The following is a 144179-nucleotide window of genomic DNA, read 5'->3' as shown; positions in this document are numbered from 1 at the left end:
TTTTAACTTATCTGATTATGAACTGAATGACTTTCACTGGAAGGTATTGAAATTGGGGATGAACTTTATTCACAGTCACAGAGCAAATTTAAATAAGACCATCCTAGAACTTAAGTTCTTTAACAGAAAGCTTAATTTAAATTATCTATTAAATGATCTGCACATTAATAAGCATTATAGGAAACTGTCTGTTTATAATCTTGTGTTGCATCATACTTTAAAAATGTTTGAACAATTTTGTGAAAGGGACATTAGGCAGGCACTAAATGGAAAAAAATCATAAAGCTTATTACAATTTGAATTGTGATGAAATAAAAGCCTTGAAAGAGTTAATGAGTTTAAAGCAGCTTAGGTATATGAAGGCAGATAAGGGAGGAGGATTGGTCATTATGAACATTGATATTTATAATATAACAGAAATAAGTTGGGAAATAATATCATGAAGTATCATTATATGATGTATAGAAAAGTTTTTAGTATATACTAAATTGTATGAGATTCTCATGGATGGTGAAATGAATGTTGACATTCATTTTTTTGTTGGTTGAACATGCAAAGATAGGTGTGCTTTTTGGCATACCTAAAATTCATAAAAGTACAACTAACCTCCCTTTCAGACCAATAGTCTGCTCCTAATGGAAGCACCAAAGGAATATTATTATTCTTAGAGTCGATTCTGAATCCTATTGTTGAATGGCTTCCATCATATATTTGGGATTCTTGGGACTTTTTAGATAGTATTCCAGTCTTTAGAGACAATTATAAATTTCAAGAAGGAACAATTTATTTGTTAACCATAGATGTTATGTCGGTTTTTACTTCTATACCTCATTAAGAGGCATTGAATATGCAAGGTTATTTTTGAATAAGCAATCTTCTTCCTCCTCCACAAACCCCTCATTTCTATACCATCTTGAATACAACAAAGCAAACACTACAAACCTTATCCAAACAGTAAATAGCAATCATCCAGCTACCAGTTAGTGTTTTACTAGTTATCTCCAGGATACTTCTGCCAGGACTACTTCTACTAATACTTATCACCCCAACTGTACAGGGTCCATGATAAGCTAACCTAATTGGTGAGAACTAACATAACGATCCCTTTTACAATATTAAATTGCATACCTGGTGGACCAACTATGTGATATATTTGCTATCTGTAAGTAATCCTTCCTACATCCACACTGCTAAGTTTTTGTCATTCAAAGCATATCTGACAACATGCCAAAAAAAAACAAAACAGATTTCATGCAGTCATAATGTTAGTAATAATTCTTCAAGCTGGAGACACAGAATTAATTCTCACTCACAGTTCCCTCTACCAGCCACTACATGCCTTTCTTCTATTCATTTTAAAGGATTGTCCATACCCATTTAAATGCATGCCCAATTTGAACTTTGAACTGACTCCCACCATACCGAAATAATAACTGTTACTGAGATATGATGCAAGGATGATTCCGTATTCCCTCACCGCCTTTCAATAAAAATATAGGCTGCTCAAGAACAACACAGCAGGCAAGTAGGCATTGAGGAGGAGTAGCTATCCCTAGGTGAAAAGAAGATGACCTAAATCCAAAACCCACTGCCATGTCCAACTGTTCTTATAACAAAGATCTAAATAGTTCTTCTAGGATCTTACACCAAAATATTTCTAGCAGTTATCTATATACCACCTCCATCTTCTAGTGATACCTTTACTCTCATCCTTGAAATAATTAACAAATATGTGAAACACAACAAGATTTTTAATCTAGGTATCTTAACATTGATTGACAAGGACGGCAAAAAAAAAAAAAAAAACACCAGTCTAGGCTCACCTCAACTTACCATCACACTAAAAGGCACAGAAAGGACTAGACCCAACCCACTCACCATAATTTCCTCCTTACTAGATATGATTCTAACAAACATACCCATCCACACACTATGCAGATGTTCCCTAACCCTTTAAGTAACCATTGTCCTATTATTACTTTCTGGTCAATTAAATTAAGAAATTGCGGGCAGAAACTGTACTGATTAGGAATATCCTTGATTCATCAGGCATTATTTTCTTTTCAGAACTCCACACAATAAATTGGAGTATTCTCTGCAGCTGCACAGACCCTACATCTATATTAACCACCTTCTTTGAGGATTTGTCTTCTTTTCAGGGTAAGTTATTTCCATTCAGAAGGATCAGACATCATGGTAAGGTCATCTCATGGCTTACTACTGACTTGAAAAACATATGAAAGCCACAGATGCTAGAGACAATGCATGGAAAGACTGGAAGACAGACACTACCTATAATACTTGATTTGCAATAGTGAGGATGTAACAGGTGGACCTAGAAGGGAAATATGAGAAAAGAGGGTAGATTTCTGAAGAAATTTACAAAAAAATAAATTGGTATGAAAGTTGTGAACTCAGTGGTAGGAACTTGGACAGAATTTACATAGTATTCCCCATAGTACAATAACTGGGCTAGACTGGATAGAAATTATACTTCATAGGAACACATGCATGCAACTGAAAACTTTGACACAAATCCAGTAACTACTTCAGATCATACACCAATGAAAACTAAGAGAAAAAATGTAGAGTAATGAAGTGAAAATGTGCTTTCCCATCAAGAGTTATTAGGGAAGATAGAAATTTCTTCAGCTGGAATAGCTAGTGGTTGGGATAAAATAAAAATGGAGTTTAAACGTATGGTAAAAATAAAAGGGAAAGTGATATAGTGAAAAAGTAGCAAGAGTTATTTATAAGGGCTGACAAATGTTAAAGTAATGCAGAATAAGGGAATCTCACAGGACAAGAACAACTTCAGAGTGCTAAAGTAAATAAGGGAGTATTTGGAAAATGTGCATAAGTTAAGAAAGACTGCTGTTAAACAACTACTTTTTGATAACAACTCCAGCACACAATTTTATTTTAGCACAATGAATTAGGCAACAGAAAGTAGAAAGTGTTGTCACTAAACTTAAAGAGCCTAGGGTAAGAAAATGAATCTAAGATCCTACTGAGGGATTAGAGATGCTTCAGAAATTTTTTGAAAATTTGTATAAAGCAGAGTAATTTGGAAACCAAGAAGGAGCACAAATGCAAATATTCATGGAAGACTTAATTATGCCAAGATTAGAAGAGGATGAGGCCTGAAAACTAATACTTAAGATAGGAGGAGTTGAAATAAAAATGGTGATGTATAATCAGTTTGCAGGGAAGTCTCCATGAACTGATGGTGTACCTGTGGAAGTCTGGATATTAAGAGAGAAGAAAGTGATAAAGATCTGCAATATTCTAAGAGTATTTTAAAAGCAGGGGAAGCACATGAACCTTGGAAGAAAGGTGTGGTGGCTGTATTACCGAAAGAGGGTAAAAACCTTTCAGATCCAGCTTCATATATAGCCATTCCAATTTTAAACCATGATTACAAAGTGTTTATATCTATACTAGCTTAAAGAATGGCATAAGTATTGCCAAAATTGATAGATATGGATCAATGTGGTTTTGTGGAGGGGAGACAAACATTTGACAACAGAATAATGATGACCCAGAGAGAAGTAGAATGTAAGAAAATAATGTAAGTAAGTTAGAAATGATTGGGAAGAGAGGCTGGAAAAGCAATTTACAAGGGAACCATGAGAAGAGGCTCCCCAAGTATGCAACAATGTCCAGAAGGTTCAGGATTTTTGCTTGAAATTGTTGGCATAGGTATTTTTATATCCCAAGCAGATATCAAATCATTTTTCCTTGGGTAGATAGCTAATGTTGGACGTATCATGGGGAAGAAAAAAGATAACTGGCAGCATGTTTTTTGGAAGTGCAACGAGCTGGCAGATTGTAAAAATTTCCTACAGAGTACTTTGTCAGAAAGACTGAGGGAACAAATTGTTATAACTAAGGAAATTATTCATTTGAACTGGAACATGGGATATGAAGTGCCCAGACATAGTAAGTCCAAATTAAGTTTAATTCTGCTGATTGCACAAAAAAAAAAAACAATTAATAGAAAATGGAAATCAAAATCTAAACCAACTGTATTTTAAGTATTGAATAGTGTAAGAGAGATACAAAACTTGAATATTGTATAAGAGATAAAAAACTGGAAGAAAAGGGAAGGAGCAAATTACATAGAAATAAAATGAAATTTGTGGGAATAATACATGCAGAATAACATTCAGGAGAAGCAGTGAGGTTTAAGGGAAGGCAAGAAGTGAGCAGAATGTATGTAGTATTGGACCGAAAGACAAATATTCATCATTCACAGTGTTTCAGAAGCATATGGGTTCCATGCCTGCAAAAACACCTACATTGGCAGCTCTCCAATGCTGAGAATCCCCTCCTCTGACTCTTTGTAATAGGAGATTGACTAAGGTCCTCCCATCAGTGGAAGCCTAACCCCTGTCACAGAGAGTCAGTTATACAGTATTTAGTGCCATCTGAAGGGCTCACACACTTGAATCTCCTTAGCAGCCTGCAGTGGTGGATTACAGCTTCTAAACTTAGATTAGATTCCTTAGAGAACTTGCCTTCTCTTTATTATTAGTATATACTTTTGTTTTCTTTCTTTCTGTTTGATTTAAAATAATAATATAAATATGTTAACTTTTTTATTTTAATATACTTCCTATTTAGTACTGTTGCTAATTCTTCTGGGAATTCTAACTTACTGCTGTGTTGTTTGTATGCTTGGTACTTTTCCGTTAAACCCCTACCATGTGGTTTCACTGCCAAATCAGCGTGTCTCACCTTATTGCTCAGCGAGTTGTGCAGATCCTTTTTATGTAGTGTTTACAAAAACGTATTTTTACACTTTACAGTTCATGTGGTTCTGACAAATCTTGCTTTACACCAACTCACAACTATGCATCAGCCCCTTCAATGACAGCTTCAGAAAAAAAGCCGCATTCTGCCAAACCAAAGACATACCTTCTTCACTTGCACATCAGGATCTAACCCTGACACTGTGCAAAAGTGTCATGCTGAAGACTGACCCTGAATTTAGCAAAGTCAGACTAAGTATACGTAAATATAATACTGGTGGGCATGTACTCTATTCAATATGCACGTCTGCGTGTCAGAGCTGGGATCAAATCTGAGTTTACAAAAAAATGTTGTGTTTTAAGCATTGGTAGCAGTTCTAGTAGAGCAGATTATGGCTTACAGTATGTTGCTCGTTGGATGTTATGGTCATTTATTTAAGTAGTGGTGTTATTTCTGAGTGGCAGAGGGAATTACAGGTTTCAAATGGCAGCTTAGACTATTTGTATTCTGACTACTACCTTAACAAAAGTACTTGCAAATTTCCATCTTTTGTGAATGTGCTTTAATATTATTTAGTTTGTTTTATTTTACAATACTTTTGCGGAAAGTATAGAAAACTGGGTTACTCTTTCTACGATAAGGAATTTGTTTTTATTTAAAGAAAAAGATTTTTCTGCTGTACATATCTGTTGCTCACATCTTGCTTTCCTTAATGCCTTGGGGAGTGAGAGAGGACTGTAATAATAAACGTTTTCCCCCAAACGTATTTACAGACCCGTGGTATTGTCATTATGTTAATAATCATGCACATCTTTCATCCCCTACCTGCATAAAAAAAAAAGACACTATCAGGTCAGACAAAGTATACGTAAATATAATACTGGTGGGCATGTACTCTGTTCAATATGCACGTCTGTGTAAAAATAAAGGCGAGACACGCCAATCTGGTAGCGAAACCGCGTGGTATGGGGTTTAACGGAAAAGTACCATATGCTTAATACTGCTTTTAATCAGTTGCAGGGCTTTTCTAAAATGTTTTATGGCCTGTATTGGGAAACTGAAGGTTTGTGGTGTCAGTTTTGAACATCAGAGACTGTCTCTTGGCTAGGTTGCCAAGAAGTTGTTGTTTTCTGTTGTTTGTCTGCTTCATTTTGAAGTTCTGACAGGAAAATATTGCATTTTATTTTACTTTTTATTCATTTTTATATTCACTACTGGTTTAGCGGTACAATGGTTGTTTTTTATCATTAAATTGTTGGGTCACCCCCCACCCCCACCCCTGAGTAGAGTTGTTATGTTTGCTGTGAAGATTCTTTTTCTTTTCTGACAAGGAGATCTCTAAATAAATGCTTATTTATGCTGTTTTAAAGGGTTTCTATTTAGTTTAAGGGCATGTATTTTTGATTTTTTTTTCACTGTTTGACAACTGAATTTTACTTGGGACTGTGACTATGTGCGCTGTTTACTATTCTGTACATGTTGTAGAAAAAGACTTAGCACAATTTACATGGCTTCTGCTACATTTTATATAGTTCATCCCAATTTGCTGTGTTGGAACATAGTTTATATTTTCTATTATTGCTACCCTTAGTCAGCCCTTAATAATGTCAGTATATTTTCTGGCTGAAGATTTTTTCCCCTGACTTGATGAATCCTAATACAGCTATTCCCCTCATCAAATCCAGTTTCACCTAAAAAGAAAAAAAATCAACAAAAACATGCCTCAGCCTGCAGTTTGTGAACTTGTTGTTGCCTTAAGCTAGCCTGCAGACCACTTACCTTTTTCTCCATCACCCTTTGGTGTGAGCCCACAGCCATCTGGTATGGGGGGGTCAGACATATCCTCTAGGGCTGTTCCAGTATCTGATTCAGGCACAGGAGAACAAAACTCTTTAAGTGCAGGAAAGGTCTGGAGTAAGAGGCTCCTTACCAGACATAATACTCTGTCCCCAGATAGCCTACCTTCTGATGTAGTTCATTGTAAGAAGAAAGAGAATCGTCACCACACAACAGACAATCAAGTTATTACCATGTATAGGGCTGATGCAGTTTCTTAGCTAAAAGTGTTTTACAGTCAGCAAATCTTGGAGGCTGTGCTCTATTCAGAATTACTACAGGGCTACCTTCTCTAGGGATCAGTCTAACACTGCATATTTTGTTGGGGACTCTGATGCAGGCAGTAGTGAACAGTTTGAGTTTGTCCAGTCTGATTCTTCGGCAAGCAATAGTTCACCTTTCCAAAGATGTTAGCTAGGTTTAGATATGTATTTGACTAAAAGCAGTCTGGAGCTACGCCAGAAACTGGCAGAATTTATGATCTTATTGATGATGAGATTCTAATATTTTGGCTGTTCCTCCTCTGTTATTGGCCTTAGAAGATGTCTATAAAACTGCATGTATACCTTTTTGGCTAGTAAACCTGTTCCTAAATAGACTATGAGGAAATACAAGACGTACTGTGAGCTTGTAGCTCTCTTTGCTGCCAACTCTAAAAGAAAGCCTTGGCTTCTTCTAACCCTACACCAGCGGATGAAATTGGCAAGTGGTTAGAATCTCAGGGGAAAAAGTTGCTCAGTCTATTAATTTAATCTTTAGAATTTTTAATTATCAGAGCTTCATGTGGCAATTTATTTTGCAATGTGCTTCATTTAGATGACTTTGCAGTATCTTTGCCTGCTGAGTAGAAGTGTTATATGAATGTGATTGTTTCTAATGCGACTCAGGTTTCAAATAAATGCTTTGAGGATTGTCTTGGAAGGTGCAGACACTATTTCTAGTAATGCAGCTGCTTCTGTTGTATTGAGGTTTGCTTGGTTACATAACCAGAATTTTTCTGAGGATTTAAAAATGAGAATTTGAATACTCCTTTAAGTTCTGACTTTGTGTTTGGTACTGCTGATACCCAGATTCTCAGACAATAGGATAACAGAGGTAAATTTATGCACAGGGTATCTAAAATGTTGCATATTCCCAGGTTCTCCCTTAACAAGGTATCCAACTTCAAATAACAGAACAAACAAAAAATCCCAGCCTAACAAGAACCAGGCTACTAAGAGGAAAAGAAAAGAGGATAATACTTCCAAACCAAATGAATGGGGTTCGTCCCCCCAAAAAAAAGAAAAAGATCATTCCCCATGCTAAAGAATGACCACGCGAAGACTCATGACATTGCCCCTTCTTCCTGTCACTCCTCCCCTTTCACCTTCTCTCAGGCTTTAGCTTAATCCAGAAGCCTGGCCACAATTAGTCTCAAACAAGTGGGTGCTGAAAATAATTCAGTGAGGATACTCTTGGCAGGGGACAGAAAATCCTCTTCCTTTCAGGGGAAATCCCCTCACACTCGACAGACCAGACACTCCTGTACTCTCTGGTACTTTTTCTCAAGTTGCAAGCAGGGGTTATAGAATTAGTTCTAAATGTTCACCTTGCAGACAGTCCTACCTTATCTTCCACACCACTGTTTCATGGTGACAGTTGCACTGTCAGTGGCACAATAGGTAGCATACTCACCTTTAATGCAAAAGGCTGTGGGTTCTATTTCCACACCTGGTAGATCAATTGCTGACATTGTAGTGCAGCATAAGGAGGATGTTTTACTCCTGAGTGTGTTATCCTTCAACGTTAAAGTAGGGCCTCATCTGCCTGAATTAGTGGTAGCTCAGGTGAATGTAAAAGATTCCATGGCACCTATTGAAAAGTGTAGAAGTTCCCAAATGCCCTGGCCAAATTTCCCCTATTAGTATAAATAACATCTTGTGTCTCCCCTGAAAAGAGGCCACTAGCCTAGTGGGACTAACCTGGTCAATATAGGATAAATAAAAAATAAAAATCTGACATTACAACTGCATCCAACTTCACATCGAACCTACAAATCTCCTGTCTTACACCATCACAAAGAATTATCCTCCTTGGGTGTCTGATGGACACAGAAAAAAGTATGGCCTTACTACCGGAAGACAGGGTCCTAACTACTCAGAACATGTTCATGGGGTTCTTTCTTCAAGAATCCATCTCTGCAAGAGAGTTTCTCAAAATTATAGGCCTCATGCCATCAGTGATCCTCAAAATACCATGGGCCGGACTCCACATGAGAAGGATTCAGTGGTGCTTAAAAAATTATTGGACCCAGTACCTGCTTCCTTTGGAGTTTTGGGTACTTGTGCTGGATGTATTTTGCAAAATTAAAGTTACAGTGATGGAGGGATCAGATGTTTCTCAATCCAGACCTACCCTTCTCTCTCCAGACCCCAGTTCAACCAGTCCAGATGAACTTGTCAGATTTTGCATAAGGAACAATGTACAAAGGAGTTCAATTGCAAGGCAAATCAGGTCCATTAAACACTACTTAGCACATAAACATCAAAGAAATGGTAGCAGTGATTCAGATCTTAAGAGTTCTTCACCACTTATGGCCTCCCGATCACCTTTAATTGGTCACAAATGACACCATAGTCTTGGGTATCTAAACAAACAAGGGGGTATAAGGTCATACCCTCTATACTAGTTGGCAGTGATGGCCTGGGAGCTTGCCATATAGCATTCCCAGATGCTTCAGGCCTCATACATTCTACCAAAGCAAAATATAGTGACTGACAGGCAGACTAAGCAGATCCCAAACAGACCCTCACAAGTCTGCCTGGATTTGTTCCAGATGTGGGGAACACTTCAAATAGATCTGTTCACCTATTTTCAAAAGAGGCAGTTGGAAAAATTCTCTTTGAGACATCCTTGCAGCCATTCTTGGAAGATAAAATCCTTCTCATTCCCTTGGATGGAAATGTTTCTTTATGCATTTCCACCCTTTTCACTGATTCCTAAGAGACTTCTGAAGAGTCAGAAAGAAGTATCAGTGGTTATTATAATGATACCCTTTTGGTCCAGGTATATTTTTTTCGCCCTTTTAATGGAATTAGCCAAGGGAAATTATCCCAAGTTTCCTCACACTCTGGATCTGCTCACCCAGCGTTAGTGTGACTGGTGCTCCTCAGCTTAGAGCAATTGCTACTGACAGCCTGGATGATTCCATCTTGATACCTTTTAGGCACTTGTTCCATAAGGATGTGCAGCAGGTACTGAAGGAGGCAGTAAAACTTGCAACTAGAAGATCTTTAGTATACGTGGCAGCAGTTTTCTAGGTGGTTCTAACCGATAATAGAGTACCCGGTATGGTGTCTTCCCCTCTGGTTTTGAAATATTTGTGTCAGCTTCACAATAATGGCTTATTTCATGCATCTATCAAGGTGCACCTTGCAGCCATCTCAGCTTGTCTGCCCTTGAATCCCCCTCTTTCATATGTTTTTGTGGTCAAACAGTTTATGAAGGGAGTGTTGTACTTAAGACTCCCTTGAGAGCAAATTCCTTCTCCTTAGGATCTCAGCTTTGTTCTTGAAAAACTGACTTTATCTTTTTTGAACATGCCTTTCAGTTTCATTTGAAGTTCATCACTTGGAAAACTGTTTTGTTTATTGCTCTGACATCTGCAAGGCAAGTCTCTGAGCTGCAAGCTCTCATGGTGTGCCAACCTTATCTGCTTTTCCACAAGGGCAGGGCTGATTTACGCACCAATGCTTCTTTCATGCCAGAAGTTGTTTCTGAATTTACCCTGAATCAAGCCATCAGTCTCCCAGTTTTCTTTCTGGAAGCTAGAAACAAGGAAGAGAAGATTCTACACACCTTGGATATGCACAGTCAACTCAGGTACTACCTCGACAGAACTAAGCCCTTCTAGAAATCCATCCTATTCTGTAGCTAAGAAATGTCAGCCTGTCTCCAAGCAAACAATTGCTCATTAATTGTCCACTGCTATTATTTTTTGTTACTTCCACCAAGGTAAATCTATTCCAGGCAAGGTTAAGGCACATTCCACCAGAACCTGATCCTCTTCTGTTGCATATTGAAAAGGAGCAGAAACTAGAAGCATTCTAAAGCCAGCAACTTGGCCTTCTGTTCATACCTTTACAAAACACTACGAGCTTGATTCTTCCTCAAATTTCCAGGGCAGGCTTTTTGGAGGCCATTCCCAGAAGCTTCTGGATCCTTATCCTTCTTCCTCCTATGTAGGGTAACTTTGGGAACCTACCCATATGCCAGTAATGCAGTGTGAATGATGAACATAGTACAGTCGTGTAAGTCCTACTTACCTCTAACAGTAGACATTCAAATTTCACACTGCTTCAGTGGCAGAACCCACCATACCCCTTATTTTTTATATAGTTCAAAGGTGTCCAACCTTGTTGTTGTATTGTTGATTCACTTTGGTTATTTGTGTTGGTGTTTTATGAAAGTGAATTAGTTTGTTTCAGGCAATTATTGTTTCTGGTCCTTCTTGGTTCATCCTACTAATGCACTAAAAGCATGAAAAAGTAATTCTCTGTGACAGGGTTAGGCTTCCCTTGATAGGAGGGGCTTAGTTGATCCCTGATAACAGAGAGTCGAAGGAGCTCTGGAAATCTGCCAGTTTAGGTGTTTGTGCAGGCACAGAACCCATATTCCACAGAGGCAGTGTGAAATTATAGCAGAATGTAATGTATAATGTGAGTAAACTGAAAAATGTTAATATGGTTTGTTTTCTTTTCTGTTAATGTATGTGTCTATGTCTTAAGTGATAATTTAATAAAGGTGTTTAAAACATTTTTTACAGATAGTTGGCCTCAGACACACTAAAAAAAAGTTTTACAGATAGTTGGCCTCAGACACACCAGACAAGAAATAATCCTCTTAGGGGGACAAGGATCAATACCAAAATAAATTGTTTCAAGTCCATTGATCATCTTCCCAAGAGTGCTGTACTCATCTAGAAAGAAGATGGACCAGCACTGACCTAATAATTCTACTTCTTAATGCAAGCTTAAATGAGCAGCGTCTTAGAGGCAGATGCTTTATCCATAAAAAGAACCTACCCAAATGTAAACATTTACGTATCAAAAGTGTTCTACAAACACAATGACAGACTGGACTGCACAAGCTGTCTACAGAAGACCTATGCACGATGGTTCACAGCATAAATACTATTTGTGTGCAATACTTATGCTTTGTTGCAGAATATCTCAGACTGGAAGGCTATATAAGGTACCAGCTTAAGTCGGTCATCTTCAAGATGATTAACTAGAGCAACACACAGGTAGGTTTTCATTTCCCTCTTCTTGTACTGCGAATCATGATCAAACCACCTAAGATGTTTTTTCAATGGAATTTGGCATACACATTCAAGGGTCGTGATCAGTGAAGAAATAAAGAGTTATTTATAGTAAGAATCAAACATTCAAGATCAGCAGATAAACGCTGACTAGTGGCTGACATAACATCGTACATTTATATATGTTTCTGCCATTTACATAATGAATATGACTCAAATAGGTGTCAGAGGGGGAAAAAACTTGAAAAGTGCAAAGATGAAAAATACCAAAGGATAATTTGACTGGGAAACTGGTTTCATAACTGATTGAGTGACTTCCATACCTGATTAAAAATAGACTAAGTATATGGCCTTTTCTTTAAATTGAAGTAGTAACAACTAGAGTGAACCCCAGATTATCCATAAACTGATGGAATTGAGAAGCAAAATTATCAGTCTCCTCATCTGTCCAAATACTGAAGTCCCAAAAGGGGGAAACGTCCCTAGTGGGCATTATTTTTTAGTAGAAATTGTTAACTTTCTGTTTCCAGTGGTATGTTTAAAAGTTCCGTTTAAAAGCCACAGGGAATTTTAAAAAGTTCATGCTAAGTCCTACAGCAGACTCAGAGTAAGGACCGCACTTATTGTCAAGCCAGGTCTCAGTAAGAAAAGCATCAGCATCTTGTAAAAGGTCAGAAATTATACCAGTATTATTATAAACTGAAACAGCATTGCATAGCACAGACCTTCTAATAAGTATGAAAAAAGTGACATGCTCATGTACCAAGACATGAGAAGATAGGTAGTCTTGGGAACTTGGATAAGGAAGGAAAAACACTATTAGAGTGAGATGAGGGTGTAGCTAGACATACTCAATGTACTTGAGTGAGTACATTTTTTTGAGCATCTCTCAAAAGCTTTATGTCTCAGGCAACATAGAATGTTTAGACCTGTCTAGACTAGTATTCTCACATGGTTATGTGATTGGAAGACACATCTAAACAGAGCTTTTTTTTTTTTTTTTTTTTTTTTATTATAAGAGGCAACAGTTGAAAATAGTGAGTCACTTTCTGAAGTGTATAGGAGAAATTGGTTAGGTAGGGTAACTGCGGTGGTGCAGTGGTTGGAGTTGTCACCTCACAACAAGCAATTATCTGGTTCGATTCTCGGCTGGAGTGTCTTCTGTGCTGCGTCTGCATGTCCTCCCTGTGGTCACGTGGGTTTCCTCCAGGTGCTCCTGTTTCCTCCAACATTCCAAAAACATGCAGTAGGTGGATTGGACACACTAAATTGACCCTAAGTGTGTGTGCGAGTAGTATGGATGAACTACTGCAGTAGGGCTAGCCACGCAGTGATGTAAACCTTGGCTCTAGATGATTGTCACTACTGAAAGTGACACCCCGACCCCATATGCAAAATGGGAAAAAGGGGTTGAGGATGGATGGATTTTGAGGGTTAGGTACATTATTTAAATGAAATGTCTGTGAAGGGGTGCAGCAGCATGAGATTTGAGTACAAAATATAAATATGTGGCTACATCCTTGGAGTGAGGCTTCTCTTTATAGTGCCTGTGAAACACTAACCATATCAGAAAATACTCCATCGGCTGAATGTGATCTCTTAGAAACAGAAACCTAAAAACTGTCCCACAACATCATTTGAACCCCAAACTATAGTATACTCTAACAACATGAGATTGGGTAGTGTAATGGACAAGATACCTCAAGTGAGGGGAAGTGGAATTGAAAATGAAAGAGTACAGCAAATTAACAAAAGAAAAGGGAAAGAGAGACAAACTGAGAGAAGTACAAAAACATTATATAAGAACAGCATAAACAAATCGAAAACCATACCTCTCAAGTGTACCTCATTACGAGGAACGTACCTCATTTGGGGTCTTAAAAAGTTCACGTTCCTCAAAGTTCCACATTGAAACACTCTGTCACACATTCAGTGTTACGAAATTTTTTAAGTGAAATCCATTGTAAATAGAAATGAATCATATTAATTAATTAAAAGATCTTCTTTATAAGTAAAACCAGCATATTTTAACCATCCTATGACCTTCCTAGTTGAACTTGTTAGTAAGCCATTAGTATATGTTCCACATTTTGCCCATTTGTTCCACATTATGAGGGCTAGTGTTCCTCATTTTAGAGATGGAAGGTTGAGAGCTATGTCTAAAATGGTACCTTAGCATGTAATGTAAACAGTAATTAAATTAACAAAATTAAGTAAAATCTTAGTAAATATAAAAGAAGAAACAGAGAAGCCAAAAATTAAGTTCATTATAGTCAGTAATGAAACCAGCTTTGATCATGTAGTCAAGGTTGTATTGAATAGTTTAATACAGAAAATGAAACATTCCATTGTCACAGTTACCATTCAAACAAGCATTAGAACAGAGTTAAGTATCAAATAAGTCAAATCCAAACAGTAATTGAACAGAATGGAACTTATTTCAGAAGAATTCCCAAATTATTTGGTTCCTGCATTACAGTAGATATAAAAGTTTACACACTCCTGATAAAATGGCAGGTTTTTGTGATATAAAAAAATGAGACCACAATAAATCATTTCAAAATTTTTCCACCTTTAATGTGACCTATAACCTGTACAATTCAATTGAAAAACAAACAAATCTGTTAGGGGAAAAATATAAAAAATAAAAAACGTACAATAAGTTGTTTGCATAAGTGTGCACACCCTTAAACTAATACTTTGTTGAAGCATCTTTTGATTTACTTATAGTATTCAGTCTTCTTGGGTAGGAGTCAATCAGTATGGCACATCTTGACTTGACAATATTTGCCCACTCTTCCTTGCAAAAGCTCTCCAAATCTGTCAGATCAGGGCATCTTTTCTGCACAGCCCTTTTTAGGTCACCCCACAGATTTTTTATTGGATTTAGGTCTAGACTCTGCTGGGCCATACCAAAACGTTAATTTTCTTCTGGTGAAGCCATTCTTTTGTTGATTTGGATGTATGCTTGGAGTCATTGCTGTGTTGAAAGGTGAAATTCCTCTTCATCTTCAGCTTCCTAAATGACGCCTGAAGGTTTTGGGCCAAAAGTGACTGGTATTTGGAACTGTTCATAATTCCCTCCACCTTGACTAAAGCCCCAGTTCCAGGTAAAGAAAAGCAACCCCAAAACATGATACTGCCACCACCATGCTTCACAGTGGGGATGGTGTTTTTTTTGGTGATGTGAAGTGTTGTTTTTGCACCACACATACCTTTTGGAATTGTAGCCAAAAAATTCAACCTTGATCTCATCAGACCATAACACATTTTCACACATGCTTTTGGGAGACTTGATGTATTGTTTTGCAAATTTTAGCTGGGCCTGGAAGTTTTTCTGTGTAAGAAAAGGCTTCCATCTTGCAACCCTACCCCATAGCTCAGGCATATGGAGAATACGTAAGATTGTTGTCACATGTAGTACACAACTAGTACTTGCCAGAAATTCCTGCAAGCTCCTTCAGTGTTGCTCTAGGTCTTTTGGCAGCCTCCTTGACCAGTTTTCGTCTTGTCTTTTCATCAATTTTGGAGGGACGTCCAGTTATTTGCAACATCACTGTTGTCCCATATTTTCTCCACTTTATGATGACTGTCTTCACTGTGTTCCATGGTATATCCAATGCTGTGGAAATTTGTTTGTATCCTTCCCCTGACTGATACCTTTCAACAATGAGATTCCTTTGATGCTTTGTAAGCTCTTTGTGAACCATGGCTTTTGATGTAGCAGGCAACTGAGTAAATGTTAGGAAAAATCCTACTAGGACAGCTGAACTTTATTTGGGGTTAATCAGAGTCTCTTTAATTGATGGCAGGTATGTATCCAAGAAGACCGAATGCTGTAATTAAATCAAAAGGTGCTTCAACAAAGTATTAGTTTAAGGGTGTGCACACATGCAACCAGCTTATTGTATGTTTTTATTTTTTTATATGTTTTCCCCTAACAGATTTGTTTGTTTTTCAATTGAGTTATACAGGATATAGGTCTCATTAAAGGTGGGAAAAGTTTTGAAATGATTTATTGTGGTCTCATTTTCTTATATCACAAAAAGATGGCATTTTAACAGGGGTGTGTAAACTTTTTATTTCCACTGTATATACCAACAGTGCTCAACAGTCCACATTAAAAAATGCTTCGGAAACAATTCAGAAGTCAGTTGTAGATTTAGACTGCATGAATCCTTTGGGATAAAATCAAAGTTATCTTGATTGTCTCCTAGGGTAAACAGTTAAGAGAACACAAGAGTTTCAGCAAGTTAGCTCCTTAAACAAACATCTTTCTCTGCGGGAACAGAACCACTGGCCTTGGGAAAAGATTGTACTGAAACAGTTAGGGCTGTGGTCAAAAAGAGATGCATAAAATGTTCTACTCGTATGCAAAGATGCAGACCTCTCAACTGTCCTTTTTTTGGAGGAATGTTCCTATTTTTAGGCCTAATTTACCCTCCACAGGATATTCCTGTTTTTGGAGTTATGTCCCAATTTTCAGGCTAGATTTACCCATTCACGCATTTTTTTTCTGTATCCCCCCTCATCTCATGTGAATTTTGAAGCTGGCTAATACATAGAAATCCACACTACATGACCAACATACTAGTGACAGCAATAATTTAAACCAGGAGGAAACACATCTCATATCTCCTTTTTTAAAGCAAAAATAAATTACCTTGCATGGTAGAATTTTGCAAACAGTTCATTAAAGTCTACAGATTTTACATCGTTTCTTTGATAATGTGCTTATATTTTCCATCATTTTTGTCACTTTGAATTTTTAAATATGTTTCTGAGTGGTATCCTACATTCCTCTTGGAAGTGAGAAGAGTTATATGCAATTTAGAATTCAAAGTGTAAGCTAATTAGATGTCCAGATTTTTTCAAGGGGCTTTGTTGCAATTTTCAATGTCTGCGGGTTGAGAAGAATGTATTGAAGTATGAGGGTTCACAGAAATTTAACCTGGAAGCAGTGGAATACCCATCATAACAAGATGTAAAAGTATTTTACTTTATATGTTTTAGACTGTGCTCACTAATTCGCATACATTCCATATCCATGTAGACCTTAAGTGCTTGAAAGCTGACAAAGTTAAGGAACTACCACATTTCCCTTAGCTCAAATACCAGGTGCCAAACATACAGTAGGTCAACCCAGAATTTCATCTGGGAGTTTGGCTTATAGGAAATTCCTTCAAGACCCATTGTAAGATCAGTAAAGATTCATGTAAGCAGTATCTTTGGAGAAGTAGATTTGTTGTGGTTTTCAGAACCCTGCAGAAGCCACCATTACGATTCAAGGGACCTTGCACATTGCACTTGCCTTAACCATGTCATTTTATAATAATGTAATAACAAGTCTGTACTAATACCTATTATAATAGGTAGACATAAGCACCATGAAACTATATTAGCTACAAGACATAGCGGTAACAATATAATTGAATTTTTATTAAATTTTATTATGATATGGGGCCTGATTCAGAAAGGTTACCATGAGTTGTATGCAGGGTGTTCACCTCATGATAACCATTTCCGATTCAGAGACAACCCTATCATGGTGCTTTAGTATGAAGATGTGCAGCACCATGGTGGGCTGTCTCTGAGTCCATGCTAAATGTAGCAAGGCATTCTGGGTGGAGACATATATTATCTGCCACAGAAATGCCATCAGTACGGCACTTATGCAGCTGAGTGATACAGAGAATCACCTGAGTAAGTAAAGTAACATGGCCAATCATGTTAAAGAACTTGACCAAAAGCTTATGCGCACTCATTGTTGTAGAGGTAAGTGCTGGTGAGTTTAGTGGACAGGTAGTGTTTGGGTTGAGTGTGTGGGGGCCGCATGTGTGAGTGTATATGTGGATGTATGTGACTGCCTTGGAAGTTGCAGTAGGGGGGATAAGTTAGGGCACAAGGTCAAGTTGTGTGTGTGTGGGTAAATGAATGTGTGTCCGCATAGCCGGCCTTAGGCATAGGCCAACTAAGCGGCCGCCTAGGGCACCGCTTTAGTGGAGACACTTTACCAGTATTTATTTGGTGTAGGTAGACCAGGATGGGGGCGCTGGGTGGTGTGGTGGGGGTGCCGTTGTGCCCTTTGCCTAGGGCCCCAGTTGACCTAAGGCCGCTTCTGTGTGTCCTCTAATACCATTGGGTGGGGGTCTGTCACACCTCCACACACCCCCAGATTAACAAGCAGATCCTGCAGTTTTGGTTAGTGGGGAACACTAGACACCAGGGATACTCTTTATATTATGCATTAAGGCACTTAGGGAAAAAAAAGAAAGACTTCTAACATGAAAGAAGTGAGTCGGGGGTAATATTAGGAATGCTCTTTATATTGTGCCTTAATGGCACTTAAAATCTGTAACACAAAAGACATGAGGCAGGGGAGAGGAACACTAGACATCTGGGATACTCCATATAGTATGCCCTGAAAGTACTAAAGGAATTTAAACTCCGTACTCTTGCCAGTTACACAGAAAATTTTAGTCCTCTGCAAGATGAGTAGGCACCAGTGATAATGTTAAATATTACCTGAAACTAAAAAAAAGGCTGAAGTGCAAATGTGGGACCAGGCTTCAAACCCTGTATTCTTGACAAAGGAAACATCAGCATTATTCCAATACAGTAACATATCAGTTAGTCTAGCAATGGATTTTTCACATGACAAAAATGTAAATAATCACTGGCATTATTCAATGACTGCAATAGTTCATGAGTTAGGAGGGACAGGGGACCTATAAGACGCAAGAGGAAGAGGGTCCTGTAAAATCAGGGACAGATGAGAGGGATGATAGTATGTCCATGTGGGCAAAGTCTTCAGGACAAAGTCAGAGGGAACACTAGATAACATCAGGTAGATTTATTGAAATGCAACTCTGAATCACTTAAAAATGTTAATAGAGCAACAGCTCTAGCATTGTGATGCAGATTTTGCACAATACGAAGTTTGAAATTCTAATGTCTGGCATTATTGACTGACTTAAATCATCCATGATTTATGATGGCAGAGAAAATGCAAGAAAAGACATCAGGAACGTTCTGTCAACTCAGGTAGAGGTATGGGGTACGCCAGTGTGTGTGTGTGTGTGTGTGTGTGTGTGTGTGTGTGTGTGTGTGTGTGTGTGTGTGTGTGTGTGTGTGTGTGTGTATGTGTGCATTTGAATGTGCATGTGTGAGTGGGAGAATGAATGGGGTGGTATATGTGCCAATGCAATGCATGGGCGACCATTGTTAACTACTACAGGAAAGTGCTGATTAGCACTAGCAGTCATGAAGGCAATTCATAGACATGCAAATGAACTAGTAATAAGTTTTTTTTCTTATTGTGACTAACATGTCTCTGAATCATACATTTTTGCTGTGTGCAGACAGCCCCTTTTTGCCACGGCTGTTACCACCAGTGCTGAGGTTCATTCTGAGTCAGGATTGGTGGCTCCTAATTGATTGCGATAGGATAGCTTGATAACTGGTCTACCATAAAACATCAGGGTCTACTTCATTAGTTTCCCTTCAAATGCTTGACAGTGCTCTGTATAGATGCAGGCACCTTGAGTTGACATTTTTCTTGTAAAAGCATGCTTGAAATTTCACTATTACCTGGTTGTACACCAGAAAATTAGTATGCAGTGAGAAGCACTATCCCCAGAGTTGCAAACCAGATGCTCCTGGCATTACTTTATATTTTCACTGCAACCCTCTAATCAATAAAAAAGGGTCTGTTGCCATGGATATGAACTTTCCACTATCTCTGTTACCAGCTTGATGGATATGGGCATCCTGAGGTAATGTAAAAATTGCCACATGTTTACTGATGACCAGCTAATTCTCAAACAAACGGATAATGTATGTGAGGGATGTATTTACACAATGTCACTGGAGGCAAAGCTCTCAAACAAAAGCACTCCTAATGTCAATCAGCTGTCAGTAGTACATGCTGCACTCATCACACACAGTACAAAACAGAAAAATAGATTTTTGAGGTACTTAAATGTAACCTTCCTAAATCCTAAAGACCTCCTAGACAAAGTACATATAACAAATGTCCTCTTCCGCCCCGAATGCACTCTTTCAAAACACCCACATCAATACATAGAGCCACATCATATATCCTAGTAAACTGGATATAGTGGTCCATGAAATCAGGACAAAAGTAGCACTGATCATTAAAATTGCCGCACCCAGTGACCACAGTGTCTTGCATACAGAGAGACACAAAGTCATAAAATATCAGGATTTGCAGGCAGAAATGAGAGCAATGTGGAAAAAGGATACCCAGACAGTTCCAGTAGTTGTAGGAGCAATGGGTCTTATAAAAAAGAATTTACAATCATAGTTAGGTATGTTACCAATACATGTAACTCTATACGAATTGCAGAAGGAGTTATTACTGGTGACATTGTGGGTGCTGCGAAGAGCACTTCTGGCTAACATCAAAGATTGAAACAATACTAATTTCATGAACTTTAATTATACTTTTGACTTAGGAATGGGGCCCATTCCTGTCATGGCATTAGAAACCCAAAAGACTTGGAGAAATTAAAGGAGAGAAGCCACATCTCATGGACCCTCTACTTCTAAGCTCATAAGGCAAGCTACCACACAATCCAACATTCGGCTCATTATAGACTCCATTGTGAGACACACTGATGTCCTCACCAGGCTAAGTAAGGAGAAAGTCACAGTCAGTTGCTTATCAGGGGGCAGAATCTGAAATCAGGTAATTGGGCCACAAGTACCGATATAATCCAGTCATAGTCCATGCCAGTGTAAATGACCTAAGACTTATCTCCCTAGGCTATATGAAGAGAGACATCACGAAGCTCTCGGAATATGTGTCTCAGGATAGTATGAGCCTCACACTGGGCAGCATTTTACCTTCTCCAAGCATGATGCCACAATATGAACAGAAGACGACTGACTTTAATAATTAGCTTAATTTCTGGTGTCATTCTAAGGGGGTGTGATATTTGTCAGCATGGAAGAAGATGGTCAGCAGACCATTTGCCAGGGATGGTCTGCATCTCTCCCCCCTTCAAATATTAGCTAAAGCATTGTCTTTCCCCATAGTGCCTTTTTTAAGCAATGCCAAACTGAAAGCACTTCCAAAATAGAGAATCAAAACCAAGAAAATCCTAAAGGTGTATAGCTCAGTGCTAAGAGACTAAACAAAAATCTCCACTCCTTACAAACTCTCCTCACCCTAGATAATGCTGATGTCTGTGCAGTCACAGAGACATGGTTTAAAGCTGTGGAGAGCACACGAGCAGTGCAAGGCTATAATCCCTTCCAAACATTTAGACCAGCTACTACACAGATGGGAACTATAGGTGGAGGTGTCTGTTTACATCAAAAATAAATATACCTCAGGGTTGGACAAACAGGATGCACTTGAGCGTCTCCACATTTACTTAATGATCTCTCTATGGTCAAGAACACTGCATCAATAGGCCCAGACAATAACTCAGGATGCCTTCTAAATAGCATGAAACATGACCTGTCAGGCCATCTGGAGTCACTATTTAACCTTATCTCTCAAACAGGCTTTGTGCCTGTTGAATAGAGAACAGCAACAGTTATCCCTCAGCACAAAGGTGGGCCATCTATAGATCCTGGAAAGTACAGAACCATAAGGCTCACTAGTCTCATTTCCAAATTCATGGAAAGAATATCATAGAAATTATCAATAATGACATAGGAAACCTCCAGATACTGGACCCAACCCAGTTTGGTTTCAACAAGGGCAAGTCATGCATATTCAACCTGATGCATTTCTTTAAGAAGGTCACCAAAGCTCTGGATGAGGGCATTGGCTGAGGAATATAACAAAATACCCCACTTGGGCATTGTTGATAAACTCTAGAGGTTAGGTGGATAACCTGCTAGCTCACAGACAGGACCCAGGAAGTTAGAATTGGGAAGTCCACCTATACAAACAGACCAATCACAAGTGGATTCCCTCAGGGATTGGTCCTGGGACCGCTCTTTTTTGGCATTTACTTCTCTGAAGTCAAGGCCAATGTCAAGAGCCTCTGGATGACCAAATTTGCAGACACTTGCCAATTAAGAGCAGTCATAGAATTCCCCACTGACACTAATGTTCTCCAGAAAGGGCTGACACAGATGAATAACTTGTGTCAGAGCCACGGGCTAAAATTAAATGCTAGGAAATGCATAATAGTATCCTTCGGGAGGACATCTACCCTGGTAACTATTATATTGACAACCCACTCTTAAGAGTCTACCCAGTAGTCAGGGACTTAGGGACACATGTAGCTAGTAATCTACACTTTGACCATCATGTGTCTACAGTAGTGAGGAAACCATTATATATTGTGCAATTTATAAACAAAGATATGGCATATAGGTTCAAGAAGGTCATTGTTCTACTTTATTCAGCATATATTGGGCCTGTCTTTGAGTATAATACCCTCTTTGATATATACCTAACCATGTAGATCCAAAAACTGGAACATCCAAAGAGGATGCTCATTAAAAGAATATAGAGTGTAAGTAAAATGTCATGTGTAGACCACCTCAAAGCCCTATTCCTGTATTCTGTCTCCTACTGACTGTTGAGAGAAGATCTATGCCTAGCATGCAAGGCATTGTCAGACCCCACCCTAATGGACCTCCTGCATATCTGCAAAAGAAACAGCACTAGAATTACCCATTCTAAAGACTTAATCATGCCTGTGATATAAATAGGGCCTGCTGGAGAGATAGGTGTGTATCCCAGAGACTACCCCTTCTCTAGAACAGGCTATCCATCCATATGAAGCAGGTTTCCTCCCTAACCCAATTCAAATGTAACTTGGACAATTAGATAGGGAACAGTAAAGTCAACTTTGATTTGGCACCTATGTCTGTAATGTACACAGGCAGCCTGCAAATGGTTCATCTCCCAGGCCCATGCTTGTAGATGTTTCATCTCCCAAGCACCTGCTTACACTTATCAAGAATGCCAGAGCTTGTCAGAAATTGGGAATGTATGACTAGGTTTAAAAAGGCCCTAATGGTCTTAAGCCTAGTACGCACCTATGAACTTATAATGGGTTTTTCTTTGAGTGCCGCAGAAAACTTCAGTCATTGTAAAGATTTCTAGAACTGGAAGACAACTAACTTTAGACAGTCATACATCATGTAGTAAAAGAATTGCTCAATAAGATTCTCAGTTTTCACTGTCATTCATAAAAGATCTGATATCTAATGATAAACTATACATTGTTTTTTTTCCCTTTATCTTGTCAAAAAGATGAAGAGACTAAAGCTAACTCCCTTCAACGCATTTTTTATCAATTTTTATGTTAAATTTCATTGTAATTAATAATATGTTTATGTCACAATAATACTTGTTTTGTGATTTTGTAATTAATACTGGAGCTTTTCTCCCCGGGCCTCTACTGAAAATGGACATATATCCAGCTAGACTAGCCCGGTCAACAAATGTAAAATAAATAAATAAATAAAACTTTATAAGGACAGAAGGCACAGCCTAATCTGTGTGTACTAACGTGTAAACTATATGTTTATAATATATAATACATATATATATATATTTATATATAATATATATATATATATATATATATATATATATATGTGTGTGTGTGTGTGTGTGTGTGTGTGTGTGTGCGTGTATGTATCTGTCTCTGTGTTTCTGTATATATGAAACATAAAAAAGAGACTAAAGAAGAGGAGTTGCAGGAAGAAGGCTATGCTCAAGGGAATCAGATTCTACCAAGAGCATCATGGGGTATACAGAATATTATATTCACAAAGTAGCAGCAAATATTCTAAGAACTAAATCAACATGGTAATCGAGAAAGGAGATTAGGCTGATAGAGATGACTGAAATTAGGGATGCAGTAAATAGGCAAAAGGTGGCTGAAGTTTACTGGAGAAAACTGACAAAGGAACCCAAGTATTGGGAGCAAATAATTAAAGAGGGAAAGGTAATAGAATGGGAAAAGGCCAGAAATGTATTTTGACTGCAGGGTAAGGATTGCCTTCACTATCAAAGATTGATATCAGAGTATTGGTGTACAGAAAGAAATAGTGGGATCCTTAGTGAAAGACCAGCACTAGTACAGGTTTTAGTAGAATCTAGAAAAGAATCTGCTGTTAAAAAAAGAATAATTAGAAGAGCATATAAAATATTACACAATAACTATTAAGCATCAATCAGATGAGGTTAGAAAGGATTAGGAAGATAGATTGGATAAGCATTTCACAAAAAAGCAATGGGGATATATGTATGTCTCTCAAATATGCAACAAAGTCTAGAAGAATTAGGATATTTGTTTGGAAGTGTTTACATAGGTATTTTTATATCCCAAGTAGACTCCAAAAAAATGTTCCTCCAGTAGATAGCAAATGGCAGTGTGATGTGGGAGAAAGATGTAATTGGGAACATATTGTTTTGAGAGTATAATGAGTTGGCAGACTACTCTATCAGAAATACTGGGTGAGCAAAATGGTATAACTAAGGTAATGATTTTTGAGCTATGATACAGAATCTGAGTTGCCTAGGTATAGTAAAGCCTTGCTGGGTCTAATTATGGTGACTGCCAAAAAAGTAATTACTAGAAAATGGAAATCAAAGTCTAAACCAACTGTACTAGAAGTAGTGAGTATAGTATCAGAGATAAAACAACTGGAAATGGAATCTTTAGAAAAGGGTAGGAACAAGTTACATAGAAAAAATGGAATTGTGGGAACAATACATGCAGAATAACATTTTGGAGGAGGAATGAGTTTTAAAAGAAGGCAGGATTTAAATGAATTATTTTATGTAGTGTTTGACTGGTTTGACTGACAATGAGTGGATAGATTATAAGTGATGTATAATGTTTGTAACTAAAATATGTCAATATTTTGTTTTCATTTATATAACTGTATGCTTGCATATGTTATAAATGATACTTTAATAAATATGTATCTTGTTTACAAAAAAAAGCATCATGCTTGCTCCTCCCATTTTTGCTGAGCAAAGTTCTTCTAAGCAGTAGAAGACAGCAACACATGTAATCAGTCTGTTTGGTTAAGGTTACAACTAAGGCAAATGAAGTTTTACTCATGTAATGTACCATACTGTAAAGATGTAGTGATCACTGATGGAACTACAAAAGGTACTACAGCTTTCAAGATATCAGGCTTGTCTGTAAAGAGCCAGTCAAGTAGGGAGTTAGACTGGCTGGTAGGACTGAGATGAGTTAGAGATGATCTGTGTGAACTCAAATGTGGTAAGTAGATTTGTAGTGCTGCTGGTGTCACTGTCTGAGTAATTAATGTTAAAATTATCCTGCAGATGGTCATACATTATTATATATGTACAACCAGTTGAAGTACAATACTGTGGTTATTAATTGTTTCATTTACCTCACAATTAGAATACAGGTAATAAGTTGGCTGTCTTTTCAATGTAGTTTTTCAGGCAGGCAGTATATGTGTCTCTCAAGAACCAGTTGAAATACATTGTTGTGGTCATTAATGGTTTTAATTTATCAATAAATGGACCTTGGATATGCAAAGAGAAGTGAGTGACTATTTATGTGGCTTATTGAAGGAACTACAGCATGTGCATATGACCAGCCAGTTGCAATAGATTACTGTGGTCAAATATTTCACTTTTTTACAGACTTCAGAGGTGTACAGAGAAAGTGGTTATCGTTTAGTAAGTAGGGGCAAGAAAGGCTGTGAAAGCATAGGTCAGCTGTATAACCACTGTTGAATGACTTATGGCTTCATAAGGGGCAGTATCTATGTTTAATAGCAGAAAGCTGAAATACAATATTGTGGTCATTATTTCAAGTGCTATACCTTCATACTCTATTTTATCTTTTGGCATTTCCACAGAGCAACCCCTCCATGACCTATTTCCAGATTTCCAGACTGTACCTCCTCTTCTGTAAATTCTTGGATCTGCCACTGATCATGGGGTAAAAAGGAAGTCAGAGGTGAATGAATTTTGGGGTTATAATGGGGTTTATCCAGCTGCTACAGGACTGTACAGAAATATAGGTCAGAGGTGTCCAGCTGAATGATCAACTATCAAGCAGTGATCATGCTACTATGTAGTTTATAATTAGGGAAAGGATTAGAAACCATAAACAATGGTGATATAATTTTATTAGGTGGCATTTACATTTTGTATATGACTTGGGGGACTATAATGAAATTTAGGAGGTAAGCAAGCTATTGGAATGGTGAAAGGTACTGTACTAAGGACTTGAAGAAGGGGTTGTGGAATAGACCAGCAGGGAAAAGGAGGGTACCAGTGTGAATGTGAAGAAATGTAAGACTACTGATCAGGGTAAAAGAGTTAGCATACAAGAGGTTGAAGGTAGGAGTTGAGGAAAAGAAAAATACATAGTAAAGGGATGCAAGTAGAAGGGTGACAGATGATGTGACAGTAACAAAGGCACAGACAAGATTAATGCTTGTAGAAGGGCTCAAGAACTGTAACAAAAGTGTCTAGCTGTACAGCAAAATGGAGTACAATAGGGAGAGATTTACCAAACTGAGTTGGGAGGGATATCAGATTACTGAAAAGAGAAAAAAAGTAGTGATATGTAATGCATTTTTGCCTCAGTCCTCATGAAGGTAGAGGAGCGTGCCATGCTGATAATAAGCTGGCAATAAGGTAGAGCAGAGAAGGTTTTGGATATAGAGAGATGGAGAGGGAAAATGCTACCTTAATGGAGGAAGAAGCACATGTATCAGATATGATGCCTGTAATGATCCTTCGGGTAATGGCTTTTGTGATGGCATGTCTCCTGATGGAAATGTTCAACCAATTACTTGCCATTTTACCACTGCCAAGGACTATAAGATAGTAAGAGTGGTACCCTTGTATAAAGGAGGAGTAGGACAGATCTAGGGGTACTATACACAATTAATAGTAGTGGCAAACAAAACCATGGAAAGAATCCTGCATGAAAATATAGTTGCTTTCTTACAGATCAGGAGTCTCCAAGATCACAGTCAACATGGGTTCATGACTTCAGTGACATTCAGTCATACCTGATCTAGTTTAATACTGGGTTACAGAACAAAATGGAAAGAGAATGGATTTCATCAACACCTTTGGCTCGGTCCAAGAGTGATATCGGCTAAGAACTGCGAAATATTTGAAAGGTAGGATACAATGGGTTGTACCGAGTGATATTATCAGAAATAATGACAAGGAATAGAAAAATAGTGGGAGCTAGGTCAGCAGGCAACTATTCTTCAGTTAATTTCAGATATAACTGAGGAAATATTAACTCCATCAACAAAATATAAACAAATAGAGAACAATATCACGTTTTTTGCTGATGAGACAAAGATAGCTGCAGTAGTGGAGGATCAGGAAAAATAGTCTAAGCAAGGACTTAGAAAAGTTGGGTAAGTGGCCAGAAAGATGGCAGCTGAGGTTTAGTGCAGGCAAATGCCAAATGCTACAAGCTGTCTTCATGAAAAACATGGTTAAAACCTTGACTTCAACTTAAATAACATGGGTAGCAATGTAGGAGTCAACCAGAGTAGAATGAAAGGGCAGTGCCCACTTGCTCCTTCCTTGGAGGGAGGGGGAAGGACACAGGTCTTGGATGTATGTGCACTAGTAATGGTCTTCAGCATAGAATGTAGACTTAATGGGACATTTTCAGTTACAAAAGGTAGGGCTACTTGTGAGTTGTCACCAAAAGAAGAGCATAACAAGTTTCATGCTATGTTTGTTGCATACCCACTCCTTGAGAACAGACTAAAGCTTAAAGAGACTATCACCAAATATTTCATGGTTGATTGCCATGCTACAATGAAGATCTTACCTGTGCAGTGAATGATTGGCAGATGTGGAGAAGCAGTAGAAGCTAAAATGCTAAATACTGCAGATGAGCCAGGAAAGCCTGATGTTAATTATTAGCTGAATGTATAACTGATGGTGGTAGAGCAGAACCATTATTTTGGTGGTGGTCAGATGCACTATGATACAAAAAGGAGGGTGAGAGGACCTTGGCAGCAAGTAGTGGAATAATGGGGTATATACACCTATGGATAGTCTGTAGAAAAAAGAAAATAATTGGTTACTCTACTGGGGCCTAGACATGCCAAACCTTGAGAGCTCTGTGCATTTCTCAAAACCATGGAAGAAGGAAGCTATCAGGTTGCTAGAAGGAGTCCAGAGGAAAGCCAACAGACGGGTTCATGAGATGAAGGGAAAAGATATGATCAGTAGTGGTGGGACTGATGTTCTTTTCATAAGATACCAGAATACAGATGGGAGACATGATAAGGTTGCATAAAATCATGTTTGAGAAGTGTGAAGAGGTCAGTCAGCACTGAAAGGGAGATAGGTTCAGGTAGCAAATTGTACAGATCAATTAATATTTGCATCTGTGAAAGTATTTCTTCACATAGGAAGTTGTGGACCCATGGAATGGATTACTGAAATTGTTAATGGAGACAGAGTCTTAAGAGAGATTCAAGAGGGCATGAGAGAGGTGGAGAAATGGGAAAGGGAGTAAAGAGATGCATGTGAATTACACTGAAAGGATAGACTACATGGTTTACATAGGTTTATTGTATTTTTTGTTGCCAGAAAAAGATGAAGTATTGTGTAACATTAACAACTGTTTACCCTCAAATGTTGTTTATGATAAAATTATTGAAACTTGTACTTTTGTTGCCTAACAGGATGCTTTAAGTGATAACTTGCATCGTGTTCTGGGAGAGATGGTGATGTCATCCTGAGAACTGTACAACCTATGAAACAGCATCCAAATGTCACTAGTATAGCAGCCATGAATTTAAATGCATCACTACTGGATTTGACTGAGAACAAGACAGCTTATCCTTACAAGGTACTAACAGCTGTAACAACAAGTCAGCAGGAACATGTAACATCTCAAATTATAACAGGCATCAGTTCTCTGTTTCCCAACATGAAAGGCAATAATGTCGCTGTTACTGGATTTAACACTACTGAAGAAACTGTTAGCCCTACTTCAGAATCAATGCGATTTGCTCTAGCAGAAATATTGTGGATTGTACTTGGTTGCATTCTTGGGACAGTTGTGTTGGGTAAGACATCCCTTTTATTTAACAGAAAAAGCAACAGATTAAAGGGTTCTGCAGTAAAGATAGTGATAAAAGATCTTGTAGCGAGAAGTATTAATGGTTTACTTTGTGAACCAGGGTAAGTCATAAAAGCTCTATGACCTCCTCTAGACCCAGGAAAAGATGACCAAGTTAAGTTGGTTATGCTTAGAAAACAATTTTTCTAAGACAAAAATAAAGGTCATTTGAATAATTAACAGGTTCATAAGTTTCATAAGTCTGAATGCCACATTTGCAATTTGTCTCCTCTTCTAAATGTTTGATTGACTTAAACAAGTGTCAGTAGCTCATTTATTTATTTATTTTATATTTGTATACTAGGATGGTCCAACTGGGCTAGGAGCCCATTTTCAGAGGAGGCCCAGGGAGAAAAAGCTCCAGTGACAATTATAGTAGCATAGACATATCCATTTAGAACAGTAATTACAATAAAACACAGTAAAAAAAGTTATCTAGTATTAATACAAACAAAAACATAGTAAATTAGGTAAATAATCAATGCAGATGCAATGTCTACAGATTTTACAGTATAGTTATCACTCAAAAAATCTTCTAGTTATTTCTTTTTTTTTTACTCAAGTAATTTTTATTTTAAAACAATAGTATGAATCATTCACAAATATTATATATAACAATTTGAAAAACTATATACAATATTTACATCCAGCCTGACATAAGCATGAAATTAGACTATTTATAAATATAGTTGATATAAACACACACACACACACACACACACACACACACACACACACACACACACACACACACACACACACACACATATATATCTCAGAGAGAGAGACTAGATCCATTTGCATAGTATCGATCAATTGCAGCACTTTTCTCCAAGGATTATTGACAAATGGCTTAGGATGAATTCTACGTTCTTTGATTTTTATTTCCATCAAAGCTGTTTTCTTCAGTAAAGATAAAAAGTCTTCCATATTAGGTGTTGTTTTGGAGTTCCATTGTCTTGTTATGCATTTCCTGGCTATTGCTAGTATTGTTCACAACAAATACAGATTTGTTTCATTCAGATGGGGTCCATCATTTACATTTAATAACATTAGAGATTTAGATAAAACAAAGGATTCTTTAAATAAAGCTTACAAGAAATTAACATTACTCCAAAAATTTTTAATATCAGTACAATCATAAAAGATGTGATACCAATCAGCTTTTGATATTTGCTGACATCTCCAGCACTAGCCATTTCTGGATGTACTAAGCTTTGCAATTTTATCAGGTGTTAAAAAAGCTCTATGTAAAAATTTCCAGTTGAAGATTCTCCAATATTGTGAGTTAGATGTGAGCTTAACAGAGAGTAAAATATTTGATTTGTTTTCTGATGATAAAGATATTAAATAACCTTAGGTAATATATTGCCAATATGTTGGCTTAGGTGTTTTCTAGTTATTTCTTAAAAGTATTCAGAGAGAAAAATTATTTTATTGTAATTGGAAGCTTGTTCTATGATCTGGGTAGTTTCAAAGTCATTAACAAGTCCCTCTTGTTTGTAGTACTTGCATACTAGCAAACACTCACTGAACACTCCACGAACAGCTGTTCATGGGTTCATGTTGATCGATTACTTCAAATGAACATAATAGTAAATCTTTTTTCAGGGAGCAGTATCTTATGCAACCTGATGTGGTGGTTGGGGGGCAAGGCCCCACACCCTAAACTTTTATATACTAAATTCAAGGTCATACAACAGTGGAGAAAGGTGAATACTCCCCTATCACCAAAGAGATTTTGGTGAGTTTGCCTCAAACAACTCACCTTCACTGTAGGTGCCATTAAAAATTTGGTACATTCTCATTGTTCATTGTCGAGACATTGTAAGAGTCTCTGAGCAGCACAGAGGTCATAGAGAGCAAAATAATGCTTCCTAAATATTAATCTAATTTCTGATGTGAGACATTAGTTAGGGGATCTAAGGAGGACAATATATAACTCAAAACAGGACCATTGTCTTGATTCCTGAATGCTGACTTGTCTAGAAGGTAGTAAACGTATTTTCTGACTATTTATAAAAAAAATAAGTAGGTCTTCTATGATTTCACTTTAATTGGTTCATCTTACTGGCAATTCTTTCTTTGTGTGGTGTAATACAGTTCCACAGACTATAATGGAGACATCTGAGTTTTCATAGACTCCATAGATATTCCAAGGCCACTTAGTTATGACCATTCACACCTTGCCATTAACCTCCATCATGCTGTACTGCCTTTATTCAGGACCATACCATTAAATCACAGGGTAAATTTATGGCTATGCAAAGTCTTAGAGGTGGAATTAGCACTAATTTTTTCCATGGATATTGTCAGTGTTTATTGAGTCAGAATAGAAGGTGTTGTTATGAATATATTCAGAGCAATGCAGGGTATTGTACTTAATTGGTCTTAGTGCTCTTAACCAGTTTTGAAAAGAAACTCAACTGGTCTTTGAAGATTTGTATAGCTATAAGTAATTGCCAACTCATTTACTGCAGCCTGCTTTGTATTTCTTATTGCCTTCATTTTAAGTCATAAACCAATGTTTGATACAGCACTGCTTTTGTATAATTGTCATTGCTTTATAGTGTCCCTTGTGTCACTCGTTCATCTCTAACACATATGACAAGACGGCTGGGTTTTTTGTTTATGCTTTAATACACGGAAACGCATCAGGATAGAGAGCAGCATCATTAAATATTAACAAACTAGTTAATAGACATACCTTATATGCATACATGCTTACATCTCAACAGCTTACTACAAAATGGCAGTCAAGCTTGCACGTGCTTAGTATTTATACACTTGTGCAAACCCTTGGATAGCTTCTTAAAGGTACATACACACATATTGATCTACATCCTCTCCCTTAAAAAGATTACCCTTTGAAAAAATAATATCAGAGTCAAACATGCATCACTATATACATTAGAAACAAAACACAATGTTCATGTCCAAGTTGCTTTGTATCTGCTACAGGGTATAGCGATGCAACCATATCTTGCAATATAATAATCTGGACCAAACTTAGCAAAATGGACAGTCTGTGGTGCACTACTTGTATCAGGAACTTCTGGATTCATGACATGAATGGGAATGTCGTCTGCCACTTCCTCTGAAATTTTAACACCAGACAACTCACTTTGAGATAAAGAGTCTTTGTCACAGGCTATGTGCTGTGGTATAGGTTTGGACACCAGTATCAAATGCTTCTGATTCCACCTAAAATTTACTCCTTGTGATTCCAAAGTGTATGATCTTGGCCATTTTCTTCACAATATCAATCCGATCATAACCTTTGGACATTTGCATCCTTACCATTTCTCCCTCTCATAATGGATTGAGCAGTTTGCTGGTTTTATTGTAGTAGGACTTCTGGATTAGGTGCTTCAACAGATTAGCTTTCACTGACCTGTTGTTCTTGACACATGGAACCAGCAATTGACTACTGATTTACAGATTAGTAATGTGGTTCTGGTTTGTCTTGACAGAAGTCTCTGAGCAGGTGAACCAAGATGTTTATCACGAGGAACATTTCTGAGATTCAAGAGATTCAGGAAACTTCACTATTATTTCGTTTTTGACTTCTCAAGTAACTATTTTTCACTTTAAACTGCACGTTCTGCCAAACCATTTGATTGCAGGTACTCTGGGCTACTTGTGACATGAGTGAAGTCTCATTCCTCAGCAAATCTTTTGAACTTTTGGGCTTGCAAACTGCATGCCATTGTCAGAAATAACTTTGTGTGGACTACTATGAACTGCAAAATGATGCTTCATCATAGTAATGACAGTACTGGATACTAGGTTAGGAAGTAAGTCAATCTCAAACCAATTGGAGTAAGAGTCTACTAACACCAAATAATGTTGACCATTCCACTTGAAAATATCCGTGGCTACTGTCGACTAAGGTAGTTCTGGAATTTGGTTAAGCTGAAGTGGTTCCTTCTGTTGATGTGACTTAGTACTATTACACACAGAACAAGATGAAAGTGCTCTCGCAATGTCTTCTGACATAGAAGATCAAAATACTAGACCTCTCCCCCATCTTTTGGTAGATTCGACTCCTGGGTGTCCATGATGCAAGATAGTAATGTATTCTTGTTACAAAGATTTTGGAACAATTACTTTTGGACCTTTTGTAATGATACTTTTGTCAGCCAAAATCTCATCTCTGTATGGAAAATAAGGTTGTACTTCTTGAAGTAGACTAGATTGCTTTGACGACCAACCTTGATTATTCATTCATTTATTTATTTATTTATATTTGTTGACCGGGAGTGTCCGACTGGAGGTAGGTCCATTTTCAGTGGAGGCCCAGGGAGAAAAGCTCCACAGTTAAAATAAACAGACAGTAGTTACATTGGATTACATAGCAATTACTTACAACATATTTACAGATGAAGAACATAGTACATCAGTAGACAACTAGAATCTTTATCTGTGAAGTACATAACAGACATTAACAAATGTTAAAATAAGAAGTTCCTGCTGTATAAGTACTAGGCTTATGAGCATCTGAGCTTGCTATAATCAAGGTAGTTAGTGGAGTGGAAAGAAAGGTAGTGGTTGTATGGGGTGGGTGATATTAGAGTGGGAGTTGCAAGGGCATAGCCAGCATGTTTTAGGTGCGCTTTTAGTAAAGTTTTGGAGGTAATTGTGGGTGGGAGGGAGTTCCATTATTTGGCTATGGTGCAAGAGAATAGTGCTTCACCAGCAGAGTTATTGGCTTTAGTGATCTGCAAGTGATTTTTGTTGCTGGATCTTAGTGGTCTGGTGGTTGGAGTAAATTCTGAAGGGATGGGACATTTAGTGGATGGTTTACTAGTTTGTGGGCGGTGAGAGAGTTGATACCATTGAAGGAGGTGAGGGAGTTCAAGCCAGCCCAGTTCAGCAAGTGAGAGACAGTGGTGACTATGGTAGGATGCCCCTGTGGCAAATGTGGCAATTTTGTTGTAGCAGGTCTCTAGCCTGTTTAGATTGCATTGCCTTAGGTTGGTATATATTGGAGAGGCATGGAATTTGTTATTGAAATCTTTGCTGCTTTGGTGAGAAGATGCTTATTTCTGTATAACGCCCTAGTTTTGTGAACTTTTTATGGTCATGGATATGTGAATGTCAAATTTTAGTTTATTGTCTATTTCCACTCCTAGAAATTTGGTGTGTTCAGTTGGGTATATAGTGGTGTTGTCTTTTGCTGTGATATTAAAGTGAGAGTTGTTTTGAGCATGTTTGGTGGGTTGGAAGATGAGTAGTTTAGTTTTGTTTGGGTTGAGTATTAATTGATTGATAAATTGGATGAGCCTTTGTAAAACTGGATCTGTGGCTGTGTGGTCTCTCAACTCATCAAGATATTTGGAAGAAAAAATTCTCACTTCCATGACTTCAAAATCAAGGTTCTCATTCTCATGCTGTTCTGTAGTGTTTTTGGGTGATCTGGATAATGTATCAGCAAGATAAAGATGTTTACTTTTCTTGTAGACAGGATTGAAATTGTAGTTTTGTAATCTCAGCATCATATGTTGTAGTTGGGCTGGAGCTGAATGCATAGGCTTTCTCAAGATAGTGACTAAAGGTTGGTGGTTTGTTTCAGTCTGGATAGGTCTGCCATAAACATAATCATGGAACTTTGAGCATGCAAACACAATTGCCAAAAGCTCTTTCTTGATCTGGGCATACTGCATCTCAGTTTGGGTAAGAGTTCTTGATGCATAGGCAACAGGTTGATCCCCTTGTAGAATGACTGCACCAAGACCAAATTTTGAAGCATAACAGGAAAATGTTACTGGCTTGTGAACATCAAAATATCTGAGAGTTGATGGACTAGCAATTCTGTATTTCAGGACATCAAATGCTCTTTGCTGTTGCTCTAACCAAGACCAGGATATGCCTTTATGTGTCAGCTCTCTGAGTGGTGCTGAAAGTTGGCTCAAGTCTGGTATGAACATGCCTAGATGGTTGACCATGCCAGGAAAACATTGCAGGGATTGAACATTGTCTGGTACTGGCATCTCAGGAATGGTTGTTTGTTTTAAAGGATCTGGTCGTAGGCCTGTAGTTGTAAATAAACTTCTTGTACCCTGAACTTGCATTTCTGTGCACTGAGCTTAATATTTACTTGATATGCCCTTTCTAGAACTTTTCTGAGGTGTCTGTCTTGTTCTGCTTCATCACAACCTCTTAGTAGTATGTTGTCTACTATAATAGCACAAGGATACCCAGAAAAAAATTGCTCCATTGCTCATTGAAAGACTTCAGTTGCAGAATTTATGACAAATGGCATTCTCAAAAATCTCCACCTACCAAATGGAGTACTGAATGTAGTGAGCAATGACGATTTTTTTGTCAAGCTGAGTTTGCCAAAATGAACTCTTTGTATCTAAGACAGAAGAAAATAGTGGCATTTGGCATCAAGGCTGTGACGTCTTTGACTGTGCACATTGGATGATGAGGTCTTTTTAATGCTTTGTTCAAATCTCATGGGTCAATACATATTCTGATGTCATATGAGTTTTCTTATGAGCTACCACCATGGAAGATACCCATTTAATTGGAGTTTCAACTGGACAAATCACACCCTGTCACACATTTTATCTAACTTGGCTTTGACTTTGTCCTTCATGGCTATTGGAACTTTATGTCCTGGCCTGATAACTGAATTGACCTCTGGGTCTAACTTCCTGAGTACACAACTGAAAGTTTGCCTAGTTTGTCTTTGAACAGATCAGCATAGGTAGAAAAAATGTACTGGGAAAAATTAGAGTAGTGGTCTTTTAAGCTAACATGGTGGTCTTCCTTATTAAATGAAAGCAGTCCCATTTTCAAACTATCTCTGAGCCCTAATCATGACTATGCATACCTCTTGATTACATAGAATAATAAATTGTAGCTTCTTCAAGCAGAGTAACATGAAAGCACTACTTGAACCTTCGGTTTGAATTTCTTCACCTCCATAAGCAACAAGCTTCGCACACCTTGCCAAATTAAGCCTTTTATCTTTACACACTCTAGCAAATGTTTCTGCTGACATAACATTGCACTTGGAACCTATATCAACTACAAGTTTTCCATTTATCCAAACAGTACAAAATACTTCATTCTTTGCCCTTATATCTCCTGCATTAACTGTTTCATGAAGCACTGACACACCATCAACATGCAGTGAAGTATTTTCGTGGACTTCAGCTGTGTATTTTTTTGTTTTTACACCATCAACATAAACAGTACCTGTGACCATACATCATGGCTTTCTAATTGATCAACTCGTTTCTTAAAATGTTCCCTTTTAGTGAAAAAATATGGGCCTTTTGATTTACAAAATCTTTTGAAGTGATTCCATTTATTGCATTTGTGGCATTGCTGGCCAAAAGCTAAACATTCTTCCCTTTTAGATTAATGACTTCTATCTCAGTTACGACTGTTGGCAATGAAACTAGATTGGGGCCCATACTTTGAGTTTGTTTACTCAATCTTATGCTTCACTGAGACTGTGCAAACTCTGGAATTTGCTAGAAAGTTCTTGGGTTTACCAGTGAGTGCTGCAGGGGTTACAGTTGCTGCCATGTGCTTGGGGCTGTTTCTTTTAAGTACATGCTACATACCTACACTTAAAGCTACACTTGAAGACACCCTGCACTAGCTATCATGTCACTACCCCCAAGAAACCCTACTACTCGGAAATTTTAATATAGACTGGGGCACCTGTTCCTCAGAATCCCCAACCACCCATATTAACCTGCATTAATTTACACAAATCATATCCACCCGTACCAGGATAGGTAAACCCAACCAAAAAGAAAGCATACTTGACTGGGTACTCATAAATAGTCACCCCCAACTGTACACCTCTGGTACCCTCCCTGATTACCTAAGCAATCACCTTCTCATATATATAATTAAGCACAAAGCCATTAACCTCCAACAACCCTTACTCAGAAAAGTTAGAAACAAAAAAAAACTTTGACCCTGCCAAATTCCAACAGGAACTTAACTCATGTAATTGGTCTATTCTAAAACACCCCCACTTAGAAGAGGCAGTTGTATACTTTAATAACAAATTCCTTGATATCCTTGATTTGCATTCACTTGTTGGTTCAAAGAGAACAAAAGCAAAATCTGCACCATGGTTTTTTAAAGAGTCTAGACTAAAAATTACCCTTAGAAACAAAGCAAGGGCTTTATGGTGTTCTACTAAAGACCCCCAAAATCACATTAAATACAGGCAATCTAGGAATGAAACTAAAAAATCAATTTTACAAGATAAAACTGTAATTTACAGACAGTAAATCAAAATAACCCTCAGAAGTTTTGGGCAGGTTTAAATAATCTACTACATCCTGGACAAACTTCTAGCCCTGTCCCTGCTGCTACTATTGATAAACCCCTGAGGATGTTTCAGATAGTTTTAACCGATTCTTTAGTGAGACAATTCAAGCCCTAGCTCCCCTGGCCCTGAAAGTACCACCCTTAGAAACCTACTCTCATTCAGCTTCTAACCACTTGTCACGTCACTTACCCGTACCTTGATAAAAAAATTAAAACCCACCACACTCTCTGCTGATCAACTCGCTGCTGAGTACCTTAAAATCAGCTGATGCTGTTGCTTACCTGGTATCAATACTAATTAATTGAACCATAGTAGAAGCTAAAATTCCCACCATCTGGAAAATATCCTACGTAATCCCACTTCACAAAGGAGGCAGCTCTACTGAAATCTCCAATTATAGGCCAATAGCTATACTCTCTCCACTTGCAAAGATTATGGAAAAATGTATTCATAGACAACTCATGCACCATCTAATCCAGAATTACCTCATGGCAGACATCCAGCATGGCTTCTGTCCTCACCATAGCACTACTTCAGCCTGACTAGCCTTTACCAACACCATAAACCATAATCGTAACAATAATTATATATCCTCAGCCCTCTTATTGGATCTTTCCGAGGCATTCAACATGGTTGATCACCAACTTCTAATACACACCCTGCAAACATTCTGTCTAGATACTAAAGCCCTTCAGTGGTTTAAATCCTACCTGAATGGGAGATAGCAGGCTGTTCTTTGGCAGAACAAACTCTCCAACCTACTACCTAACACCCTTGGAGTACCACAAGGCTCTATACTAGGGTTTCTGCTGTTCTCCATCTTCATTAACGATCTGTATACTGTCATCACAAAAGTCAGCTTTATCCAATACACTGATGACTCTACCCTGATCTGCTCGGCCACATCTCCAACAGACTTATGGTCAGCTACCCAGACCACCTTTAATACTATAGAAAACTGGCTTTCTGAACGTCGTCTGATACTAAATCCAAAAAAAACTAAAGTGCTATTATTTTCACCAACACATAGGTCTACTGCTTTTACCTTTACCATCAATGCAAATAATGGCACAATAATCTCCCCTGACCCCTCTAAAAAAACTATTAGATGTCATTATAGATAATAATCTAAAATTCAACCTACATGTAAACCAATCGATCAAAACCATCAATAAAAAACTAGAGTCACTTGACAGAATAAAAGCCTTCCTAACCCCTCCAGCCAAAATTGCCATAGCTCGCTCTCACCTTCTTTCAACACTTCTGTATGCATCCCCCTCTACTCTGTAATTTAAATAAGACTGTCCTTAACAAACTCTCAATCTGCTACAACCACATTGCCAGGTTTGCCACTGGGCTGCCTTTTAGGACACATCATTGCATCAATCTAAACCAGCTTGGGTGGCATGAACTACCCAGTCTAATCGAGTATAATCAATGGCCTATAAAATCCTTTATAATCTGGACAATACCCCTGCACTTAAAAATCTTATCACCCCCTATAACAATCCTTGACTGCTTTGATCCTCTAACAGACTACTAATTCAGACAAGCAAAATTAACAACAAAGATGGTGACTCTCTCTTTGCAAACTCTGTAGGTAGATCCTGGAACTCACTTCCAGCTGATAACCTCCCTAGGTCAATTTAAAACTAGACTCAAATAACATATGGCACTAAACTGTCATTGTATCAAGCCTGGCTAAATCTCTTCAAGAATGTGTAAAATCTGTTAATCAGTTTACTGTGTAATTTACTCTTGACTTTCACTTGGGATTAACTCTAACCTGTGGAACATCTTGTTTGCTTATGTAATCACTGTTAATATTCTATTTGTAATATGTTTTGTTCTATCTGTTTACCTTGGAGCTTTTCTCCACGGGCCTCCGCTGAAAATGGACATGCATCCAGTCAGATTATCCCGGTCAACAAATGTAAAATAAATAAATACATAAAATAAATAAACATGCTGTATACTATCATCATGAGCTTTATCACTGTGCCTTCTAGAGCCGCTCTCATTTGTAAGCATATTTGTGTGCTTTTCCTGACAAATCTCAATGGCCTTATTCAAAGTTAAATCACTGTCATGAAGCAAAATCTTTCTCACAACATCATCTTTAATACCACACACGTCTGTCCTTTATCAATTCATCCCTTAAATCACCAAATCTGCACATTTTAGACTTGTTTCTCAGGTAAATTATATATGCTGCAAAAGTTTCACCAGGCTTTTGATCCTCTCTGTAAAATAAGTGCCTTTCCATAGTAACATTTGTCTGGGGGTTACACATTTCTCTAAATTTTCGTTATAAGCACTCAGGTCCTCCCTTGACTCAGCCTGTACAACAATATGATGGTTTTCCCCCTCTCCTGTATAGATAGCAAGTGCATGCACAAATGAATACTTCCTTTCTATGGCTTCTGACCAAGCTACTTTAAGCAGAATAAATGCCTTTGTATGGCCATCTTTATCAGAAAATGCAGCCTGTATAAAAATGTAGTACTCTTGCTTAAGCACTCTTCAGTTCTCAGCAATATTACTATCAAACACAAGTGCACTGGGTTTTCAAACATCCATCTGCCTTACCCACAGATTATATACAAATACACTGAAAATATGCCCCTTGTAATTATGTATGAACAAACAGTGCTGTGAGCTTGTAATAACATTCAAATGCACAATAAACTCTTCAAAATACTGTACTTTGCTAAATATGCTCTGTAATGGCTGTACTTTGCAATATATGCCCTGTAATGGCTGTACTTTTGCGAAATAGCTTTACTGTAACACTGTACAAACATGCAAACACCTTATACTCTTCTGGTAACTTGGATATATTTGCTTAATATGAAATATACATTCTTTGCGAAAAAACAGTCATTTCCCTTTATTTTATTCATTTTATGCAATTTGGACTTTATTTCAAACATTTTCCATAGTAATTTGAATATTTTTATCAATATCATACATATCGGTTTATGGAAAAATTATTTATAATGTTCTGTATGCCCCGTTTCATATTATTCAAAAATAAATAGTGTAGAGCAAGCTTTAATACCTGAAATTAATAATTTTTGACCTGTTTCTGCAAAGTATGCACATTTTAGGGATGATTCACTGTTGTACATTCCTCCAATTCCAAGCAAGTGACTTAAGTCATTTTAGCCAAGCCACCTTTAACTTCATGCCATTTTACTGACACTGTGTCATCTCTAACACATCTGACAAGAAGGCTGGGGTTTTCGTTTAGGTGCTTTAATACATAGAAACACATCAGGATGGATAGCAGCATCATTAATTATGAATGAACTGGTTAACAGACAGACCTTATACACATACATGCTTACATCTCAACAGCTTACTACAAAATGGCAGTGTAGCTTGCATGTGCTCAGTATTTATACACTTGTGCAAACCCTTGGATAGCTTCTTAAAGGTACATACACACATACTGATCTACACTTTGACTGCTTTACTTACTGCCATTTTCATCTCAGTTTTGCTATCCTGGAAGTCAAACAGCAATATATTTCTGTTGATAAGGAAGAAATTATAATACGTCTTAAAATTTGTATTTTTCTAACACTGTAGTAATGTAGAAAGATTCCTGCTTAAGGGATGTCCTCATTTCAAATATTCTACCTGTCCTGAAAGTGGCAAGTCAGATCTGAATGTAAGTTTTTTTATTTTATAATATTAAAATTGTTGTGCTTTCAAGCCAGTTATCAAAAGGAAAATCCTGGGAGAAGACTTTTCAAGCTAAATAAACTTTTTCATAAAATATGTCAATCATATTCAGCAAGTAGTTTCTCCTGTTCATATTATACATAAGCAGAGATAGATCCAGCACTAGGTGACCTAGGCAGTTACCTAGTGCTCATGTTAAAATAAAATTTTCCTTAAGTAAAAATTTCCGTTAACACATTAGGGGTTTAGGACCTTGAGGGAAAATTTATATAAGAAAACATCAGGGTGTTAGGACCTCACAGAAGGCTTCTCTAAAAAGGAACAAACCCCAAAACCCTAGGATGTTTGTCCTAATGTAAACTGCAGGAGATTCAATGTAGGACCAGCAGACAAGAATATAGAACCAAGTGCCTAGATTTGTGTGGATGTGTGTTGAGTCAGAGATTTAAGCCCTAAGTACAGTGCCGAAAGGATTACTTTCAGTAAGTGCATTGCCGAAGTGTGTGTGTGTGTGTGTGTGTGTGTGTGTGTGTGTGTGTGTGTGTGTGTGTGTGTGTGTGTGTGTGTGTAATGCCCCATTTAGGGGCTGGCTAGTTAAGACTTTGTTCAGATTCAAACCCTGAGCCTTGACTATTAGCAAATAAGTGCATTAAACCTCTACACAAACTGCCAGCATATATCTCAAATGTCCAGATTTTTATGAAATATTTTCAGTGTATTCTTCATTTAATTTCTGGTTTTATGGCAAATCAGTGAGGATTAAATTCACTATATAATGGCTGCCATTTGAGTTTCAGATGTCATATCCTTCAGAAAATGCATGGTAATGCAAGACCTTTTATTTTAACAACTGTATACATTTGTATGAGTAATATTTAAAATGTATCCCTATTTTTGTGCCTTTGTCTCCCCATTTTTTTGGCTATGTCCAGATTTCTTGTGATAAGAGGTTAACAGGTATGACTGCCAGGTCTCATTTAATGTATTTACTTATTTATTTATTTTTCTAAATCACTGAGATTTATAGTTTGTCAGTGCCACCATAGATTTTTCTAAGTGCTTTATTCAGTGGCAGTGGTGCGACAAGTAGCATACTTAGCTTTGGTTAAGAAGATTTTGGGGTCTCTTTCCATATCAGGTAGATTGATTGCTGACAGTACTGAGAGCTCCATGGGGGGGGGTAACTGCACTTCTGGTGTCTTCTCCTTTGGATGACATGCCTAGTAACTCTGAACCTGTTGTCAGTTTGCCAATCATTCCTTATTAGATATTACCAGGGCACCATTTTTAATGTAACTTAAGTAATTTATTCTTCAAGGGCATCAGGCACTGAATTTGTAGATGGAACACTGAAATGCAAAATTATTTGCCAACAACAACCTCTTTATTAGTTACAGTTCTATTTAATGTGGAATTATTCAGATGTATTTTACTTCTGCAGAGATAGTACATATTGATTGATATTGGTGGACTATAATTACAGCAGTCTGAGTGGCCTTTTATGGTTGAAATGTTCTGAAATGGGTAGTCTTGTCATTATTGGTTTGTACATTTTGTTTCATTGCTTACTGGAAAATGTTCAAAACTTAAAACACATACTAACAGGTGGTGATATATTAAACAAGGAATATAATTTAATACAATCAGGAAGGTGAACCAAAGAACACATGCATTTATGTATTGTCTTAAAAATGTGTTCAGGAGGCCCATGGTTTGAAAACAGCCCAAAGGTATACTTAATCCATGGTCCACCACTGGCCAGATGCACTTTCTTTGAATGTAGGTTTCAATTCAGTTTCAATGAATGTGAGCTTAAAGGGCAGAGAAGTTTACTGTTGCTCATGCTAAGTTTGTTGTCATTGTGACACTGTTTTGTTCAGTTTAGCAAATAGATATCAATGTTTGCGCTATAAAATTCTTAATAATTAAGTCCAAATATCTGTAATCATTGTAGAAGTAAAGAAGAAAATAGTGTGACACTGACAGGTTTGAACAGTGTTTTGTGATAAGTGGATGGAGAGAGAGAGCGAGGGAGAAGTAATGGGACACTGGAATGGCTGCTGAGCAGGGAAGCACGTGGGGCAGAGGCCCTGATCCATTAGCCTGCTCAGTGCTTCAACTGACCATGATCTGGCTCTGCAGGCACACTTAGGAGTAAAGTATAGAACCATTACCATTGTATCGGGGAATACAGTGTAACAGATGGATGGTGACAGAGACTAAGAGAACATAAACTGCTGCAATGTGAGCCTAAACAAACCAGTGTCATATAAGGTACTTCCAGATGTTACAGAAACTAATTTAAGTGAAGTAATGAAATGTCTATGTAGCAGTCAGCTCTCCCAGTATTTGATACGGACAACAAAGTTCAATGAATTAAAATAGCACAAGCAGATACAGAGATTTGAAAATTCTCTGACTCATATTTTAAAATCTATAATGCTTCATATGGCTGTAGAAAAGGAATGCAGTGTTTATGAAGCACTGTCTACAGTCCGCGTATTAAGATGTAAACACCAAACTCGCAGCTTACTTTGAGCAAAAGAAAAAAAATCACATAACTTGAGATACATGATCTCAGAAAAGCTGTTAAAGAAAGTATTGGAATATTAGATATGCATCATACCAGATTAAGAATGTTGGTAAAAAATATGCCTTCGGAAAACACAGTGGCAGGATCAAAATGCTGGTAATGCAAAATTGGTGATGAGCTAGAGTGGAAAAAAAGACAGTCCAAGAAGCATATATCACATTAAAAGATTGTTATTACAAAGCAGAACTTTATAGATATGACAGACAGAAGGAGCTGCAGAATAGTTCTATATAACTAGAAACCATGGGAAAAACATTTACATACGTATAATTGCCCTGGCTAAAGGCAAATATACACATGCATACACGTATGTTGCCAAATAGTGTAGTGTTGACCTGCACAAAAAAATCACCAGAAAATTAATGAAATGCATTCATAATCAGACTAAATATAAAGTTATTCAAAATGAACACATGAGAGTACTCTAAAGAAATGTGTTACTCCTTACAACACTGTGTATATATAGTATTAATTGCCATTGATAAACCATAACAAGAATTAAACTTTCAAAACGCATCACTTTTAGTATTCATAGGCTCTAGTGGAAAAGTAACTACAATTAATGAAAGTGTTTTCTCTCAATTTTGAGCCCACAACCAGGTTAAAAATACCATTGCACAAAAATCTTCCCCTACAGTAGTGAAGAGCAACTGTCGTTAATGGTAAATTAAAGAAAAAAGTAAACAGTTTGCATGTTGTTTAAAGAACAATAGAAAATCACTGTTATGATCCAAAAACTGAAAAGTAATTGGGAGTAATCAATATATTGCATAATTTAAGTAATCATTCAACACTGAAATGTGTAAAACACAAGTTACAAGAAGAATATGGAAATGTTTTCCATGGTTTTGCCACAATAACAATTTTTTAAGTCAAGCTACACATACTTGAGGAAGTCTTGTGCATCAACCGTACAGTAGGACATCCATTCACATAAGATATAAAGTGGAAGGATAACTTAGAAAGTTTGAAGGTGTATCTTAAGTTCAACTAATTGACCAGCATTCTGACTATCACCAGTTGTGCTATCTAGACTAAACAATGATGAAATGATTAAGATATATTTTGATATGAAAATGATAGACTGCTTTGCTTTCACCAGAGAAAGCTAACTGACACCTATCCATGACTGTGGGATACTGTCAAAGGCTTTTTTGTAATCTACCCATGCCATACTTAGATTCTTCCAATTTTTACAATTCTTCATTATGACTTTAACAACAAATGATCCTTTCTTCCATATGACTATCTTCTGTTACCCTTTTGTTCTATTGCCAGGATTTAATTTTCTTCTAAATGAATATTAACTCTGTCGGCATCAGTTCCAGAATATAGTTTATACATCGTTGGGAGGTAAGTTACCGGCCAATAGTTTTTAGAATAGCTTGCAGGATCCCTGTTAAGGAGGAGGAGTATAATTTTCCATGTTGTTAATCAGGCTGGTGTCTGTTTAGGATGCACATGTAAATAATTTTTACTGAGGGCCAAATCTTCATATAAAGTTCTTAATAATTTTAGCCAGAAGTTAGGTATTGGGCCTGGGGTTTTTCCACTTAGGAGTTTTTCTTAATTTTGTTTCAGTCTCTCTGGCCGTTACTTCATCTATTTTCATATTGTGAACATTTGAACATCTTACTGTTTCTTTTACTTCTATCCATTCAGCATCTGTTGTGCTCCGCAGGGTCTTCACAGATATTGCTCCAAAATATGTCTATTTCTTCTTTTTTTTGGTGGTGTTTCTTTTCCTTTTGCTTTGTGTCCCAATTCTCAGTAACATGTTTTTGGGCCAACAGTGAATTGCTTATTTTCTGTTTTTCCTTTATATTTATCTGTATATCTTCTAAATTGTTCTGCCTGTGCCGGTATATTTAGTTTATTATTTGCAATAGTGTATGATAGATCCTGGTATTTTCTGATGCTGCATGTTGCTTTTATCACATCTCTCTTTCTAAGTATTTTTGTTGCGCTATTCCCACTTCTATACTGTTCTAACAGTAACACTTCTTGTCTTAATTGCTTTATAGTTTTTTTCTATTCGATACTTCCGTGATGGCATTTGATTTCTTCCCTTCCTTTCCCTTATTGCCCTGTGTTTTTGTGGTAAGACTTTATCTGTTATAAATTTATCTGTGCAGTAATACACCTTTAGTACTTCTGTTATATTGCATGCATTTTCTGTTAATACTCGATTACTGTGTTTTGTTTTATCAGACTTCTAATATTTTGGCTCTTATTGACTTTTTGTAATTTATTTCTTTAATTGATTTTAATGCTTCTATCCATCTCTATTAAATCAAGTAACTCTTGCCTTGGATCATTTTCTTCTAAACTGAGGGTGCATTCTTTGTTCTCCATTTCCTGTGGGCATTGTACAGAAAGTTCCAGAACATCTTCATGTGACACATTCTCTTCAGCTGCATCCTGCATCTGTTCCTTCTTCTATATTCTTCTAACAGTGACACTTCTTGTCTTAATTGCTTTATAGTTTTCTCTATTTGACACTGCCATAATAGCATTTGATTTCTCCCCTTCCATTCCCTTACTGTACTGTGTTTTTAAGGTAAGACTATCTGTAATTAATTTAGCTGCACAGTAATGTATCCCATTTACTTCTGATATATTGCATACATTTCAATGAACAGTCCTACTTACTGCATTCATTTGTTTTAGCAAACTTCTAACTTTTTGGGTTTTATTGACTTTCTGTAGTCTGTTTCTTTCATTGATTTCAATATGTATGTCCATCTCTATTAAAATCAAGCAACTTTTCTCCTAGATCATTTTCTTCTAAAGCAGTGATGGCAAACCTATGACACGCTTGTCAAAGGTGACACGCCACAACATTTTGGGTGACACACCAATGTTAACCATCACCCAAGTTACCAAGGAAACTGAATGAACAAAAATACAAGAAATATGTGACCCTGCACGTATCTATTAAAACTCAGCAACAAAAAAGTAATTAATTGATGTGTTAAATCAAATGCAGTGTATTCCATATTCTTTCAGTTCAGTTCAAAATTACTCTTAAAAGTAGGATTTTTTTGGTGCACTGTTTTAAGCGCAATTATCAGTGCACATGTTTTCTCTATTGTAAGTCACTGATTTTTTTTTACTTTTATACTACATAGCAGCACACATGATTGGACTGTATTTTTTAAATAAATGGATATGTAAAGAATTGTTTATCTTTTGATCATGGGGGGGGGGGGGCACACCAGCAGAGTCAAGATAGGCATTTTCCAAATTTTTAACACGCCCAGCCCAAAAGGTTCGCCATCACTGTTCTAAACTGAGGGCATATTTTTTGTTCTCCATTTACTGTGTGCATTCTACAGAAAGTTCCAGAGCATCTTCCTGTACCACATTCTCTTCAGTTTCATCCTGTGTTACCCATTGCCCTTTCATATGGGAACTCACTGGCCTATCACTCCACAGCATTGACTGTGTCAGAGTTGCCACAGTTTCCTGTTCCTTCCCTTGCTGTGCAACTCCAACTGAATTTTTGTATTGGTTTACTATGGAAGGCTCCAAAGTATCTTCATATGGCAACTGATCAGATGTTTTCCTTTCCACTGGTTTCTCCTTAATTTAGGGATCCATTACTCTGTCCTGCTGTGGTATTATCAGAGTTAGATTTTCTACACTAAATCCGTCACTTCACAGGTAATCCATAACCACAGTTTCTGTTTCTTTAACTTCTCCATTACTAATCCTCTTTTCTACTTTTCCTGCTTATCTTCTTATGTTTTGTTTTATAAAATTTTCAATATCTGGATGCCTTTGCCTGTATTTCTCTTCGAATATCTTTGATACTGCTCTTTTTCTATTGATTAGTTTTGCTTTCTAATTTGAATAAATATTGTACCATATTAGATCTGTTTTTCTTTCCCAAGTTCATATTTCTTCTTCAGATGTCTCCTGCTCTTCCTGTTTCTCCTTACTTGGGGGACTCGGTCCATGATGCTGTGATATTTATTTATTTATTTATTTGACATTTGTTAATTGGGTTAGTTCAACTGGGCAAAAAGCCCCTTTTCAGCAGAGACCCAAGGAGAAAAGCTCCAGCAGTACAAGAAGAAAAAAGCAACATAACAGATAACAGATTACAATGAGAAAGTTGTACCTAAACTAAGCATACATAGTACAAAGAACAAAACTGTCAGAGAAAGCAGACCAAGTAACAACATACAAAATAATGTACAATACAGTATATACATCATAATACAATACAGTCAGTGTTGTACATTAATAGGAAAAGAAAAATAACAAAAGAGGTCGCAGATTAGTGAAAGCCATAGGAGAAGCAGACGATTTAAAGTCATATAATATGTACAGGGGGTAAGTCCTGTAATAAAAAAAGAGGCCAGTGACCAGATAACAGTTTGAGAAGAGAAGAGTGCCAACAGAAAATGTTAGCATAATATAAAGAAGCAGCAGAGAAAGGTGGGAGAGATAGGCAGCAAAGTTGTATAAGAAGGAAATTTAGTTGGCTTGTAAAGGAGGCAATTGCAGAAGAGTGGAAGTAATGTTAAGTAGGGTCATTACATAGGCAAGACCAAGATTTGTAGAGGCTTTCTATCAGGGTTGTTTTAAAAGACTTAGGATTTGTGATAGATCTGACACGTAAGGGTAGTTTATTCCAGGCGTTTGGTTTGGAGTAAATGTAGAGGAGTTTACCAATATTTTTATTAGGCTTATAAACTTGCAATAGATGCTGTTGAGAGCTATGGAGAGCACAGTTTGGAGTGTAAGGTTGAATTAGAGTAGAGAGAGAAAGGCATGAGGAGGGTTCATGTAAGATAGAGTGAGCCATGAAAAGATGGGGTAGTACAATTTGGTGGTGAAATTCCAGCCATTGTTGTCTTTTTCAAGCAATGCAGTAGTGGGTACGATAAGGTTGGTTGGAGGCAAATCTTGCAATTTTATTATAGGTGAGTTGTAGTTTGGACAGAAGATTGGATTGGAGATTAGTGAGTGTAGGGGCTGCATAGAGTAGTGTGGAAAGTAGGAAAACTTGTTCAAGGGAGAGTTTTGAAGCATTTGTGAAGAATTGTTTATGCCTGTATAGTGGGCCCAACATTTGATTTGTCTTTTTGATGCATTGCTGAGTGTGAAGATTGAACTTTAGCTGTTCATTAATTAGAACACCAAAGAGTTTAGTATGGGGTTCAGTGGAGATGATTGCATTGTTGAGGGAGGAAACAGAAAAGGTGACTTTTTGATGCTGGAGATTTGTAGGGAGGAATAGAAGATGTTTGGTTTTCTTTGGGTTAAGTAACAGTTGGAAGTAAGCCATCTTTCGACTGCATGAAGGGAGTCTTGGGTGAGGGTTTGGAGGTGAGTGATGTTGGAGCAGGAGATGATTGTAGAGTTGTCAGCATATTGGACAGTAGCAGAGAGTGGGCAAGAGGAGTGGAAGTCATTGATAAAGATGTTAAAAAGTAGGGGTCCCAGGATGGGACCTTGGGATACACCTGTTTGAACAGGTAGGAAGGAAGAGATGTTGGATTGCCATTTCATTGCTTGGAATCTGTTGGCAAGGTAGCTGGAGAACCAGGATAGCATAGAGTCAGGGAGGTTTAGAGAAGTTAGTTTGCATAGAAGTAGTTTATGAGACGCAGTATCAAAGGCTTTGTAGAGATCAAGAAACAAGCAGGAGACTAAATTATTGTTGTCAAGAGAATTTGCAATAGCATCTATGAAGGACATCAGAGCAGTAACAGTATTGTATATAGGGTGAAAACCATGCCGTGTGGATGTAAGAAGATTTTCGTGTAGAAGGTGGTGAAGAAGCTGTTTGTGAATGCATTTTTCTAGAATTTTTGCCAGGGGAAATAAGATGGCAATTGGCCTGAAATTAGAGGGCTCAGCTGAGTTTCCACCTTTATATAAGGGAATGATGTAGAACTTTTTCAATATGTTAGGGACAGTGTTTTTCCTTAATAGATCTATTGAGTAATATGGAGATGGGGAAGGTGATAGAACTGGTAGCAATTTTTAAGAATTGCAGAGATAGATTTTCAGCTGATGTTGAGCATGTTTAAAATTAGATAAGAAGACGTTTAATATAGGCTGTGAGGATGGGTTTAAGAGAGAAGATGGCAGACGGAGTAGGTGTAGAGGATGTGGGATGGGAGATATTGTCATTCTTGGTAAGGTTGCGAATAATGTCAATGAGGAAGGTATTAAGGAAGGTAGCAGTATCAGTGGCATTACTATTGGGGCAGGGGTTAGGGGATGATGGGCTTCCTGGATGTAGCAGTTTATTAACTGAGTGCCAAAATTTTGGGGGGTTGGAGTGGGCATTGTTGAGTGTTTTCTGGAAGAAGTTTTGTTTGTCAAGGGTTGCCTTTTGTTTTGGTTAAGTTATGGAGCTCTCTATAGATTTGAAAATCAGTGAGGGATTTGGGATTTTTCCACATGCTATCTCTCTTGTTCATGAGGGTTTGGGTGGCTTGTGTTAACCAGGGGGCATAATGGGTTTTGATTCTTAGTTTCCTGATGGGAGTCAGGGAGTTGAATGTGTCTAGAAAGATGTAGCTGAAAGACACGACAGCTTGCTCTAGGAGATTGTGGAGGAAGCTCCAATTAACTGAAGAGAGCTGGAGGTTGAAAGTTTCTGGATTAACGTTAGACAGGTTATGGGAGTCCTTTTGTTTTTCCTGGGGTTTGCATAGTTGAGGAGAGTGTCTAAGTGTGTAGGTGGGGTAATAATCACTTAGGGTATCAGGTAGTGTGGAAGAGTTGTGATAGAGATTAGGATTAGAGGTAAGAACCCCATCTAGAGTAGTGTCATAATCGGTACATTTATTTAGGCAAGTAGGAGTGGAGATTAGTTGGGAGAATCCAAACAGGTTGATGGAGGAATTAGGGGAATCATTGCTGAAGGCATACCAATCAATGTTAACATCACCCAAGAATACAGTTACGTAAGAGATAGTTTCTGATATCCAAGAGAGAAAGAGCTGTAGAGGAGGGATTTTGTTGCCTGGGGGGAATGTAAATGGAGGCAATAGCTAACTTTTTGTGATTGTTTAATTGACAATTAGCAATGAGGATTTCAGCTGGATGAAAGTCAGTACTTCTGTACAGACTAAAAGCAGTTGAAGAGTGAGCCTGTTAGAGTAAAGAATAGCAACACCTCCTCCTTTCTTTTTAAACCGATCATGGCGGAGAGTGTCATAACCTGGTGGAAGTATTTTGGTTTCAGATAGATGAGGTTTAAGCCAAGTTTCAGAGAGGCAGAGGATGTCAGGTGTGTGTAAGGAGATCCAGGCATGGAAAGAGGAGATTTTATTCATGATACTTTGGATGTCCATAGAATAGACAGGTTTTTGGTGGGTGTAGATGTGAGAGTCTGAGAGAAGAATAAGGGGTAGGAAACTGGGGATGTGAGCGGAGAGAGGGGCTATGATTAGGCCCTGGGTTTGGATGTATGTCACCTGATAATAATAGAATGAGAGGTCTGGGATATGTAAGGAAATTATATATATAACCTGTGTTAGACTTTCTACACCAAATTTTTCACTTCTCAGGTATTCCATAACTTCAGTTTCACTTTTTTAAATTCTACTTTAATAATCTTCTGTTCTACGTTCCCTCTTTGTGATCTTATTTTTGTATTGTGAAATTTTCTGTATCTGGATGTCTTTGCCTGTATTTCTCTTTGAATATCTTTGGGGCTGCTTTTTTGTACTGATTAATTTGGCTTTCTCCTTTGCATAAATGTTGCACCATATCAGATCTTTCACTTTCCCATGTCCATATATTTTTTTATACTTTTCAAAAATCTCTAGATTTTGTTATTTATATTTTTTCAATGTCTCAGTTGTTTCTTTTTCCAAATGGCAGCAAGGTTTCTTGGTCTATATAATGTTTTTTTCATAAATATATTGTATTAATGAACACAAATTTGCATTTAAAGCTTTTCTGTTTTTCTTATGCAAGTATTTTTCTTTCCTCTATCTTCTCTCTTAATCGTTTTGTTTATCTTCTGGGCTTCTTGCATAATACTAACAACACACAATTTCTTTCTTATCTCAATAGTCCATTTTATCATCTTTATGGCTCTTGGTCTATCCATTTTTGTGATTTTTGTGGACTACTTCTTACTTCTTCAACAGGGGGTAGCATCCTCCCTCCTGAGTCTAACCTAGCCTCATTGTAAGAATGTTTACATGTCTTGAGGATTCTGCACTCATTTTTTCTGGTCCTGGCACCAGTGCCCCTACCAGGATTGGGCACTTTTTTATCTTAGGTCTTGTGCACCCAGCTATCTTTTTTTTTTATTTTTAACCTACCTCTGTCCACGATATATGCTATATAAAATACAGTCTATATATCAGTGTCGTCTTAGTGAGCTTTGTAAAAACAGGGTCCACGTCATGAAGGTACTCAACAAAACTTAAGGATGAATTACTTTCCAGAAATACTACTCTCCTTTGCATACTGATTTTATCATCAATCCTTTTGGATTACCAAGAATCCCCTGTGATGATAGATGGAGATTAAGACTGCAGACCTGTTATTTTTTGCTATTTACAAACAGAGAAAGACCAAACTGACTTTTTGTCCCAAACATCCAGTTAGTTCTGGCCAAATAATAGAGAATCAAAGATGAAGAGGATATTCAATTTATTGCACACAACACATTCTTGAAAACACTCATGTTAGAGGAAATTTAAGGCAAAATCTGAAATTAATCTGTTATGCAGAAAATAAATGAGCTATATCACTGAAATACATAGTACATAATCTCTAGAAATACCTCATACTTCTATCCTGAGAGCGTTTACAAGGTGCTAACCTGCTGTCACAGTCTCTCTTGATGCTAAATTCATTCTGAGAGGAATATGAATGGTAAAGCCTAAGCCTCTTCAAATCAAGCTCCACATAGCTGGATCTTTGACACAAAGGAGTGGAGCCTTGACTGCAACACAGCAGACCTGGGTTAGGAAGTAAAGAACAATCAAGAGGCACTGCCTGATCACCTTTTTTGGTGCAGGGGTCGATGTACGTGTCTTAGGGATGTATCTCCTGTTTTTACATCTCTGGTAGAGACTCACGGTCATCTTCAGCTCGCAAGGGGAAGGGGAAAGGCAAGGATTCTAGTGGGGTATGCCACCCTTTGAAACAGTTGATATCCCCACGCTGTGGTCACTGCATTTCCAACCCTGGAAAGCTTGTGGCACACAAATTTTTAGAGCATAAAGCAAAAATTCCCTGGTAGCTGCCTGTGTGATGACCATGCCATAATGGAGTCTTGTCTCCTTTTGGGGGATGAGCAGCATTGTGTCAGTGGGTCAAATGGGGTAACAGAAAAAAGTAAACTCTGCACCTGCACAAGACATTAAGGAAGAGTAAATGAAAAGAAGTTAGAGAGAGAAAGTATGTCTCCAGACATTGGCAAGTATATCGTTGTCCTGTTGATAACATAAAAAACTAATGTGCATGGCAGAACTTCAGTCCCAGCAAAAAAAAAAAAGTCAAAATTACCAGCACAGCCAGGGATTGAATTCAGGGCAGATAACTATGCTAATTTGCCCACAGGACAATAATTCCCAGTAATCATTGATGGCATAAGATACTCCATTGCTGAACTAGTTGCTTCCATATCTGCAAACATAGTCATAGTTAATACTTAAGAATTATAATACCATTCCAATATGCAAAATTATAAATAGCTTCCTTTTCCCATCCTGTCATAAAATATTACATAGTTCAAGGCCATTTCAGCTTTTATGGCTATTCCCAACTTTTGTTTAAAAAAGAAAGACTCAAGACTGAAAAAGATATAATGTAAAATGCCATATAAGTAGCATATCATAAATTGTGTAGCTTTATTTCAAGCAAATGTATTTTCAGTATAACTAAAAGTAGTTAACACCATTATAGCAGAAATTAGTCCATGTAATAAAAATTTAGTACACTTCTGGGTGAAGCTGCACAAGAAGAGCTAGAACGGAAGAGGCGAGATGGTTATATTAAAACAACTCCAGTTTTTCTGTTTCTCATTTCAAAATAAAGCTCTGCACTACTTTCTGTTATATGTCTGAAGACAACAGCTTATATTACATACTGCTACATAGCCACAATGCTATAGAGTATATTTGAAATACAAACAGAGTTTGCAGGTATTTAAGCTTGCAGTTAAGCTGTTGACCATATTCTGACACCCTTCCTTTATAATACATCAGCAGAAAAAATTAAAAAAGAATTTACTTCAGGTAGCTGGCTTAAAACTGAAATAATAAAAATCCTGAGGAAAAGTAAAAAAAGTAATGCAGTCTATGTATTTATTTTTTTGCTCTAATTTCAGTTTACTAGCATTAGCCTAAAGATGTTAGATAATCTACACTACTTATATTAAAATCTTGCCACAGTTTTCTTTTTCGATGTATTAAGGCATTAAAATGGAACTGAAATTTTAATGTGAAAACTAAGACTGTTTATAAGCGATTACAAAAAATATAGTTTTACCTTACTGATTTTGATGCCAAGGTGAATCTCAAAACTGTGATTTTAAAAACATGTTTTAAAAAGAATCAGGACATTTAACCAAGAGAAAGTACAGTTGTACAAGTAAGCTTACCACAACAGTATATATCTGAATGATCACTGCTGCAATAGTCTTAGCTATATGGGTTATATCCTGCTAAGGATATAACAGCTATCCAACTTCCACATTTTCAGGGCACATTCCATGCACCCAAACCATTAGGCAGCTCTAGGTATGCTGACTAAAAGACATATTTGGGTGTCAAGGCCTTCAGAGCATTCATGCCAATTGAAAGAAGGAGGCTGAGCTCTGAGAGGACATAGCTAGGAACAACAAATAAATGTACCCACCCTGGTATTAACACCACACCAGAAAAGGGGGGGTGGAGGAAGGGAGCAGCTACTGCAGCAGTGATCATTTGATCATCTACTGTGATGGTAAGGTTACTTACACAACTGTAATATGTTCATCATATTGGTCACTAACACAGTAGCTTAAGCTATATGGGTAGATTACCATAGCTTAGAACATCTGGGAGTGGAAAGAAAAGGGTCCGGGAGACCCTGTAGAATGGTTCTAGCAAAGCCTGACTTCGACCTGGAGAAGGAAAATGGTTGTTGTGCTTTGTAAAAGTATGCATAGTGGATCAAGTTGCTGCTTCTAGACCAGTTCTAGAGTCCAACCCTTTCCAAAAAGCCATTGAAGCAGCCAAAGCCCTAAATGTACCTTAACCCTACCTGGAATAGTTATGTTGTAGTGAGAAAAGCAAAAGGTAACAGCCTGGGACAATCATTTGGAAATAGTCTCCTTTCACACAGATTGTCCCTTCTTACCTTCACAAGAAATGAACAACTGATCAGAAGTTCTGAAATATTTTGTTCTATCAAGATAGTACCCGAGTTGTCAGTGGACATCCAAGGTATGAAGTATCCTTTCCTCAACATTTTTGGGTTCAGGGAAGAATATAGGGAGATATAGTTTGGCTTAAAGTAACCTGAGATACCATTTTAGGTATAAAAGGATTAGTTCTCAAAGAAACCTTGTCTCTAAGGAAAATGAAATAGGGTTTGGCAACTCAGATAGTTTTCTTGCAAAGGTGAGAGACATCAGTGAAACTGTTTTCCATGTTGGAAACCTCTAGTCAGTCAGATAAGCTGGTTCAAATGGAATGAGTATTAGCTTCTGTAATACAAAATTAAGATCCTGGAGAGGAGCCACTTGTTTTTTTGGAGGTCTCTTTTGTAATGTCCCTTTCAAAAATATTTTGACATGAGAATACAATGAAAGAGGAGGATCCTCTTATAACACTGAAGGCATTATAAGATATCTGGGGACACAGGTTGACAGCAACCTCTCCTTCGACTACCACATTGGCACTGTGGTCAGAAAGTCCTTCTGTGTGGCACTCTATCTCATATCATCTACTAAGAGGTGATCTCTGCTTGGCTAACAAAGCCATGTCTGATCCAACTCTGTTAGAAATGCTACATCTAAAGAAATAACAATCTCTCCACACCACACACCCCAGAGACCTCAACCTCATTACCACAATTAACAGAACATGCTGGAGGGACAAGTTCATAACCCATAGACTGCCCATGCTCTGGAATAGACTTCCCATGCATGTCAAACAGAGCACTTCACTGGCTCTCTTCAAGACAAATCTTGATGAGTGGATGGGAAATAGAAAGTTCACCCCAGGGATCAGTGCAGTGGCTGTACTTGATAGAGTCACTGGGAACTAACATCGGTCAGCACGATACCAGGGCACTTCTATGGGCTAGGCTTGTAAAGGCTCCAGGGCCATTAGCCTAGTACACACCTATGAACCATGGGCAGACATGCTGAAATGGCTGAAAAATAAACCTTGAGAGAGGAGTAAGACAGGCCATAGAAAAGTAACTTATCTAAATATTACAAAACCAGAGAAACACAAGCCCAGAATGGGTACTGGTTATGTTGCTGGCACTAACTAGAAAAATACTTCCATTTGCTAATATATGATTTTCTAGTAGCAGGCTTTCTTGCCTGCATTAATACTGCATTAGCTCCAGCCTTTACTACTCAGCTCCTCTTCTCTGTAGCAAATCCCTCACTCTCCCTACTAACTATTCCCTACATTATAAACAAAATTATCTAGTACACCTTTCTCCCTTCTTTTTTTCTAAGCTGTCAGACTCTACCTGCAAGCTATATCTTATCTTTTCTTCCCTCATATGTTCTGGTGATATTCACCGTAACCCAGCTCCCGAAACTCCTTTCTCATCTCCACAGTTTAACACCCCTAAACACTCAAAAAGTATCCAGTTAACTACTATAAACTTCCAGAGCATTTGTAACAAAACCACCAAGTTTCATGCCTGGCTCACTCAAAACAGAACAGATATCCTAGCTGCTACTGAAACTTGGTTAAAACCTTCCATTCAAGACTCTGAGTTTCTCCCTCCCAATTTCAATGTAATTAGGGCAGATAGACAGCATAAAAAATAGAAAGTGGTGTTGCCATAATTCACCCCGATACTCTCAATGTATCCCCATTTACTGACTCTGTTCCATATTTTCAAAATGCTGAGATTTTAATCTCATTTTTAAAAATCAGTAACTCCAAAATACTCTGCATTATAGTCATATACATTCCCCCAGGAAACAACATCCCAGTGTTAGAAGATATACTATCCTGGATTTCCTTTGCTAGAAAAAAATGAAAACAATTATACTAGGTGACGTGAACATCGATTGGGCCTCCAAATCCTCCAGTCAATCTCCCTGCAGCATAAATGTATTTCATTTTACACAACTAATCAATATAACTATTAGATTCAAGTATAAAACCAATAAAAGCTCAATACTAGACTAGATCCTGGTCTCAAACCCTTTCAAATACCCAATTTCTGGCGCATCTTTCTCAAAAGTTCACAATATTAAGGTAATCCAAGACCTGTCAAAATTTTCTGTCCACGTACCTGCAACAGTATCCTAAGTAGCTACAATTAGAACTGTCTTAAAACCCTTCCACTAGATGATACCCTCCTTTACTTCAATAACTCCTTTATAAACATCCTGTAAAGTTTAGCTCCAGTCCTACAAGATCCAAAAGAATTAAATCCAATCATGCCCCCTGGCTATCTAAATCTACTAGAGAAACCATTAAAAATAGGGACAAAGCCTAAAAGCACTGGCTCAAATCTGAGAATATTTTTTACCTTATCCATTATAAACAGCTCCGAAACCATGTCAAAAAACGTATCTGCAAAGATAAGCAGCAATACATCTGGAAGTTACAAACAGGAAAAACAATCCCAAAATGTTCTGGTCCTCTATCAATGATCTGTTAAATACAGGCACTAAATCTAATCCCTGCCCTTACCTCACTATGCCACCTGACCATATTGCCTCTAAATTCAACTCCTGCTTCATTGATAATATAGCTAATATTACTACCTAACTTTCCTCACCCCTACCAAATAACTACATCCCTATACCCACCTCCCCTCCTCCCCCATCTCACAATCTCTCCAGCTCTAACATCCCTACTCAAAACTGTATACAGGAACCCCCAACTAGAATTCAATCTCTTCCCTATCTCCACTTCCTCTATCAAAAAACTCTGAATCTGAAGCCCTGCTCGAATTCTGCCGACAAAATTCCTGCCAAATTCCTTAAGATTGCTCCTGATGCTGTAGCCTACCCAAGTAGCATCCTTATTAACAGGTCCATACAAGAATGTTACATCCCTTGTCTCTGGAAAAAAAAAGGTATAATCCTGCCTCTGCATAAAGGTGGCCCATCCTCTGATATCTCTAACTTTCGACCCATTTCTATACTTTCCCCTGTCTTCAAAATTCTGGAAAAAATGTATCCAAAAACAACGTATCCATTACCTTCTAAATAATAAAATCCTTTCCCGACCCAACATGGATTCCATCCTGGGCACAGCACATCTACTGCCCTAATCTCCTTCTTAGATATAATCAACAAAGCTCGAGACTTAGGTCATACAGTATCAGCTGTCTTCCTGGATCTATCAAAAGCATTTGATACTTTCTATTTCTCATCCTATCCTCCTGTCCCAACTTTCTTCTATAGGATTATCCACCCAGTCTCTTAACATGCTGTTAAATGGCAAAACTCTATTTCCCCCCTACCTTCATAACCCTACAGGCATTCCATAAGGCCCAATTCTAGGTCCTCTTCTGTTTAACATATTTATAGATAATCTTCACCAAGCTATTCCAAAAGCCTCCCTAGTCCAGTACGCAGATGACTCGACCATAGTCTGCCCCCAACACTAACATACTACAACAAATGACCCAAGCAGGTTTATTTACTGTAGAATCCTGGCTCCAAAAAAAAACACCTTTCTCTAAACACACACAAAAAAAACAAATGTATTATGTTTACCCCCAAAAGAAACACAGCTATCAACAAAGAAGATTTTGATATGCTTTCACCAAACTATATAACGATTGAATTGGTAGCCAGTACCAAACTATTAGGAGCCATAATCAACGAAAACCTAAAGTTCGTTCTGCATATCCAATCCAATATTAACAAAACACACAAAAAGTTAGGGCTACTATACAGGCATAATAGGTTTCTCTGCTTAAACCAACTAAACAAGCTTTAGCCCTCTCTTACTTATTACCCCTTTTAACCTATGGTGCACCATTGTTAATTAACTTGCAGTCTTCCTTGAACATAAAACTAGAACCTCTTTTGCTTTGAAAGTGGTTTTTTTTTTGAGTGTATCTGCTTTATATTCTGAAAAAAAAAGAAAAAAAAATATATATATATATATATATATATATATATATATATATATATATATATATATATATATATATATATACTTGTTTCCCACCTTTCTAAGCTAGTATAGTCCAGTTTTCAGGTTAGTGCTAAATTCAGGGCTGTGTTACAAATCTCTCTGTTTGCCCATACCTTACTCGGATAGAAGGAAGTTTCTCTGTTCACCTGTGAGAGAGGGGAGCTTTTAGCAACCTATCTGTCCCTGGAGTAGTGGCTTCAGCCCAGACATTTGTAGTTTATTGGCCATTTCTATCTCTTTCATTTCCCTGCTATAAATACCGTATTTGCCTGGTTTTGTGCACCGGGCAGTGCTGGTTAGCTAGGGTAAAACTATTCCTGGCTCCACAAAGTCTCCTCTTTAATTTTTCCCTTGGAACTAGACAAACTTTCAACTTAAGCACTCAGGCCATTCATTTCCCAGCCCTGCACTTGCTCAAATCTTATAGAAAGCACTTATAAACCCTAGCACTAGACCCTCCTATACTGTACAGAAGGACAAAGCTCTCTATTCGACCTTACCAGCCATCCAGTAAAACAGTTCACTGTACCTATCCAGGCATGTCCAAAGGGCAGTTTCAGGTGTACTCTCCAGTCCAACTGGTGAATCTGGGCATTTTGAGGCAATGTTACAACTGCCTCATGTACACAGTCAACCCCCTCCTCCTACCACTAAACACTAATACATGCGAGGGAGGCATACAGCCAAACTAGAGGCTAAGCTCTCTCAACCCAAGACTGGATCAGAGAGTCAAGAGGAGAAGGGAAATACTTGCATCACACCACCAGTCTTACATAGACCCATTAAACCAACACCAGCAAAAAACACAAATAAATATATGAACACATACTCGGAGGCTCTAAATAAAAATCTGCAAAACATCCAAGCAACCTCCACCCCAAAACACAAACCATGAAACATATACTTCACAAAACCAGTGTGCCATGCAATCAGCCCTTAAGGCAAAATAACATACCCAACATACTAGTAATAGGTGACTCTATAGTCAGGCACACTGATGTCCCACTCACTAGGTTGAATAAGGAGAAGGTTACTGTTAGCTGCCTGTCAGGTGCCAGGATCCGTGACATAACACAAGCACTCAGGTCACTCCAGAACAAGTACAAATATGACTCTGTCATTGTCCATGTTGGTGTGAATGACCTGAGCCATACCTCCCTGGACTACATGAAAAGAGACATGGAAGAGCTCTCTGATCACGTAGCCCAGGCCAGTATGACCCTGACCCTGAGTAACATCCTGCCCTCACCAAGAATGATACCACGGTATAAAGAAAAAAATCTCGATTTCAATAATTGGCTAAGTTTCTGGTGTCATTCAAAGGGGATCCAGTGTCTGTTCACCTGGGATGACATGCCACGCTGCTTCGCTAGAGATGGCTTGCACCTGTCACCCTTAGGATTTTGAATACTGGCCAAGGTTCTTGCCATCCCCATAGTGCCTTTTTTAGGCAAGGCTCAAAAGGCAAACCCACCGCCGTAAATAGCAGAAGTAACAAAAAACTGAGAGTGATGCTACTCAATGCCAGAAGTCTAAAACTCAAAATGCACACACTCGAGGCACTCCTCAGTATGGAAAAAATTGATATATGTGCAGTAACAGATACCTGGTTTAAGGCTCCAGAGAGCACCCCAGCACTACCAGGCTACAACTCATACCATACATTTCAGCCACAGAACCCAAACCAAAATACAAAAGGCGGGGGCGTATCCATATTCATCAAGGATACCCACACCTCCAGGTTAGTGGCAAAGCATGATGCTTCAGAGATCGTCCACGTGCAACTAACAATGGGAAAAACTGCAATTCAAATTGTAGCTTGCTACAGATCACCCACCATGTCCCAGGACCCCATTCCGTGTTTCTGGAAACACTGGGAAAAATAAAGGTCCTACCAAACACCCTAATATTGGGTGATTTCAATTACCCAAACATTAACTGGGAGAACTACTCAAGTACTAACTCCCTTGCCCAACTTTTCCTAGAATTTATACACTCAAATGCCCTGGTTCAACTAGTCAACACTCCCACCAGAAATGACAACATATTGGACCTGGTCATCACCAACATGGGCGACCAGTGTTCCACACCAGAGGTCAACCCCTCACTGGTTAGATCTGACCATAAACAAATCACTTTGGATATCCATATTCCGCCCCCACCCCCAGACCAGAAAACCACCATGAAAAACTTTTCAAAAGCAAACTTCACGTTACTTAAGACCGAGGTGGAAAGTTTCAAAGCCCCCATGCTGAAGGATAACACTGTCCAAGCTGCAAAATCCTTTACTAATGCATTCTACAGGCAGCTACAAGAATGCATGGATCGTGCCATCCCAAACAAAAGCAAGACTTACTCCTCCAAGAAAAGGAAACCAGTCTGGTGGACTCCTGCCATAAACAAGCTATACAATAGAAGGAGGAAACTAGTACAGAAAAGAGTAAAATCCCAAGAAGGGAAGACATCCCTGATCAGTATCAGTAAGAAACTATGATCCCTCATAAAATCATCCAAGGCGAGCTTTGAAAGAAAAATTGCCAAGGACTCCAAAGATAACCACAAGGCATTCTTTAGCTATGTCAAGAATCTAAGTGGCAATGCTCAGATCTGCTCAGAGATAGTGCAGAATGGCACAAAATACACTGAACCGACCAATATCGCCAACATCCTGGCAGACAGGTTCGGCGCAAACTTTACACCCCTCTCACCCCAAAAAGGGCCCATAACCATACCAGAAGAATGTAGAGTCCCTGAAATCACAGACACTCAGGTTAAAATAGCCCTCTCCAAAGCCAAAAACACAGCATCAATGGGACCAGATAGTGTCCCAGGCTGCGTCCTACATGAGCTCAAAGATGAACTAACCCCTCACCTAAACACACTGTTCAAACTCAGCCTCTCCACAGGCTACATACCCATAGAGTGGTGCACAGCAACAGTTATTCCACTCCACAAAGGTGGAGCCACAACAGACCCTGGGAACTATCACCCTATAAGCCTGACTAGCTTGGTTTGCAAGGCTATGGAGTGCATCATCATGGAACTCATTAACAGAGACATTGGGAACCTCCAAACACTGGACCCTACCCAGTTTGGCTTTGTTAAGGGCAGATCATGCCTCCTAAACCTGGTGGACTTCTTTGAGACAGTTACCAAGGCTATAGCTAAGGAAAAGGTGGTACACACAGCCTACCTAGACCTCGCTAAGGCCTTCGACACCATTCCCCATTCTGGTATTATAGACAAGCTCACCAGCCTGAACATAAACCCCTACATCACAAGATGGGTTGCCAACTTGCTCACGGACAGAACCCACATGGTGAGAGTTGTGGGAGCTAGGTCCGACTCTAAACCGGTTACAGGTGGCATTCCCCAGGTCTCAGTTCTAGGACCCCTCCTGTTCAGCATATACTTCTCAGAGGTACAGGCCAGCACAGGAGGACTATGGCTGACCAAGTTCATAGACGACTGCAAACTAGGGACTATAATTGACTCTCCGGCTGACACAGACATCCTCTAAAAGGGTCTCACTGAGACAGATACCTGGTGTCAAAATCATGGCCTCAAGCTAAATGCCAAAAAGTGCATAGTCATCCCCTTTGGAAAAAACAAAGTACCCACAAACTACCACATAGGTGGTAATCCCCTAAATACAGAAGATGTAATAAGGGATCTGGGGACCCAAGTAGATAGTAATCTCACCTTTGATAATCACATTGCCAAGTGGTTAGAAAGTCCTTCTACATGACCCACCTAATCACAAAAGGGTTCACATCCAGATCAAAAGAGGTCATTGTGCCCCTCTACTCATCACTCATCAGACCCATCATAGAGTACAATGCCCCATTTGGGATGTACCTTACAAGACACCTGCAACAGCTGGAAATACCACAGAAGTACCTCACCAAGGGGATCACTGGCCTTAAACAGATGCCCTATGCAGCTCGACTGAAGAAACTCCAGCTGTACTCGGTTGCATACCGCCTACTCAGAGGTGATCTCTGCCTGACATACAAGGCCATGTCCAACCCAGAATTGATGGACATGCTCCAACTAAAGAAAACCTTATCCCCTCGAGCCACGCGCTCTAGGGATCTAAACCTCACTACAACAATAAAAAGGACATGCTGGAGGGATAGATTCCTGTCCCAGAGACTTCCCATGCTTTGGAACAAGATCCCAATCTACATTATGCAGAGCTCCTTGCTAACACTCTTCAAAAGAAACCTTGACGAGTGGATGGGAAACAGAAAGTTTACCTCGGGGATCACTTCAGTGGCTCTGCAGGACAGAGGCACAGGGAACTAATCTAAGGGGGCAGCAAAAGCCAACACATTCTGGCTAGGCTTATAAATGCCATTGGGCCGATAGTCTAGTACCCACCTATGAACCTAACCTATGAACCTACTACAACAAGATTGCCAAATTTGCTGCAAGTAGTCACCATTCTTTCCATCATTGCATCACCTTAAGGAAACTTCAGTGGCTCAAATTCCCTCACTACCTACTACTCCTTCAGCTAATTGCCTCACATAAACTTATCTATAAACCACAAGCCTGCCCTGCCCTTAGCTCATTGCTTGCCCTTTACACCCACCTTAGGCCACTATGATCATAATACCAACACTTACTCCAAATTTATAAACCAAACCTACCTGCAGGAAAACTCTTATACTCCTGGATCATTGTCAGATTATGGAATAGCCTTCCCTCTTCTATCCACAGTGAACAATGTCCCTCTAACTTCAAAACTGCCCTACATAAGCATCCCCTCTCTAATTGGATATATAATTGCTCAAATGCCCCTTCTACCTCACATGATGCCATCACTTGACTTTTCTCCCCTTCAGAACCAGTCTTGCTCTTATGCTATCTTGTTCTCGCTAACCACTCACTTTTTTGCTCTCTATCATTACTGGGAATTACCTAGTCTAAATTTATAGCAATCTATTGAATCGAGAATTTTCTTATTTGACACCTTCTGTAACTAACTGCAACTCATTTTGAAACTACTGTATACTGAATTTCTTATGAAACTTTGTATATTTTCTATACTCATCTGTATCTTTTTGAAATCACTTGTAAGTAACATAGAATCTGAAGCTTATGACTACTTTGAAAGTTGAGGATCTTAGCCACTTTAATTTTTTCTTATGAAACTCTGTATTTTTGCTTTCTATATGTTGTATTTAATTGTCATTTTGATCTTGGAGTTTTTCTCCCCAGGCCTCCAGTGAAAATGGGCTCAGTCTGGCCCAGAGGACTTTCCCGGTAAACAAATGTCAATAAAATAAATAAATAAAAATACTTGCTGCATGTCCTCTATAAACAAGTACCTAATTCCTTTTAGGCAGCTGTTTACAGAGAATGTACCTGTTGTACATTTTCTGTAAAAACTCCCTAAATGGAATTAAGACCCTATCATCAAGGCAGTCAGTTGAAGTTATTTGGGGATGGGATGTATCAAATACCCCTTTTCTTGTGTGAGTAGATCCAGTTTGTAAGGAAGCTTTGGTAATTGCTCCTAGCCAATACCAAAAGAGGGGAGAACTACTGTTGCCTGGGCCAGCAGGAAGTCACCACAATGACCTTGGAGGATTCCTCCAGAATCTTCAGAAATACCGTGGATATCAGTGGAAAGGCATACAGAAACATTCCTGTCCAAAGAAAAGAAAAGAAAAGGCATCTGTCTTCCAGGCCTTCTTGCATGGAATCCTAAAACAGAATCTTGTCAGCTGATTGTTCAGAGAGGAGACAAAAAGGTCTACTTGAGGAACTTTCCACAGATGTATCATTTCTTGGAGACCCCCCCCCCAATCCAGTTTTCATTCTTGAGGGTTTGCCTTTGTCCTGTCCAGCTTGTCTGCCACACAGATTTGCAATTACAGAAAGTAAGATGTCGGTAGAGTGAGAGGGTCTATATGACAGTATCGAATGGACTAAATAGCGAATGCTATTTATTCAATCCGATACTGTCAAAATGGCAAAATAGCAAAGTCACGGAACATCAAATTTTTTCCCAGGGAAAAAAAATTTGGTGGGCCATCTTCAGGACTTTGCTATTTCCTCCACTATGGTGAGATCTCGGAGTTAGTATATTTAAGTAGGGGGGTGGGGGGACACAGCCCCCCACATCGGGGGGTGTGGTGGGTGAACCCCCCCCCCATTTAAATTTGTGTTTAATTCTTTTGTTTGTCTTTTTTTTTACGGAGCAACAAATATTTTCCCTGGGAAAAAATTTGCTGTTCCGTTTGTACGATATTTTGTTGTTTAGATATTATCGGTACGATGAAGTAGCGTTCGCTATTTTCATGGTATGATAATATAATATAGACGCGAGTGAGATTGTGCTGTAAAACTAGATTCCATGCTAACATGGCTAGATGGCACAGGACATAGGATCTGATTCCCCCTTGCTTGTTTATGTCCCTAGCACTGGGGTATTGTCTGTAACAATCTGGAGTGGTCCTGTGGATCAGAGGTGATTTTGAGAGTTGAGTGCCATGATAAAAGCAAGCATTTCTTTTATGTTTATGTGCTTACATCTGTCTTTATTGTCTCATAAACCTTGCACTTTTATCCTCTCTATTCTCTTTGATCCTGTTCACCAAGCAAATTCTGAGGCATCAGTGGTGACTGACTCCTTTGGAACAGGGGGAGAGAAGGGAAAACCTGAATTCAGGGATATTTAATAACTCCACCCAGTGAATTTTCTTTACATAAATCCCACAACTGGAATCTGAAAAGATAATGCGTCTACATGCTGGGGCCAAAGAGACTTCAGATACCATTGTATCTTACTCATGTGGAGTCTTGAAAGAGGAATCATGAGAACCATAGATGCCATGAGACCCGGAATCTGAAGTACCCGGCAGTGCTCAAAGTATGAGTGGAAAACCTCTGGAATAGATCTATATATAGATACATTTTTTTTCCATTGTAAGAAAAATCTTTATACTGAGGTGTCTAATGGACAAACCAGGTACACAGTCCTGTGTGATGGAGTCAGAAAAGAGTTCTGAATATTCCCTGGGAATCCCAGCCTATGTAGGAGAACTCTCACACAAGTGAGAGATTCCTGACACTTTGGAAAATACTCTGCAGAGATAAGAAAGTCTTCTAAATATGGAAAAATGTAGATACTCTGTAGCCTGCAATAAGTTATGACAGGAGCTAGTGGTGGATAGCCCAAAAGGTAAGACAGGGAACCGATAATATAATCCAGGCACAGAAAACCTTAAGAAATGTTACCAAAAAAAAACTCAAATGAGGAAGAAGAGATAACAGGTTGTAAAGTGAAATTATTTTGAACTTGGGCACTACCACATATTGGTTAAGAAAGAAAGGTCCAAAACTGGTCTCCAGGCATTTTCTTTTGCTAGTACCAAAAACATCCTTAAATAAACCCTTTCCCCATCTGGGAAAAAGGAACAGCTTCTATTACCTCCTGAGACAACATGTGCTGTAGGACATTAAACAGAGGAGTTTGGTCAGGTGGGCAAGGAATAATTCCCTAAAAAAGGAAGAATTTCTCCCCACTGCCATCCACAACCTTGCTGAACAAGAATAAGAACACATTTATCTGAAACAGTCTGTTGCCTAAGAGAGGGAGAGAGAAATGGCGATATAGACATTTTGGAAGGAATAAGGTATTTCCAGGATGGGAGGGGGATAAAGATCTCTGATATGGTCTTCTGCCTTATTTGACTGTCCTTTGTTCTACTGGGTTCCGACCTTCTTTTTGGAAACTCCCTGCCATTGTTTTTTTTTTTTACTTCTGCTTACCAACATTTTGCTGACACTGTTTATTTTGTTTCTTGCCAAAATTGGACGAGGGAACAGAACATCCCTTGGAAAATTGACAGAAGGGCTGAAAAATCTGAGAGATTCCCCTCTACCAGCTTACCTCTCTCATCATATTTTTGATAACCTCTGCAGCAGAGGATCCAAAAACTATATCTCTATACAAAAGAGAATTTAAAATCTAATTGTTCACATCTTTTGGGAGGTTCTGAGAATGCAGCCAGATAAACCTCATCAACACAGTACTAGTGGCAACAGCCTGCATGTAGTATCTACAGAGTCTTATGCACAATTTAAACAAAGAGTAGTGATACCTCTCAGCTGTTCAGATTTTCGCAGAATGTCCAGATTTTTGCCTCAAAATTTCAGTCTGTTCCTCATAAAATTTGTGGTTTTCTGGCAAATCACTGGGATGATCTAACCAATGAAATCACTAAATGGTGACAAACATTTTAGTTTCAGACTTCATATCCTGTAAAAAATGCATTTTAACACAAACCCTGTGATTCTATCTACTTTCTAAGTTTATAAGATCAGTATTTAAAATTTGCCCCTATTTTTGGGCCTTTGTCCCCCATTGTGTAAGGTTTTGTCCAGATTTCTTAGGCTAACAGGATGAGAGATACGGTACTAGTGACCTGAGAAATAGAAGAAACTAAACACATGTAAAGCAGATTTTTCCTCACAGGAGGGACCTGCAGGTAAAAGATTCCTCATACTTTCACAATTTATCAGAATAAACTTTAACATATAGGTTTGATAATTCAAAATGTTAAAACTTAAAGTTGCAGAGGCATACACTTTTTTCCACAACCTTATCAGTTGTTTCACCAGCCTTGCCTGAGGGAGAAGGATTAGAATTAACAAAATGCTTGGCAACAGCTGGATTAACTAAAGCTATAAATGCTGGGTCTGGTTTGGGATAAGTGTACAACATTTTGAAAGACAGGATCTTTATACAATTTATCTGCCTTCTTTGGTGCAGCAAGCTGACTGTCAGGGAAACTACAGACTGTGAGAAATGCATCCTCCAATGCTTACAGCACTAGGGGGATGACAGGAGGTTCTGGAAATGCCAATTGTAACAGCTCATAGTATTGTCTGAGGGACTGAGAAACCTCAATATTCTCCCACTGAAAACACTAGCACATTCTGGAAACAGTCTCAGTGAAAGAGAATATCTCACAGGAAGATTCAGATACTATACTCTCCTTTGAGTGTGAATCAGAAAAATGAGGAGAAAAACCTGTATCTGTCCTGCACATTCTTCTACAGATTCAGAATCTTGAATCTCTCCAGGAAAATGGATTCCCATTTTCTTTTACTAGAAACCACCTTATAAGAAGGGTCAATAGCCTGTGCAAGACCCTGAGCCAGATCTAATAAACTACCCCTGTCCAGTGGGACTGGTACAGGAGAAGACAAATGTTTAGTTTTCTGTTTTGTTTTATCAGGAAAATTGGGGCAAGGCACATATACTGATGGCAGCAACAGCTTCCCCAGGGATAGATACAACATGTTGACTAAGCAGGGGCACTTCCCCTGCTCATTTTCCCAAGACTGACAAACGTGGTTTGCCCTTGCCCACTGCAGGTACCCCAACAGAGGATGGGATTAACCCCCGGTCCATAGTGGCTGTATGCACTACACAAGAGGATTATTAAAAATCTGCTGCTATGGTACACAACTGTACTTTTTCCTACTTTTTAACATATTCATAAGCAGTTTCCCTCATCATTATCATAATCAGTGCCCTTTTCCCCAATTTTACATGGTGTTGGTGTGTCATGTCAACTGTTGCCATCTCTCTCTTCAACAGTCATGCCTGACTGTCACAGGTCTTCTCTCACACAATCCATCAGTTTCTTTGCTGGATGTTCTCATTTCCTCTTGCCTTCTTCCTGTCTGCCCCAAATCTTCACCAGATTGTGTTCTGGTTTTCTGCACATGTGCTCACACCACTGTACTCTGTTTTCTTTGACCTTCTCCACAATTGGAGCTACTTTGGCTCCTGCTCAGATGTCTTCACTTCCTAGTGTGTCCCACAGTGTGCATCCTACCACCTGCCTCCATCATATGTAGCTTTCTCAACTGCTCTGACTTTATTGCCCAGGTTTCTGTACCATATACAGTAGTACTGGTTGCACCACTGTTTTGTACACCTTTACTTTTCAGCTTCTTTGGCATTTTTCTGTTATACACTGCCCTTGCCACTGTGCCAATTGGCTGTAGCCCCTCTAATTCTAGCTTTGACCTCCTCATTTAGAATTCCCTTCTCCACCACCACCCCTCCCAGATACTTGAAGCCGATAACCTGTTCCATTATTTTTTCCTATCTCAGTTTTTAGCTTCTCCTAATTTTCCCCATTATATTTTTATAACCTGTATTTTCATTTTTACCACTTTATAACCTTTCAGATATCTAACATTTTGAAAATATACAGACCCCATGGAACCATCATTTTCCTGAATTTTTAATACTATTCCCTCTTTTAGAGCTTCAGTAACATACCTCATTAAATCTATTCTTAACTTCCATATTACTTCTTTGTATGCTTTATAGAATTTCCTTTTCCATATTTCTTTACAGTATCTAATGTTTTTCATCTCCACCTTCTCTTGTAACATTAGCTGTATTGTTAGCAGCAGCCTTCCCATTTTCCTCTTATCTGTCTTGTATCTACACTTCTATTTTGCTCACCCTCCTTATATATCTCATCTTTTTAGTTTTGTTTTTAGTGATTGGTGAACACTTTCAATTCTTTTGCATATTAACATTTCATAACTATCTTCAGCCCATTTCTTGACCAAAATATAGTCAATCACTCACTGTTCCCGGTTTCCCCAGATTAAATGTAAATCCTGTATTTGAGTATCATTTTGTCTACACAGAATTAAACAATCATATTTTCAGTTATTTTCAACAACATACCAGTTAAGTGTTTTTGGGGTTCCACGTTGCTTGCTTTATTTTTATTTTGTCACCCAATCCCTTCTGCAACTCCTGTCATATGCTCAGAGTCTTATTGTATTAAAGATAATTAAAAATTACTTTAGTTGTCTTTCTAGATTTTTAATAAGTTACATATCTGCCTGCTTCCTCCTTCTGCTCTATTAATCCATACATTATTGTTCTTTAAGTACTTCTCCAGTAAAGATTCAAACAGAAACCATAATAAACTTTTCACTTTAAATTTCCACATCTTGGGAATATTTAAATTGAGATTAAGGAAAATGTATCCATTATTCCTCTTTAGTGCCCACCCCAATTGCTTTTCCATATATTTTCAACTTGTTTGTCTCCTCCTCCTACACTTTTATTCAGTGCTCTCAGACTCCTCCCTTTTTCTTCCCTCTTCTTTCTGATTTATACATTTTCAGAAAAATCTCTTTCTTTTTTGAAAAGTAATACAGTATGAATTGTGTAGATGTCTTTCTTTTGCTGGAGAGGGTTCCCCTGCACCCTAGTGGCAGGAGTGTGCAGTTAGAACTCATTTGATTGAAGGTTGCTGGAACTGGGCTCAGTTTTGAGCTTTTTTATTGATTAATTTGTTTAGATTAGTTTGCTCTCATTTGCTTACATAAGTATGACATTTGTGCGGGTTTGCACATTGTGCACTGCTGAGCAGCAGTGGGCACAGTTGGCGGTTATAGATGCAAACACTTCTGCCTGCAGATTTTCCCTTAGTACTCTGCTCCATTGGTGAGTTGTCAAGATTGTCCCTCACTGACAGGTGATACATTCAGCAAAGGTCCTGAGGTACCAATACAGATCCTACCCACTAGCCCTTCATATTTTTTGTCCACTTCTCCTATACTCTACTTTACCTGGTCCTTCCTGTCCTCTCCCTGATTTTCTAACCACATCAACTTACCTAGCAAAGTGGACGGACAATTTCCCACAGTTTCTTCAGTCAGCCTGGTCAACATGGGCATCCTGAGACAATGTAGCAATTGCCTCATGTACAGCGACAACCCACTTCTGCTAGTCCACACAAATTCATAATGTGAGAGATGCATCTATGTCAAAAACCTGGAATCCAGGCTCTCTTGCTCACCAGTCAGTTCATCTGATACTAAGCAGGTTGTCAGCATGCACACCTCACTTCCTGCAGCTACCAAACCAATGACACATAAACCTACATTTGTGGAGGTCCTTACAAGAAGCTTACCTAAACATCAGAGACATCTCAATCACAAAAACAAGCACGATTCACATAATACATCTTCTGCAGAACATAAGTACACATAATATATCACACACCGGTGTCTCACCAGTCAAGCCTCTAAGGCATAACACAAAACAAACACCTTAGTCATAGGCAACTCAGTTGTGAGGCACACAGATGTCCCTCTCACCAGGTTGATTAAGGAAAAAGTCACGGTCAGCTGTCAGGTGCCATGATCTGCCACATCACACACGCACTCAAGTCTGTCAACAACAGGCACAGTTATAACTCTGCATAGTTCATGTTGGTGTGAATGAATTGAGGTGTACCTCACTGGACTATATGAAGAGAGACATGATTCAGCTCTCTGATTATGTGTCTTAGGTAGTATGTCCCTAGCCTTAAGCAGCATTTTACCTTTGCCTATGATGATACCTCAATACAAACAAAAAATGATTGACTTCAACAATTGGCTTAGTTTCTGGTGTCATTCAAAGGGATCCAGTATCTGTCAGCCTGGGATGAGATGGTCGTCAGACCTCGATGCTTTGCCATAGATAGTCTTCATCTGTCACCCCTGGGATTTCGGGTACTGGCTAAGGCTCTTGCCACCTTCATAGTGCCTATTTTAGGCAATGTCACAGGAACAAAATTCCTGATGTAAAAGTTCCCTCTAAAAACAACCCCAGGGTTGTTATGCTGCTAAACACTAGGAGTCTAAACCAGAAACTGCTGCTACTGAGTTATTGGAAGGTAAAGCTGCAACTTTCACAGAAGTCAAAAGACAGATACATACAAATTGTCTTCACTGTGCACAGTGACTTCACCTTTATCTCAAAGGGATACAGAACCAGGAACATTGATAAATATTGGCAGCAGTTTGCATCACTTTAAACCCAAAAGCAAGCTGAATTTGTGTTAAAACTTCTCTGAAATATTTCTGACCGCTCCTTTTTTGTCCATTACAAATAGAAGCTGATGACCTTGAATATTAACTAAATAAAATAGTCATGTTCCATAGCAGATGGAAGTACTAACCTAACTTGGTGATTTATGCAGTCTAATTCTCTTCTCCTCCTTTATCCTCATGTAGAAGCTCAAGTATGCAACAAACTTTATCAGAATCATCTCCTTCTTGCTTTATTTTCCTCGGGCCTCCACTGAAAATGGACATGTATCCAGTTGGACTAGCCCGGTTAACAAATGTAAAATAAAAATAAAATAAATAAAATTTCAGTTGCTTTGATACCCGAGTTCTGGCTGGGCTGCTATTACAGTAAACTCACCTTGCTGTCGATCACCTGCCTATCCCATACACTTCAGTTAATTTTATTTTCCATTTCAGGAGCATCACATGTGTTTGATCCTGCATTTCATTGTTTGGCTCAGCAAAGCACACTAACCGGTCACACAGGGTCACAGAAGCTGGTAAGCCTGGGGAAGATACTAAGCTAATTGGCATGCTTGCCAGACAAATATTTTCTTTTTTTCTTGTTGTGCATCACATCCCACTTATTCCCCCATAACATTTGCCCTCTTGCTGGCAAGTTACAGTGAGAGTAGGTAAAAGCAGGCATAACAGCCTGCATGGCAATGCAGGAAATGTTAATTTTGCAGGTCTGCTTTACATGACACAACGGCTGTCAGTCAACTATTTTTTTATTCATAGAACTTAGGTGCGAACTTGCAAAACACATACATAGGTGCAACATGTATGTATACAAATCAGTTTGCAGCTAACGTGCTGCTGTACTCAGAAATTGAGGGTAATTAACTCAAGCCTCTTAATGAAATAAATTAAACTTATAAATAAATATTTAGCAAAGCAAATGCTCTACTGCAACTGTTTGAAAAAACAATAAACCTGAAAGCCAACTACACAAATACACAGATCAAAGCAAATGTATTTTACAGGGTGAAAGCCCTCCTGCACCCTCCCACTAACCACACACACACACACACACACACACACACACACACACACACACACACACACACACACACACACACACACTCCTAACTTATATACACTAATTCCACAATCATAAATTAATGGGGATTGTAGAATTTCCCCACAAATGCACACAGTAGCCTAACAAAAACAGTGATTTTTGCCATGTCAACATATCAGCAAAAGCAACTTACAAATAAAATTAATTTTGACAGGTTGATCAGGTAGTGGGAACCAAATCATCTTGCTGTTAGGGGCATGAAAATTAGGTTTTAGTGCTAGAAGTTAGGGAGAGCAAGAATGTAAGTTACGCGCAAATATAATTCAATGAGAAGAACAATAGAAGAAATAAAACTAACCTGTCTTTTCTGGAGAACATATAAATTATCATTGAGAAAAAAGGCATATTTGATAAATTCAGTACTAATGGGAAAATAGCATACTTAGCAAGTGTATGTATGTTGCCAACAGTATTTGAAAAGGAATTATTGCAGATATTTTTTTCATTAGTATAGCGTTCTAGATTAAACCCAGTAAAAAGAAGAGTTTTGTATGTAAATACAGAGGAAGGAGGCTTAGGGTTAATTAACCCAGTGGTATATGCTACTTTATCAAATTTGCAAAAAGTATTAAAGTGGATAAATGAAAAACATGAGAGGAGTAGTAGTAGTAGTACAGTTGTACAAATACACATAGGATAAATTCTGGGGTATGGCAAAAAAGAGTAAAAGGGAAAATGAGGGTGAAAAGAAGTAATAAAATGTTACCAAGAAAAAGTATTTTTGTGGAAAATAAAAATGATGATATAGAAAAAGAAAGAAAAGTATGGTCCAAGAATGTAATGATAAAATATTAAATTGTAAAACCATGGGAAAATCTAACAGATGAAAACATTAAAGCTAGAAAATAAGAAGTAAAGTGTGAAATAAGAAAACAGAATGTCAAGATTTTTTGTTGAGACTGGTAATAGATAAATTACCAGTAAAAGGAAATATGCAGTATAAAAAGAAAGGAATATGCTTACATTGTCAAGAAGAAACTGCTGAAAATGTGTTTTTGAAATGTAAAAGAGTAAAAAAACTTATGGGGAAAACCATGTAAAGAAGATTTTTTTCAAATATATAAAAGATGTGAAACAACACACTACGTTTGTGTGTAAAGCTCTCCTCAATATATCAGCACAATCCCAACAGCAAAACGGAGAGAGCACCACAGCTAGAGCAAGTCTATGCAATACAAATAAAATACAAATACAATTTAATTCAGTAGTAAGTGCTTTCACACCCCAACGGACGCTTCTTCAGACTTCATTAAATACACAATATAACATCACATTGTATTGCATAGACTTGCTCTAGCTGTGGTGCTCTCTCCTTTTGCTGTTGAGATATAAAAGATGTGGATAAAATAAACACGGATACAATTAAATATCAATATTATAAGAATAAAAGTAAAGAATACATTAAAAGAATATATCAAATGTTATTTTATGTCATATGGATTATATGGAATGAAAGAATAACTGAAATTATGTTTGGTGGTAAATGGATTTTAGCAACAATATTAAGTAAAATCAAAGGATGATTATAGAAAAAGAAGTGGGGGTCTAATAGGAATGAAAATTTAGTATGATTGCAAGGAAAATCATGAATATGTGTAAATATATTTGTGTGCCTATATATTTGTACATATGTAAATATTTGTAATTATGCTGTAAATAAGAGTTATTTTTTGTATATAAATAAAGAACCCCTACTCTTTTCAATAGGTACCTGGGATCTTTTATATCCACCTGAGCTACCACCAACTCAGGCAGCTGGGACCTTGATTTAATGTCTCATCCGAGGGATGACATACTCATGAGTGCAGCACCCCTGCACTCCCACTTATGCTGCACTGCAATGTTAGCAATACAGCTCCCTGCTGTGGGAATAGAACCCACAGCCTTCTGCACCAAAGGTGAGTGTGCTACCTGCTGATGTAGTGCCATAGCAGGTAACACAGCAAGTGAGTGTGCTACATGCTGTGCCACTAACATTGACACTGGCAGAGCAGTAGGGCACTCGAAGTTAAACATCATGTAAATAATGTATAGATTTTGTGCTATTTCTTCCACCATCATATCAGTTTGAAATGCTGTTAATATTGGCACTACCTGTTTCACATCCCACCAGAGGTTATGCTACTGAGATGCCATAAGCTGCATGGCAATTGCTGAAGTGGGAAATGGGCATTACTGAGATGCCAAACATTATTCTCTGGAATGAGACTGAAGCATGACCATGGCTTCTTATGGCACTGATTCAAGCAGGGTGTCCCAGTAGTGCAATAAGGAATCAAAAACATCTTATTTACTGCACATGGACAACCAGGAGCACCTTCTTGGGGACTCTTATACACGTCCCCAGTATAAAGTAGATACCTGTTATTGTCTTGTCAGGGCTGTCAGTCATACCACTGATATGTCTCACTCTGATGAGTGGTGAAGGTACTGCTGCAGTGATCTGCTATGGTGCTATCCTGATCTTCTGCACTAATGGGAAGAAGAGGTCAGAGTAAGAGCACCTGAAAAATATTTTAAGTATGACACAGCACACACAGCACTTTCTAAAGATGGTTTGTTTCCTGATTAATACTTTGAAGGGATGTAAATACATTTTTGCATTTCTCTCCACAGATCAGTAGGCTATCCAGAAGAATAGTTTCCTGTTCTAGAGGAGGGGGATGGAGCACCTTTCCAGGCATAGGGGTGCCATATGTCCTTTATTTTCTTTATTGAAATGCTCTTGTTTGAGGAAATATTTGTTTACTGCATTAGTTCTGAGAAAGTTGTCTACAAATCTGTAAACCATACAGTGGGGAAGTGTTGTTACATTTACATGTGTAGGTAGTGGTAATTACATGTTTATGGTTTCTTGAGTCTGGCTCATCAGTAAGTCAGGTAGAGTGTGTCTGGCCATTTTAGTGGCAGGCCTGTATACATCAGTGATGCAGTAAGTGATAGTTATGGAAAGGCTGTTGCTCATACTGACAGAACGATGTTCTAGCACTTTGTAGGTAGAATAGCAGTAATACACCTGTACATAGAAGGTAGTGGAGGTATTACACCCTGAAGATGTTTCCCTGTGACCACCATGTTAGATAGCACATTCCATCATAGCAATATTTGATGTCAGATTACTGGGATGACCCTCAAAGTTTTTTTTTCCTGACGTTCTTTTATATAGCTGCTATACTGATTTAATGCATATTCTCCATCTTTCTCTCCTCCCAGCCTTTGTCAGTATTCTTTCTTTTCAAACACTTTTATCTTTTATTTCTGTTTACTATGTTATAACCCCCTTTTGTTTTTGCTGTTGTGCACAGCAGTTCCAATGAGTGGGTCTGGTTGCACCATTCACCAGCAAGCCCAGCCAGCTCTTGAATCTATCCCTGAACCAGCTGGGGCTGCCTCCTTGGTAGTTAAACCATGCAAGTGATAGAGAGATGTTACATCTTTCCCTGCTCCTGGTAGTGCTTTACCAGCTGAGAGTGCAGTTGTTGCCACAAGTGGCTCTGCCAAGGGTGGATAGAATGTAAACCACAGGGAGCTAGCAGAGGTAAAGGGGGAGCTGGTGGACTGACAAATAAATGCCTGCTTCAGCCACTCAGAAAGAATCACATTGTGGCTAGAACAGTCACATCCCTACCTGGCCCTGACAGAAACTTCACAGCCAGGATCTAGTGGAGAAAATGAATGGTTTGCTGTCTAACCTCCCCCTGAGGATAGCAGTGGCAAAGCAGAAGAGGAGAACACATCCACCCTCTCCCCATCACAATGTATCCTTCTCTTTTGTATCCATGCTCTCCCTTATCTGTTGGCCAATCCTTCCCATCACGAGTATCTTCTCTATTTGTCTTATGTCTCTAAATCCACTGTCCTACACCTCACTCATTGAGTCAGAATCTCCCCTGTCAGTCTTGTCTGTTTTGTGTTTGTTTGTCACTGCTGCCTACTCTAAAACTCTTACCATACCTTCATCGTCCTTTACATCCTTCCCTTTTCCATACCTTTCCTCTTGGGGAAAAAAATGGGTACCTGTTCAAAAAAATACCTTTCCTCCCCTACTCTGTTACATTCTTACCCTGTCTGTTTCTTTTGTAGGCTTCCCTTTGCTCCCCCCCTTTTTCCCCCACTGTCGTTAACTCCCACCATTACCCTTACTCTGGTCAAAAAATAAACATTGCAGTGGTCCCTTTAAAGTAGCTTGGTGGTTTTCTTGTCTTCTATTTTATTAGTGCAAGTCCACACAATGAGGCATGTCTGATTCTATTGCTGCTGTGGCTTTCTCTCTTTTACTACAGGTCCAGCTCTGTGCACAGGAGGGATTATTAGTCAGCTGTTCTTTGAGTTTTGTGTTTTCACTCTGTTAATTGATAATGAGCTCTGAGTTACATTGTGCCTGAATGAAAAAATGTTGAGGCTAGCTGCCATTATGGTGGGAATGTTTCTGAATTCCAGGAAGAAACTTTTTTTAAGTTTAATACTTGCAAATTTCCTATTTAATTTCCAAAGCAAGAGACTCCCCACAGCCCCCACCATTTGCTGTTTTCCTTCTGTATTTAATCTATTTTAACTTTTTTTATTAGTATGGGTGCAGTTTAACATTAATTTCAACAGTAAACCGCAAAGTTAGAAAGGCTGGAGATAGAATTGATAAGAAAGATTTTTTTCCTATATGTGATAATTTTTACACAAGACTTTTGGTGTATCTTCACTTTCACTGTTTGCTTGTTTTTTTTTCTTTTTGCTGGTATTCTGTGTAATGTTGTTTAACTTTAGAATTGAATGAAGATATTTTTTTCTGGACCTTCTCATCAGTCCTGTTCAGGATTTGTTGTCAGCTGAGGCCATATATATGACCAAATCAGAGATGACATAACTGTTCATTGTCTGGTTACCAGGCTTAACACTGCTTTTCTAGTGATCAAACCTTGTAATATCAATACTAAGATACAATTCTAGGGATTTTACTTTGAAGACTAATTGTGTTAACTCAGAATTTTGCTTTTTCCTGAAACAGTGAGATGTCTGAGCTGGTATATTGAAGTGGCAAGGGTTGTGGGGATGCACGGGAAGCTTGTCCCCCTGAAAAACATTTTGCTTATGTTTTACTACTACTGTACTGTGAGCAGTAGTGCACTTAGAGCAGAGTGTGAGGAACAACTTCCCCTGGTGCAAAGTGTTGGAGGGCATGATCAGCCAATCCTGATCTCTAATGCACTACCAACTTTTAAAAGCCAGTATTGCATTTGCGGTCAAATCTGAGAAGTATAGTACTCCATGTGTAGTCTAAAATGTAGCTTGCTGTTTGCTGCAATGCATAAGAAGAAATAATCTATTTTTTAAGTAAAATATAAGTGCCAGAGTGATCTGTACAGGGTATAAACTGTAGCAACTCTTTGCTACATTTGTAGCAAGCAGTTTACAATAGTTTAAAAAAAGAAGAAATTTTTTTAATAAAATGAAGGAGGGCTGGGGGCAGGGCATAGAAACTGGACCTGAATGTCTGGGCACTTGAAGAGATGAGAGAGTGAGGCAATTATTCATGAAACTGGTAAAATGAACTGGCTGAGCCAGCTATGCTTCTGACTGTGAGTTGCTTTTGAGTTATTCCAAGGTTTTGTGATTGCTGAATTGTGATTCAGTCACATAACCTGTCTACTTTATTTTTGTTCTTCAAGATAAGTGCCTTTGGAGTTGACCTCCATGTCAGAATCAATAGGCACTTTGAATTCAACCTCAGTATAATTTTAAATGTCAGAATTTCTAGATTTCATAGGGGGTTGAGACATATTCTCTCTAACTCAACAATGGGCCAAGAGTGACCTCAGCCCTGACCATCTCTTGCCCTCTAGCTTGACTTCAGCACAACTCAGCTTGAGACTGAACCTGACCTTGATCCTTCCTATTTTTGAGGCCCTTTCTGGCTCCAGATTTAGTAACCAGACACAGACTCAACCATCTTGTCCCTGATATCAGGTTTCTCTGATTTGGGGTCAGACTGCCAGGCTGAACACGAGCCAGGTAGGTTTTTCATGAAGGGGGGTTTCAACATTGATCCTTCCATCTGTGAGCTTGTCTTGTTAGCTATTAGGAATCAACTGTTTAGGCTTAACCATTTTGACCTCAACATAGATTCTGATGGGTTCTCCTCTATTACTTTACTTTTTCCTTTAAGGAAACTTAAGATTGGACTCTGTTTTCACCTTGAATTTCCATTCCTATCCCATTCTGCCTGAGCTGGATAGGTATTAGAAATGTTTTTATCAGTTTGCATACATTGTCCATTGAGATCACCATTTAAATTTCTGTACCAGCATATATCTATCATCTCAAAAACTAGCATTTTCACCTTGTACCAGATTATATAAGACTTTCATTCACCCTTTAATGCTCTAATGAAGGTAGAAACTAGTTTGTATCCACTTATGTTAGTTTCTCCTGAAACTGTTGTTTTGTGTTCTATCCACTTTCCTGTTCTATAAAGAAATAAAACCTAATTATTGTACCAGATTATGCATGACTTTTCTTCCTCCTTTTCTGTCATCAGCTCATTCTTCTTTTAGCCTGAAACTATCTCTTCATCCTTCCACATTCATTTCTGTTTGACAGGATACAGATAGGTCCCAAATCCATGGATTTCAAGAGCTAATGCTATTTGAGAGTAAAAATGAATGGACTTTTCTAAGAGTTCAAAAAGAAACTCAAATGCTTCTTCTTCAAACATACCTCTTGCACGTTACACAACGGGTAGAGTCACATAATTCTACCACCCTCCCATTTCATCTCCTAGTCACACATGTACATCAGTGCTTATTACACCCGCCTACTTTAATCGAACACTCAACACTTAAAATGTATATGTGATGTACACAGGCACACCTAATTTCTCTAACACTCTTTACTCTCCCTTTTGATGATATATTTCTACCTCTTTACTTAACTAATTTCTTCTGCACTATTTACTCCCCTTTTAATGAAGGTATCTCTTTACTTTTTTACTTAATTGTTCTACTAATGATAATTTCTTGTCTGCTTCCCTATGATTGTTTTCCCAGTCTGAATTTATATTATATGTCTATTGATTATCTGTTGTGCTGTACTGCAAATTTTGTATTCTGTACTTTATATTTGTCTATTCTATTTTAAACACCCATGCTAAACCTGCTAATGGTCCAAAGAGACCAGTGATCTACCTTAGTTCAAAATTTTAAATAAAATAAAAATAACTACTTCCAAGTTGATGTTTGTGACCTGGAATACCCCTTCACTTAATTGCTTGTTTACTATCATCACCGTGACACTGTGGAGGCTATTGATGTAGTCATTATAAAATCTTTTTTTTAATACCAGTCAGACATCTTGACCCTTGGTGAACCCACAAAGAAGTTGCATTTGATAGTTCTCCCATAGGCAAGACCAGTTACTAACAACAAAGTATATAGTCATTTTACTTTGAACTGCCCCTTTAGTGGTTGGTGATAATAGGCAAAACTTGTCCGTGTCAGTGTTTCTGCATAATGTTGGGTAGCTGCTGCATACAATTTCATCCCTAGCTTTCAAACAGAAGCCCAAATCAGAGATTTATTTTTAAAAAATATTTCTCTTAAATGACATAAAAAGTTATTTTAACAACAGGCTTTGCATAAATACAAATTGTCCAAACAAGAAATATGAGGATCTTTAATATCTAACTGTAATATTCAGTAATTTATAAGAAAAATGTTTTTATGTGGGTACAACTCTGAAACACTTGAGGGATAAAGTTAATCAGCATACATATGTGTGACATTAAAAACTGGAACAAGCTAAATGCCTTAGCCAGGCATATAATGGAATTCCCTGCACATAGTTTTGATTTTAGGGTTTTACAAATGTTTTTTCCTGACAAGAGGGGAGGCAATTACAATAATTATGTGGAACGCATTGAACTGAAATGGATTTTAAAATTACAGGCACATATATATCCGGGACTGAATAATTGTGTGTGTTAAACCAGAGCTGGATGCTCACCCTTTTAAATAAATTAAGTGTTAAATTGTTGGTTAAATAATTTAATTATATAATTTTATTATTGTTTTATTAATTGATTGTCGATGTTTAAATATAAAATGAGTGAATGTTTGTTTTATTGTATTGAGGACTTGAGAAAACGTAGGTGAACTACTTGAAAGCACTTGTCTACATTAAATCATTATTTTCACAGTTGTGGTGGTCATCTGGAGTCTTTGTTTCAGATTTATTTTTAAAAAATATTTCTCTTAAATGACATAAAAAGTTATTTTAACAACAGGCTTTGCATAAATACAAATTGTCCAAACAAGAAATATGAGGCTCTTTAATATCTAACTGTAATATTCAATAATTTATAAGAAACAATGGGGCACTTTAGGCAAGACACAGTAAAATGTAATGAGACAAAATCATGAATATTTTAGTGGGTACACACCAAATTGTCAACCAGATCTCTCAACAACATAGTTCTGAGCATCTTTCTTACCTCCAGAATTGGGGACACATCCAGAAATAAAACTCCAGCTATACTGTGCCGCATATTGTGTACTCAGAGGCGATCTCTGCTTAACATACAAGGCCATGTCAAACCCAGAGCTGTTGGACATGCTACACTTAAAGAAATCCCAATCCCTCAGAGCCACACACTCCAGGGATCTAAACCTTGTCATCACAATAAACAAAACATGCTGGAGGGATAGTTTCCTGACCCAGACACTCCCCAAACTCTGGAATAGACTGCCCATACATGTCAAGCAGAGTGCCTCTTTGGCCCTCTTCAAAAGGAACCTTGACAATTGGATGGGAGAAAGGAAATTCACCCCGGGGATCACGTCAGTCACCCTGCTAGACAGGGGTCCAGGGAAGTAAATAGTGTGGGAAGAAATAGCCAGGGAATTGTTATGGCTAGGCTTGTATAGGCCCTAAGGCCAATATCCTAGTACCAAATTATGAACCTATGATGAGTTCACAGAGTAAGAAAATGTGAACCAGCAAACATTTTCAGAAGTAAAAGAAGTCTATCATTCTAATATTTGTCATTATTTATTAAGTGTATCCCACCTTCTTTTCTCCTTAAATCATTAGTTTTAAGATGCATTATGAGAGATGCAGCAAATTTTTGAGCTAAAATCAGTGACAGGACTTTTGTCATCTTTAGCTATAGTGTCAATCTGATGTGATAACAGAGAACACTGGACCTTGCATAACCATGTCACTTGTTATTCTGGATCTCCACTTACTCGTAGTCCAATGTTCTCCATTAACATCAAATGGTCTCCCTTTGGACTATTCATGTTGATTCAACATTCGTATTAACAGAAATATTCTGAGAAGCTGTCGTCTCCCCAGACCCATATCAGCCTATTACATGAAAACTGCTTTGCCAGCATATGCTTTCTGAACAACATGGAGTCGAATAGCCATAGCCACCCTCTTCTGTCACCATAACAGGTGATGACATTGGTTGGTTCCCCCTGGTCTTCTTATACCTCCTCCAGTTGCAGTTCTTCTCCGTCTCTCTCTCTCTCTCTCTCTCTCTTCCTCTCTTCCTTCTGGAGTCAGATTAAGAAACAATTTCCCTCAATGAATTTTACCCACATTAATATGTTATCCTTCTAGACCACCCTTTCTTGTGATACCTGGTGGATCTTTCTTTAGCTAGATTGTTTTTCCCATGCACAAATCGTCCTTTCTGCTAACCAACAAAATTATATTACAGGTCTGTTCTCAAGCAGTCCACATTACAAAACAGCACTACATGAGTTACATTGCTTCCTACAACTAACTTTTTAATTTTTATCAGCACATTACTTTCAATTCAATTCCACCACTGAGACTGTCACGTCATTGTTTGTTAGTTACATTAAACCCAAACTTGAATATGGAATAACAATATGGAAACCTTATAAGAAAACAAGCATGAATAAACTGAAAGGAGTACAGCAGAAATATGCCAAGAACATCCATGGATGTGAAAATTTAAGTTATTATGAAAGACTGAAATATCTGAACATGTACAGTGTCTCTTACAGATATTTAAGAGAACTTATTCAAGAATATAGGGCATTTAGAGACAACTATCTCTGGGAATGTTTGGGTTTGTCAAAAAGTAATAGAGAATCATCAGACAACCTATGAAGAAGATTGTAAAGGAATTAGAAGTGTACTTAATTAGTTCTCTGACAGAGTAGCCGATGCATGGAACAGACTACAAAATTACATCAAAGCAAGTACTAGTTTAGATATTTTTTAGAACAGTCTGGACACTTATTATGGGAATGTGTTTTGGTATAGTGGCAATCTAGAAGAGCATTAATACCAGTGCTTGAAATATTTGTATGCATGTATGTAAGTTTCATAGCCATCGTATCCAAGTGGTACAATATAAAGTTATGAAATTTTGGGCAAATTCTGTGGCAAAAGTTGTCTGAGCTTTTGTAAGCCCATTATTTACAGCTACAAAAGACTCCATGCTTTGAGCCTTATGTAACATTCCTGTAAGACCAGACTTTTGTCCTGCAAGAACATTTTGTTTTATTTATTATTTATTTAGAAATTTGTTGGCTTGTAAGAGGACTTGAACAACCACCCTATTTAGGTATGACCTGGACTGATAAATAAGAATTTACAGACTGAACAGCAGTGTGTTCACATGCATACAATGTGTATACATGTATACATTTATTAAAATTCAAGTTCATATCACTAAAGTTACATTAATACCTGAATAAGAAAGTCAGCCACATTAGCATAACACCTTTATGCCATACCCATTAAGAAGTTATTTATAAGACGATATTTGGAAGGTTTCATAATGTAATTTACGCAGGATTTACAATTCAAGAATTGCTCATCAGCTGGCTCCTCCTAGTACAGCTTTCAAAAGAAGTCTTTTCATACCGGTAAGCCAGCTGATGTACCTGAGATTTAATCAGTTAAACATCCTTTTTAAATTCTGAATTTATTCCTGTCATTGTGTCTGCATATATTACTTGAAGAACTGGAAGCACATACACTTATATGATTCCTTAAGTGTTAGATTTTTGGAAATAGGATCTGATGCATTTAAATTATATGTATTATTAGCGTTAAGGACAAGCTATTTGTTTAGATCCCATTCCAGACTCTCCCTTTCATGCATGGGTCCTAGTGTCCTCCTATAGAATGGTTCACAACATATGCCATCATAATTGTGATTCAGGCAATCATCTTTTGCACCATTTCATTAATATTCAGGTTTAATCCTTGCATCCAGTTGGGAAAGTAGCTTTGTCAATAAAAATGACATTCTGTTTTCCTTTCCTTAAGAATACCCCTCCCCCAGTGCCAATAGTAAGTAACACAATGGTATACTACTCAAACAAGCATGAAGGTTTGATGGTGAAATTTAGTTTATGCTTTTGTTATGATTTAACTTAGTCTGATTATCCTTGCACATTGGCTGTCTGTTCTCCCAGTCAGTCTTATTTTGTATTCAGTCAAGGGCTCTGCCCTAGTTTTAACTAGTCCCAGTATTTAACATGGAATCTCTTCAGATTGTTAGTAATTCTTCTTTACTTCTCCTCAGGGGACTTGCTAGAATAATATCATGGGAATATGTTCCTCTGAACAAGAAGGTTGTACAGTTCTAGCTAAGCCCTGGGACCCTACCTTATTAGTTGGGTGACATAACTGTCCAGCAACCATAACTTTTTTTTAAGCGTTTTGCCCCACTGTCTGCCAGTCATCAACCCTCTTCCAACCAGTTGGCCCATTTGTTCTCCATCATCGGGAAGGAGGTTGACTGAGAGGAAGCATCATTTAGATAGCCATCAAGGGTGGTTTGAGATTCTTGCTGTTAAGGTCTACTTCCCACATTCACAATCCTGGCAAAGAACCAGGTAGGGGGCATGCAGTGGGCTGACTGTGTTGGCTGCCCCTTCACTTACATATGGAGCATTACCTTCAAGGAGGCCTGCCCCTCCCCCAAAGCAGTTAGAGCTAGTTTTCCCTGGTCTCCACTATGGAAATTGCACTACTTGGTGTGTTCTTGAGTACGTAAATAAAATGAGGTGATCAGGCCATGCCTCTTCATTCCTCTCCCTTCCCTGCTTGGTTCCTCCAGCGCTGGGGCTGCTAATTGAACTTTGATCATCTGAGTCAAACCTGGGATCCATTCTGTTTGTGCTGTGGACCATGCTTCAGCCATAGCTTTTCTAATATTGTGCTTTAATACCCCTTTCAGTGCCTACTGTATGTTCTAATTCTACCTGCATGTTTACATGATATAGATCCCTTGCAATCATCTTCTTTCTTCCTAACCAGGCTGCATATTTATTTAATCTTTGAATTTGTACCACTTCCTGTATATAGTCACTACAATAGCACATTTGTATTCTATTTTGACCTTGTCTCAAGTATTTTCTAGTGTAGCTCTAAGAAATAACAGGTTTCTTATGTTAAATTGTTTCATCAGAGGATAATATCCTTGTCTTCTCTGCATGCCCTCGTGCAGTTCAGTTCAGAGGACCTTTCTTATTTTCATGTATGCAAACCTGCAATCCAGTCAGTATTGTAGACACACCATTCTCCATTGCTCATTACTCTAACAGCCCCTATTTATCAAACTTTGGATGTATTCTACCAAGCGACTAATTTCTCAGCCAAGAATTTTCATATGTGTAGAGCCAGGTATTTTATACCCTATCGTTCCATATTTTACAAGATGTTTTTTAGACAGATCCATTAAACCTTACACAGATGTCTTTTAGACCATACCATTCCAAGTTAATAATCAAAGTAAATTATGAATGCACTGAAGCTGTAATAGTAGGTATCTATGACCATTTGTTATAAAACTAAAAAAAAAAGAGAGAGATGGAGCCTTTAGTCTTCAAACTGGTTCTTGCCAGCCATTTTGGCGGATTTAATATTATAATCTGAAGTATATTTAGTACTGCAGTAGTTGCAGGTCTCTTTAAGAACTTTTAGTTTGTCCTCAGTCCAGATGCAAATCATATCATGTTTCTATGACTTTCTCAGAGATACAATTTCATTTGATGAACAAGATATGAACTAGAACTGGTTATTGTTATCTCTAAGAATCAAAGTAATGGGGATGTGTCTCTTGGAGTTTGCATATTTACAACAGCAAATGCCTTGCCTGTAGCTGACTGAAGCCCATTAGCTCTAAGAAGTTGACCCATGCATTTCAGAAATGACACACCAGTTTTACATTTGCTTTAATTGCTTTCAAACCTTGAGACCTTAGTTTTTCTATTAGCTTAATCAGTCTAGTGATATGGTGTTATTTAACTGAAGCCCAGACTTAAATGTCATTGATTATAAACACAAATCCTTCCCAAGACTTCATCCTGTCAGCTACATCTCTTTGAAAAACTTCTGGTGCTGCTGCATCAAATCATGCCCCCTCTCTTCCTTTACTCCCCTACTGTTCTCTCTCATATCGCTGAATGTCCCTTCCTGTCCAGCTCTCTCCTGCTTTCCTTGTGACGTTGTCTCCTCCATGACCAGCTCTAGTTCTCAGCACCCAATATAATTCATTATGTCTCTCTGCATCTGTCCTTTCATTTGGTCTTCCTTCTCCTTTACCTTCCTTTTGTGGATGCATCTCCCACTTTCTGTCTTTACCACACTCTGTTCCATCCCACTTCCCTCTACTCCCCTGGTAACCACTGCCCATATCCCCCCATTTACTGCCTTTCTTCCCACATTTTTTATCACCCTGCCTTTTCTGCTGGTCTCCATTACATCCTTCTCTCCATTTCCACTTTATCCTTTTGTAGCAAACTAAACAGTCCACTGCTACCTCTGGCTCCCATGTTTTGCCATGAAGCTTCTCATTCTGCTGCAGACCCCGCATCCTCTGATACCCCATGGTTCTATGTCATGTGGCTGTCCCACATTCTAAGCACCTCACAAATCTCTCTTCTACCATTCTCACCTTGTCCTTGCTACCTCCTTTTATGTCTCATTCTTGGATCCATCACTCTTTTCCTTTGTGTATTATATCTACCTGTAGATACATCTTTTTCAGCTTGTCTAAACCTTTCTGTCTCAAATTTTATCAGTTACCTCCTAAATAAATGCCAAAGCAAGTGACAAATCAATAGGTAGTTATGAGCAGAGTACAGATAATTATCATTTAATTTACATTAAAGTCCTTACTGAGGTACAAAAAATTAAGATATATCTGGCATGTCTTTTTACTGAAGCAGTTTTATTGGTCACTCAGAAGCAGGCAGTTAGTTTGCACCCAGTTCTGTTGACATAACAGAGAGACACACAGATAACTTGCTTGCTTTTCTGTTAGCTTAATCCCAGGATTTAAAAAAAAATGGAACAGACTGAAAAGTTTAAAAAATATACCTAAATGTTTTTAGTGTGCGTGCGTGTGTGTGTGTGTGTGTGTGTGTGTGTGTGTGTGTGTGTGTGTGTGTGCGTGTATGTGTGTATTTACATATATGGTATACCAATAATTGGTTGAAAGTACCAATTGTCGAAATGGGGGAACCCAGTACAGCTGATTGCATGTACCGACTTTTTTCCCCCCTCTGCAAAAAAAGCTTACATTTTATTTATTTATTTATTTATTTTATTTTTCTTTTGATTGGCTGGTGATTGACAAGTTGTAGTTGATATCTTACCATTTGATATTTTGATCACAATCTACAAAGCTGATCTAATCTGTATGATACCTCATTATCAGTTGTACCCAGATAAATAGTTATAACTGAATAAATTAAATGCTAAATTTAACTAAAACCAAATAGATCTTCATATGTCCTTAGTCAGTAATTGAAAAAACACTGAAATAGTCATAAGATTATATGGTTTAACTCTGTTTCCAAATGTTGTTCTCCAAGTATTTAACAACAATAAATGTCTACAGCCTACTTAATGAAATCTTGGAAAGTGAGAGGATGCCTGAGGAATGGAGAAAAAGTGTTTTAGTACTGATTTTTAAGAATAAGGGTGATGTGCAGAGCTGTAGTAACTACAGAAGGATTAAAATGATCAGTCACAGCATGAAGTTATGGGAAAGAGGAGTGGATGCTAGGTTAAGAAGTGAGGTGATGATTAGTGATCAGCAGTATGGTTTCATGCCAGGAAAGAGCACTACAGATGCGATGTTTGCTCTGAGAGTGTTGATGGAGAAGTACAGAGAAGGTCAGAAGGAGTTGCATTGTGTCTTTATGGACTTAGAGAAAGCATATAACAGGGTGCCTAGAGAGGAGTGGTGGTATTGTATGATGAAGTCGGGAGTGTCAGAGAAGTATGTAAGAGTGGTACAGGATATGTACGAGGGTAGTGTGACAGCAGTGAGGTCTGCTTTGGGAGTGACGGATGTGTTTAAGGTGGAAGTGGGATTACATCAAGGATCAGCTCTGAGCCCTTTCTTATTTGCAATGGTGATGGACAGTTTGACAGATGAGATCAGACAGGAGTCCCCGTGAACTATGATGTTTCCAGATGACATTGTGATCTGTAGTGAGAGTAGGGAACAGGTGGAGGAGACCCTGGAGAGGTGGAGATATATTCTAGAGAGAAGGGGAATGAAGGTCAGCAGGACTAAGACAGAATATATGTGTGTGAATGATTGGGAGAATAGAGGAATGGTGAAGATGCAGGGAGTAGAGATGGCAAAGCTGGATGAGTTTAAATACTTTGGATCAACAGTTCAGAGTAATGGTGAGTGTGGAAGAGAGGTGAAGAAGAGAGTACAGGCAGGATGGAGTGGGTGGAAAAGAGTGTCCGGAGTGATTTGTGACAGACGAGTACCAGTAAGAGTGAAAGGAAAGGTCTACAAGAGGGTAGTGAGTAAAGCTATGTTATATGGGTTGGAGACAGTGGCACTGACAAAAAGGCAGGAGTCGGTGCTGGACGTGGCAGAGTTAAAGATGTTAAGATTTGCACTGGGTGTAACGAGGGTGGACAGGATTTGGAATAAGTATATTAGAGGGTCAGCCCAGGTTGGAAGGTTTGGAGACAAAGCCAGAGAGGCAAGATTACATTGGTTTGGACATGTGCTGAGGAGGGATGCAGAGTATATTGGGAAAAAGATGTTAAGGATGGTGTGACAGAGCAAGATGCAGAGGACAGGAAGAAATGGAAACAGATGATCCACTGTGGTGACCCCTAACAGAAGCAGCCGAAAGAAGAAGAATGTCTACAGCCTACAAACTTGAATTCATTTTTAAAATAAATCAGTCTGCCAGATACTTCAATATTAATTTTTCAGCAAGAGTTTTAAGCAGCTATAAAGTAAACCAAGTCTAAATTATACATTGTAAACATACTAACAAGTTCCTGATAATTAATTAACCCGATAGTCAACACACTTAGCTTTGTAAGAAAAAAATCAATCACTTGAATGTTGTAGGTCATCCCAGTCTGTCTTCTATATTTCTGTTTGTCTGTTATGGTCATGGATGTGTTTAGTGCACACACAATATTTATCAGTAGATCTGCATGTCTGAAGATTGATGATCCTATCATTATATTAGCATTTTGCAGTTTTCCAGTACCAGTGGCTTAACAAGTAACCCACTTGACTTTGATACCAGGAGCCTCAGAGAGTTTTAGGTTCTATTCCCAGAAGAGTAGTTTGGATTCTTGTTCCAGTACTGCAGCATAAGGAGATTACTACTCTTTCATTCACCAAGTGAGATGTTAAGCCAAGGTTCCAAATGATGGTGCCATCTCAGGGTGAACATATAAAAAAATCTCACTCTATTTATCAAAGAAAATTATTAAAATCAGGAGAGAATTGTTCCCTCTCTTCTGTCATATGTCTCCCACATAGCAGCACATAATATTACCAGACTTTTGCAAACGCATGTGTGTTTGTGAGTGTGTGAGTGTGTGTGTGTGTCTATGTGTTTTGTGTGTGTGTGTGTGTGTGTATGTGTGTGTGTGTGTGTGTGTGTGTGTGTGTGTGTGTGTGTGTGTGTGTGTGTGTGTGTGTGTGTGTGTGTGTGTGTGTGTGTGTGTGTGTGTGTGTGTGTGTGTGTGTGTGTGTGTGTGTGTGTGTGTGTGCATTTAGCCAACTCTCAAATTACTGAAGCCAAGTGGTCGAAAGTCCATTTTACTGAAACACCATTATACATTACACATACAGTAAAAAATGCCTAAGGAAAAATGTTTCAAAAAGAATTTTTTTCAGGGGGTAAGCCTGCTGCACTCCCCATCTGAAAGCTTTTCCTGCCACACTCCCCTTACTGAAATATAGTAACTCCTTAGTCGCACAGCCATGGAGAAAAGAGAAAAGATCCCATACAGGGAATCACTAAGTCCGTGCTGGTACACAAACATAAGCCCCAGCAGCAGTGATTATGCATAGGCAACACCAGTCACCAGATAAGGCTTCTTTATATGTCTCTGCATAGTTCTGCTTCTTTACAAGAAAACTGTGTGCAACTATCCAACATCCAACTAAATGACTTTTTATCCAAATGACCATTCAGCTAAATGGATTTTCAACCATTTGAATTCAGTCATTTGTAACAGAATGAAATGTGCATTTCATAAAATAGTTTCTCATTAAGTATATTAGAGGGTCAGCCCAGGTTGGAAGGTTTGGAGACAAAGCCAGAGAGGCAAGATTACGTTGGTTTGGACATGTGCTGAGGAGGGATGCAGAGTATATTGGGAAAAAGATGCTAAGGATAAAGCTGCCAGGTAACAGGAAAAGAGGAAGGCCTAAGATAAGGTTTATGGATGTGGTGAGAGAGGACATGCAGGTGGTTGGTGTGACAGAGCAAGATGCAGAGGACATAAAGAAATGGAAACAGTTGATCTGCTGTGGCGACCACTAACGGGAGCAGCTGAAAGAAGAAGAAGAAGAAGATTGTCTTATTTTTTATTGAGAACTTGCATTCACCTATCTGTCCCCATTTTCTAAATAACACAAAAAACATCCCATCTAAATTCTTAATATAAGCGCTACCTATAACAGATATTGTGCATCAAATAATTGAGTTTCTTCATTCGTAAACGTTCAGCTATTTTATAACACAATCTGTTAAGTCTTTTACATTTTAAAAAGGCATGTTCACCTGCTTCTTCTATCAAGCAAAAATATTTTTTTCATTGTTTTATACTTCATATTCTCCTTAATAGGTAATTTAACATGCCTCAGTGTCTACATAAAATTCCACAAATTGAGTTCATTTTATTATTTCTTGGGGCCTTCTTATAATATCATCACTAACCACCATATTATAAAACTTCCCACTCTGAGCAAATACAAGAGTTCTTAGGTATATTTTTATACTATGCTTTTCTGTCATATAAACATCCAAATTCTATGCAGTTATATTTTTTTCAAAAACTCAAACATTCCCAGGGATTCATTAAAGGGCTTAGCATGAGCCATAAAGGCACTTCTCCCACAACATGTCCAATTGCCATTCAGAGATATGTAAGTTATGATGATATAAGACCTCATTGTTGGCTAATTTGCATATCTCTGAATTGCATTTACTGGCACAATATGCAGATCATTTCTGGTTTGCATGTCATGATAGTAAACTGCTGCTTTTGTATATGGTGACATCCCCCTCCTACGTAACTCTCCCACACCCACAAATACATGCAACACGAACATGCACACCACAGTCCTGGTAACTGTCCCTAACCTATCTGCCCCCCCATGGTTCATCTCACCCCCATAATAGTTGATGTGCCATTATGACACATATCTATTATGCACTGGTTGTCTAGTGTAAATCCCCATCCTCTGATCCATGTACTGCTGTTGATGCAGGTACAGCACTTTACTCATATGTTCATAGAGTCATAGCTAAGTAAATGTAAGATACCCTTATTGACCACTGTAAGCCTAGCCAATTTCCTGTGGAGAAAATCAAACCCTTTACTTCTTGTCTGTGAGGTAAACACCTTAGCCATTATACCAACCCCCATCCCTTGATCACCATTGTGACGTCATTGTTGCTATGGCACTTCAGTAGATGTTATCCTTGTGTCTAGTGGATACCCAATGCCCGATCACTGCTGGGATGTCAGTGCCATTATAGCACTTCAATATATGTCATACATAGTGTCTAGATGTCCCGTCCACCCCCGATCTCTATTGTGATGTCGGTGCCAGTAAGGCATTTCAGTATATGTTATCCCTGGTGTTTAATGGTTCACCCCAACCATCGCTGTTGTGTCAATGCCATTACAGCACTATAATAGTGACCACTGAAGTTCTAGTGTATCCCCACCCGGATCCCTGTACTGCCATTACTGCCGGTATGGTGGTGCTATGTAGAGTAGTCCGTGGTGGACTAGTGTATCCCCCACCCCTAATCACCATTCTGTGATTGGCACCAGTATGGGGGTGCCATGTAGAGTAATGCTTTGTGGTCTAATGCATTGTCCCCACACTGGATCTCTGCACCACTGTGGTGATATATAGCTAAACATGACCTTTTGGTCTATTCATTACCACAGCATGATGGGGACAGCCATGCTACTCTATACAGCTGAGCAATTTTTTAAAGCATTTCCAGGGAAAATGCACATATCTAATTAGCATATGCTTCTCCCCCAGAATGCCTAATTAGCATTTAGTATGGTTGCGGGGCCAGCTCTACACAGTGTTGCACATCTTCATGGTAGAGTACCATGCAGCATCATATTAAGATGGTTGCTGAATCAGGAAAAGACAGTTGTGCACCTCGCTGAACCTTGATTAATCCTGTTCATTATATTTTACTTTTTTAATATCTTGTTAACAATTGACACCTATGTGATGTGAAATGTCACACGTCTAGCAGCCTACACACATCCCTGCACGTTAGAGCATTTTCTGAAAAATCAACTTAAAATGCATATGATAAACAAATGTAAATATTTTGTGAACTATACAACATATTAAAAACATGCAAATAACAATGTTATCAATAAGAAGTATTCTTTATAGTGATAACAGTCAGTGCATTCATAGTTTTTCCATAAATAATATATTATAATGCACATAAACCTCCAAATTAAATTTTTCTTAAACTTTCTCCAACAAATTATCATATCTTGGAAATTGTACTACCTAGACATATATTGTTAGAACAGTTTTTGTTAACCAGACATAAGTTTTCACATGACAACAAGAAATTCCTCTGTGGGTGCATGTTTATTGACATATTTATAGAAATATGAGAACATGTGCTTAATTGTATAATTAGCAATATAAATAACACTGGATATGTTTGAAGATGTGCAACTTACAGTGCAAACATCAAAGACTATTTTCTTCAAGAACATCTGAGGTTTTACTTCATGTCTTGCAGTTTGTAAGTTACTTGCTTTTTTTTAATATTAAGTACATATGAAAAAATTGTTTATTTTCATAATTACTAACAAACAGCTAGCAATACCTCATGTATAAATTGACAATAAATGTTCCTGTTTTCTACAATGGCATTTCACACCATGCCCCTCAATAGCATGTAGGGCACGTAGCATAATATGAAAATATAAATAACTGACAAATTAATTGATTAATTTTTCTTCTGCATGACATCCTAGATTAACAGTCTTACTGTCATTTTGTTAATAACACTTTATACTTTCCAATACTGCATATTATTAGCTGATAAATCACTTGGTTAAAGAATCCAGGCCCCAAAAAACATCTGCACATCATAAGGAGCTATTGGTTTGAAATGGAAATATACAAAAATGGCATTATAGGCTTGACAGAGTTGACCAAAATAATCCTGTAGGTAAACAGTCAAGCATGTGTCCCAAATTGGAAATCATTTGTAATATATACAAAGAACAGAAGTGAAGTAGGGGCTGTAGCATATCGTAGTCTATTCTTGTATGACATATACCTCCAAAAAAAATAAATAAATATATATATTATATATATATATATACATACATACATATATACATACATATATATATATATATATATATATATATATATATATATATATATATATATCCTAAATAGTGATTTAAACTTTCAAGAACATTTTTTTCCTCTGTCACAAACTAAACATTCCATGATTTTACCTATTTTATTATTTTACCTATATTAAGTATATATAATTTATACCTTTTCACCCTGACCCAACATAGCTTCCAACCAGCACACAGTACAATAACTGTCATTATATCCTGCCAAGACACCACAAATAAGGACAGGGATAACAAGAAATTAGTTTCCTCCCTTTTTCTAGACCTCTGTAAAGCTTTTGACTGGTTTGTTATCTATCTATCTATCTAATTATTGGCCAATCTGTTAAATGGCTTTCAGCTTTCTCTCCTTTCCTCCTGGAGAACACTGGGGTCCCACATGGCTCCATCCTTAGGCCCTTTCTTTTTAATATATTTACTAACAATCTTCACACATTTTACCAACTTGCTTCTCTGATACTGTATGCGGACAATGCCGATCATTTGCTCAGCAGTCTCTCTCATCTACAAGCCATTACATAAGATGCCTTCAACTCCATCAAAAATAAGTTAACTGACAATCAAGCTATTCTTAAACCTCAAAAAAAAAAAACGTTTATTCTTCCTAAGTCCATAACACCTAACAAAGACAATTTCAAAATTTCATCATTAAATAGTACCACTACAGAAGTTGTTTTTCATACCAAACTACTAGGTATAATAATTGATAACCAACTCTAATTTGATCTACATATTTAAAATTCCATTAAAAAAGAAAACTTGGAATGTTCTGTAGCTCAAAGAAATAATTAACAGCCCATTGAGAAGTACATTGGCTAGCTCATATTTTCTTCCTCCCTTATTCTATGCTTCTTCCATTCTAACCAATCTACAGGCCAATATAACATCAAAGCTATAACTATGTTATAATAAAGTGGCTACGTTTGCAGGAAATCAGCCAAACAGTTCCCATCATTGCACTACTCTCAAACCCTTAAACTGACTCAAACCCTTAAACTGACTCACGCTACCTCTCTGTCACAAATATACTCAAGTTCTCCAGCCACACAAAATGATATAAAGCCCTTAGTTTGTTCTGCTGTTAGCTCTATTCTTAATCATTACTTACTGCCCCCTTCACTTCTCAGAAAAACAACTACTTACAGTTTATAAACCCCAAACGTCCATCAGACACCCTCTATACTCAAACTCAGTAGTCAAAGTTTGGAACAATATCCCAATGGACATTAGACTGACATCTGGCACTCACTTGTTTAAACACTCGGTAAAACACTTTCTCCATTCTCCCCCACTCCTGGCTTTGTGCTTGCATTATATCAGGCTGAAACATTTTACTTTCTCTTTTTTTGTCATCTTCTCCTCTTTTCCTTCCTCTGTTACTTTTTTCACCACTCATTTTCCTATCACTCTTCCCATCCTATATACTGTCCACTATCCCCTCTATCTCTTAATAATGACTCATATGCAAAGCTTAATCTTAGCTCTCTTACATAAAAAAAAAATTGTAAAGGTTGTAGAAGCACAATTATGTTAACCAGCTAGTTACAGAAAACTGTAAGTACCTGTAAAATGTAACTCTTGTACTCTTGCTTATTCTGCCACCTCATTTGTATTGTGTAAATAGTGCACTGTTGTTTCTTCTATTATCACACTTGTATTTCTAATTGTGCATTATTGTACATGTATTAAATGTCCTGTTATTGGAGCTTCTCCCTCTGGGCCTAGAACCTGCCTTAGATAAACTTTTCCTAAGTGAAAAGTCTCCACCACCCCTAAACCCTGTCCCCCACCCATCCTATCCTGGCCTACTCACACTATCCAGTGTACTTTTTTCTTTCCTTTTCTCACAGTTTCTCTATTGTTCATTTTTTCCTACAGTTATTAATTCAACGTGTTCTATTTAAGAAAAAAATGCACTTTGATAACTATAAAGGAAACAACTGCATTAAGCCATGGGGCTTCTAGATGCTCTGTGGTGCATTTTTTTCAAATAACCTTTTTTATCCATTGATTGCCTGAAAATATAAACTACATAATCAAAGAAATTTAGTATTACTCTTCAACTTTTCTTTTCCTGCATTTTTCATCAGAGCCTATCTCAGCAAGCCCACCCCATGTTGTAATAACTGCAGTGAAAATAACTGTATTAAGCCAGGGATCAGTGGGCTGCTAGGTCCCCAGAAACCATGGGGTTTCTAGATGCTCTAAGATGCATTTTAGAGTTTACGTAACTTATTTTGTCCAGTGTTTGCCTGAACACAAACCACGATCAAAGAAAGAAATTTAGTACCACTCCAACTTTTTTTCCTGCAACATTTTAGCACATCCGAACTGACCAAGACTACATTGTAATAACTGCAGTAGAAATAACTGTATTAAGCCATGGGCCTGCCACAAGGCTTCGAGATGGTCTGAGATGCATTTTAGAGTATTTTTAAACAACCTTCTCATCCAATGATAGCCTGAATGAAAACCATGATTAAGGAAATGAATTAATTCTCACTCTTCAACTTTGCTTTTTTCTGTGTCCTTTAACACACCCTACCTAACAGAAACTACCTTGCAATAACTAAATTAAGCTGGAGGTCTGTGGGTCGCTAGGACCTCAGAAGTCATGGAGTTGTAGATGCTCTGAGGTGCATTTTTTCCCAACCTTTTCATCCAGTGATGGATTGAACAAAACTTCTGCGTACAGAAAATAAATCCAATCTTACTTTTTTATTTCAAAGAAGAAATAAATTGGGATCCAGGTTTTCAAACTCAAAGCTGACCAAACACCACTTCACAATAAACTGAGAAGACAAATGCTTGTGAAAATACATATATCATATCTAGGTATACTACCTGCCCCCTATCCCCACCTCAAAATAGTTACTCACTTTCTGTGTATACCACTCTGGTGTTAAATTGGGATTAAAACTAAGGCACAAATGCCCACAGTCATATTCCAAGCTGCTGTTGTCAGATATATATACAAAAGACAGACACATTCTCTGTACCCTTCTGATGTCAGACTAGGACAAAACTGAAAAACAAATATAAAATATTTGCTGCAAGATATATATATAACCAGCATATTTTACTTCTCACCAAGAAGAGCCACCTTTATATGCATCAGATGTCTGACTGTGGAGGAAAATGTAAAAAAAAATGTTTCCAATAATGTTTCCAACTTGTTACTTCTGGAGACAGTACAGTGCTCCTATACAATCTATAGTGACCCTCTGTGCACCTCTGTGAAATCTGGGAAGAAAGTTAAAGGAATAATGATCACACTGTCCCCAGTCCGGCACAAGATATAGTGACTTCTAAGGTTTGGGGGAATGTTAAGGAAATAATGACAACATCATCAGCCTTCCACACAAATACAGTGACCTTCTATGTATACCCATAAGCAAGACTGGTTTTAGATGAGGTGTGGTTCAGGGCGGAGGTAGTTACTAAGCCCATTTTGAAATCCACTTATATAGCCTTGGTGTGTGAGAACCATCAGTACCCAGAAGTTCTGAAGGTCTGGGCATTCTGTCATGTACCTTTTTTTTTTTTTTTTGAACAGATGACTATTAAACTAAGCAAGTGACAACAAGGTTGTTACTTTCATCCAGAACCCCACCACCACCACCAAGCAGTTATTGCCACTTCTATATATATAATTCAGACATTTGATTATGGCAAAATAGGATGACAATGTAATATATTTCATCACTGCTCCAAGCAAACACTTGCCACACATTAAAATATTCCATATCGCTTCACATATAATCATGTAAGTTCTTCAAAGCCAAATAGTAAGCATACAGCAGCAGGCAGCTAATCATTTTCTTCTACAGAAGAGAGCTACAGCAACTATACCTGTGTTTCCCATTTGTATGATTAAAACTTCTATAAGATTAGTTAAAATATATATTTCATTGGGTTTACTATAAAATAATCAAACAGCATTTCAGTGAAATATCACAATATTGCATAAATTTGACTGAAAAAACATAACTGTAAACGCATTTCACTGAATTACAAATTATATAATAAATTTGACATAAAAAATAAAATAAAAATATTTTTGCAGGGGGGAGCCACCCCCTACCCCGTTAATTAAATATATTAACTCTATGGCTGTAACCATGGAGAAAAGAAAAACACCATGCACATTGAATCAGTGTTAGTGCACAAACATCTATACATTTGGGGGCGTGACATGACAGGAGGGGCACTGCCAATCTACTCATAATCTCCATGTTCACTTCCCTAGCAAATGACACTATCACATTCTTCATATACACATCTACACAATTCTGTCATTTCCAATTCAGTGAAATGAGGTTTCAGTCAAATGGGTTTTCTGTCATTTGAGTTTTCAGTCAAGTGCAAAATTTTCAGTCAAGTGAGTTCAGTCAAATGCAGTTCACTCATATGAGAGTAAATCATTTCTGTGACTACATAACTGTAATAACTGTGGCAGAATACAGAAAAAATAAGATGGAGCAAAATGGCAAGGTAATTGCATGCATTTAATTTAGGAAATACAGAGCAGTGGAAAAATAAAGAATACTTATAGCTGGGCTGAGAATACTTACATCTGGGCTATGAATACTTACATCTGAGCTATGAATACTTTCAACTGGGCTGAGAATACTTACATCTGGGCTATGAATACTTACATCTCAGCTGAGAATACTTATATCTGGGCTATGAATATTTACATCTGGGTTATGAATACTTACACCTGGGCTAAGAATACTTACATCTGTGCTATGAATGTTTACAGCTAGGCTACGAATACTTACAACTGGGCTGAGAATGGTTACAGCTGGGCTATAAATACTTACAACTGGGCTGAGAATACTTACATCTAGGCTATGAGTGTTTACAGCTGGGCTATGAATGCTTACAACTGGGCTATGAATACTTACATTTGAACTATGAATACTTACAACTGGGCTGAGAATACTTACATCTGGGCTATGAATACTTACATCTGAGCTATGAATACTTTCAACTGGGCTGAGAATACTTACATCTGGGCTATGAATACTTACATCTCAGCTGAGAATACTTATATCTGGGCTATGAATATTTACATCTGGGTTATGAATACTTACACCTGGGCTAAGAATACTTACATCTGGGCTATGAATGTTTACAGCTAGGCTACGAATACTTACAACTGGGCTGAGAATGTTTACAGCTGGGCTATAAATACTTACAACTGGGCTGAGAATACTTACATCTAGGCTATGAGTGTTTACAGCTGGGCTATGAATGCTTACAACTGGGCTATGAATACTTACATTTGAACTATGAATACTTACAACTGGGCTGAGAATACTTACATCTGGGATATGAATACTTACATCTGAGCTATGAATACTTTCAACTGGGCTGAGAATACTTACATCTGGGCTATGAATACTTACATCTCAGCTGAGAATACTTATATCTGGGCTATGAATATTTACATCTGGGTTATGAATACTTACAACTGGGCTGAGAATACTTACATCTAGGTTATGAGTGTTTACAGCTGGGCTATGAATGCTTATAACTGGGCTATGAAGTATAAGACTAAGTTGACTAATTGTAAATGTAATAATAGAAAAGATTTTCCTCCTAAAATGCTTGACTAATTACAAAACATGTCTTAAAATGGTTATTAAAGACTCACATTACACAGAATTTATGTTTTAGCTGCTACAAGAAAAATGTAGAGCTGAAGATGTCCCTTTAATCACAGATGTAAAAAAATTATGTTGTTAGTCCTGAAGACTGACTGTACTAGTTATAGATTTAAGCAATAATCATAGATGGCAGACAGAGACAGAAATTCAGAGGTAGTATACACCATACAAGCCAATGTGAGGGGAAAATGCAAGCATGCATTTTGTGACAGCCTTCCTTATAAAAAGTCAGGAAATGGTGCAACTTAATTGTCAAGTGGTACCACTTTTCAGTCCTCAAAAATGTAATTAACCACAGGAAGTCATAAACCAAATCAACATGCCCAGACAAACAAACTACATTATCATTTCAGTTACCTAACTTTGGAGGTAAACTTGCATTTTCTTCCCATCACTTTTTGCCTTACTGCAAACACAGCATATTAAAGACAATTGTGGCTCCTTAACTTTGTACTTTACTGTTTGTAGGTTATATTTATTCAGAATTTTACATTTATAACTGTACTTAAATCTTTGTATAATCAGTGTATAATCTTCACTATTACTATTTTGTATCGCTTCTTTTTATGGAGCTTTTCTTCTTGGGCCTCCGCTGAAAAAGGGCTCATGCTCAGTCGGACAATCCCAGTTAATGTCAAATAAATAAATAAATGAAATGATAAGTAATCACTAACATCACTGGATTGAAGTAATACTAAAAAACAGTTATGTCTTACTGCTGTAAGAGGCCATTAGCAACACTAGCTATGGGAACCTTAATATTTTGAAAGCTCTGCTTCCTTATAAGCAAAGTCCTGCAGCAAGGCTTGTTTCTAACAACCTGTTAAAAAAAAGTTACCTCACACTCTTTACAACTTCCTCAGGCACTGGGATCGAAGACTCAAAGCTTTTTTCCTTTTGTTTTCACTTCTGGACATAGTACATGCTCCTCTAACTTTCCACAATAAGCTCCTTCTCAAAAACTGAAACACATTTGGGGAGGCACTCAATATCTTAGGATCAGGATACCTGACCGGCACCTCCAGCTGAGTCTCCCCTTATGACTGTGATGCACGGGTTGTATATTTTCCAGTTTCAGCAATAAACAGTAAATGCCTTTTTTTTTGCTTCATTTGCTTGTGCCACAGGTTTAAATAGGGGAGGGGGGCTGCCCCTGTCCCAGTGCCTAAATCCGCCACTATTCTTTCTTTATTTATTTTTTAGAGCAACAAAATATTTCTCTAAAAATAAATAAATAAATAAAGGGAAAAGTGCCCTTTCAAGCATGGCACACTAGACGGTTGTCTAGTTCACCTGTGCATAAGGCCAGCCCTGCCTAAGTTTCTGTGAATATGGGTTCTATGCCCAATCAGACTTTCCTGGTAAACAAATGTTGAATACAAAATAAACACATATTATTTTTTCATTCATAATAGCAAATTGCTGTTTTAATTTTTTTCATATGACAGTTTTTTCACCGAACCTAATGCCACATTCCTCACTTTTATTTATTTATTTTTTGCAACATTAACAGTTTCAACTTAGCCTTTAAAGTTTTACTTTGTTAACAGATACTCCTTAATTTGTAGTCTAGCTACCAATAAATTTGAGGGATACTAACAAAACGAATGCCTTTCACCACTACCATAAAAGCATTAGCACATGCTAAGTGAACTGGAAATTTAACATCATGTCCTACATTCTCTCTCCAAGCCTCTAGTCTCTCATATAGACAGCACAGTACTACAGTAGTAGCCAGTAACCCCCTTAAAAATGGACTTTTTGTCATCCATCAAAAAGTAGTAGATAATCATCTGACAACCTATGTAGAAGATTATAAGGGGATGAGAGGTATATTGGTCCTCTGAGAGAGTAGCTGATGCATAAAACACCACTAGTCTGGTTATTTTTAAGAATAACCTGGGAACTTATCATGGGAATAACTGTTGTGGTATATTGGCAGGCTAGAAGAACATTATTGCTCGTGCCTGAAGTATATGTATGTATTTATTGTATTTATGTAGATCTAATGCTGATCCTTCTTAGACATTGCCAAGTAAGTTTGCAAGTGTATCATCAAATCCATATTCAGCTAGTACTTTCCACATTTGCATATGTGCTATATGTGCTATATTGTCATTTACTTTAGGTGTTTGAGGTAAATCTCAAAAAGTCTTTTGCTTACTGTCTTTCTCTTTGTCTGTAACAAATTCATGTGAATCAGTTAGTCTTCATTTGCCTTACTTAACTTTAACTGTAATATTTTCAAAAAAAGCTTATAGTTATGCTTCAACAGAGCTAGAAGCCACTGTTTTTACAATTCCTATCTGTTCCTTTGTTTTTTTTTTCAAATATACCTCACTACTGACTTCAGAAAGTTATCACCTGTTTTAATATTCCTTTCTGATCCTGTGAAAAGAATTTAGTAAAACAAAAACAGGCCAGGCTAGTGACCCTGATCCGGGGGATGCAAGCTATTTGGTAATGAGTGTGGGACAGAAACAGAAGCATTATTCTTTGGTTTGCATCAGCCTAGAACAAGAAGTATCTATATTTCAAAAACTATACTATCTGCTTGAGAAGTAAAATTTATCCAGATAATAAAATTTAGCCTGCACAGCTTTCTTTAGGAGGAGAGACCTCAACTTGCTGTCTTGCTTTCTATTGACTGTGACTAAGCCTTGTCTTTGTTACCTACCAATTGCATTCACAGATTTAAAGCTCTATCAAAATTCTGAAAATCTGCTAAAAGTATATTGACACAGTTAGGTAGGTTCTCTCCACAGAAAACATTAAAATGATCAGTATACATCATTAAAAAAATGGCTTCTTCTCAAAGGTAACTCAGGACAGTAGTGAGAACCCAGAGAGAGCAAGATACATGTTAGATAGTATTAAAGATATGTGTTTTCATGACAAAGCCCAAATCCTTACATTTAACTAATGAACAAATGATTATTGCAGCATCATTACTAATAGTGGAATAATCAATATAATTGGTGGCAGGAAAACACTTGAGGGTTAACATGTAGGAGCCAGTATGTGACTTCATAGTAGTCTATTTTTTGTTGTGACCTGCAAATGTTTTATCATGGTCCTACTGCCAAGGAATTATGTTGGAAAATATAAACAAATATGCTTGAAATGTATTTATTATCTGGTTACCAGGCTTAATATCACTACTGCAATGATGGACTTCATATTGTTGATAAGTAGTGTACAATTCTGTGGTTGTGATATCAAAGATATAGTTGCACTGTCTTGGGAATTTCCCTTTTCCTGAGACAGCATGATTTCAGATTTGATAATATAAGTAGCAGTAGGGATGGGGGTGCATGAGTGCTCCCTTCTACAGAAAAGGATTTTATGTGTTTTGATTTTTTTCCAAATGTTCTTTGCATTCAAATGTTTCTGAGGTTTTGTTCTCATAGTTTTATGAAGCAATCACAAAGCTGTTGAATGTCATTAGAAAGCCTTTATTATTTCATTGCATTATCTAAATGTTTTTAGATTAATTGACTTACTCATGTCATTTTGTAGAAACTAAAGAAAAGTATTAACTGTGAAAGCCTGGTAGACTGACACGTTAAATAGTTAATATGTAAATCAGTTGTTGGTTTGAGGGATATTTAGAGATGTTTGGTTTAGGGTTTGTAATATGGGTAGGTTGGAAAGTTCACCTTAATTTAAAATATAAACTTTTTGAAGAAGGCACTAAGAAGTTTGCCTGTTAAGTTAAACCTTGAAATACAGGTTTAGAACAGGCCACTGGAAAATGAAGTAGCTTTGTGTTCAGTTTTCTGAAAGACAAGTGTGTTTGGTACACTTTCTTTCATTTAAGCTGAGTAAATATAAGAAGCAACAAAAACTTAAAATGTTTTGCTAGGAATCCACTTTTATTCTTTTACAACATTTGTATGAGCACACATGGACTGTATCTTTTATACATGTAAATTGTACAGTTTACATGTTGAGCTAATTTCTACTTTTTATGTTTTAAATAGGTACTTTTTCTTATCATGTCATCATGTATTTCCGAACGAGGTCTTCCAGGAGAATTCCAGATATTGAAGTAATCTTCAATGAAGGATTAAGTTATGAGTTGAAATCAAATAGTACTTACTTTGAAACAAGACTATAGTAAACCTGCCATTGATCTCTTACAACAAAACTGCACTCTCCAAAAACCCTCGTGTCACAGAAGTTCCTGGAAGAAATAAATCCATAAATTTTAAACAGCAATATTTCTTTGAAAGAGTGTGTTGTTTTTCTTTTTTTTTTTTTGGCACACACTTTGGTTAGATTCAACAGTGAAGTCATGGACAAGATCTACTCAAAGAGATCAAAGTAGCATTTACTCTTTCAGCGCAACTAAAGCAATCCATCCATTCATTCTCAACCCCTTTTTCCCATGGGGTTGAGGTGTCACTTCAATAGTGGCAATCATCTTGAGCCAAGGTTTACACCACCAGGGGGCTACCCCTGCCACAGTAGTTCATCTGCACCACTCACTCACACCTATGGACAATTTAGAGTGTCCAATCCACCTACTTCACGTCTTTGGAATGTGGGAGGAAACCAGAGCACCTGGAGGAAATCTAAGCGACCACAGGGAGGACATGCAGACTCCACGCAGAAGGCACACCAGTCGAGAAACAAATCTTAGAACCTCTTGCTCTGAGGTGACAAAGCTAACCACTGCAGCCAACCTAAACTAAACTAAACTAAAAATATTCATTTTTGATGTTCAAGTTTAAAGTGTGTATTTGTAAACTTAAATTTTTCTCTCACTTTCCAGAAGTTTATCTTTTAGGAATGTCTGAGGGGCAAATCCAGGAACAGCAGAAATCTGCTTCATATGTTGTTTAACTTTACATTCAGCAAGTGAATACATTTCCATTAAGAAATGCATTAGAATTAATACACATATTATAAATGTTTAAAATATATTTTCTTCTAATACTGGTAAACTGCAAAACTCAGAGAATATTTTCATAAAACTACAATAAGCTTTTACCATGCCTGAGGTAAACTTTTTTAGTTCTTCCTCATTGAGAAATGAACTATACAGCCTTGAAATTTCCAGTATTTTGTAAAATAAATCAATTTTGTTGAATCATTCTTTGTATGCCATTTCTTTCTAATTATAATGCAGATTTTTGGTGGTGATGATGACAATAATAATATAGAAAATTAAATAGTTATAGATGTTTAAATAGAGCTATGGCCTGGATTTAAAAATGTGTTTACTTGATATGCTTACCTAGTAAGCAGAAATTCTAAACGCTTCAGATGTTGCATTTCTAGATTAATCCAGAACTGTCAGCTTGATGGATCTTTTAACTACTCTGGAAAACAAAGGACAGATAGCAAAAAGCACCCCACTGATTAAACTATCACTTATAACCATAGTTGCAAAAAAAAAAAAATACTGGCAAATTTGTTAGATAAAAATGTGACCTACTGTAATGCTAAGGAGCTCAAAACCAGTGCAGTATTTTATAGAACAGAGTATGTGTTGTACCTTTAAGAAGCATTTCCAGATGTAGGCATGTGCATATAAATAGTGAGCACGTGCAGGCAGCAGTGCCATTTTGAGAGAACAGCCATAGTGTTAATGTGTATGAGTGTGGCAGTCAGTCTGTTTATAAGTTTATTTAAGTTTAAGTTACAAAGCCTTATTCCTGATGTGTTTGTGCGTAATAAAGTTGCTTCAACCAAACCCACAACTGTTCATCTATTTTATCCTGACTGGACGAGTGATCTGGTATCAGAAGTGGGATTGAGAGTTCTACTTCTTCAAGCCATGAGGTCCAGAGTTGAAGGTGAAATCAGATTGAGCAGGTTAAGTGATACAGAGCTCAAATGATGAAAAAGGGCCAGAAATGAACTTCAGGTAACTAAAACTTGCACAAATGATTTATTTTTCAAAGAAAATGAAACAGAGCATTCATAAAGCACAAAACATATTATTAATCAAACGAAAGGCACAAAACACATTATTAATTAAACAAAATGTTCAAAACCACTATATTTCATAAATCTAGCAGAAATATTCATATGGGGCTCAGAATTACCTCCTATTTGCATAACGAGTATGTTTGAAGTAAAACAAGCACAAGGAAAGTAGAATGAGTATGATAATAGGTTGCATGGGCATAACAAGTACAATAAAAAGGGAAATAAGCTTTAAAAAGCAAGGTGACTGCATGTTTTTTAGTAAACAACCATGTTTTGGGCATAAATGTCTATTTTGCATTGGCCAAAGCCATTCAAAGCATAACTAGAGTTGTTCGAAGTATCTCAGAGTGTGCAAAGTGTTTGCAGAGTGTGTGCTTTATTACAGTACATTTATTTCAAACAGTTTGCTGTGTACAAAGTAGAGTTATATTGCAAAGTGCAGTCAAAGTACAGCCATTTCCAAAAGTATCTTGTTCTGTGTACATTTATTCACAGACTGCCACAATTTCAAAGTGTTTCTTACACTGCACAGAGTTATTTCGCAAATGTACAGCCATTTTGAAAAGCTTTTGTGCTGTATCCAGTTTATTAGCAAAGTGCATTCATTTTGAAGTGTTTCTTACTCTGAGCTTCTTCTGCTGTGTACAGTTTCTTCACAAAGTGCAGTCATTTCAAAGTATTTCTTACACTGATAAAGGGTGGTTTTGCAAAGTACAGTGATTTTAAAGTGTGCTTGTGCTACGGAAGCTTAATTGGCAAAGTGCGGTTATTTCAAAGATTCTGTTTTGCTATTGTACATAATTACAAGTTCTGACATAAAGTTCTGGCATGTTTATACATGTGTATGTTTGTACATAATTCCATACACCTTCACTACTGTGTGTTGATATGGCAGAGGCATTTTGCAGACCCACTCCACTTGTGTTTGATCATAATATTGCAGAGAACTGGAGAGTATTTCAGCAAGAATACAATATTTTCATACAAGCAACTTTTTCTGACAAAGACGCATGTACAAGGGCATTCATTTTGCTTAACTTAGCTGAGTCAGAAGCAATTGAAAGAGAGCATTCATTTGTGTATGCACCAGCAGTATATGCAGGAGAGAGGGAAAACCGCAATATTGTTGTACCAGCTGAATCAAGAGAGGACCCTGAATGTTTGAAACATAAATTTAAGGAAATGTGCAACCCCAGACAAATGTTACAATAGACAGGCACCTATTTTACACAAGAGACCAAAAGTCAGGTGAAACTTTTGCAGCTTATATCACTGACTTGAGAAATAAGGCTAAAACGTGTGGATTTGGTGATTTAGAAGTTGAGTTAATAAAGGACAGGCTTGTGTGTGGTGTTAATAATGCTGCAGTGAGAAAGATTTTGCTTCGTGATGGTGATTTAAAGTTGAGCAAAGCTATAGAAATGTGTCAAATCCATGAGGTCACAGAAAGACACGTATGCTTACAAGTGATAAGAGCATAGTTTCAACAGCCTCTAAAGCAAGCGTAGACAGCATGCAGCAAGTTGCAAGCAGAAACAGGCCTAAGCACATTGTACCTGCAAACCCTGTGGGTTTCCCAGGGAGATCCTGTAACTTTCTAGCAAGTTGTAAGACTAACTCAGTAAAACGGGCATGCTCAATGCAGTATAAGGGTGAATCACCAAAACCCAAGTCAAGTCTTATTGTTAACTGTTGTAATTGTGGTGCCAATCATGAGTCTAAAAGAGAGAAGTGCTTAGCATTTGGTAGCGATGCCACAAGTGTAAAAAATGGAACCACTTTCAAAAGTTTTGTAAATCAAGCAAGTCTCATTCAGTTATTAAGAAAGGTCACTTAAAAAAGCAAGTTGATCATGTAGAAAGCTGCAACCCTATTTTCTATGTAGATGGTGTATCAGTGGTTGGTGAAAAGGTTAATGCAGTAGATTTGTTGGCAAAGAACGAAGTATTGTTGGCAAAGAACAAAGTATTTTGTACTGTCCTGATCAATGGCAAACCCATGGAGCTCAAAGTAGACACTGGTTAAAAGTGTAATGTAATGCCAGCAGAAATGTTTGCTAGAGTGAGAGGTGGTGAGCAACTTAATTTGACTAATTGTGTGAAGCTTGTTGCTTATGGAGGTGAAGAGATTCAAACCGATGGCTCAGTAGTGCTTTTGTGTTATTCAGCTGGGAACAGTTACAGCTTGAATTTTATGTAGTCAGAAGACCTGTGCAGTAATTATTAGGTCTCAGAGACAGTTTAATAATGAAACTTCTTTCTTTCTTTTACCAAATAAGTCCATCATATAACCATATGTCCCAGTTCCAGCTTCAGTGATGCTATTTTCTCAGAGTATGCTGATATTTTTGATGACAAGCTAGGCAAACTTCCAGTTGTATACTCCATGAAAGTAGACCCAGAGGTCAGTCCAGTGGTCAGACCAGCAAAGAGAGTTCCAATAGCTATGCAGGACAAAGTCAAGGTCCAGTTAGACAAGATGGTGCAAGAAGGTGTGATTTGTCCAGTCACAGAACCAACTGAGTGGGTGTCTTCCATGGTAGCTGCTCATAAGAAAAAATCAGATGAAATCAGAATATGCATTGACCCAAGAGACGACTTGAATAAGGCATTAAAGAGACCTCATCATCCTATGAGTACAGTCAAGGAGATTGCCACCCTCATGCCAAATGCCACTGTTTCTTTTCTGTCTTGGATGCAAAGAGTTCATTTTGGAAAGTAATGCTTGATCACAAATCTTCACTACTGACTACATTCAGTACTCCATTTGGTAGATACAGATTCCTCAGAATGCCTTTTGGAATAAATTCTGCCAGTGAAGTCTTTCAGCGTGCAATTGAGCAACTTTTTTTGGGTTATCCATATGCTATAATAGTGGATGATTTACTGGTTAGAGGCAATGGTGAAGCTGAACATGACAGAAACCTCAGGAAAGTTCTGGGCAGAGTATGTGAAGTGAATTTAAAGCTCAATCCTCCGAAGTGTAAATTCAGGCTACCAGAAGTTACTTATGTAGGGCATTTATTTACCAGTACAGGCTTATGACCAGACCCTTCCAAACAAGCAGGCATTCTTGAGATGCCAGCTCTAGATAATGTCCAATCCTTATGGTATTTTCTTGATATGGTTAACTATTTGGGCAAATTTATCCCTGACTTTAGTGTGTTATCAGGACCTTTAAGAGGGATGACATGCAAAAATGTTACCTGGTCATAGTTGGAACAACACCAGAGAGCATTTAATAACCTCAAACAGCAAATTGCCAACCCTTCTACATTAAGGTACTATGATGTCCACAAACCAGTAGTTATTTCCTGTGATGCTTCAAAGTTCAGTCTTGGTGCAGTTATTCTTCAAGAAGGCAGACCTGTTGCCTATGCATCTAGAACTCTTGCCAGCACTGAAATGCAGTATGATCAAATTGAGAAGGAACTTTTGGCAATTGTGTTCACATGTTCAAAATTCCATGATTATATTTAAGGCCGAGCTATCCAAATCAAAACTGATCATCAACCTCATGTCACTATTTTAAAGAAGAATATACATTCAGCTCCAGCAAGACTACAAAGAACGATGCTTAGATTACAAAAGTACAATTTCAAAATGGTCTATACAAAAGGCAAACTTCTTTATCTGGCTGATAACTTATCCAGATCACCCAGAAATACCACAGAACAGTTTGATGCAGAGAATTTTGACTTTGATGTCATGGAAATGCATAATTTTTCTACCACAAGACTTAATGAGCTGAGAGATCATACAAAAACTGATCCTATTTTGCAGAAGCTCAACTACTTCATCGATGTTGGATGGCCATCAAAGCAATCCTGTGTACCGCCAGAAGTGCAACCTTATTTTCCATACAGAGATGAGATGCTGATGGAAGATGGTATCATTTGCAAAGGTCATAAACTTATTGTTCCAACTTCCTTACAATATGAATACATTCAGATTTTGCATCAGGGCCACCCAGGTTCCAAATGTACCAAATGAAAGGTGAAAGGACTAGTGTTTTGGCCTTCTCTGTCGAAAAACATTGATAAAGTGCGTTCATCTTGTTCAGTATACATTTGCAAAAAGAGACACTTCAGCTAAACCAGAGCCCTGAACTACTTTGGTCAACAGTAGCCACTGACATATTTGAGTGGAACCATCAGCATTACTTAGTGTTGGTAGACTCTTATTCAAAGTGGTTTGAGATCGATTTGCTACCTAATCTAACATCCAGTGCTGTTATTACTAAGATGAAATGTAATTTCTCAGTCCATGGTAGTCCACACAAAGTTATTTCTGACAACAGTACCCAGTTTGCCAGTCAACTGTTTCGGAGATTTGCAAAAAAGTGGGACTTTATCCATGTTACTAGTAGTACGGAATATCCACAGTCAAACGGCCTTGCTGAACGTGAGTACAGAGTTCAAAACAATTACTGGAGAGGTCAAAGTGTGACAATACTGATATCTTCTTGAATTTACTTAATCTCAGAAATATACCCTGTGACAACCTACTTGGTTTCCCTGCACAGAGACTGCTATCTAGGCAAACCAGAACAACCTTCCCTATCAGTTCTAGTTTGTTGAGGCCTAATGCTGAAAACACCAGAGCAATCAAAGCCCAACTTTTTAAAAAGCATTCTTTTCAGAAGTCCAGCTATGATAAAATGAGCACATTTCTTCGTCCGTTAAAAAAAGGAGAGACAGTAAGGATGCAAACTGCGAAAGGCTTTGATCGAATTGGTCAAGTGAGAGGTGTGTGCCAAGCCAAGATCCTACTTAGTGGAATCTGACTGTATAGAATACAGGGGAAACCGCAGGCATTTCCTTCCTGTGTCAGAAACAATGTCGCAGCATCGTACCTGTGATACAGACTCTAGATCTCAGAGCAACCCTGACAATGTTCATACCGAAGAACATGTGTCAGTATCCATTCCCACTCCCGATGATGTCCCACTTGTCCACAAATTTGAACATTTCTTGAAGACAGTCCCCTTTGCTAGATCTAATTCTGACATTTATATTACATGATCAGGTCATATTTCTAGACCTAGTGTAAAATACACAGCAACCTGGACATGATTATTTTATATGTGTCTGATTTTGTATGACAGGATGTCAAAGAATTAGTTCTGTATAATTATATGTCAAAGGATCCTACCACCTTAGAACATAACAAAGGAAAAAAACTAAGGGTAATGCTGCTCAGCACCAGAAGTCTCAACCTCAAGATGCACGCACTCGAAGCCCTTCTCAGTATGGAGAACACATGTGTCTGTTGTGACTGAAACTGAAACCTGGTTCAAGGCTCCTGAGAGCACCCCAGCACTATCAGGTTTTACTCATGCAACCAGCACCTCCAGGACTGCATGGATCAGGCAATAACAAAAGGAGAAAGCTACTACATGATAGAGCAAAAATCTTAAAAGGAAGACACCCGTGATCATAGTAGTAAAAAAAAGATCTCTCATAAAATCCTCCTCAAGGCAAATTTTTGAAAAAAAAAATTGCCACGGACTCTAAAGACAATCACAAGTTTTTTTAGTTATAGAAGAGAAACCTGGAGGAAACTCCATCAGTTATATGTCAAGGAAAAAAAAAAAAAGATGTGAAATCACTGACACACATTGCCAACATACTGGCTGGGTCAGTGAAATATCTATACCAGAGGATTGTAGCATCCCAAACATCTCAAATGCTCAGGGTAAAACAGCTCTCTCCAAGGCAAAAACACAGCATCCATGGGACCAGATGGTGTCCCCGTTGTGTGCTCCACGAGCTCATTGAGAAATTAAACCGCCAGTTAGGGCAGGGTAACTGGTGCATATAGGTGGCAATCCACTAAGCACAGAAAAAGTAGTTAGGAAGACCTTCTACATTGTCCACCTGATCATGTTGAGTATAACACCCCATTTGGAATGTCTCTGACCGACACCTGCAGCCCTTGTTCAAGAGAATCTTGACCAATGGATATTACATTAGTGTCACTGCTTGACAGAGGCACAGCAAAAAATATGCATAATATCCTTCAATAATCTATGGGGTGATTTATGTATAATTGCATGTCATTGAATACTGTCATTTGATGTATAATCTATTTCTCAAAGAAGGAGGATGTAGAACAGAGCGTGTTGTACCTTTAAGAAGCATTTACAGATGTAGGGATGTGCATATAAATAGTGAGCACGTGCAGGCAGCAGTGCCATTTTGAGAGAACAGCCAGAGTGTTAACATGTATGAGTGTGGCAGTCAGTCTGTTTATAAGTTTATTTAAATTTAAGTTACAAAGCCAAGTTCATGATGTGTTTGTGTGTAATAAAGCAGCTTGAACCAAACCCACAATTGTTTGTCTGTTTTATCCTGATCAGACAAGCAACATATTTCATATTTTGTCATGTATTCTTGTATGTCATGTCTTTTTTTATCCCCTAATATTCATGTAAGATTCATCAGTGCTCTCCCTTATCTTGGATGCCTTTAACTAGCCATCAATAAACTGTGACACCTATACCACCAATACAGGATATGCTCAACAATTCCTAGACTTAATAAAAAAAAATACCTTAAGCAGCTGGTAAATAAACCCAATAGAGGACATAACATTCTGTACCTAATTCTTACAAATATGGCCACCTCTTACACTACTCCTCTGTTATTTCCTCCCTAGTGAAGTCTTACCATAAACTTTAAATCTTCTCCTTTAAACTTTCAAGAACTCCTACAGCAAATACCACTGAATATAAGGACTACAGTCACAACAACCTCAACCCACTATGTAATGAAATATCAAAATTCATTTATGACTACACATTCCCTGACTGTAATGCAGTAGAAAGTTTCACTAAAGAATTCTACACCAGTTTAATAAAATGCATAGACCTAGCAGTCTGTACCAGAACCAAATACTATGGGAAATTCAAAAACAAACCACCTTGATGGTCCACCAGCAGACATAAACCATACAACAAAAGGAAGAAACTCCTTAAATTATTTAGTAAATCAAAAAGCAGTACAAAGAAACTGAAGAACACTTTAATATCCACTAAAGCAGCCCATGAATGCAGGCTGGCCCCTGAAGCAAAAGTTAATGATAAATCCTTCTTTCACAATGCTAGAAATATAAAAAGTAATACCCTACATTGCTCACAACTTCTTATTGGGGGCTCCTATTCTGACTCAAATGACCTTGGTAATACTCTTGCAAACAATTTTTTGCCAATTTGTCCCCTGCGACTTCTGTTCAAAGCCCCAAAATATCTGAATCACTTACTCCCCCCAATTATCTTCAAAGATTATTTACTGAGAGTGCTAACCATGACCCAAAATATTTCCTCCGTGGGACATCATAATATACCTGGTTGCTTAATTAATAGTTTTAAACATGTCCTTGCAGATGCACTCCTCAAACTGTTTAAGTTTAGCTACTGATTTTGTCCCTTATGAGTAGCACACAGCAGTAATGATGCCCCTCCATAAGGATTACAGCTAACTGGCTACTCACAGACCAATCAGCCTTTACAAGCCTCATCTGCAAAGATATGGAGATTTTATAACTGACCTCATAAACTGTGACATCAAAAATTGTGTTAGACTTGACCCCTAACAATTTGGTTTTGTGAAGGACAGATCCTGTCTGCTTAATTTTGTAAATTTCCTCAAAAGAATTATGGAAGCTGTAGATGGTGGCCATGAAGTCCATGCAGCATGTCATGACTTGGCTAAGGCCTTTGATAGCATTCCCCATGTTGGCATTAGAGCTAAATGATTTACAAATTGACCCATATGTAGTAAATGGATAGCAAACTAGATGAAATACAGAAGCCACACAGTGCAGGTTGCTGGTGCTTCATCAGAAAGTATGAAAGTGCCCCTCAGGGTTCTGTGCTGGGACCTCTCTTTTTTGGTATTTACTTCTCAGACTTAAAAGCAGAGAGCCAAGACCTCTGGCTAACAAAGCCTGCAGATGAATCCAAATTGGGGATTGTTGTTAAGTCACCCTTCGACACTCACACCCTACAGAATGTAGTTAGGAACTTGGATTCATAGCTCACACTCTTTGATCACCATGTAACAAGAAACAAGGGTTGTTAGGAAATCCTTTTATTTAGCCCATCTAATTGCAAAGGAATATCATCAAGGCCGAAAGGGATAATCATTCCTTTACACTCAGCATTGGTCATGCCATTTATTGAGTACTATACCCCCTTTAAGATGTATCATGCTAAACATAACAATTAGAAAGACCCCGATGGTTCCAAACCAAAAAGATAGCAGACCTAAAGTTTCTGAGGCACAAAGAGAGGCTGGTAGCTGTATCCCTTTATTCAGTATATAACAGACTTTGAGGAGATATATCTGTTTGTCTGTCTGCCTTATTGCACCATTATAGACCTGATTGTCCTGGACCTCTTGCTTCTCTGCAAGTCCAATACCCCAACAAATACCAGAACTATGGATCTAAATTTTCACCAACAAACAAACAAAACACAATGGAGGGATAGATTTATAACCCAGCACCTCTCATAGTTTCCCTGGGGCATTTGTAAGCCTAGCCATAGTGATGTGGGCTTTGCCACCCCATGAAATGGGTACAAAAATTTACAGAATAAATTCTATCCTCCGGAATAAACTTCACGTGCATGTTAAGCATTGCGACTCACCATCTTCCTTTAAATATACAAACTAAATAACTGTATGGGTATCCACAAATTTACTCAAAGATTGACCCGCATGGGCATCCTGGAGAAAGAAGCTGCTACCGGAGTGTGGATACTGGAAGAGAGATAATGGTCATGAGACTCAGTGTCCTTGGGTTATCTATGAATGTATGAATCCATGAATCTGTGAGTCATGAACACTAACACAGAATCAAATTCATGGATATCGATTTTAAAGTTATTTACCATTGTTTTCTAATCTTATCTTTGCACCAAGGGATGTAGTACAAAAATTGCCAAAGAACACCTTTACCCATTAGGGAAAATGTTCTTGTTGTATTTCAACAAGAAAAAATACTTTTAGAAAATATGATTTCCGTACACCAGGATCACGGAAGAAAAACAGTAAATTTTAACCTCAGTGGTGTTAGTGTAGGAAAAAGTGTGTTTTGTCTATAGACTTTAATAGACACACCACCGTGAATGCATGAAGGCACCCCATTAAACTCTATAGATGCAAATTATGTTACCCCAAGGTAACTTATGGAAAAAGAAATAAGGGCTGAAATAATCACAAAGTAGGCTTTAACCTTTCAAAGGAAGAGAACATCTTATTACAAGAATTAAGTCAGGATAAAACAGTGAGCGTGATGAGATCGGATAAGGGGTGGGGGGCTATATTGATGGACAGCCTAATATATGAGGCTAAGATGATGGAATTCTTAGAAGACACTTCGAAATATAGAAGAGTTTCCATAAATGCAATAAATATAGCGAACAAAAAAGTAGAATTATTTCTGAATGATCTGTTGTTAGAAGGCACTATTGTTGTAAATCTGTACAACTTCTTACATGTAGACAAACCCATTATACCTAGTATATTTGGTATCCCAAAGGTGCACAAGAATGTACAAAATCTACCACTGATGCCAATAGTTGCCTCTGAGGGGTCAATTACAGCCCCTTTGGCTAAGTTTTTAGACAAAAAAATTGAAGAGAATATCAATGAGTGGCCAAAGTGTGGTGAAGGACTCTTGGGACCTATTAGGAAATATTAAGGAGAGTATGTATAAAGAAGGAATGATTTTTATAACAATGAATATAGTTGATTTATTTACTTCAATTCCTCACACAGAAGGTATGAAAATGTTTGAAGAAGCCTTAGTGAAGTATGGAAAATTTAGCACCAAAGAATTTTATTTGATTTTAATGCTTATGGAAATTATGTTAAAAAAAATTTAATTCATTATGAGGGTGAATTTTTCCAATAACAGCAAGGTGTGGCAATGGGGGCCAGATGTGCCCCCCTTTATGCAAATATTATTTTATCTTTTTGGGAAGATAAATTCATCCTTAGTTCCAGGTACACTAACTGCTGGAAATTGTATAAAAAATACCTGGACGACATGTGTTTTTTATGGGTAGATACTGAGGAAAAATTCTTAGAATTTAAGTGTCTATCAGACTTGACGCAATTTTTAAAGTTTACATACAAAACTGATTTAAACAAACTTGAATACTTGGATATCTCTATCAGCAAACTTGAATACTTGGATATCTCTATCACCAAACAGCCAGGAAGGTTTAATTCAAAAGTATATAGAAAAGAAACATTTACTAATTCCTATTTAACATTCAACAGTGCACATCCTTTCTTTCAAAAGAAAGAAATAATAAAAGGTCAATATATTAGGTGTGGTGGCAGGATGACATCAGATGATACAGATTTTGAGGTAGAATGCAGTAAATTATTCGAGATGTTTTGTGAAAGAGGTTACCCAGCTGACCTGATTAAAAAAGCAGAACAAGAAGTTAGAGAAGGAAGAAAGGGGAGGTTTAAACCTATTTTAGGCGAAGGCCCACTGGAGAATGATGCTATTGAACAAGAAATGTTAAACAAAGACAATGGCCATTTGGCTAGTAACTTTGTGACTGACTACAATGCTAATTCAAATACAATAAAAGCATTATTAGAAAAGGAATGGATCAGGTTTAGTGCTACATCAGATTTGGGCTTCATTTTTAATAAACCTTTTAAATGTACCTACCGAAAAGGTAGAAGTATAAAGAATATTTTAGAAAAAAAACAAGAAAACAAAAAAGAAAAGAAAAAAAGAAACAAGGAATAGTCCCACCAGGGGCTCGAGTATCCTAGACCTGGTCATTACCAACATGGGAAATCGATGCTCCACACCTATGGTCACCCCCTTGTTGGTCAGGTCTGAGAATAAGCTAATCACCCTTAACATCCACATCCCACACCCACCCCCCAGTAAGGAAACCTCCATAAAAAACTTCTCCAAAGCCAACTTCATGCTACTCAAGTCAGAAGTGACAAACTTCATGACACCCATGCAGACGGGAGCTGAAAGTTCGACTGCTGAATCCTACACTAAGGCACTGTACGAGCACATCCACTCATGCATGAATCATGCCATCCTAACTAGAACCAAGATGCTCTCCTCCAAAAAAAGGAAGCCAATCTGATGGTCCCCTGCCATAAACAAACTTTACAACAAAAGGAAGAAACTGTTGCAGAAAAGAGGAAAATTCCTAGGATGCAAAAAACTCCCTTACCAGCCTCAGTAAGAATCTGAGATTCCTCATAAAATCCTCCAAAGCTAGTTATGAAAATAAAATTGTCAAAGATTCCAAAGACAACCACAAGGCATTCTATAACTATGTCAAGAATCTAAAATGGCAATGCTCAGATCTGCTCTGAGCTACAACAAAATGGCATTAAATATACTGATCCCAAGGATATTGCCAATATCCTGGCAGATCAATTCAGTGCCAACTTCACCCCCCTCTCACCCCATAAATGGCCCATCTCAATACTGGAAGATTGCCAAATTCTGGTAATAATGGCCAGAGAGGTAAAAAACACATTCTCCAAAGCTAAGAATACAGCATCCATGGGACCAGATGACATCCCGGGCTGTGTACTACATGAACTACAAAATGAACTGACACCTCACCTAAGTGTCATGTTTAATCATAGCCTCACCTCAGGCTTCGTGCCCACTTTGTGGCACACAGCTACAGTTATCCCACTCCACAAGGGGGGATCCACCTTGGATCCTGGGAACTACTGCCCTGTCAGTCTGACGAGCCTGATCTGCAAGGCCATGGAATGTATTATCATAGAACTTATAAACAAAGACATTGGCAACCTTCAAACACTGGACTCCACCCAGTTTTGGTTCGTGAAGGGCTGATCTTGTCTCCTGAACCTGATTGACTTCTTCGAATCAGTATCCAGAGCTGTGGACGATGGTAAGGCAGTCCACACAGCCTATATGAACCTTGCCAAGGCATTTGACACCATTCCCCACTCTGGAATCATAGATAGACTTACTAAGCTGAGCATTAATCCCTACGTCACTCAATGGGTTGCCAACTGGCTTACTGACAGAGCTCACACTGTAAAAGTAGCTGACTCCAAATCCAGCTCCAGACAAGTGACGAATGGAGTACCTCAGGGTTCAGTCCTGGGACTGCTCTTGTTTGGCATCTACTTCTCTGAAGTACAGGCCAACACTAAGGGTCTCTGGCTAACAAAGCTCGCAGATGACTGCAAACTGGGAGCCATTACTGAATCCCCAAATGATGTGGATACTCTACAAAAGGGCCTTACAGAAACAGATGCTTGGTGCCAGAGCCATGGGCTCAAGCTCAATGCCAAGAAATGTATAGTTATTCCCTTTGGGAAAAAACATGTACCCATGAATTACCACATAGGTGGCAGTACACTAAACACTGAAAGTGTGATAAGATACTTAAGGACACAGGTGGACAGTCAGTGGTCTCACCTTCGATAACCACATCGCCACAACAGTCAGGAAATCCATCTATATGGCACACCTCATCACTAAGGGCTTTTCATCCAGAAAAAAGGAGGTCATTGTCCCACTGTACTCATCCCTCATTAGACCCATTATAGAATACAACGCCCCGTTTGGTATGTACCTCTCAAGACATCTGCAACAACTGGAAAGGCTGCAGAAATACCTCACTAAAAGAATCACAGGCCTAAAGCGGATGCCCTACGCTGACCACCTTAAAAAACTCCAGCTATACTCTGTCGTATATCGTCGACTCAGAGACAATCTCTGCTTAACATGCAAGGCTATGTCAAACTCAGAGCTGTTGGACATGCTACACTTAAAGAAATCCCAATCCCTCAGAGCCACACTCTCCAGGGATCTAAACCTTGTCATCACAATAAACAAAACATGCTGGAGGGATAGGTTCCTGACCCAGAGACTCCCCAGATTCTGCAATAGACTGCCCATACATGTCAAGCAGAGTGCCTCTTTGGCCCTCTTCAAAAGGAACCTTGAAAATTGGATGGGAGAAAGGAAATTCATCCCGGGGATCATGTCAGTTGCCCTGCTAGACAGGGGTCCAGGGAAGTAAATAGTGTGGGAAGAAATAGCCAGAGAATTGTTATGGCTAGGCTTGTATAGGCCCTAGGACCGATACCATAGTACCAACCTATGAACCTATGAGCCTATGAAGGAAGTATAGTTAGAAAAGCCAAAGCTGACACTTTTGTGTGTGGACGTTGTTCCCAATGTGTATGGATTAACAAGACAGATACAGTATTCCTGAGAAGCAGGGATAGACTGATAACAAGTAAGAGTTCTGAAAACTGTGAAACAAATGTAATAGTATATCTCGTTACTTGTAATGAAGGTGACTCATTCTACATAGGTAAATCAGAGAGAAAACTAAAAAGTAGAATGTATGAGCACCAGTATGACATCAGGAACAACTGTAACAATAATGCACTATATAGGCATACTTTACAATGCCAAGATGCCAAGTTTTTCTTTTATGTCTTGGAAGTGGTACATAAGGATATTGGAGGTGGCCCATGGGAAGCTAGACTTGAGTACAAAGAATTGTACTGGCAATTGTCACTAGAAGCCACACAAACCCCTGGGCTTAATGACTCGGTTTCTTTAAAACCAGTCCTTAAGCTAAGGTCAGCAAAATTATAATGTTATATAATATATTTGCTTGGTTAAACAGTGCAATATTTGTATGTATTTTATACTAATTTTTAATATTTATTTTATGTGTGAAAGGTTTTAAGAATTTATGAATTTTACAATGCTGCATTTTTTTCCTGTGCTTCCAGTGTGTTGTCTGTGTAAAAGTTTTAGTTTTACCCACTAGATGCTGCTAGTAGATCATTTTAGATAAAACTGCATTTAGATAGTTGTTTTCAGTATAAATGTATTTGAATCATATTTTAATGATCATTTGTATAAAAATATAGGTATTTGCCAAGATTATTTGATGGTAGAAAGCAACTTTATGTATCTATACAATTATTTTTACACTTATGTATATGTCAGTGTTTTAAACAAAATTCAGTTTCTTTCATGAATGCTTTATACAAAAAGGTGGGTATTTAATGACCTGCCAATTAAATTGGTTTTCCAATTAAGTAATCAGTATATATACAGAGATTTTTACTCGGTATACGTTTTCCATCTGAAGAAGTCTGTTGGGAGACGAAAACGCTGTTCATTATCCTGTAAAAGTGTTAATGTGTATGTACTGTAACCCAAAGGGGTATTTTTAAGAGTTTTATTCTTTACTAAGTGGAGTGACTATTAAATATTTTTATTGCATCCAGAGGTCTTCGTGGGCTTTTCCCAAGTGCTTTGAGTTTTCTGAAAGAACACCTTTACCAATTAGGGAAAATTTTCTTGTTGTATTTCAACAAGAAAAAATACTTTTAGAAAATATGATTTGCATACACCAACATCACTTAAGAAAAACAGTAAATTTTAACCTCAGTGGTGCTAGTGTAGGAAAAAGTGTGTTTTGTCTATAGACTTTAATAGACACACCACCGTGCATGCATGAAGGCAGCCATTAAAGTCTATAAATGCAAATTATGTTACCCCAAGGTAATGTCACAGTAGCAAATGCTGAACTTGTTTGGACCATGGTTTAATAAAAATTTTACAAAGCTTTTTATTAAAAATGGCCCTAATACATAATTATAGACAAGTGTAAAATGTATAGTAGCACTTGACTCATCAAATGCTGCTATAAATATCCTAACATCGGCAAATCACTTAAATATTGGGAAATTTTGTTATGTGTACTTCCTCTAGGCTTTACTGACTTGTAATTTTCTGCTAGGCTATATTGAGCACAGCTACATTAATTACAATATCTAGCAGATATCAATAACTGGGTAATAATTCTGGTTTCTATTACAAGTACCTGCATGTTAATTTACTTTCATAAATCGTCATCTGCTTGGCTTTGTGGTTCAGAGGGATGGAACCCTGACAATGACCCAGGTGACCAGTGTTCAGTTAGTGGACCCAGCACTAGAACAGCCAGGCAAGCAGGTAGAGAAGTGAAAGGGCATGGCCCACATGCCTCTCCAAGTGAGGATGTGGAATGGACATATAGTGAGTACTTGAGCAGTGAGAGTTCTTCAGTGGGGAACAGAAAACACCACTTGTCCTTGAGGATTGGAGGGGAGTATTAATGGTATTAATGCCTCCCTGTGGTAGTAGGGTGGGAACAGTGCAATCAGTCCATTGCATGCCCTCTTCACTCACAGGCCAAGCATGTGCAAGAGGAAGTAGGACCTGTACAAAAGTCAGAACCGTCCCTGACGGTTGCCTACATGATGGCCTCTGCTATCTGGCCTTGTTCTTGGTAATGGGAAACAAATAGGCCATTTGGCTGAAAGGGGGGATAACGACTGTCAGACAGCAGAGGCAAAGATAAAAACAGTAATGTACAGGGACAGCATCTAGTCATGGTATGAAATCAATGTGTCAGGCTGTCAGCAGGGGAGAAAATGTTTAATTTGACACCTCTTTCTTTAACTTGCTAATTCAGCATTATGATAAACTGTTCATATTAAAATAAAAAGAGACATCTTGTTGCAGATCATGGGGAAAAGAAACTTTTTTCCTTAATCAAAATTTCCCATAAGCAATGGTATATAGCCCTTAACTATATATGTTTTGCATAATATCTGCTTTGAGCCTGAAACTTCTAAAACTCACTGTTTCCACTATTTAGTACTTTAACATAAAAACTGTATGTCTGTCTTTGTAGGTCAATGCATGTGCATTTGTATTGTGTGTGTGTGTGTGTGTGTGTGTGTGTGTGTGTGTGTGTGTGTGTGTGTGTGTGTGTGTGTGTGTGTGCATCCCTGTTGTGACAGTATTCATGCATGCAATTCCGCATATGTGTGTGGTGTGTGTGTGTGTGTGTGTGTGTGTGTGTGTGTGTGTGTGTGTGTGTGTGTGTGTGTGTGTGTGTGTGTGTGTGTGTGTGTGTAAGAGTTGTGTGCATTTTCCTCTTCTATGTCTGTACATGTTGGTATGTATGTGTTAGTGCACGTGTCTACATGTGTTTGTGTCTCTATCTTAATGAGTCTGTGCATGTGTATCTGTGTGTATGTGTGTGAGTGTGTGTGTCTTTTTGTCTCGCTGTGTATCAGTCTGTGTGAGTGTTTGTGTGTATATGTGTATCTCTAGTCAGAGTGCGTTTTGTATCTGTATGTGTGAGCGTACACACACGCCTGTGTTTTCTTGTATGTCGCACCCGGGCGTGTGTGTGTGTGTGTGTGTGTGTGTGTGTGTGTGTGTGTGTGTGTGTGTAAGCCTGTATGAAACATACAGAGGCGGAGAATGGCACTACATAGGCAATTAAAATTTTATAATTCTTGTTTTATTGAGCTGCAACCTATATTAAAAGGATTACGGTAGAAGAGCTATTTTGCATCAAAATCCTATACATATTGTTTATTTTAATAATAAAAACTACAAAAATATATCAAAAACATAGCCACAGGTAGCTCATTTTCTAAGCACAATAATGTCTTCCAGACTGGGCATTACAGAAAAATAGTAGACCTTCCAGCAGTGGGGAGGTCCTTTGCCTGCAGCATGAGGCGTCACAACATTCCTGTGTAGTCTATTACTCTATAATACCCACCTTGTCGGGCATTGCTGCTCACTTGATTCCTTGATTATTCCAAGTAGTGTTAAGTATATTCACTGATAGATGTATTTTTTTATTTGGAAGTATGCTGTTCCACAAAGTAGAGATCTGATGTTGTTAATCTTTATTCATTCATCACTGATGGGATGTCGGTTCCGTCCTCAGAACTGAGCCAACCTCATACCAAGCTCATGCCAGCCAATAACTCTCAAGCTGTGTTTTTACCCATAGTACCCTTCTTCCTGTTGCTTTAGATCTCGTTTGCCACTTAGCCATAAAGCCGTGTTCAAGCCAGCTCTCAGCTAAGTTGATAATTTTTGATACTTTATAGAGTGTGGTAGGACGTTTTTCCAGTGATTTTCAAAAAATTTGATATATCTTTGTCTATCGCTAACTTTTACCCTCTGTCTTAATTACCGTCTTGTAATTTTAGTACCATTGGTGGTACGGCCTTTCTCCCTACCCTTGTGGTAGTTCTTAAATACCATAGCTGGTATTTCTTTTCCTTATGAAAAAAAATAAAAACTTAGAAGAACTTTATCTTTACTATCTTTCTCACCCCTCCTTTTCTTTGAGTTTTTTAGTGTGCATGTGTGTGTCTGGGATATGGCTGACTAGAAAAGTACGTCAGGCTTCAAACAATGCCTAAAATGCAGTAGAAAAATGCCTAACTGTGACTTGCATGATGACTGTGTATATTGTTTGGGGGTACTATCTTTCTGTGCAACCCCCTTGTTCTATTGGTAAAGGTTTTAGTGCTCATACACTGAATGAACACAAAAACAACTTGATCCTGAAGGGCCTTCTTAAGACGCCCTTTTCATAGGCTCTTTCTGCATTGGAGGGTTCTCCTCCTCTTAAAAAGTAAAGGAAAAGACTACATTCTCTACCCTCTTCACCTTCTGCTGATTTGGACAAGACTTCGAAGTCTAAAATACCTAAAATGTCTTTGGAGCCTAGGACAGCCTCTTCGACACTGATCTCAGTTCCATTAATTACATTGATATCGGTGCCTATTTTGGCACCGATGGTGCCTATGGCACCATCTCTTCCCAAATTGCAGGTTGTTTCATCCTCCTCAGTACCGAGTGTCACCACAGCACCGAGCATGTCTTCACTACCCATGATTATGACCCCTCTGATATCTCAGCCTCCATTACTACTTCCATGCCAGTTTCGGTACCATGTACATTTACTGCACTGAGTCTATCTGCAGTACCCTTGTCTGTAATAGACTTTCCACTGCTACCCGTCTCCAAACTTGAGACAACGGTGTCATTGGATACCATAACATGGACCCGATACTCTCCATCGGTGGACCCATTCCTGGGTAAGATATATAGCCCCTTCCCTGAGCGGCCAGAGTCCTCATCGGGGATCTCCACTAGATCCACCAGGAGCCTTTCTGAATTTGACATGGTGCACCTTGTGGACCAGCTGCTGACAGTCAGTGGGATTCCTACACCCCCTAAGACCTAACCACCTGTCGGACATGGAAATATTTCTCCATAGACTCCATCATACTCTCCTCCTTTGACCTCCTTGCAGGTTTCAAAGTCTTTGACTCCGATGCCTCTTTCAGTCCCCTCCACTTCAGTGCCACTAGTAGACCTTACTGTGGCAATGGAACCAACTCTTTGGCTTTCGGTTTCTTCTGAACCAGGGCTTCCTCAGATTCAGGTTTGGGCTGTGGGCTCTTTGGTGCCAAGTATGGTCCCAAGCATGTCTACAGCTCCGTCCACAGCACCAGTAGTTCTGTCGGCACCAACTCTTCTTAAGGCTCCTCTCTCAGGAGCAGGCTTCGGTGGAGCGGGGTTTGACCCCAGTTCCGAGGTTGTCCTTCTCAATTCCGGGCTCCCATCCCTCTTCAGGCTGACTTGCTTGCCAGGCAATGGAGAGAACACTTGCTTCTGGAAGCAAACCACTGGCATCAGAACCCCACATGTACCTCCCCCTGAGCTGCAGCTGTCACAGGCCACCAATTCGGGACAAGAGGCACAAGAGCCTCAGGAAGCCCTATTGCAGGGCAACCCTTCTTCCAAGTCCTCCTCAGAAGTTCCCATTGAAGAGGTGCCATGGAAGAAGTCGTGCAAGAGGAAGCATATAGACTCCCTGGAGGAGTCTTTCACAGAGGGTATGGATTACGATGAAGAGGAAGGGTTCCCTCCCCCCTGTCACCCCCTGAAGATGTCTCCTTTGGAGACATCCTTGAAATGTTGAAACAGAGGGGTAACTGGAAGCCCAACAACCCTTCTTCCAAGGAATCCATCTTCCTGCAGGCCTTTCATGCCCATCGATCTACCCCTTGGGTGATCTCACCTGCAGACAAGCTTGTCTAGCTCATGGTGCAGTGTGTCTGGAAGAATCCTGACTCCATTGAGCTGATTCCTCAGAGACCAGATAAAATTCTATCCCCCCTGAGGAGTGCCCACATTGGTTTAAAGGTTTACCAGTAGATGCTATGGTAGTGGTGGTGACCTGGGCAGTGGACAGATTGGGGAAGCGAGTTTTTGCTTCATCAACCTTTGCCATATGGTCCTTGAACTATTTGGCACATTTTATGAGGCTCCAAAGAGACTTAATCTCTGAACTCTCTGGAGCTCTTTCAGGACATGTGTCTGACAAGGTCAGTGACAAAGTTACTACAAAAACAGCCACAGGGTCACCAATAAGTGTGCAGTCACCTCTAAATGATGAATGGGTAATCCAGCAAAAAACAGCTCCACAATGTCAATGGAATGTATCTCCACAACGCCAATGATAAAATGTAGTTCATTTATTGCAAAGCAAAACAATAAGCCAACGCCACTCAAATTGAACAGTTTAGCGCTTTCACCCATAAAAAATGGGCTTCTTCAGGTCACTGACAAAGTTACCTCACAGCTTGCAACCCTGGAATCCATCTCAAACTCATCCATGAGGTTGATATCCCATGCAACCGAAGGGGCGGCGAGAGCTGCGGGTTCAGGAGTAGTTATGAGATGCCACATCTGAATGCACCTTTGCGATTTCACAAACCCTTTTAAGTCTTTCTTCTTGAATGCTCCAGTTGAAGCATCTTCCCTGTTTGGCCCAAAAGCTAAGGACATTCTGGCCAGGTGTGAGAAAGATGGTAAGACCTGTCTGCTGTAGGTGTACGCTTTTCTACCCTCCCCCCTTCCTTCTCCAGGAATCAGAGGAGTGGGAAGTTGTGGCACAAGACGCCTCAGGGTCCTTTTCATGACACACATGGTGAATTCACCCCCAGAGGCAGAGGGGGTAACTCTTCTGGAAGACATCCTTACCGAGGCAGAGGGGGTCCACATAACCAGGGACCCAGAGATTCTTTCTCTGGTCAGTCCTGACAGAGCTCCTGAAGAGCGGCCCAACTGCTTTCCTCTGGAAGCAGTTGGGGGATGTTTCTCTCTGCACCATGCTGCCTGGCAATCTATAACTACCGATGATTGGGTGCAGAAGATAATAACCAGAGGCTATCACATCCCCTTTGACTCTTACCCAAAGTCACCAAGGTTGAATCCCCGATGTCCCACCCAGTCAAAGGGAAGCAGCAGCTCTAGAAGTAAAAAAGCTATGTCAAAAAAGAGTCATCCAAGCAGTCCCACCAGACTAATGCAGATCCAAATTCTATTCAAGGTTCTTTTTGGTGCCAAAAAAGACAAGGGACTGGAGACCAATTTTGGATCTCAGCATTTTAAACAAGTCTGTCACCCAAACGAAATTATGGATGGTCACGGCTCAGTCCATTCTCCCCTTTCTGGGGAATGGCAATTGGATGTGCTCCATGGACCTTCAGGATGTGTATTACCATATCAAAATGGACAAACGGTCCAGGAGGTGGCTTCGCTTCCAACTGGTAGCCAACCACTACCAATTTTGTACTCAGCCTTTTGGACTCTCTACAGTCCTCAGAGTGTTCACCAAATGCATGGTGGTAGTAACAGCTCACTTGAGACTGCAAGGATTCTGGGTGTTTCCAAATTTAGACGATTGGCTCCTTACCGGCCCCACCAAGCATCTACTGGTAACAGCCCTGAAATACACTCTTTCCCTGGCAAAACTGTTGGGAATTACAATAAATTGGGAGAAATCCAACCTGACACTGACCCAGTCCATGGAGTTCATAGGAGCAATATCCAACACCCACTTCTGTGTAGTCTCTCTCCCGGACCACAGATTATAAAGACTGAGGCTTCAACTCTGAGTGATACTCTGCCAAAATAAGGTTTCAGCACAGGAGGTCCTTCAGCTCCTAGGTTCAATGGCAGCTTCTATTCCAATGGTGCCTCTTGCAAAACTTCAGATGAGACTACTTCAATGGCTTCTACTATCTCAGTGGTACCCAAATCATCATCCTTTGTCTTTTCAGATTTGGATAACCAACTGTTGCAAACAGGACTTACTTTGGTGGATGAGGCCAGAATCAGAGTTTTGGAGCCGTTCTTTCAAACCTCCTCAGCCCACAGCCATGGTGACCATGGATGCTTCCCTGATAGGGTGGGGAGCGGGCATTTTCAGGGAATGTCAGTCCAAGGCACATGGTCCACTTTAGAAGCCAATCTACATATCAGTATTTTAGAACTGAGGGCAGTGCTTTTAGCGTTGCAAGCATTCCAGTCTGTTCTTACTTCTGGGACAATTGCCATCCACTCAGACAACATGTCAGTAGTCTGGTATATCAATAAGCAAGGAGGAACCAAATCCTATCCCCTATGTCAAGAGGCCATGAGAATTTGGCAATGGGTGATAGCTTCCAACTGCTTTCTGATAGCAATGCATATTCCTGGGGTTTCCAATGGGATTGTAGACAAACTGAGCAGACGTATTCTCCTGACTCATGAGTGGTCCCTCAATTTGTCCATAGCAACAGAAATTTTCAACCATTGGGGCCAGCATTGCTGCGACCTACTCACTTCCCCATCAAACTACTTTACCCTAATCCCCCCACAGGGGGAGTCCCTGAGGAATGCTCTTACCCACAACTGGCCCACGGGACTTCTGTATGCTTAACCTCCCATCCCTCTGATTCCCCAATTCTTGAAGAAAGCCCTCCATTTGAAATGCAAAGTGATCCTCATAGCCCCTTATTGGCCTCGACAAGTATGGTTCCCCTTTCTCTGGCCTCATCTTCTATGCTGACCATGGATTCTGGATCCAATTACAGACCTGATCTCTCAACCTCACGGGTCGAGTTACCCGAACTTATCCTATCTCAAGCTGACAGCTTGGTTTCTCCACTTCTGCTGATCACCAGGCAGATTAACCTCCACTCCCCAGTGCATGATATTATTCTGGCCTCCCACAAGACATCCACTAGAAAACTTTTCCTTGACAAATGGAAGAGATTTTCGATCTGGTCTTAGCAGAGAAAGCTTGATCCGTGCTCAGTACCCGTTACTATAGTACTACATTATTTATCAAAGTTCTTAGAAAAAGGTGCTGCAGCTTCTACTTTATGAGTCCATCTAGCCACTATTTCGAACTTCCATAATCATCATCTTCTTTTGGCTGTTCCTGTTAGGGGTCGCCACAGTGGATCACCTGTTTCCATTTCTTCCTGTCCTATGCATCTTGCTCTGTCACACCAACCACCTGCATGTCCTCTCTTACCACATCCATAAACCTTATCTTAGGCCTTCCTCTTTTCCTGTTACCTTGTAGCTTCATCCTTAGCATCTTTTTCCCAATATACTCAGCATCCCTCCTCAGCACATGTCCAAACCAATGTAATCTTGCCTCTCTGGCTTTGTCTCCAAACCTTCCAACCTGGGCTGACCCTCTAATATACTTATTCTTAATTCTGTCCAACCTCGTCATACCCAGTGCAAATCTTAACATCTTTAACTCTGCCACATCAAGCTCAAACTCCTGCCTTTTTGTCGGTGCTGCTATCTCCAACCCATATAATATAGCTGGTCTCACTTCCCTCTTGTAGACCTTCCCTTTCACTCTTACAGGTACTCGTCTGTCACAAATAACTCCTGACACTCTTCTCCACTCACTCCATCCTGCCTGTACTCTCTTCTTCACCTCTCTTCCACACTCACTGTTACTCTGAACTATTGACCCCAAGTATTTAAACTCATCCACCTTTGTCACCTCTACTTCTTGCATCCTCAACATTCCTCTATCATTCCTCTCATTCACACACATATATTCTGTCTTAGTCCTGTTCGAACTTCGATAATGGTTTTGAGAATTCTTCTTTGATTTTACATAGTCTATGCAAAACCTTCTTAAAAGGAGTCTCACATATTAGACCTCCAATTAAACAACCTATCGAACCTTGGAACCTTACAGTAGTCCTACAATCTTTGACACAACCCCCCTTTGAACCTGTTGTGGCTTGTGACATCAAGTTTTTATCCTGGAAGTCTCTTTTTCTGTAACCATCACTTCAGCTAGGTGAATTTCTGAGCTCCACGCTGTATGCATAAAATGCCCCTATTTGGTCTTCCACAAGGACAGAGTATCACTTTGGACAAACCCTTCCTTTCTCCCTAAAGTAATTTTGGATTTCTCCATCAATCAATCTATTGGCCTTCCTGTTTTTTTCCCAAATTTTTCTAATAAAGGAGAGTACTGTCTGCATTCATTGGACGTGCACAAACAGCTGAGATTCTATCTGGATAGGACGAAAACAATGCACAAATTAGATCAACTGTTTATTTCTATTTCTGGTCCTAAAATGGGTAAGTGTCTGTCTAAAGTGACCCTTTCTAAATGTCTCAAACATTGTATACTTTTCATTTATCATTATGAGAAAAAAACCTATACCACAAAAAATCAAGACTCACTCCACTAGATCTATGGCTACTTCTGTGGCGTTCCATTCGAGAGCTTCTTTGGATGATGTTTGCACAGTAGCAACATGGGCTACTCCTCATACCTTTATAACCCATTACAAATTGGATTTGGTCTCTAGAGGGAGAGCTTCCTTTGGCTCAATGGTGTTCAGGAATATTCTTCCATAAGGGCCTCCCAAGTGACTCAAGGTAGCTGGGGACTCTGTCGCATCAGTGATGAATGAACGAAGATTAACAACATCAGATAAAGAAGTTATGTTTTACCATAATATTCAATCTGTGTTGCTGATCTTCATTCATTCATCACGTCCCTCCCTCCTTCCCTTTCCAAAGGCTCCTGGGGGATACTTTGGGTCCAAGTGCTGAGTTAGGGTTCTTGTGCAGAAACTGCCTCTGCTTTACTGATAATGGGCAAACTCGATCTGAGGTAACAGGTAGAAGGGAACTATGGGTAAAAACATAGCTCGAGAGTTCTTGGCTGGTGCGAGCTTGGTATAAGGCCGGCTCGGTTCCGAGGACGGAACTGAAATCCCATTAGTGATGAATGAATGAAGATCAACAACACAGATGGAACATTATGGTAAGACATAACTTCTTTTTTTACCCATTCAGTTAATATGGTTTATGAGACTAGAACCTGCAATATACAATGTGTAGCGGAGTATGTTTTTATCCATGTCATTCTTTTTTACTTATCTCAAAGAAAATCTGTCTGACGCAACACAGAAGATTATCAAACAAGAAAACAGCTTGCTTTCTGAAACCATCAATAACAAAATCATTGTAGCTGTATCCATCATCTGAATAAATGGAATTTCATATTCAGATACATACAGGGCAGCAACATGTGGTTTAGTTGCTCTTTCACCATTTGCAGTTTGGTGCATAACTATAAATATACTGGTACTGCAACAACAGAGATGGTGGGATATGGAAGACTTTATATGAAGAGGTAACAAACAGATCTGCAGCTGTGGATAAACTTTCTTTGCCCCCCTTGAAGGCTAGGACTGGTAAGATGGAATACATAAAATGGGAAAAATAAAGATGTGAGAGACCAGCTTAAGTCCTGAGGAAGTTCTGCAAAGAAACAAGTTTTAATCAAGGATGCAGCAATATAACTTTATTAGATTGTGACTCAGTGCCTTTGCAGAGTTACAAGCTTGGCTTTTTGGAAGCATACATTCACAAGGGTGACATGAAGAAAAGCTTTATTACTCACCAGAGAAAGATTTGTCAATCTGTGGTGTGAGGTGGGAGGGGAGAGAAGACGATTGGAGGGGTGTGCTATTGCAAAAGGAGTTTAGAAGATGCAGAAAGGTCCTACGTAGGAAAAATATAGCCTGTTTAAAACAGGAAGGAGGAAGAACACCTGTACTTGAGCTGTCATTCCTTGCAGGTCATCACCATCCTAGATCCATCAGTCTTTGTCCGAAAACTCACAGAAACAGAAGTCTATGCTCAGAATTTTTGGTGCTTTCACAATGACTATTCCTTTTATAAAACCATACATTCTACTGACAGAAAAGGGCATTCTCTTTCCTTAAACTGATCTTAGTTATCTCACAGCACAGCTTTCTATCTTTACTAAAATATTTCTGCAGAATGTTTTAACCTCTTAGTCGCATTAGAAAAAATGTTCCACATGTCTGTCACCCTACCCATAATAATAATAATAAGTATACATATATAGTTTTATTTACAAAAATTGAGAAAACATCTTCCTGTGGATTTTCACACCTCCTTTGTGAAAAGAATGCTAAATTCATATTTCATTAAAGCACTGTGCACCCATGAGGGCTTAATAATGAATCACTGACAATAATTTATCAAAATATCCTATTATTATTACTATTTCCTTAAAGTACCTTACTATTTCCTTATAATTAAATATTTTTTTCTTAATTTAATTATGGGCCTCTGTCTCTTTATTATTTAATTGTCTCTTTAGTTTTTCAATCTCTTTAATCTGTAGAAGAAAACCAAAGTACCTTTTACCGATTAATTCCCATAGTCTGTTCATTTTAATTAATGCTGTCTGCCTAAAGCTAAACTTGAGGTTAGGATATCCCACTCATTTAGTTATATTGCATGACTTGCTCAGAAAATCATTTAATAAGCTGAAATTCTTCCCTCTCCAAAGACTCTGATGTTTTTAACTTTAAGAAATATGATGGAAGTCACAAAAGATTTCTTCCCTGATGATAGTCTGTTAGTATAAGTTGGAGGAGTTCAACTGAGTGGTCTAAAATTAGCCATGCTGAAATTCTAAAATGTATTTATTTAGCTTATTTATTTAAAATGTGTTTACTGTGATAGAGCATTGATCACAGGTGACCAATTTCATTCTCAGCCCAGGAATGCATCTTTAACCATAAATAGAAGTTTTTGTGTGACATGCATTCTGTCATTTCTCAGTTACATATGATGCCTACCTGTTGGGGGCATCATTAATTTATCCCCATCCAACAACTCAATTACTCTAATAGGTGCTTTAAGAAATATCAATTTCCTGTTATTGAGCATTGCCTTAGTCCAGCATATACATCAAGTTTATTTATTATGATATCCTAGTCTCATGCCATACACAATATTTCTTGGTGTAAAGAGATAATTTTCACCATCATTTTCTGGATTTCATGTTGATTTGCTCTATCGAAGACATACATGTATCCTCTGTCTAATGCATTTAGATTCTCTATTATTTCTTCTTCAGCTGAGAATGATGTCTCTTTTATCAGCCAGAGTATTATAATTGGCATAATATCACTCTGTAAATACTAATATGACTCACTTATTCTGCTCCGTTTGGATTGTGTGGGTGTCCTAAAGAATGATAATTTGAGGTTTCATTTTATTTATTTGTATAGTGTTTATAAACTAATTACTTGGATTGGTACAGTACTCTTTTCAACTACTTCCTCAGCCATGAGGCAACAACAACAAGACAGTTGCATACACATAAAATTCTGTATATAAATAGGAAGAGCTTTGAAAACTGTAACACACCCGGTGCTTTCAGACATAAAGCAACTACCACAGAATAGTGGTGGGACGAGCAAATACATTTAAAACACTTAAACATCATATTCTGCCAAATAAAAAGGGACAGCTAGAAAGGTTGAGTGAAGTGTTCGATGTTTTAAAGCTCTTTGCATTTCTTGCCACTGTTCTATGGTAGCCACTGCCTATTCACTAATATTAATTCTCTATCACAAAGCTAGAGTTTAACAACATTAAGGGGTGATTAACAAAAGCCTATTAAGCAACTTTCTGATGTCAGAAAGGTACTTAACAAGCCTGTCTTTTCCTCAGTTTTGAAGCATAAAAGCAATGATCCCTGGACTACATATATATATATATATATATATATATATATATATATATATATATATATATATATATATATATATATATATATATATATATATATATATATATATATATATATATACTCATCTGAGTATGATAACACTGTCACTCTTATTGTAAGTCTACCCCATCAGCAAGACTATATCCCTCAGTGTCAACTAAGAATATGGAAGTCTTAGTTTCATCTGCTTCCCTTATGTAATTTGCTTATTTTCTATGGAGCCAGAGGCCCTTAACTTTAAAAACAAATAAAATTTAATGTATGTTGTTACTGTTTGACTCCACATGCATATAATATGACATCAATAAATCTACAATTGTAATAAAACAACTTTATGAAAAGCGTTAACGTAAATACATTGGTTGTAGACATACATCCTTAACTAATAAATTGACTATACTTGTTCTTTGATATACAGTACATAATTAAATATTTCCCTTACTTGTTTAAGTAGGTCAACTGCTACATATGACATTATTAAGGACATTTAAAATTCTGACTTCAAAACTCACACAAGCAAGAATATTTTGCTTATTTGTAGAAAATAAAAAAAATAGTTCAAACAAACAGAGCATTTTCAAATGGTGTTCATAGTTTCATTTATGATGAAACACCAGTTCTATTTTTCCTAAAATACTCTTTAGATTTTAGGCATAAAAACAAAAACAATGTGATCCACCCCTCCCCAGTTCAGAATCAGCAGTAAACACACAGATGGTTAGGTTATAAACTCTTTAACTTAATATATGTTTTATATTCACTTGGTAAGTCCACTGGACACAAGTGTCCCTTTTCAATGGAGAGCCAGGTACACTGTCTAGTGAAATGACTTGCTGATAGTCCCATAGTAGACAAATAGAGGTTGAAGGAATCAAACCCTGTACCCTTGACTACATGAAGCTCAGAGCCTTAATCCTCTGTGCTAATTGCTGGACATGTCTGGGTTAGTTAACAGACAGTAGTTATGTAGTTCAATAATCAGAATTAATGAAAATGTAATCATAGGTTTGATACAAAAATACACAATACCACTTTCAGTTCAACAACATTTCATTAAGGTAGGCAAAAAACGTTTAAAATAGGCAAGGGGTCTGTCTGTGCCACCAGCAACCCAGGCTCAGGAACAGTCTCAGGTCACTGGTAGGGTCATCCAAGAGGGATAGTATGTAGTGGAAAGTGATTTGGTTTCTTCTCCATGCAGGCGGTGGGAAAAGGATCTTGGCCTATCTGATAGAGACCAGGAGTCTCATAGACTATGAGTAGACTTAGTAGTGACATGATTTCCTTACTCTGGTGGGTGGATATACTCACAGGCATGCTGACGTCATGACATGTCAATCTTCCTGGGGGAAGAAGGTTGCTGATCAACTACCACTTCAGCATAGTTCGCATTGCTTATCTGTTAATCCCCATTGGCTCTTCACTTCCTGGTTCTCATGATTATGCTCCAAAGATGATTTCCTGAGCAGCTGGGAGGTCTACATGGCCAAGGAATATGTAAGGAGCTCTGACTGGAGAGGGTGCAGAGATATGCTGGAGGGTTGTCATTATGTCTGAGTTAGAAAATGGGGGAAATATTATTTTTAAATGTTATTCATTGAAATCCATGTAAAAGTTTTAGATGTTAGTCACTTACTTAGCTATTTTCTGTCTCTGTTGCTCTTATGTAGAGCATCATGAATGACTGAGTTAAAATGTCATAGTGTCAGTTAGAGTTAACTGAAGTTAATTTGAGCTAAAATTAGCTGCACTATTTCAGATAGCATCTGGACAGCCCTTAACAGCCAGTTAAGGAAACTGGATGTTTTGCAGATGAAGCTCAGGAAAACCAAATCACCTGTCCAGTCTATTTACTCCATATTTCCACCAGTCCTGACACTTCTACAATTTTGGATTATAGTCATCCCCTTGGCTTACATACACTATACACTACAAGTATACTGCAGCATATAATCATAGTGGATTACTCTTTTAAAAAGAAGATGTTAACTATCTGCTATCTGACATTTGTAAAACAAGAGAGAATTTTTATTGTATCCATTTATTACTTACTTTTTTTTATTTTAACTCATTTCCCAGTAACAGAAAAATATATATTCCTGCAGGTTGCTGTTCTCTTCCATTAGTGGAAGATTTGGTTCTGATTTTCCTTGATAATGATAAAGCTTCTTTCTGCCACTGTTCCAGTCTCCTCTTAAACAATAGGAAAGGGTTATTGGAGGTCTCCTTTGCTCCAGTTTGCTGGATTCTGGATTCCCTTATAAATTAGCAGCCCCAGCTTCTCATTGGCTCCTTTCTGGCTCAACTGCTTTTGTGTGATATTGAATTATTTCAGCAAGACCTGTTTGGGTATCTAGATATGTTTTTGCTCCTCCTGGATAAACATGTTAAAATATGCATTAACATTAACATTGATCTTTATTCTCTGCCTTATCACCAATAAAATGTATTTTTTCTTCTCCTGGTGACTGCTGAAAAGTCATAATTTCTGTACAGTCAGACCTCACCTACTTTCATTAGTTCTTTTAACTTGTATATTTAAAATTAAGTATATTACAAATTGTTAAATGCATTTACAGAGAAACACACTACATCACCTTGAATGTGCTGAAATATAAAAGATCAAAAAGACATACAATCTTTAACTACAACTATCTGAAAAAATGAAACCAAACAGCCTCATTTTCTGATCAGTGTGTCACGAAAACAAACAAACAAAAACAGTCTACTAACTCACAGACACATACTGTCTGTATAGTGGCACTGTTAGAGAAAGGGTGTTAAGTACCCTAATGTGTAGGACTGGAGGTTAAGGGCAGGGATGATGATAGGGTTAGGACACATGACTAATGATAGGAAATTGGGCTTTGTCTCCTTGCACCAGCTTAGTCATGTGTTCTAACCCTAACACTATCCCTACACCTGCCCCAGCCCCAACCCTACATATTAGGGTACTAAAACCTTTTCCCTAACTGCACTACTAAACAACACACACACACACACACACACACACACACACACACACACACACACTCTCACACTCTTCAAACATACCAGTACCCAAGCCTACAAACACACCTATCCCCTTCCCTAGACCTTACTCTAACCCAAACCGGCAAACATTTATGCTTGTATACACACACACAGATGCACACACACAGTCAACCACAGTGCCAAAATATTCATTATAAATGAAAGTGTCAACATTACTTGTACCCACTCCCACTTACCTAACATTCAGTATCATACATTTTGTCAATTCTTGGATCAACAAGCATGCATTCAACCCCTTCTAAGACTGCAAAATTATTAGGCCAATTGAAGACTTGACCACTTGTATGGAATCACTGAAATTTAACTAAGACTGCTTTTGGCCTACGTTGCCTTCTGATTGCTAGTTTTCTAGGTCCATACATAGACAGAATAGGCTTTCTCAATTAATACTTCTTGAACAGGGAGCCTAGACTCCTTCTGGAAAAATTCCTCTATAAAGCCCACCTGGAAGTTTTATTTTTATTTTATTTTACATTTGTTTACCGGGAAAGTCCAACTGGACATATGTCCTTTTACGGCAGAGGCCCAGGGAGAAAAGCTCCACACAGAACATAATACATACAGTTTAACAACATTTGATTAGAATTGATCACACAGTGAAATACATGTAATAGAGTTTAAAACAGTCTGGTCCTGTATGTTAACTAAGTAATCAATTACAAGAGCAAGAGACTTTAAAGCCTTGCCAATACAGAATGGACTCTATAAACAGATACTATAGTGAGTCAGAATATTAAAATAAAGTGCATATAAGCAAGAATAGAAGAGAGATGGACATATACAGCCAGATGGTATTTTTTGTGTAGGACCTATATGGTTATTTTTAGGTAGAGTATTCTTGTTTGTCATGGGATCTAATTGTCCTATGCAGTGTTAGTAACGACAAAGAAGAGATGTTAGTATTGGCTGAGAGAGATGGTTTAGTCAGGGGCAGAGCAAGGGCACAGCCTTTTGTTGGAAAAGTTATTTTTATTCCCTTCCACCTACACCAAGATGCCTGTAAAATGCATCTGTGTGTGTGTATACAAGCATAAATGTTTGCTGGTTTGGGTTAGAGTAAGGTCTAGGGAAGGGGATAGGTGTGTTTGTAGGCTTGGGTACTGGTATGTTTGAAGAGTGTGTGTGTGTGTGTGTGTGTGTGTGTGTGTGTGTGTGTGTGTGTGTGTGTGTGTGTGTGTGTGTGTGTGTGTGTGTGTGTGTGTGTGTGTCTCCTTCCTCCGTTTCCATTTCAGCTATTTTCTCTGTAACTATTCCTGTTTACCTTTAGTTGCTGTCTGTCATAGTGGCTTATTATTTGACTTTACATAATTTTCTAGGTTACCATTTTCAATAATTTCTAGTAGAGCTTGTCATTTTTTTATTCAGCAATAGATGGATCCATATGGTCCCAATTATAATGGTGACCTGAAGTTCTTTTTTTACATATTCCTCTATCTCTCTTTTTTTATAGTTTTCATTGTGGTAGATATGCAGCAGCATTCATAAGAAAACAGATGTCATGTATCACTATAATGGCACAACATCAGACATTTAAAGGTTTGCAATACAGGAAGATTGCTTTGTCAGTTAATTTTGTATATATAAAAGTTTAAATGGTTGACTACCACTGTACCTAGATCTTCAATGATGGTGTCATTTTGCTGTGATTTGATCATTTATTTTTGTAATCACAATCTAAGTCCTTTTTTCCAGCTCTTTGATGCAATGTTTACAGACTTAGAGGTGAGACAGGCATTACAATTAATTAAATGTGAATTTTTTGTAGATAATTGTGTAGAACTTTAGCATGATTTATTCAAGGAATTGTGTAACTCATCAGCATATTTGGTTATCAGGAGGAAAGAAGATGCTGAAAATTTGAAAGGAACTATTTAATAATGTTCTGAAAGCTGGGAAAATACCTACGTCATGGAAGAAGGCAATGGTGACAGTGTTATAAAAGAAGGGCAAGAACCCTACAGACCCTACATTATGTAGACCAGTTTCAATCCTAAATCATGATTACAAGTCTTTTTGTCTTTATTAGTTAAGAGAATGGCTAAAATGTTACCAAAGCTGAAGGATATGGATCAATGCAGTTTTGTGGAAGGGAGGCAAATAGAATAATGATGATTCAGACGGAATTGTAATATAAATAAAAAATATTCTACGGGATTCAATAAACTCTGTGTAGGATTTGTGCAAAGCCCACATGGAGCTGATATGTGTGTGCAACGGTGAGTGGTGGGCAGCAGCCCGCAGTGCATATTCATGCCTCACGCCACGTTTAAGTGAGGTTTTGTGGCTGGCAACAGTGTTGCTTAATAGGAAACTATGTAAGAAAACATGGATAGCACTCCTGCTGAAATCAGAGTGCTGACAGTCCGAGGTTTTGTGCTGAATGCCACAATGATCACCAGGGATTCACAGACAGCTTTCAATCTCTTAGTGCAAGACATTTGGACAAAGGCCAACATAATAGGGGAACAATGACCCAGAAATGGGGACATATTTGACATTTTTGCCCTATAGAAATGTGCTAGAGTAACCAGGGGTTGTGTTAAGATACATGTTCTGAAGGATTTGAAGTATAATCTCAAATGTATGTAATATTGAGTCACATCAGTCCTGAGATCATCCCAGTGATATGGCATAAAGCCACATATTTGAAAATGAAAACATCTGGACATTCTGTGAAAATTTGGACAGTGGAGAGGTATGAATGCTAAGTACATGGTCCAAACACAGTACAGGACAGTGTATTAGCAGTGCAGAGTATTGTGATATCTCATTCCTGGCATTCTGTACTGAAGCTGTGTTAATGATCTGTAACCGTACATGGACTGCCAAGTAAAATAAACACTTGGGAAGTGTGTGTATGGAATAGGGACACTGTGTGCATGGAATAGGGACACACAGATGAAATGTAGGAATGAACACAGGGAAAGAGGACAGGTGGGGGCATGTCAACGGAAGATGGTTGAAGCAGCAACACCAATCACATATCTATATGGTAAAGTAGGGACAGCACAGTGACAGTGTGTATTTTGTGACTGTCACACAAAGTAACATTACAATGGGGAGGATGTCTTTGTGAGATAAGTATCCTTACATGAATAATGCAGAGGACATCTATCAGGGATCTGACATACAATCGGGGTAGGGTGCTGTGATGTCCTTCCTCTGTGCCATTGATGAAGGAGTCTCAATCCTCACCACGGACACCATTGAGGGATGTTCATTTGGAAAAACTAGATACACACAGTATTTCCAGATGCAGCTCTCTGCACCAAGCACAATTTCCCTTAAGGGCACACAGAGAACACACTCAGTCCAGGGAATGGGTTTCCTTCTCTTTCTCCAGGCCTGCAGTAAGACTCTCCACTGGCACAACTGTAGAGTTGAGTCCTCAGCCAAGTGTTCCAATCCAAGTCCTCCACCACCCTCTCTGTGAAACCAGTGATTTGTGTTCTTTCTCCAAGTAGTTCACACACACACTCTTTGAGATTTGATTTTGACATACATATGCACACCTCTCCCAGGAAAGGCTGGCACAGATATACTAGCACTGCTACCTTTGTCCAGACTATCAGGTAGTTATACTGCTACCAGCCAGCTACTCTAAGGTTCTTACAAGAGTACCCAATTGTACTGAGTAAAATTAAAACTAATACAAATTGTAGTGTTTGATTAATGCAGCAAGGTTTTCAGGCACGGCCACTGTATCAACAAATAAATATAAGAACTCTCAAAGGTTAAAATTTTCTCTAAAAGACCAGCCACAATGAAAGTTTAAAAATATTTAATAATAAATAATAAAAGAACATGAAAATACTAAATATCTATTTACAATAAACACCAGAGTTTCAATCACAGGAAATATTAAAAATAACACAGATGGATAGATTCACACAGATACAGAAAAAACAGTACTTAACTAATCTTGCTATAGTTTCCTGACTGATCTAAATAATTACTATTCCCTGGTTACTTACTAAACCATGTTAAGATGAAGTGGGTGAGTGATCTTTCTTTGTCAGGTTACAAAAACAGACTGCCCTGAGACTTCTGTCTCATCTAGTATTAAAACATAATTTCAGCTCTGGATTACAGAATGGTATCACATACATCTGGTCATCTGACTCTGGTTCCCACATTACCCCCTGTGCTAGAAACTGAACCAGAATCTAGCACCTATGTGTCATAATACACACATAGAGCTTTGCTAAGGTATGTTATAGTATCTGGAAGCTATAAAACCATTTCAAAGTTTCCACCCTTCCAGGGTAGTAATTAGTTCACCCCTAAGAAAATACAATAGGATTTCTAATCCTGGTTTTCACAGATATTTTGTCTCTGGCTGCAATCAGAACTGTAAGATACAATCTTGATGGCCTAAACCAGGTAATTTAATTGATTTTTCAAAGTCAGCTGGACAGAGATTAACTACTGTTACAATATATTCATTTCAACAGTTACAATACAGTGTGGCATGCAGGTGTATTTCTTTTCTGCCCAGCAGGACCCACCGTTGGTATATTTTTAACACAAGCAGCTTTACAATTACATTTCAACACAAGCATCTGTACAAATCAGTTTGATATGCAAATGACATATAATTCTTTACAAAATGCCAGCTAGCTATGCTGGCATATGTTACACATCCACTGCCCTACTTCTCCTGGCATAGCTGGCAATACTTCACATCATCGTAGGTGCATATTGTGAAGCTGTACAAACTGATTTGCTTGAATATGACTGTAATCTTGGCAGAAGTATTATAACCACCACAGCTTTATTCCAGTAAGTTGGTGCTTCCCCTCCTTTTAAAATCCTGTTAAACAAAACCTTTCAGACCTTCATCATGTTCTTCCCTCCTAGCTTCTAAACTGCCACAGGAATACTATTTATTCTTGATGACTTTCCTGCAGATTGATTATACATCATAATTTTTAGCTCATCTCCACCTTTCTTAAATGTTAATTGCTGAGCCTCATCTTCAAGGTATTCTTCCCTAGAGGGACAAAATCATTTTTTGATAAAGTACATACTAAGGAGGAAATACAAAAGTTTGTCCAACAAAAAGTAAGCTGTGAAACAGAAGAAGATTCTGCTTCTTGTTCTTCTGGTAATAAAGACCACAGAGGGACTGTACCTGTGAAACCTTTTCAAAATTTTCAGTGGAAAATGGAGAGAAGGATGGGAGCAGTTGACTAGAAGAATTGATGTATGTTGGAAATGAAGCAGAGACAGGACTTCAGCGATGAACAGTAATAAAACCAGTAACTTAATTTGAGATTACAGTGCAATAATTATATTAGTCAAATATGACAGAACAGGAAAATCTGGAAATATTGAACTTGTTTAGAGTTTGTTGGACTTGGTGGGGGACTCTAAAGCATATGCCCTACTCCATGTCATTAATGTTCAGAAAAGCGCATTGGGGATGGCAAGAGGATAGGGAAAGTTACCTGTAAGTAAAGATTTATTTTTCTTAAATAGTACCAATTTTGTGGCATGTGGTTTTCTTTACATAATATAAAGTTTTTTCTGTTATTTTTAAGTGTAATGGGGATTGTAAACAAGTGCTGCTGTTCTTTTTTTTCTCCCTTCTCTCTTCCTCTCCTTGTTCAGTTTTAAGAAATGTAGGCACTGCAATGTATAAAAAAGGCCTGGTTAAAAAGCATGATAAAAGAAATAAATGTGCTTTTTCCCATTCTTACATGGGGAAATGACTGGATTAAGGACCTCAGATGGATTTATTGACAAGTTTTAAGAGAGAGCAAGAAAATGAAAAAGAACATTGGATATTATGAGGCTTTTTTCTAGCAAATAAAGTAAGTTCAGTAACAATTCTGTAGCTAGTCTTCATGTTTCTATGGAAACAATCTGATAAAGAGAAATTGGATGCCTGGTTTTCATATCTCCATGGATCATAGGATCATATGAGGTTACTAGGCTAATGGCACTGGGGCCCTTACAAGCCTAGCCAAGAATGTATCCCTGAAAATAAATCTTGAGACAATCTGATAAAGAGAAACTGGCTATAGTCTACTGGAGAGTGAGTGGCTGAGGGGAAAAAAGAAAAGAGAAATTGGCTAAGGGATAATGTTCTCTGAAATCATTCAGGGGTTCCCCAAACTAGATAATGTTCCCTGAAAGTATTTGGGGGCTTTTCCAAGTCTCATGGACAACATTAAAAGACCCAATCACAATCATGGGCAATAGAATAATACTACCAGTAATCCCATGCCTCTGACATAAAATATGTGATTTAGAGTGATCAGAGATGATTCTGCACAAACACACTTGTACAACTATTGTGATACATATACACTTTATGAGGGTAATTATGCACACAGTCCTGGTACCGTAACATCTGCTGGAGGTGTTATGAGGGACACTGCTATACCTGTATGTGACATTATGAGCAACACGGGCTAGCTGACTGATGTGCATGGCATATATATATATATATATAGCGCACAATCCACACTGTTACTAATCTTAGGTATGACCAGTAAGCTGTGTGACAACTCACTGTGACAAAGGTGGCACACTTCAGTTACACATCAGTGGAAGATGTGTAGGGTAATACATGAAAAGGGCTACATTGTAGTCAGTTATTGGTGGGATGAAGGCTGTGAACTCAGTACTTGTGTTACTTACAAGGGAGTAGTCAGCACTGGGACCACATGCTGGTGGGTGGGGTGACATTCCCACACTGAGCTAGTAGTCAAGGAGCCTGAATTCTCACCAATGACACTGTAGAGGGACATGGACTTGTAATACAAATGACTACACTTAGTATTTCAAGATGCAGACCTCTCTGCATTAAGCACAATTTCTCTTTAGAGCACACAGGCCACACACTCAACCCAGGGTCTGGGTGTTTCTATCTGCCTCTCCCCAGGTCCCCAATAAGGGTCCCCACTGGCACTGTGAAACAAGTGCTTTGTGTCCCTGCCCCAAGTAGCTGACACACACATACTCCTTGAGATTTAATTTTCACACACACAAACACACACACACACACACACACACACACACACACACACACACACACACACACACACACACACACACCTGGGAAAGGATGACACAGATTACCCACTCTACCAACTTTGCCCAGACTATAAGGTAGATTCAATGCCACCAGTCAGTTACTATAAGGCTCTTAAAAGAGTATCCAATTATGCTGAGTGAAGTTAATATTAATATAAATGGTAATGTTAACCAAACAGCAAGGCTTTCAGGAGTGGCCAGAGTTATCACCAAATAAGTATATGCAAATACTCTCAAAGCTTGAATATTTTCTAAAAAAAAGACCAGCGACAATGAAAAGTTTAAATATATTTAATAATAAATAATAAAAGAACAGGATAACACTAAATATATATTTACAGTAAACAACAGAGTTCAAATCACAGGAAATATTGAAAATACCATTGCTGGACAGACTCATACAAATAAAGAAAAACAATCTCTAAACTAAGATTCACTATATTCCTGAATGAATCTAGGAGAATCACTATTTCCTAATAACTTACTGGATAGAGCAAGGCACAATGAAATATGTGAGCAGTCTTTCTAGTCAGGTTCCCCAAAACAGAATACTCAGTACTCAGAGATTACTCCCTGTAAAACATTATATCCAAGATGGCTTGCAGAATAACCTCATCTGGTCACCTGATTCTAAGTTCTCACAGTATCCCCTTTGAGGCTGAGACAGGAATTTAGCATAGATGGCTACAACACACATTTAAATGTGTATGGCAGTGCATGGGGCTTCCCATCTTTTTACTGAGCTAATGAACAAAGGTTTCTTCCAGACCTATTTAGCACTGTGGGTGCTATTTTAATGGGTTAACAGCTCATTAACATTTTCCTTATTTTTCTTAAAGTAAGCTAGCTGGTTAACTTCTTCTGTCCCAGTATCCACTATTAAAACATATACATTTAATTCTGTTGCAATAATACATGTACATTTCTTTTCATTCCAGCAGGATGCACTGTTGATATGTTTTAACACAAGCAAACCTCACAAACCCATTTTCAGCACAAGCATCTGTACAAATCAGTTTGATACACAAATTACATATAATTATTTACAAAATTCCAGATAGCTGCACTGGTACAAGTCATACATCCACTCCCCTACTTCTTCTGGCAATACTGCCAGTACCTCCTATTGTCAAAGATGATCATCTTATTCTCTACCCCAGGACACAGGTCACATGCGTATTAGTCTAATTATAAGGTGTGATGTCCACATTATACTTTGGTTTTGTGATTTCATGACTTAACAAATCTCTCCATGTCTTCTTGTCATTGCAGGTGTTGTCATGGTTGTGGCAAAACACGTGCAACACATAGCTCACAAAGCCAGTATGCCAAAAAGTCACAGCCTTTAAGGCTAAACAACACACCTGATACACTTGTAATAGGTGACTCTATCGTCAGGCACACTGACGTCCCACTCACCAGGCTGAACAAGGAGAAGGTCACTGTGAGCTGCCTGTCGGGCGCTAGGATCCACCACATAACACAAGCACTCAGGTCACTCCAAGGCAAGTACAAATATGACTCAGTCATTGTCCATGCTGGTGTGAATGACCTGAGACGTACCTCCCTGGATTACATGAAAAGAGACATAGAGGAGCTCTCTGAGCATGTAGCCCAGGCCGGTATGACCCTGACCTTGAGTAGCATCTTGCCCTCACCAAGAATGATGCCACAATATGAAGACAAGATGATCAATTTCAACAATTGGCTTAAGTGTTGGTGTCATTCAAAGGGGATCCAATGCCTGTCAGCCTGGGATGACATGCTCGACAAGCCACGATGCTTCACTAGGGACGGCTTGCACCTGTCACCCCTG

The sequence above is a fragment of the Protopterus annectens genome, chromosome 4.part0, assembly GCF_019279795.1.
Source record: "Protopterus annectens isolate FY-2018-M chromosome 4.part0, PAN1.0, whole genome shotgun sequence".
NCBI lineage: Eukaryota > Metazoa > Chordata > Ceratodontiformes > Protopteridae > Protopterus > Protopterus annectens.
Note: the sequence above shows the minus strand (reverse complement) of the source record.